Genomic DNA, 144,179 nt, shown 5'->3' on the forward strand with positions numbered 1-144,179 from the left:
TTAAAAATCTACAGATTATGCAGCCAATGACGGATAATGTGGAAAATGCAGCAAAACCATATATATACAAAAAAACACTGCGACCGACAGTCACACAATTGCAGTTACCCTGATTAAAGTACTAAAAAGATTTAGTTTGGATAGTAATAATATGTTTTTTGTATCTACAAGCCCAACTACTGCATTATGTTTTCAATTTGTACTTTCTAGGCCAAGCACTCTAAATGTATAACGAGTACCAGTATGGATGATATGTGACTCCTACACCTTGTAACCCTGATTGTCCTATGTTACATTCCTTGTACATTGATTTACACACGTCAGTGACTTATTGTATACTATGTTTGTGTGTGATATACAGCACTCTGACAGCCTACTCTCACCCTGGGATGAGTAGTGCTACAAAAGAAATGAAACAAAAAGTACTAATTTAAATTATTGCTAATGTTATTGCTAGTGTCATTACTCATACATAGAGATGCATCTCACATTCTCACAGTATATAATATCTCTTACACCCAGGGGTTAAGCCAAGTCAAAAACTTGCTTCCAAATCATAGTTTCTTTTCAGCACTTATGAAGTGATAACATGATGAGTGCGTGATTCGATCTATTGTATTTGCAGCTAGATTTTAGGCTCCAGGCAGCTCCCAGCCAGGGTGAGATGCCAGCAAAGGAAGACTGATGGCCTATTTAAGTGACCTTTATGATGGTTCCAGCTGAAAGTGAAAATAAGAACCCCCATATGCTAAGTTGTGGTTGCTGCTGAGTGAGTCCTAGTGTGAGCAAATTAGACTGGGTCAAATTCAGCATATTTCACTGATGCTGGCCCGAAACCTGGTAAATATTTCCTGCTGGAACTGGTTAGGTCCCATCATATCCTGCACTAATGATGGGGCATGCATAAAGGACAGAGTTAAAAGCTGGTCCTGAAGAGGAAGGCAATGGCGTAAGATATGCAGATGGAGAATTTCAGAAAGATGTGGAAAAGAAAACAGCCCCCAAAGCCCTAGCCTCACTATTCCCAGAAAAATGGGCATATGAAACTCGCTGTGACCCAGTTTCCAGGTGCACGGGTGGAACTTGCATGTGACCATCATTCTGTGTGCTTTGCAGAGAGGACAAGGGTTGCATGTGCATGTAGTCTAAACCCCTTAATGGCACACTGGCAGGCACTGTGAGAAACTCCTACTGCTTTCAGCAGCAGGACTCAGTCGTGTGCCGTGATAAACATCCATTCACAATTTGCACTCACCTAGAATCCTGGAGTGACTCATTTCACAATGTGCACTATACAACAGTCATATTTTGCATGAAAATAAAACTACAGTTACACATCTAAAGAATGCAAGTACTTCTAAGAAATGAAGGGTAGAATGAAAATGAAGGTAAGATGTAAACACGGACTGCTTTGCTGACATTGATAAATGTTGCTAGGATATGAATTTACCTTGAAAAATGAAAAGACAAAGAGGCGTTTAGCAAAACAGGAACAAGTTGGTTTAATTAAACACAGCTCCCAGGAAAGCTTTAACAGAGTTGTATCTGAAGACAGTCTCGATGTACAGAGGTTTTTGCCGGTATATATATACGGTTCTTGAGGTACAATAAAACGATTACACATTCTTGTAAAGCATGTAGATCCGGGCCTAGTCATGATCCATCAATACAGTCATCTGATAAGGGGGACACAGGTGGCTCTCAACCTTGTGGAGACTTAGTGTGGGCCAGTGTGTATGTGCCCAGATGTCCAGCATGGGTAATGTGTGGTCACTGGTTATAGTGTGCTTGCTGTGTTCTGATTGGCTGAGTGTTCCTAACTGAATGTGGCATCTGACCTTGTGGTACTTTGGGAATGCGCGCCTTTGGCAAAACGTGTTTCATTGGGGCCAATCTCCTTGGACCTGTTTGTGGTGTAACTGCCTATCTGTGGGATCTATCAGGGTTTTCCCTGTGTGTGCGTTTATCTTTGGGCTAAGTGTAACCCCACCCATGACCTATCATTCGGTAGGCTTGGGTTTTGGTTGCAGGCCTGTCTGACCACATATCTCTTACTCGGGTTGATGGAGAGGTAATATCGGGGGAATTTGATAGCGATGATACAAATTCATTATTACGTGTACATATAACATGGCGGTCATATTAATCGACATTCTTATTATTATGTGTACATTTGTCACATCGTACATCAACATCGTTTTAACTGGTAATGACATTGCTATGCGTGCACAGATTATGGTACACATTGACATTGCATTTACTGGTATTGACATTGTTATGCATGCATTTATCATCAAGTACATTGACATTGCATTCACCAATATTAACATTACCTGTTTTTAGGTCTCGACTATTCTATTCCGCAAGGAATAAATAGACGAGAGTATTGTGGATCAAATAAGCTTTGAAACCATCGCGGATTACATCGAGTGCATGTGTACATGCATGCGCTGTTTACCATTTGCTCCCTAGCCGCCTGCCTCCCACTTCAAAGGGATCCGCTCCCCCGCCCACTGCTTCACACTTCACGTGTCTCGCACTTCTCCTCCCCCACTCCCCCCCTCCCCACAGCAATGCCAAGAGCTTGTTTTACGAGCGCGGCCGCTCACTTCTAAAATGTTGGCTTCTTGTAAATATAACCTTTCTCATGCCACCTCCTCTGTGCGGTCCTTTCTTGAGGCATCTAAAAATATCTCCACAACTGCCGATAGCTGGCAAACTCTCCTGCATGCTCAGCTTTCAGGCTTCAACAAGAGAGAGTAGGGGAAAAACATATCTGGCTGTTTCTTCTCTATGTGGGATTTAAAAGCTCCCTTGTTTTTCTTTAAGCGCGAGGCGCGCATGCGGCCAATGCTTGTGTTAATTAGCGTGGCCTTAGCGCGATCGCTTTCACTTTCACGGCGGCCGCGCTTGTCTTTCAGCGCTTGTTTGTAAAGGGTAGAGTATGTCTTTTGCAACCGATACCAACTTCTGGGGTACATTGCCTTTTCCCCCAAAATCCAATCAGTGCCTGATTTCATTGAATGAGCAGAACAAAGGGATTAACAAAGGTCACTTAATAGGCATGGTTATGTATAGTGCAGGAAAGTGACTATCAGCTTTACTTTGAATGAGACAACGTCACTGCACCTTGGTGTAAAGGTCACTTCCGGGGTTGTGGTGATTTCTTTTGAACTTGTCGTGCCGCATACTTGGCTTTGGAATCTGCCAGAAAAGCATTGGTTTGCGTGGAGTGAGTGGGTGTGCACGCCGAGTGCTCGTCTGCTGCTAGCGCTGCGGCCGCGCCATTTGATCTTGTGCATGCCCATCGCCCACTGTGCCTTTTACCTTCAGGCACAACCCGCCTGAATTATATATGTATATATTCCCCGCTCCGCTTGGTTTCAAACTGTCGGTTTATTTATCTACTTTCAAGCCGGCAACCATTCCTTCCTTGTCCTCTCATCCTTGACCGATCTGGACCGCGGTTCTCACTCTTCCGTGCCCTGGCCTATTGAACCTATATTTTCCGCTTGTGCCTTACCTCTATAGGCACACCCCGCTCCTTATTTTATATACTCCTCCATGCAGCCTAGGCTGGACAAGCATGTGACACAGTGATTCCTCCTGTTCTGTTAAGCACCGTTGCTTCTCACACGCCCGGTCCTTTCTCTCCCGCCGTCCAACGAAACCACGAACGGTATGCACAGTTTTCATCCTCTTACACATTGCTTTTAGTCACCATCTCTGTTTTCTCCCCTCTTTTTCTCTCCCTTTACCACCATTATAAATATACTAAGCATCCTGCCTTTAAAATTACGACCCCGCTCCTTTACATTTCCTGCAGTCATAGGCAGCACATTTCCACCACTTGCAATAAAATTAAGTTCACCTTCCACAAAGTTTACCACAAATGCAATCACGGCCTGGGGCGCTCCAACTAACATAAATTAACAAGTTGCTGAGACAAAGCTTCAGAGGAACCACACCAGCGATGACATATAAACAGCAGGCAGCCACAACACATCTCCCCAACTTTGTGAGGAGGAACAAGGTTACAACTTCAGTGTGCGCTTCTTCGCAGCCATGCTTTTAGGGCAATTTTTCTGTTATTAAAAAAAGCTTTAAGTGCAACAGAAAGCTTCTACCAGGGCCGTAATTTCATTGCGTTCAGGGGCCTTACATGTTATCACGTGCTGTAGCATTATATTAAGCTACTGATCAACAGTGCCTACTCCTGCGTATTAATTTTGCGAGGGGGGACAGTGTTACGACTACAGTGTGCGCTCCTTCACCGCCATGCTTTTGTTGGAATTAGCTTTAAACTGGGATGTAATGTTATTGTGTACAGGAGGCTTACATAAAGGCGCTGTCACAATGTTTACACGCACTTAACTGACCTTGCGTTCCTGGCTTCCATTTACGCTTACAATGTATATGTAACAGAGCACTGAACAACTTTGCGAGGTGGGACGGGGTTACGATTAAAACTGTTGAAATTAGCTTTAAACTGGGATGTAATGTTATTGTCTACAGTAGGCTTACATTAAGCCGTTGTCACAATGTTTACACGCTCTTAACAAGCAGTTAACAACTTTGCCAGGGGGGACGGGGTTACGACTGTAGTGTGCGCTCCTTCGCCGCCATGCTTTTAGGGCAACTTTTATGGGTGTGCAGGGCCCATCTGTTGTTAAAAAGTACTTTCAATTCAACAGAAAACTTCTACCAGGGCCCTTATGTTATCGCGTTCCTCTCACGCTTGACCGATCTGGACCGCGGTTCTCACTCTTCTTTGCCCTGGCCTATTGAACCTATATTTTCCGCTTGTGCCTTACCTCTTTAGGCACACCCCGCTCCTTATTTTATATACTCCTCCATGCAGCCTAGGCTGGACAAGCATGTGACACAGCGATTCCTCCTGTTCTGTTAAGCACCGTTGCTTCTCACACGCCCGGTCCTTTCTCTCCCGCCGTCCAACGAAACCACGAACGGTATGCACAGTTTTCATCCTCTTACACATTGCTTTTAGTCACCATCTCTGTTTTCTCCCCTCTTTTTCTCTCCCTTTACCACCATTATAAATATATTAAGCATCCTACCTTTAAAATTACAACCCCGCTCCTTTACGTTTCCTGCAGTCACAGGCAGCACATTTCCCCCACTTGCAATAAAATTGATTTCACCTAACACCAAAGTTTACCACAAATGCAATCACGGCCTGGGGCGCTCCAACTAACATAAATTAACAAGTTGCTGTGACAAAGCTTCAGAGGAACCGCACCAGCGATGCCATATGAACAGCAGGCAGCCACAACACATCTCCCCAACTTTGTTCACCACCCCCTTTTGTACCGCTTTTGGCCGCCATAAGTGTGGCAGGGTTTGCTCAGACGTGAGTCCCTTGCTCACTTTGCCACTGGATTCAAGCAAGCCGGGCTGAAGACGGCTGGAATGCCAGAAACCGGTGCTCGGAAGCTTGTTTCCGGTCCAGGGAAGACATGGCTTGGCAGTTTGGGCTGGACTGTTCCCAAGAGGCACAGTGTCAGACTGATTTGCATATAGCCATGTCTGAACTGGGGTGAGAGAGTTGGCTAAAGAACGGTGATGGATTAAACCCAGATCTTTTGACTGGGTGTGAGTGTTTGATTGATTCAGATGCTCCGTCCATCACCACCCCCTTTTGTACCGCTTTTGGCCGCCATAAGTGTGGCAGGGTTTGCTCAGACGTGAGTCCCTTGCTCACTTTGCCACTGGATTCAAGCAAGCCGGGCTGAAGACGGCTGGAATGCCAGAAACCGGTGCTCGGAAGCTTGTTTCCGGTCCAGGGAAGACATGGCTTGGCAGTTTGGGCTGGACTGTTCCCAAGAGGCACAGTGTCAGACTGATTTGCATATAGCCATGTCTGAACTGGGGTGAGAGAGTTGGCTAAAGAACGGTGATGGATTAAACCCAGATCTTTTGACTGGGTGTGAGTGTTTGATTGATTCAGATGCTCCGTCCATCACCACCCCCTTTTGTACCGCTTTTGGCCGCCATAAGTGTGGCAGGGTTTGCTCAGACGTGAGTCCCTTGCTCACTTTGCCACTGGATTCAAGCAAGCCGGGCTGAAGACGGCTGGAATGCCAGAAACCGGTCCTCGGAAGCTTGTTTCCGGTCCAGGGAAGACATGGCTTGGCAGTTTGGGCTGGACTGTTCCCAAGAGGCACAGGGTCAGACTGATTTGCATATAGCCATGTCTGAACTGGGGTGAGAGAGTGGGCTAAAGAACGGTGATGGATTAAACCCAGATCTTTTGACTGGGTGTGAGTGTTTGGTTGATTCAGATGCTCCTTCCATCACCACCCCCATGTGTACCGTTGTCACAATGTTTACACGCACTTAACCGAGCAGTTAACAACTTTGCAAGGGGGGGGCGGGGTTACGACTGCAGTGTGGGCTCCTTCGCCGCGATGCTTTTAGGGCAACTTTTATGGGCGCGCAGGGCCCATCTGTTGTTAAAAAGTACTTTCAATTCAACAGAAAACTTCTACTAGGGCCCTTATGTTATCGCGTTCAGTGGCCTTACATGCTATCACATGCTGTGGCATTATATTAAGCTACTGTTGAACACTGACTACTCCTTCCTATCAACTTTGCGAGGGTCATAGTGTTAGAGTTTGCGTTCTCTGGGCTCGGTATAACAGGAGGAGTGCATGTTCTCCCCTGTTGAAGTAAATTCTTGTGGGGCTTACATTTGATCTTTAATGTGGTGCACAAAGAACAGACTGGTCCCTACTTTTAAATGCGAGTGAAATTAACCGTAGGGAGAAACCACATGTACATTTGACTCAAGCTGCTAGGTGTGTGTAAGCCTAATTTTATTTTCTGCTTCTGAAAACTGGCACTCAGTGTCACCAGATTCTGAGATTCTGAAAACTGAGCTGCACAATTTAATACCTCTGTGCGTTACTTATGTTCCTTCAACAAAGAGTGGTTTGTATTTGGGTTTTGTTGGTTAACAAAACTGTTTTTTAGGAGATGCATTATAAGTTATACCTGTCATTTTTTAGGTGCCTTTTTTAGGTCTCACCTGAGCCAGCACTTTCTTTGCAAGCCCTTCTTTGCCCTGGAATGATCTGCTAATGTGCATTTCTCTGTAAATCTCTTGGTTCTATTGCGTGTTACCTTTGTTTCTTTACTATTGCATCATGCTTTGCTGATCGTTAATCACTGTCATGTTATTTATCTAAGGCACATTGATTAATACAAAAATCAACAAACATTTCACACACCCTCACTCACCCTCACTCACCCTCACACACCCTCACCTCCCTCACCCCATCACCATCACAACCCTCTCACCCTCACTCACCCTCACCCCCTCACCCCCCACACACCCTCACAAGTAGAAGTCAGCACGAGCTCCTCAATCCAGCGAACCCACATAAATGACGGCCTTGCATTAGCTCTATAACTGAAACATTCGGGAGGCCTGACTCCAATATGGCGGCCATGTGGGGACAAGCACTCCGGCAAAAAGGCATCCACGGTCCTGTTAGTACCTGGTGATACTAATGACCAACTGGCAAGAAAATAAAGACATTAATCTCTAAACAGCATCTTCAACCAACTGAAGATCAAGTCCTAACCCCTAGATCACAACCTCAAGCAGAAGCCTGACCCTAAAATGACGCCACCCAGGGGCCGACACACCCGCATAACAGAACAAATGAATCACAGGACAGTCTAACCCCCATTCGAACCAACTCAACACCTGACTTAAAACCCCATGGCCTGAACCCATTTTCAGTCATCTATCCCCCCCCCCCACCTCTCTCCTAAAGCGAGAAGAAACTTTAAACAAAGGCTGATCAGACAGTACCAAAAAACACAAATTGCGGACACTTACCACTGCGGCGCAAAAGGCATGCAGAAAATGGACCTTATTTTCCACACCCACAATCCGGCGCTACTCACCCAGAAGGATCTCAAGGCGCTGGGGGGGAGGGGTCCGTTACTGCTCGAAAAGCCAGGTCTTGAGTTGCTTCCTGAAGGAGAGATGGTCCTGGGTTAGCCGAAGGTGGATAGGGAGGGAGTTCCATGTCTTGGCTGCCAGGTAGGAGAAGGATCTTCCTCCGGCGGTGGCTCTGTGGATGCGTGGAGCGGTGGCGAGGGCGAGGCTGGTCGATCGTAGCTGGCGGGTGGGCGTGTAGAAGGTCAGTCGGTTGTTGAGGTACTTGGGGCCCAGGTCGTGGAGCGACTTGTGTGCTTGCAACATGCAACAACAACACCTTTGCGACCATTTACAGCAATGGAACAGCCCTGATCCAAGCCAACAATGAAAACCTAGAGGCATTCGACTCACTCTTCCCCGCGCTATGCACCGCCTTCACTCACATAACCCACTTGAAAGCAACCCAGAGCCAGTCGTCCCGGGAGATCTATCAAAATACCCCCTCGACTCAAACCTACCACTCTGACCCATCTACTCCCAGCCTCTCCATCCCATCCAACTCCCCTCCCAACTCACACAACTCATCCATATTAAACGCACCTAACACAAGGCCGGCACAAGATGCTATACTACTTACCTTATACTATTGCCCCCTCTCCCTATACTCCCCTTCAGCATCCAAGGAAACTGGCCTGCAGACAACAACTCCGAACTCCTTCTCAGCTCATAAACCTATGAAAGTCCACAAAATTCCCGAAATAAACTCTCACAACCCACCACCACGGTTCTCCCCAAACATCACACAGCCACTAGAAGTTCTGGAAGCCTCACCCGCACAGTTAAGCTTCACCCATCCCTGAACCTAACCAAGCGCCGCCCATCCAGAGATGACCAGACTCAGGACACACAGAGTCTGAACACCCCCACCTCCATGAGTTCAGCCCAAAGATTGGTACGACTGAAATTCCAGCTAGAAATAGTCATAAAAGGTATTAATAAAATCCTATCTACACGAACAACCTCCACCACCCAATGCCCACCCACTACACACAGAGATACTACCAAGAAATACACAGACCACCACACAGCAAAACGACTCAGTTGGAAGACAACACCCCTTAGAATCCATACTGCAATGTTCAGCCAAAAGGCGAGGAATCTCGCAGAATCCTATGAAGCTGCTTCACTAGGTACCCCCTGTACTGTGATACAAGTAATCACTGGATTTGGCAGAGAACATGCCGCACCAAGAACAGCAAGACCTGCAGCTCACCTCACTAACATTCCCATGGCTAGGATCCAAGTAATCACTGGACTGGGTAGAGAACATAACGCACCGAGAACAGTGAGACCGTCAGCATACCTCGCCAATATTCCTATTGACCTCCCCAGGGAACAACACAACAACGAGAGGGTGACTAACTACATGCTCATTAACTGCAGATCTGCAAACAAACATGCAACCGAACTGGCAGAAACCATCCTAACACACGACATAGACTTTACCTTTATCACAGAGACTTGGTTAAAAAAATCTTCACCCCCCATCTTCGATATGCTAGTACCGCCAGAGTTCTCAAACATAAACAAGGACAGAAAAAAACTGTGATGTGGGGGGACCGCTATCATTCATAAAAATAACATCTCCATAACAGAAACTGAATCCTTCAAATACAATACAGTGGAATCCCTAACCGCCACCATCAAGATCGCAGACAACAAATTGCTTCACTGTCACCTCCTCTATCACCCGCCTGGCAACACTCCGGCATTTGGTGACCACCTTGCAGACCTGATCTCACGCTGCTCACTATCAGATGCGAGCTACATAATTCTAGGAGACCTAAACCTCCACTGGAATGAGGTAAACAATCCTCTGATACAATCCTTAAATGAGCTCCTCCACAATAACAATTTGACCCAACACTGCATCGAACAGACACACAACAAAGGCTCAATTATCGATGCCATCATAGCTCACGAGGACGCGATCACCATTGACTGTACCCTCCCTGTGGACTGCTCAGACCACCATCTCATTCTTTTTCATATCAATCAAAAGTCACATCGATCGGTCAACACAAACAAGCACTTCCACTGGACGAGAAACCTGAGACAGATCCCCCTTCGAGGTACTAGAAGAAAGGCTAAGTACACTTCCCTTCTCCACCGCAGGCGACTGGTCCACAACAGAACTCACCTCACAATACAATGCGGCTCTGACGGACATGCTAGACCAAATAGCTCCCCTGAAATGGAAAAGAACCAAGACCATCCCATCGTGATCGTGGTTCAACACTGGCCTAAACCTGGAAAGAAGACAACTAAGAGCCTCAGAAAGACTTTGGCGTGGTAATCCTTCGACTACACACCTGGAACAACTCAAAAAGGAACGTAGAAGTTATAAAAAGCACATCATAAATGAAAATCCACCTTCTTCTGTGGTGCACTCAATAATGCTAAAAATCGACCAAAAGACCTATTCAACATCATCAGACAACAAACATCCAAACCATCAACTTCCACAATTCCGGCCTCCAAAGACCTATGTAACAAATTTGCCAATTTCGTCAATGAAAAAATATCAAAGATTGAGCTCTCACTCAAGGACCACCACAGTCCTCTCAACGAAGACCTGCTACTCGACATAGTTGCCATGAACCCACTCAGGCACTCCACAAAAAACTGGAGAACATTCAAATCAGTCACTGAAACTGAATTTATGGAACTGACCACTGGGTCCAAGCCTTCATCACACATGGAGGACCCTCTCCCCGCGCAACTGGCTAAAAATCTCAAACTCTCTCTAGCGGCACGCTGGTCAGAGATCATAAATAGCTCCCTAGAAACAGGAGCCATTCCTGACTGCCTAAAAATCGGTCAGGTAACACCATTACTGAAAAAAGCAGGCGCTGACCCGAACGACCTCAGCAATTTCAGACCGGTCTCCAATATCCCATTCCTAGCAAAACTACTAGAAAAATGTGTTCTCCGCCAACTTTCCCATCACATGGACAACAATGATCTCCTGGGCCTCACCAATCGGGCTTTAGAAAAAGATGCAGCACCGAGACTGCCATGTCATTGACGACATCCACAAATCACTGGACTCGGACCGATGTTGTCTACTTATGCTCCTAGACCTGTTGGTGGCCTTTGATACGATCGACCACAATCTACTCATAAAAGTACTATGAGAAAGGGTAGGAGCAGATGGGATGGTCTTAAAATGCTTCACCTCCTTCCTGAAACACCACTCTCAAAGAATAAAAATCCGAAACTTCACGTCCGACCTACACCCAATAACCAGAGGCGTTCCTCAAGGCTCAGTTCTCTCACCCGCACTGTACAACATTTACATGGAACCACTCACTATCATCCTCAAAAAAGCTAACATTCCCTTCCATCTTTACGCCGATGACAACCAGATCTACCTTGAAACCTCCTCCATAGCGGACGTACAAAGACTCAATGTCACCCTAATAGAGGTCCAAAAATGGCTGTCCCATAACCATCTGAAACTTAACTAAGATAAAATGGAAATCCTCCTCATAGCCAACAAAGAACAGACCCTTCAAATCACGGAATGGCTAAAGTCTATTGATGCTCTCACCTGCACTCTCATCCCGGCAGACTCCGTGAAGTTACTGGGAATAACTTTAGACCCCAACCTTGACATGGTCAAACACATCAAGAACATGGCATGATGTGCCTTCCTCAACTTAAAACCACTAAAGACAAATCAAACCCTTCATCCCTCCAAAAGACCTCAAGCAAGTCACGCAATCCCTTGTGCTATCCAGATTAGACTATGGGAACGCCACCCTCACAGGCACGGCCAAGCTACATCTTGATCCTCTTAGAGCTACCCTAAATGCAGCAGCCAGAATGGTGACAGAGTGGAGAAATACGAACACATCTCCCCCACTCTCAAAGAGCTCAATTGGCTCCCAATTGAATTGCGTGCTAACGTCAGAACTGCCGGTCTCACCCACAAAGCTCTGCACACTGGCAAACCCACCGATCTAGCCGCCAAACTCAACAAAGCAGGACAGACTAGAAACCTTAGGAGCACCAGCACTATGTCACTCATCCCCCCGAAAACTCGTAAACAAAGGACCTTATCTCGGTCTTTCTCTGGAAATGCTCCCAGAATTTGGAACGCCATCCCTATTCATGTCAGGACGAACCCTTCCTTCAAATAATTCAAAATCCAGCTCAAAGTGCTCCTCCTCAATCGATATCTCACGAAATGACAATGGAACTCTTCCTACCTGGCTAGTTGGCTGATTTTCGCGAAGGCTCCATTGGAAAACTGTTGCAAGGGGAGCAGACTGCCTCTCTCGTCCTAGCATCACCTGTAGGCGGAACCGGCAGCGTTACCGGCCACACGAACGCCACGAGGGCAGGGACTACAATCACCAGGTGCCCCGGCGGCCACGGCGCACGGCTGACGACATCGCAGCGCCCGGAGGCGCTTGAAAGCTGAGGAGCGCCGAGCGCTCACTGGGAACTCTTCCTACCTGGATAGTTGGCTGATTTTCGCGAGGCTCCATTGGAAAACTGCTGCAAGGGGAGCAGACTGCCTCTCTCGTCCTAGCATCACCTGTGAGGGGAACAGGCAGCGTTACCGGCCACACGAACGCCGCGAGGGCAGGGACTACAATCCCCAGGTGCCCCGGCGCACGGCTGACGACATCGCAGCGCCCGGAGGCACTTGAAAGCGGAGGAACGCCTCTCGCCCCACGGAACGCACGGGGGACGAGCCGGCGAAGCCCGGGCAAAGGGCGGGCCGTCTGTGGCCGTCCGGGGCCGGACGTGGCTGGGCTGGGCCACCCCTCTTGACTTTGTATATGTAAGATCTAAACGCTATACGTATTACTGGGAGGCTCTCTGTTTGACATATTGTCTAGTTGGGTGCTGTTATATATATGTTGTAGAAACTGAACATTATGACCACTTTAGGCCAGAAATCGCTGGTGGGGGGTTCTGTCAGAGGCACATTAGATAACTTTATCACGAGGGCCGCTTCAGTGTTGGAGCGTGAGATCGCATACACTGAGCGGCGCATATCATCTGAATGGCAGAACAAACGCTCCTCCCTGGGGGCTATCCAGTTGGTAACTACCCCATCGCATGATGACATTAGCACAGAACGGACAAGTGACATAGGTTTCCCCCCTCAGTAACAGGACCTATCTGAATGGCCAGTGAGATCTTGGGAAAATAATGTCACAGACCTTAGTTTAGAACTATTAACTGAATCCTCCCCTGAGGCACAACCATTAGTTACATACAGCAAACCTATCAGCAAAAAGAGTATTATAACAAAACCCTCAGGATTAGGCATCTCTACAAAAAGAAAGCGGAGTGGAAATAAGCAAAAGGGAAGTCGACCAAAAACTCCAAGAGTCATCACGAGCTCCACTTATCTCGAAGGCCCGGCTGAAAATAAAACTGTTCATGAATGCCCGACCATGCCCTCTCACCAAGATTTAATGAGAGACATAGAACAACTGATTAAATCTTTATTATTGCCTCTTGTTGAGAGGGTAAAGAGAATGGCGGAGCAACTCTGATCTATTCAAGATACTGGGTCTGCTAATACAACTTTACTTAAAGAACTGTCAGCAAACAGGCACCCCCCGATTTCTCCCGCCCCGGTGATAGCTCCAAAACCAGCTAATCAGGCAAACAGTGTACAGATGCTACCCCTCAATCAAGACGACATTACAGTCATGCAGATCTCAAACATAATTCCTGATTCTAATAAGCCCAGAGACGCAAGTGGAAGTCGGCAAGTAACAAATTTAGATAAGGGATATTGTAATACTGAGAGGAGCCCCTACATGGACACAAAGCTCAAAGGTCCTGTTCAGCACATAGATATCCCACCAAAGTCTGAACCTTATGTCATTGAGCTTACTGGGGTACCAGAACTGTTAAAGGGGAAATTTGAGAGCCACCAACCTCTAAAGAACAAAGTTATGCATTGGTTAAGAGTGAATAGGCCATTACCCCTAAACATAGACGGCAGAATTTTACATGTTAGAAGGCTAGGCTGGGTGGGTCGAAGACCAAAGGATGCACCTGGGGATATTGTCATTATAAATTTTAAGGATTACAGGGCCACTAAACATATTAGAGATTTGTATACCGAGGGCTATGAGGGAGGCATAATCACTCGAGATCCCAGCTATTTTTATCCAAAGGCCCTAGTAGGAAATCCCATGCGACCAGAACACCTAAATATTCGGATCATGGCGACCCCTATGTTTAACATTGCCACTTTTAACCGCTTCTCTTCACTTGTGGAATGGAGGGGGTTGATTGACCTTTACATAGAACTGATGAGGCTATGAGGGAGCGTGAGATATCCAAAAATTTAGCTGATGACATAACAAATAAAGATAAACCTGTAAGCACGCAAGTACAGGAACAGGGAATAACCTGTACAATAGAATCTAGAACATACATCCCTAATGGTCAAGTGTAACGGCCGGATTTTCTGCTCGGCCCCTGGGGACCCCTCTAACCCAGCCAGAACGTACTCACCTCCCTCCTTAGAACGTATTCACAATGGATATAGATATATATATATATATATATGTACAAGTCGTACCTAAGGATGGGGAAATAGCAATAAACATGCATAGGTTTTCTACCATATCTTATTCACATCGGTTAGTCTCGCGGCCTCTCAGACCCAGACTGATCTACCCCAGGGCAGATGTGACACACAATCCGGCGTGTCTACACACGGGCCTGCAGAGCCCAATGCTCTCTTTTCCAAATGACCTACAATCCGGCAGATCTCCACGTTGGTAATCCCCCCCAACGCTCTCATTTACACACGGTTCACAATCCGGCGAACCTCCACGCTGGTAATCCACCCCAGCGCTCTCATTAACGCCGTATATCAACGACGACCACTTTCCTATGAGCACCTGTCGGAGCAATTTCTCATTTGTCTACTTGGGATAAAATAATATAATTTAGTACGGTTTCCGATTAGTATGATGTACCTCTTATTCTTGGCATCAAAGGTCCACTCGCTTCCTATTTATTTGATCACCACTTACCCGATCGGGATTACACATCCGTTCACATAAACAATCATCAACTAGAAACTGCGTTTACCAGGATTGAACAAGAATACATGGCACATGTCAGTTCACTAAGAACTAGGGTATTTATTGTCAATAAACATATAACACAATACTATGCAACACAGATTCTGCAAAGAAAAAGGAAAAAGGTAAAGATTAGAATGCGCGCTCATTACGGAAAGGGCGGAGGTCACCTTATTAATGTGAAGTCGGGACTCGGCAGTCATCTAGGTTCCCTTCTCGTCTCTGTGTCTTGGCTCGTCTCGCAGTCACACCCCAGCCGTCACCAGTACACGTCTGCACCGCTAGGCTCAATCTCGTCTGCTTCCCTCCAAGCCACTGGAACCTTGCTGGTTATTAGCTACCGTATCTCTCTCTCTCTCTCTGTTTCAGTGCACTCCGCACTAATTCTCCTTCAGTCTTTCTCAGAGAGTCTCGGTCTTAAATCTTTCTCGGACTTGAAAGATGGCGACTGTCCGCCATGAAATAATTAATGGCAGAGATGCTAACGGCTAGCTGCCGCCTACAGAACTAACCCTCGACTCCCTAACACCTTCGCTAATATCAAAGCCTGTTCCTTCATGGAAAGCTACGGCCAGTAACCTGCCGCCCACCAAATTCTTGTACCTCCCCGTACCAAGGACACGTTCCCAGCCGGCCGGCCTGAAGTTGTGTCTTCGGAGTGGAGAAAAATACATTCCTTCGATAAGGGCCAGCCTGAGCCGGTTCTCTCCAAGCGAACAACAGCTTGAAACTAAAACATTACACTTGACCTAGAAGGCCTCTCGAGCTACCGGGCAGAGGGCAAGATGGAGTCTGTCCCGTTTAAGGCCTACGGGGCCCACAATACGCATAACTCCATGGAAAATATCCTAACACGCTAGCAAAAGGACAGATCATGATTAATACTTATATATTTATCCCCTAGCTTAAATTCATAAGCCCTACTCAAAAGAAAGGGGCACAAAAATACCCTACTATGTAAAAGATAGAGGTCCTATCTATAATCCTAATCCCTATACTATAAGGATGATAGACTGGAGTCACTCTCCATCATTCTCCCTCCTAAAGGAGCCATAAAAAGTCAGCCATTACATTACACCCCTTGACTCCAGTCTATTAACTATATTCTATATAGAACTCACATCAGTAGAGGAATAATAGGAAACAAAACTAACAGATCTATGTCTTTTACTAAGTCTACAAAATTGGAATAAAGCAACAGACAGCTATTAAGATACAAATGGCAACAATAATTCCCCCTAAAATCTGTCGTAAAGAATGCAAGTCAGGCAACCAATTAAAGAGCCAGTCGAATAAGCCCTGATCAATATGCTGTCTAATCTCTGCAGTCAAGTCGTGGAGTTTGTCAATATGGGCTTGGATTGATTTAGAATGGTCAGACAAATTAAAACAGCATAGGCCCTCAAAATCAGAACATTCATGTCCATGTTTTAACAAAAGATAATCAATAGCTGCACGATTCTGTAAAATAGCTCTACGTTCACCCTGGGCATCTAATAACAGATCAGATAAAACAGTAGAGGTTTGGTTGATGGATTTAACCATCCAGCAGGCCATCTTGCCAATTGTTTTGGCATTATAAACGGCCAATGCAGGGACTCCAATAATAGAAAAAGCTAAACCAAGGTATTCCGATTTGGAGTAAAGGTGAACAGAGGAATCACAGTCCTCATGTAATGACATCGAATCTCGTACCATACGGGAATGTGAACTAGGATGTGAAGAAAACATTAATAAACTCAATCTAGTGATAGCACATGGACCACCGGAAATATTAGCGGGAATATAGGGCCAAGACGAATTCCCGCAGGAGAAGAGCCAGCCAGAAGGTAATAACATGGAACGATAATAACTAGGGGCAACCAATAAACGTTTACAAGTCATATTGTTTTTAACAGAAACACATGAATTTGGAAGTATCTTTAAACACAGCAATCGTTGATGAGCTGAAAAAGAAGATGCAGCCTGTATCTTTAACCTAAGACATTCGGTGATAGCTTTGGGATCACATGTCATCATAAAACACAAATCACCTGGTGTGATGTTGAAAGTCGTGATTTGGGAATGAATAGGGGTATCGAGGTCAGGAAGAACAGTACATAAGGGACAAAATTCATGGGCCGCGAAATCGCCCAAAATAACATTTGGTCGGGCTTTCGAAATATTAAAAATATGCCGTAAAGTCTCAGTGGATGCTGGGACGGCAACAAGGCAGGTCGCCAAAATGTCAGTCACAGACCTCATGGAGGTAAGACAGAAATGTGGAGAGTTCGTCACTCTCTTAGCCAAAGTTATCCAGAAATTGGAAGAGGAGGTCCATGCAGAAGAAGAACGCGGAACTCGGGGTTTCCAATCAACCGAAGTCGGTGGATCCTCTCCTCTCCCGGCGTAGCAGGCCAAAAGGAGTCCAACGGCGACACATCCTGCAGCAGCAGTCCAGAGAATGATCTGAAAAAATACAAACACAGGCCTTAATCATTCTCGTAGGTAACATTTATCAGCTGGGACAGCTTCCCAGCTATCTTTCCCTGGCTTCATCACCAAAACGGTGTTGTCATGACCGGTCGCAATAATATCAGCCTGTTCAGGGGGATTTTTAGGCGATTGCACCCATATTTTAGCTCCAGGAAGATCAGACGATCCGAAGCCTTTTTGTCCTCGCACAGTTAGCAACGTAGGGGCAGAGCCTTTCTTGATCTCACCACTGAAGACAGGCATAATCAGTAACTGAGCAACACGGTCAGACTTTTTGATCAACAAGTCAGTCTCACTGCTATTAAGCAAGAGAACCTTAATCTCTCCCTGATAATCACTGTCAATTACTCCTCCGAGTACTTGAATACCTTTCAGGGCAAGGCCTGATCTGGGGGCAATTAATCCAAAACTACCGGCAGGTATACAGACACCAATGCCAGTTTCAACAATGATTCGATCTTTTCCTGGTAAATTTGCATCATTTAAAGCATGCAGGTCTAGGCCTGCAGAACCTGGGGTCGCTCTACATGGAGCCAAAGCCCCGGGGGTAATTTCCCAATACATGACAGTGTTGGACAAGGAATTAGGCTTTACATCAACATTTGGAGGAAACAAACGCATCAAAGGGGATTCAGCATGTAACAAAGGGCGATTATTTAGAATCAACAATGCCTGAAACAAAACGTCCCTCCAATTTTTATAATGGTCATCGGTCAATTTACGTAATTGTTCTTTTAGCAAACCATTCATTCTCTCAATCAGTCCCGAAGCCTGTGGATAATATGGAATGTGAAACACCCATTCAATGTTATTTTCCACACAGATTTCCTGTACCAATCTTCCACGAAAGTGGGATGCATTATCAGATTGAATTTGGAATGGAACACCATAATACAAAATAAGCAGCTCCAGGGTCTTAATGGTATTCACTTGGGTAGCGTTCTTGCAAGGGAAAGCGACCAAAAGGCCACTATAAGTGTCAACAACTGTACAGACATACTGACAATTTTTGCTCATAGGGAGCGGGCCAAAATAATCAATCTGCCAAATTTGAGCGGGCAATTTTCCTCGATGTAACTGGCCTCGAACAATTTGAGGCACTTGCTTCATTCTAGAATGCTGGCAAATGGGACAATGCAAAATGACATCTTTAATCAAAGAAAAAGGAATATAAATTCCTCGATCGGCAGCCCACCTGCTAGTGGCTTTCTCTCCAAAATGTCCCGCTTTCTGGTGGGCCCATTTCGCCAATCCCGCCAAATCAGAATCTTGCATGTCCACCACTGCCTCAGCAATTTTAGATTTCTCATCTGCAATGTTATGAAAGAATTTATCAAGGGAGTCTATCGGAGTGTGAGCATCCACGTGAAAGATTGTCACAGTACTCTGTGGGAGCAACTCCCAAATTTCTTGCCATAATTCTTTTCCCCACAATTCTTTTGAATGCAATTCCCAATTATGAGAATGCCATGTTGGTAACCATACCGCCAGTCCATTAGCAGTAGACCAGGAATCAGTGAAAATATGACACGTGCCAGGCAATTCCTGTTTCAAAACCTGGTAAACTGCATAAAGTTCAGCATATTGACTACTCTTACCATCACCAGTTGTACTCAATAATTTCTGCGTGATTGGGTTGTAAGATACAGCTTTCCAATGTCGTTTCTCACCAATGAACCTCGCTGAACCATCCGTAAACCACACATGTTTTCTATCCTCCGCGGACAGATCATCAAATGATTTACCCCACTTGACGGGAGATTCCTGCACTACGGGTACGGAACAATCACTTCCAGTCTCGTTTGAGGGCGCCTGCGCCACTCGTTCATGCAAAACTGCCACACCTTTCGGACCCACACGTGCCCTGTCCTGAATGTACCATTTCCATTTAATCACGCTCGCCTCTTGAGCATGTCCAATTCGATGGGATTTCGGCGAACTCGAAACCCACTGCATAATAGGAATCTCAGGTCTCAAAATCACAACACGACCTAGGGTCAATTGCTCGGTATCCACCAGAGCCCAGTAACATGCAAGTAATTGTTTTTCAAAGGGTGTATAACGCTCACCAGCCTCAGGTAACTTTTTAGTCCAAAAACCTAATGGTACCTTTTGTCTGCCCTGCTTTTGCCATAAACTCCAATTTGCATACGGACCTTCCAGAGACACATTCAAATCCACGTCACCTTCGCCCACCGGCCACAAATCCAAGGCGTACTGAATTGCTTCTTTCGCCAAATTAAAAGCATTCTGTTGTGGTTCACCCCATTCAAATGCATTCTTTTTGCGAGTGACTCGATATAACGGAGCCAAAATCTGACTCAAATGAGGAATATGCTGACGCCAAAAGCCAAACAAACCAATGAAACTCTGAGCCTCTTTCCTATTCCTTGGAACTGCAAAATCTAGGATTTTTCGCTTCACCTGTGGAATCACCTCTCTGTGACCTTCATGCCAATTAATTCCTAAAAATTTTACATTTTGAGATGGACCTTGTAATTTATCAGGATTAATTTCCCAACCTTTTGCTCGCAAACAATCAAGGATCTGATCTAAATGGGACTGTACCTGATCTTGCGTCTCACCTTGAATCAAAATGTCATCAATATAATGACACACCTGTATTTGTGGATTCACGGGCACCTCAGACAAATGCTCCGCCACCAGCCGGTGACAAATCGTGGGACTATGTACATAACCGTGAGGAAGACTCCGGAACGTCATTTGACGTCCATTCCATGTAAAACTGAATTGTTCCTGACACTCAGGGGCAATTGGAATTGAAAAGAAAGCATTAGCAATATCAATAGACGCATACCATGTACCTGGATGCTTCTGAATTCTCTCAATCAAAGTGACAATGTCTGGTACTGCAACAGCCAATTTAGGTGTATGTTTATTCAATTCTCGATAATCAACAGTCATGCGCCAAGAATTATCACTTTTGCGCACGGCCCAAACGGGGTTATTCCAAGCAGATGTGACCGGAGTTATAACTCCCGCGTCAACCAAATCCTGAATTGTAGCACTAATTTCTTCATGGCCACCTGGGATACGATATTGCTTCTGAAAAACCACTTTCGTGGCTAGAGGAATTTTAATGGGGGGCATCCGTAAACGGCCAACCCGTACGGGTCTGGTCGAAATGTAATGTCTAGTTCCAAATTGATAGCAACCATCATCTAGATGCAAAGTCATTCCTTTTAGAATATCAATTCCAATTATATACTCCAAAAGTGGCACAACTAACACAGAATATTCTCTACGAGGAATCCTACCAATTTTAATTTCAAGTGTAGTTTGTACTGCGGGGGTTTCTTTTCCACCTAAACCAGTAATTGTAAAAAACTGTCCTTTAAATTTCTTTGATTTTCCGTGAATTAGAGTGGCCTCTGCTCCTGTATCTACTAATGCTCGGGCCCTTTGGATATTACGATGTTTCCAAAAAATCTCAATATCTACATAGGGTCTGTTGTCTCTGTGAGCCCACTTGTGTACTGGAGCTTGACCAATTTCCTAGTCATTTTTCCTGCGTTCTGTCAACCAAGACAAATCAGGGTAAATGCTCTCTGTTTTCTTGGGTATCAAAATGTCTTGTTCATATCCATCTCCATTACGAAATGGATTCTTGTCATTTTCAAAGTACTGTGAATTACAGTCAGAAAGTCTGTTACGATCCTCCCTCCTTCTCATATCAGGGGAATAATTCCTCTCCTCTCTATGTCGGCTGGAAACACGATCATCTCTCCCCCTTTCTCTTTCCCCCTCTCTCCCTCTCTCGTAATCACGATGAGGGGACACATCACGTTCATAACGCCGATCATCACGGCGATCAGGATCCACATGGCGTTTCTCATCACCACTGTCATCAGAACCACGACCATACTCATTCTTCCGCACACGACGGGCACCCTCCTTCCGATCCAAACCACGCTTACGAAATATTTCCCATAAGCGATTATTAGGCTCACCGTCAATGTCCTCCCTTTTGACACCATCAGCAATAAGAGCAAGAAACATGTCACGTCTAGAGAACTTATAGTCGCCAGCAGTACGACCCTCAGGTCGAGATTGTCTCTCAGGTTTAAACCACTCACCCAACTCACCAAGCTGACGAACAGACTCAAGCACAGCAGACAAAGGATTGCCAGTTTGATTAATCAACAAAGTCATCATAACCTGTTTGTAAGCAACAGGCGAAGAACGGATAATGCGATTACGCACAGAAGATGTCAAAAGACCATCCAGTAATCTGTCAGAAGTACTGAGAAAAATCGCAGTTTTCATCACTTCCTCCTTCAAACGTTGCGACGCATCGCGCAAAGTGTACCATGGCTTGTCATTAACAGGCCAATCAGATTCTGTAGGATATTTATGATTACAGCCGTCAGACGCAAGCTGGAGCAAAGTAATTTGACCAGCACCATTATAGTTCCGAAAATGATCTTGAATAGTGGAATCAGAACTCAAAGAGCAAAACCGTAAGCAATCAACAGCATCAAGCATAATACCGGCAGCGCCGAGTTCATAAAGGCGCACCATCCATGTAAGCAGGGCCTCACCAGGCCGTTGACGAAATCGTAGTAAAATGTCACTAACCTCCTGCTGAGTAAAATCCTCAATACAATCCAAAGCAATACCAGCCGGATTACCAGGGGCTTGTTGTAATTTGCGACGAAACACAGGATGAGCAGAAACCTCAGGAAGAGCTTCCGGGGAAGCCCGCGTCTTAGATTTAGCAGAACAATTGGGGCACGATACGTCATCCGAATGAGAAGAGCGACCACGGTCGCCGGAAACAACAGTATCAGTACAAGAAGCAGATTTACAATCACGTCCGGAGCGAGAAGATTCGCGCTTATCACCCTCCTCAGCCGAGGAGTCTGAAGCATTTGAATCCCAGATATTACCATCCCACTCATCAGGGTTCCAGTCCATTCTGGCTTTCGCGACGACCAGACGCACTTTCCGCGTAGACACACGACCACGACGATGTTTGTACTTATATCGTGCAATGCGAACCGCAGCCCTTTCGGCTATGGTCTGATATGTTTCAAGTTTGTCGGCAAGCAATTTATTTTGACAGCGCAAAAGAGTATGTGCATTTTGCAACTCAACACACTGTCCTTCCATATCCTTAAACTGCTTTCGCAGCTGAACAAACCTCTCATGAAGAATTCTGTATGCATTAAGAACAATCCAACCTCTGCGTCCCAAAATAGGAAGCTCATCACCCTTCACTACTGGCGCTTTCTGCAAGCATGAAACCACATCAGCAGGCTCCGCCTGCTCCAAACAAGAAGACCAATTTTCACTCAAACCAGTAGAATCGGCCCACTCGCGGGCCAAGGCCTCGTAAGGCGTCGATTCCCAGCCGGGAAATGAATAGGTAATTTGAAAACTGATGTCGATTTTTTCGCAAACATATTGACACACAACAATTATATACACAATTATACACAAAATAATATACGTACGAGCCGAGCGCAAAACAACAAGATCGAAACAATACAATGCACACATGCTTCGTAAACAGTTCGTGACGCCAGATGTAATGGCCGGATTTTCTGCTCGGCCCCTGGGGACCCCTCTAACCCAGCCAGAACGTACTCACCTCCCTCCTTAGAACGTATTCACAATGGATATAGATATATATATATATATATATATATATATATATATATATATATATATATATATGTACAAGTCGTACCTAAGGATGGGGAAATAGCAATAAACATGCATAGGTTTTCTACCATATCTTATTCACATCGGTTAGTCTCGCGGCCTCTTAGACCCAGACTGATCTACCCCAGGGCAGATGTGACACACAATCCGGCGTGTCTACACACGGGCCTGCAGAACCCAATGCTCTCTTTTCCAAATGATCTACAATCCGGCAGATCTCCACGTTGGTAATCCCCCCCAACGCTCTCATTTACACACGGTTCACAATCCGGCGAACCTCCACGCTGGTAATCCACCCCAGCGCTCTCATTAACGCCGTATATCAACGACGACCACTTTCCTATGAGCACCTGTCGGAGCAATTTCTCATTTGTCTACTTGGGATAAAATAATAGAATTTAGTACGGTTTCCGAATAGTATGATGTACCTCTTATTCTTGGCATCAAAGGTCCACTCGCTTCCTATTTATTTGATCACCACTTACCCGATCGGGATTACACATCCGTTCACATAAACAATCATCAACTAGAAACTGCGTTTACCAGGATTGAACAAGAATACATGGCACATGTCAGTTCACTAAGAACTAGGGTATTTATTGTCAATAAACATATAACACAATACTATGCAACACAGATTCTGCAAAGAAAAAGGTAAAGATTAGAATGCGCGCTCATTACGGAAAGGGCGGAGGTCACCTTATTAATGTGAAGTCGGGACTCGGCAGTCATCTAGGTTCCCTTCTCGTCTCTGTGTCTTGGCTCGTCTCGCAGTCACACGCCAGCCGTCACCAGTACACGTCTGCACCGCTAGGCTCAATCTCGTCTGCTTCCCTCCAAGCCACTGGAACCTTGCTGGTTATTAGCTACCGTATCTCTCTCTCTCTCTGTTTCAGTGCACTCCGCACTAATTCTCCTTCAGTCTTTCTCAGAGAGTCTCGGTCTTAAATCTTTCTCGGACTTCAAAGATGGCGACTGTCCGCCATGAAATAATTAATGGCAGAGATGCTAACGGCTAGCTGCCGCCTACAGAACTAACCCTCGACTCCCTAACACCTTCGCTAATATCAAAGCCTGTTCCTTCATGGAAAGCTACGGCCAGTAACCTGCCGCCCACCAAATTCTTGTACCTCCCCGTACCAAGGACACGTTCCCAGCCGGCCGGCCTGAAGTTGTGTCTTCGGAGTGGAGAAAAATACATTCCTTCGATAAGGGCCAGCCTGAGCCGGTTCTCTCCAAGCGAACAACAGCTTGAAACTAAAACATTACACTTGACCTAGAAGGCCTCTCGAGCTACCGGGCAGAGGGCAAGATGGAGTCTGTCCCGTTTAAGGCCTACGGGGCCCACAATACGCATAACTCCATGGAAAATATCCTAACACGCTAGCAAAAGGACAGATCATGATTAATACTTATATATTTATCCCCTAGCTTAAATTCATAAGCCCTACTCAAAAGAAAGGGGCACGAAAATACCCTACTATGTAAAAGATAGAGGTCCTATCTATAATCCTAATCCCTATACTATAAGGATGATAGCCTGGAGTCACTCTCCATCATTCTCCCTCTTAAAGGAACCATAAAAAGTCAGCCATTACATCAAAGGTTACAGGAATCTAATCCTTCTGTAGAAATAGATAGATCCAATGTGAAGATATCATCCCAGGCTATCTTAAACAAAAGACCTTACTAGCTATGTACTGAGATCAAAGAATGATAAGCATAAACTATAACACAAACAATGAGGAAATTGATATCAAAAGGATTTTTTAATTTAAAAAGAGAAAATAATTTCACATTTGTATCTTATATACATAATAAATTGGTATAAAACATATAAATTTACGTATAAAACATGTTTGATAAAAAGAGCATTCAAGAGATAATATTTTTGTCTTTCATATTAAAGCTGCGGCTGTAGTCTGCCAACGCGTTTCGACACGACGTGGTGTCTTCTTCAGGACAAAATATTTTGCAGCCCAATATTCTAGAAGAAACAAAACATTTTCAGTTTTTGTCTATTTCTCTGAACATGAAGTGTTATAGTGCATGATCACATTTTTTCTAAAAAAATTTTATAATATTTCACACAAAAAAGAGAGAGGGAATTGCTATTGAGATACCAATTATTATACAATTCTTTCTAAGCAATGCCTCTATTTCTAAAACATAGCACAGTCTTGGATTTATATAAAGGATATTCCACTGGAGGTACACAGAAAGAGGGGGATTTTTGAAAATGTGAGTCTTGAAAGACTTCAAAACATATTTATTTGATATAACATTAGAGCTAGATAGAGCGGCATCTTTCTTCTATACAGTTATTTTCCTATCTTTTGATACCATGTTTACTCTTAGTGACTCTTTAGATGCAAAAACATTGGTGATATTTTAGTCAAAAGACTCATTTTAAGTTACATAAACGCTTTGTAACCCATACGACAACCATACTCCAAACTGTAGGGTATTTATTTTCCCTAAATTCATTGCGGAAAAGAAAATTCAAGTGGATAGTTTATGGAAAAATAGAGCAAGAAATTCAGAGATGAAAGAGAGTCTATTCATGTTCTAACGTTGGCCAGTATAAGACGTGAAGTAAGGATAACTGAAAAACTTGTTTTAATCCTAAAACTATGTAATCATTTTTACTTCCTATTAATTCTAGCTTTCCTTCTTCACCTATTATTATTTTTCATGTCACAGTTTTATAGTTTTCCTAAATTTATATATTTAATATTTTGACTTTTTTACCTTGTGTGAACTTTATTGGTTAAAAACTTCGAAATCTCCGTGTAGTTGTAGCAAAGAGTGAGGCACCTTTAAATATATATTTTTCGTGGTATGTGAAATCTGAAAGAACAAGATCACAATTGCAGGTCTTTCTTCTATTCAAGTATTATATTTGGAAGCCTAAGTTCATAATTTATGAAATCGCGATCTATTATTTATATAGTATTGCGTTACCTTTCGTTCAAGATTTCACTGCTCCCATCTCACTTTATGCGATTAAAAAATGGAACGTCTTTTTTTTATTGCTTTTTCTTATTTTAAAAAGGCCTGGGTGGTGACAAAATAAGAAAAAAACGGGAAATATTCTGGATATTCACTCTTGACACTTTCAATAATGGCCTGAATCAGGAGTGCCCCTGGGAAAATGCAATAATATGAAATAGTTGATCTATAAATACAGGAAATCAATGTGATTTCTAGTATTGACAAGGTGATTATGCTTTTATCTGGAAGATAAACATGGGAGTGCTTGCAACCAATAAAGTTCACACAAGGTAAAAAAGTCAAAATATTAAATATATAAATTTAGGAAAACTATAAAACTGTGACATGAAAAATAATAATAGGTGAAGAAGGAAAGCTAGAATTAATAGGAAGTAAAAATGATTACATAGTTTTAGGATTAAAACAAGTTTTTCAGTTATCCTTACTTCACGTCTTACACTGGCCAACGTTAGAACATGAATAGACTCTATTTCATCTCTGAATTTCTTGCTCTATTTTTCCATAAACTATCCACTTGAATTTTCTTTTCCGCAATGAATTTAGGGAAAATAAATACCCTACAGTTTGGAGTATGGTTGTCGTATGGGTTACAAAGGGTTTATGTAACTTAAAATGAGTCTTTTGACTAAAATATCACCAATGTTTTTGCATCTAAAGAGTCACTAAGAGTAAACATGGTATCAAAAGATAGGAAAATAACTGTATAGAAGAAAGATGCCGCTCTATCTAGCTCTAATGTTATATCAAATAAATATGTTTTGAAGTCTTTCAAGACTCACATTTTCAAAAATCCCCCTCTTTCTGTGTACCTCCAGTGGAATATCCTTTATATAAATCCAAGACTGTGCTATGTTTTAGAAATAGAGGCATTGCTTAGAAAGAATTGTATAATAATTGGTATCTCAATAGCAATTCCCTCTCTCTTTTTTGTGTGAAATATTATAAAAAATTTTTAGAAAAAATGTGATCATGCACTATAACACTTCATGTTCAGAGAAATAGACAAAAACTGAAAATGTTTTGTTCCTTCTAGAATATTGGGCTGCAAAATATTTTGTCCTGAAGAAGACACCACGTCGTGTCGAAACGCGTTGGCAGACTACAGCCGCAGCTTTAATATGAAAGACAAAAATATTATCTCTTGAATGCTCTTTTTATCAAACATGTTTTATACGTAAATTTATATGTTTTATACCAATTTATTATGTATATAAGATACAAATGTGAAATTATTTTCTCTTTTTAAATTAAAAAATCCTTTTGATATCAATTTCCTCATTGTTTGTGTTATAGTTTATGCTTATCATTCTTTGATCTCAGTACATAGCTAGTAAGGTCTTTTGTTTAAGATAGCCTGGGATGATATCTTCACATTGTACCTTTCCCTGACCCAGGATCTTTATCCTCACCAGGGGGCCCTTGATACACTACAAGAAATAGATAGATCCACCAGAGTACAAATACCCTATAATAAGGTTAGAAGTAAAAACAACCCAGACCTGAGAATCTTGAGCTGGAATGTTGCTGGCTTAGAATCAAGACTAGGCAACACCGACTGGCTGCATATAATATCCTCTCAGGTTATAGTCATGTTACAGGAAACATGGGCAACACGTGATCTATATCTAGAAGGTTTCCATTGTTTTAACTTAGTGGCAACCAAGCCCAAATTTGGAAGAGCTGTTGGAGGCCTATTCATTGGCATTAGTGTAATGCTAGGTGGAAGTATTAAAAAAGTACATACAAACAGCTTTAACTTCCCAGCAATAGAGTTTAAAGGTCGAGTATCTTTTTATTTAATACAGTTTTATAACAATGACTTTCACTCTTTACCTAATAAGAATTATATCAGGCTTTTTAAATTCATTTCCAAATTAGAGAAAGTCAGGGATGATGTATGGGGATTGTTTTAGGCGGGGATTTTAATGCCAAAATATCTCTGGACCTAGATGGCACAGGATTACGGCACACTGACCAAGCAGAACAGAGGGGAGTGCAACTAGAATCTTTACTTAAGGAACATATCTTGCACAATGTAATGGACTTAGGTCAAACCTCCGTTAACCAGCTAGTACTGACGTTCAGAGGAAGGGATAGTGCCTCCACTATTGATTTTATTTTTATAACTCCGAGACTTGCAGACTGCCTACTGACCAAAAAAGTCCTTGAAACTGATTTTGGGGATCATTACCCGCTCATAGTGGTACTAAGACTAGCACAACGCTCCGTGTATAGTAGCACATTAGGGGCGAGGGATCTAGCCCCGACTACAGATAAATTAAGATTAAAATGGAGGGGGGTAGATAGTGGGGAAATAACTAAGACTTTATTTGAAAAACACTCTCTTTTAATCGCCTCATGTCTGTCGAATAGAGCATCCTCCACTAGCATAATTGCAGATTTTACCATACGCTGTTCGAAGATTAGATCTCTATTATCAGCACCAGTCTGTCAAGGGCGAAAAGGCCCAAGATGGTTTGACCATAACTGTTCAAAGGCAAATAGAAGCTTGCCCATGGCATTAACTGCAGAACCAAGAGCGAACGCTGGGGAGCTCTTGTGGTAATAGCTGGAAGATCGACTGGAAAACCTTTTTGGTCTGCAGTTAGAGAGCTAAGAAATATGGGTCAGCATTTAACACCCTAAAGCTGCAATATTACTAGCAAATCATGGGAGGATCACTTTTCCAAATTGTATGCCCCACCACCACATACCCCAGATCAGTATGTGCAGGGCTACTCTGGAAACTTACAAGTGACATTGATAGAAGTAGAGGAGGCTATCGCACAGAGCCTTGGCAACAAGGCCCCTGGACCTGATGGGTTGCCTATAGACATTATAAAATGGAAACCGTATCTTTGGGCTCCAGTTTTATTGAATGTTTTTAATAGTCTCCCAGAAGCCCCTATGCCTGACTCATGGGCAACAAGTGTAATTGTCCCAATATATAAAAAGGGCAACCGGTCGGAACCAGCCAATTATAGACCGATCTCCCTGTTGGACAACACCCTTAAGATCTTGTGTCGTATTATTTACAATAGGATTTTGACATGGTCAGAAGAAAGTGGTATCTTATCGCCATGTCAATTGGGCTTCAGAAACAGGGTTGGCCCAGTTGAACAGTGTTTAAATTTAAATCTGGTTATTAATAAATATAATATTGCCCGTTCTTCCCCCATTTATTTAGCATTCATGGATCTATCATCCGCATTTGATTTGGTAAATAGGTCCAAACTCTGGTCTATTTTAATAAATTATGGTTTGGACGAATCCTTAGTCCATTTTTTAGCATTCCTGCATACTGACCTCAAGGCACAGGTACGGATAGGCCAAGGTGGGGAATTGTCAGGTGCCATCAAGATAGGAAGGGGAGTTAGACAGGGGTGTGTTTTAGCACCCCTCCTTTTTATTATTTATATTAATGGATTAAGCGGCCACTTGAAGAATGCAACTCTAGACGTCCCCTTAATTAATGGCAAACCGCTGCCTGTACTCCTCTACGCAGACGATGCGGTCCTAATGGCCCGCACTCCAAATGCCTTGCGCTCCTTGACCCAAAGTTTTGTGGACTACATGGAAAGGTTAGATTTACGTGTTAATTATAAAAAATCATTTATCATGTCTTGTGGTCCTGGGAAACGACAACTTAATTCTATCCACGTAGGGAGTAATAGACTTACTTCTACGCAGAATTTCCCATACTTGGGGATGCTCTTTGCGGCGAATGGCTTGTGGACCGGGCATGTTGTCCAGTCCACTGGCAAATTCTCAAAGGTCATTAACTCAATTTTGAGCCTTCCCCGACCAAGGAAAATAGGTGCCACTGAGGCTATTTTAAGGATTTTTAAACTGCAGTGTGTCCCCGTTGCTACTTACGGGGCGGAAATATGGGGTTTGGCGGAGACCAGGCGTATCCAGCAGGAGGAAAACTGGTTCTGTAGAAAGCTGCTGGGCACGCCGATCTCTACCTCCCAATATATTTCCCATAGAGAATTACGCTAGTTTTTTATCAGTGATTTTATTAGGGCTCGTCCTGCGCTATTCTGGCATTCAGTCTGGAGGAACGACACAGCCACCCTGACCCAAGACATCATAAAAGACTGTCTTAGCTGTGAAAGAGGGCTGAAGATCACGTGGTTATCGGGAGTGTATAAAAGCTTGTGCAATATCAACAAAGGGAACATCTTTTTGGATCCGGGTACATCTAGATCCGTACATAAGAATAATTTGAAGAAAGCACTTTATTCACTTTACGATACGGATAGGATCAGGGAAGAATCCAAGAAATCTACGGTCCTTATTTACATGGGCAGGAAAATACCTAGTAGTACTTTGTCGTTATACCTCATGCTGCCCATAACAAACTGGGAACGAAGTTTACTGTTTAGATTGAGGTCTGGGTCTGTAAGATTCTTGTTGAACTTTCCTTTAGGTTATTCATCAATGAGTGATATCCTAAAATGCCCCTGTGATGGAGTAAGCGCACAAACGGTCTTGCACTTTCTTTTTATTTGTAAATACTATTTAAAATATATAAAATGGTTTTTAATTCCTCTTTTTAAAAAATACAGACCAATTACTATGGGGAAATCTTATCAATTATTGCTTTCATTGGGAAATGAGGAAATAATTTGTCGCACTAGCACTTTCCTGAAGACTTCAGTACGTGCTCGAAAAATGATGGACAATCCTTGATTACTCTCTATTTTATAACTGGGAAGGTTGTCTTGCCTGATTTAAATCTGTATGTTTGTATTACGTATTGTGTATACTTTGTTGGCTTGTATGTACTTTTATGAATTCATGGAATTCGAATAAAGAATCCTGAACTGAACTGAACTGAACTGACAATGGTCATACAAAGGCAGATCCACCACCTACTGAGGATCTAGGCGCCATGATTAGACTATCTTCCCACAGCATCTTACCCTTGCCTGCAATATTATCTCCTCCTCGATGACACTGCACTCGTATGCAACAGGTCCTTCACTGATACCCACCGTTGAATAATGTGTTTAATGTTACCTAACTGTTTTTTGACAAATGCTGTAAAGCGCTCCGATACCTTCGGGTCTGTCCAGCGCTATAGAAAACTCCAAAATAAATAAATAAATAAATAAAAACTAAGTAGGCGCTGTATAACATTTAGTGCCAGAGTAAGTTTTCAGGGTGAAGGACTTCGGAGTGGAGGATAGGGGGGACTAATCAAAGTAAGTGATTATCTCCTTTCTGGCCTTCTTACATTTGAACTAGGAGGGTGGGCCTCTTGTACTGTGTTGACCCTTCCAGCTTGCCAAACCAGTTGTGTTGGAATTGCTTTAACCCCAGGGTGTATCATTGTTTGGTGTGTGTTAATTCTGCAAGATTCATTAAATATACTGTTTTAGGAGTCACATTACTTTTATAAACTCAACATTTCTGGATTTGGGCTTAATTACAATGGGTTATAGTCATCTCTTGTAAAGTTCATTCATTAGTGCCAAATTTAGATTTTTGGTGACAGAAGTGCCAGTTTGAAGGTCATAGACGACAACAATCTTCAAAATTAGTAATTATTAAATGAATTTGGACATCATTGCAGATGTGCATAGGTGCCCATTGAAACTCCGCCCATTATATGCATATTGAACTGAAATTGGGATTATGATCAGAATTTTTCCTGGAGGCTTTTTGTGCATATTTTGAGGGTTGCAACTTTGGGCTGATACTAGTTTGCGTTGGGCTGAATTTGGGCTTGAACTTTGACAGATTTGGACTTGGGATGGGTCTCAAAATCCGGCAACACTGAGGCCGAGTCAGCACATGAAGTACGAAGGCAGAGTCAAGCACAGTCAATACATAAGATGTGGAACAAATGTCCAGGCGTGCACACCTCCCCACAGCTGGGGGTACAGTGTAGACTGGACCTGGCACTGTGCTGGACCGGGAACCGAGCATCGCTATTCAAGTGCTCAAACAGCCGCTTCCTGACCTTGCCATCTGCAGTTAGTGATGCAAGTAGTGCCAGGGTGGCGCTCATTTTAGCGTTGCCCTAGCATCCTTGCAAAAGAACAGTAACCCCGGCCTATCTGTCCTTCTGTACCGTTTCCTGTTGAAGTGCAGCTATAAGTCCTGGAGCACAGGCGCAACACAGAGGGCAGACTATAAACCCACACCATGCCAACCAGGCACTACAAATAGGGTAATCTCTCACCTGAGTACATTGAAAGAGCTTTAGCCCTCTACAGTGTATGAAGCGCTATACAACTACTACAGACAATCCCACATTTTTGATTATGTCCTCAGTTGGGATCAAATTTAAGAGCCACAGTTGGCCATTTGGAACTGAAGAACTAAGTTGGAGTCCCAGTGCCTGTTTAACATCTTGTGATTCTGTGAAAATCACTTAATCTCCCCCCAAAAAAACACAAAAAAAACCTGCTGCTCATGTAAGTGATCTAATTCCCTTGGGCCACTTTCAAGCTAATTTAACCAGCCCATAAATAAATAAAAGATAGAATGTGGCTTTGGGGCCTGGAGGGAAGGGGGGGAGGGGATTAGGAGACCATGGAGGATTCTGGGACTGTTGGGCTGGTTGGGCTGTCTTGGGGGGTTTGGGCTCTTAATGGGCTATCTTTGGGCTGGGGGTGTTTATGTACAGCCATCTTGGGTCACTAACCACCATTTTAGTGGCAGTGACCCAGCAGCCGAACCCTACTTCCAATAAAGCGGCCTTTGTCACACTTTATCACTTGTCTGTGGTCGTTGCCCCCCCACCCCCTCCGCCCTCCTGGGTAGGCCCCAAAGCTTCCCTGGAGCTATGTAAAGCTTTGCTTCTAATATCAGCCCTCATTGTTATAAAAGACGGTGGGGTTGGAGTGTAAGATTACAGACCCACACCCGAGTGCTGCAGTTAGGCCCGTCTGATCTCTATCTCGGCCCGTCAGGTCCGTCTGCTTTGGGCTCTGAGTCACCAGACGGCCCTCTCACCCCGGTCTGCTGGAGCATGCGGTGACAGGGCAGGGGGGAATGCAGTCTCAGCCGGGGCTCTCCCAGGTCCCCCCGGGGTCTGGCCTCGGCTGCAGCCCGGCCACGGGCGCTGCTGTGTGTGTACTGTCTCACCGGTGGGAGGGAGGCGTGCGAGGGTGAGGTCACATCGCTGGGGAGGGAGGGGTGGAGCAGGGCCAGGCAGGCCCAGGCTTTAAAACTCCTGCAGCCTGCAGGCAGCGGCAGCTCACACTCGGAGGGTGAAGGACTGGGAGGCAGAGCTCCCCACACCGGCAGCAGCATGGAGGAGGAAAACGTCACACTGAAGGAAGGGTTTCTGGTGAAGAGGGTGAGTCGCCATCAATATTTATATATTGATCCGTATTGGTCTTCTTATTTTTCTTTCTTCCTATCTATTCTTTGAGTGTAGCTGCAATGTATTCCTCTGGCGTTCCTCCCTTGCTTTCTCTTATCTTTCCCTCTCTAGCTGTCTCTTTTGCCTCTCTGTCGGTCGCTATTATTTTTTTTTCATAGTAGTTGTAGAGAGTGAGTTAGGCACTGTGGACAGGGCAGCAGCGACACTACATTGTGCGCAGTGTGTGCAGGGCAGGTGGTTCCACCCTTTCTTTGATGTGCTCTTTCGTGTAACTCCTGGTCTCCGCCCAGACTTCTGATCTGGTGCTCTAGAACCACAACTGAAGAGAGCAAGCACCCCTGCTGAAGAGTGCAGCCCTGCTGAAGAGTGCACGCACCCCTGCTGAAGAGTGCAGCCTTGCTGAAGAGTGCACGCACCCCGGCTGGAGAGTGCACGTGCCCCTGCTGTAGAGTGCACGCATCCCTGCTGAAGAGTGCACCCCCTGCTGAAGAGTGCACCTCTGCTGAAGAGTGCAGCCCTGCTGAAGTGTGCATGCAGCCCTGCTGAAGAGTGCACGCACCCCTGCTGAAGAGTGCACCCCTGCTGAAGAGTGCACCCCCTGCTGAAGTGTGCATGCAGCCCTGCTGAAGAGTGAACCCCTGCTGAAGAGTGAACCCCCGCTGAAGAGTGCAGCCCTGCTGAAGAGAGCACGCACCCCGGCTGGAGAGTGCACGTGCCCCTGCTGTAGAGTGCACGCATCCCTGCTGAAGAGTGCACCCCCTGCTGAAGAGTGCAGCCCTGCTGAAGTGTGCATGCAGCCCTGCTGAAGTGTGCATGCAGCCCTGCTGAAGAGTGCACGCACCCCTGCTGAAGAGTGCACCCCTGCTGAAGAGTGCACCCCCTGCTGAAGTGTGCATGCAGCCCTGCTGAAGAGTGAACCCCTGCTGAAGAGTGAACCCCCGCTGAAGAGTGCAGCCCTGCTGAAGAGAGCACGCACCCCGGCTGAAGAGTGCACCCCTGCTGAAGAGTTCACGCACCCCTGCTGGAGAGTGCACGCACCCCTGCTGTAGAGTGCACGCATCCCTGCCGAAGAGTGCACCCCTGCTGAAGTGTGCACGCACCCCAGCTGAAGAGTGCAGCCCTGCTGAAGAGAGCACGCACCCCTGCTGAAGAGTGCAACCGTGCTGAAGAGTGCAGCCCTGCTGAAGAGTGCACGCACCCCTGCTGAAGAGTGAACCCCTGCTGAAGAGTGCAGCCCTGCTGAAGAGTGCACGCACCCAGGCTGAACAGTGCACCCCTGCTGAAGAGTTCACGCACCCCTGCTCAAGAGAGCACGCGCCCTGCTGGAGAGTGCACGCACCCCTGCCGAAGAGTGCAGCCCTGCTGAAGAGTGCAGCCCTGCTGAAGTGTGCACGCACCCCTGCTGAAGAGTACACCCCTGCTGAAGAGAGCACGCACCCCTGCTGAAGAGTGAACCCCTGCTGAAGAGTGCAGCCCTGCTGAAGTGTGCACGCACCCCTGCTGAAGAGTGCACCCCTGCTGAAGAGTTCACGCACCCCTGCTGGAGAGTGCACGTGCCCCTGCTGTAGAGTGCACGCATCCCTGCTGAAGAGTGCACCCCCTGCTGAAGAGTGCACCTCTGCTGAAGAGTGCAGCCCTGCTGAAGTGTGCATGCAGCCCTGCTGAAGAGTGCAGCCATGCTAAAGAGTGCACCCCCTGCTGAAGAGTGCTCCCCTGCTGAAGAGTGAACCCCTGTTGAAGAGTGCACCCCTGCTGAAGAGTGCAGCCCTGCTGAAGAGAGGACGCACCCCTGCTGAAGAGTACAGCCCTGATGAAGAGTGCCCGCACCCCTGCTGAAGAATGCACCCCTGCTGGAGAGTGCACGCACCCCTACTGGAGAGTGCACGCACTCCTGATGAAGAGTTCATGCACCCCTGCTGGAGAGTACACGCGTCCCTGCTGGAGAGTACACGCGCCCTGCCCTCTGCTGGATAGTGCACGCACCCCTGCTGGAGAGTGCACGCACCCCTGCTGAAGAGTGCACGTACCCCTGCTGAAGAGTGCACACACCTCTGCTGGAGAGTCCACGCACCCCTGCTAGAGAGAACCCGCACCCCTGCTGAAGAGTGCACGTACCCCTGCTGAAGAGTGAACCCCTGCTGAAGAGTGCAGCCCTGCTGAAAAGAGCACGCACCCCTGCTGAAGAGTGCACCCCTGCTGAAGAGTGCAGCCCTGCTGAAAAGAGCACGCACCCCTGCTGAAGAGTACTGCCCTGCTGAAGAGTGCACGCACCCCTGCTGAAGAGTGCACCACTGCTGAAGAGTGCACGCACCCCTGCTGAAGAGTGCACCCCTGCTGGAGAGTGCACGCACCCCTACTGGAGAGTGCACGCACTCCTGCTGAAGAGTTCATGCACCCCTGCTGGAGAGTACACGCCCCCCTGGTGGAGAGTGCACGCACCCTGCCCCCTGCTGGATAGTGCACGCACCCCTGCTGGAGAGTGCACGCGCCCCTGCTGGAGAGTACACGCGCCCCTGCTGGAGAGTGCCCGCACCCCTGCTGAAGAGTGCACCTCTGCTGAAGAGTGCAGCCCTGCTGAAGAGTGCAGCCCTGCTGAAAAGAGCACGCACCCCTGCTGAAGAGTACTGCCCTGCTGAAGAGTGCACGCACCCCTGCTGAAGAGTGCACCACTGCTGAAGAGTGCACGCACCCCTGCTGAAGAGTGCACCCCTGCTGGAGAGTGCACGCACCCCTACTGGAGAGTGCACGCACTCCTGCTGAAGAGTTCATGCACCCCTGCTGGAGAGTACACGCCCCCCTGGTGGAGAGTGCACGCACCCTGCCCCCTGCTGGATAGTGCACGCACCCCTGCTGGAGAGTGCACGCGCCCCTGCTGGAGAGTACACGCGCCCCTGCTGGAGAGTGCCCGCACCCCTGCTGAAGAGTGCACACACCCTTTGTGTTATGTCCAGCGCGTGCCCTTGTGTGCGGAGCGTTCTAGGACCCGGTGGGTGGGTCATGGGTTCTGGAATGGCTGGGCGCGAGGGTGACGGTTGAGGAAGGGAATGTTGCGGCAGTGACAACTGTTCGCTGCCGGTGCCCAATATCGGTGATGCATAAATACATCTTATTTCTGGCACTCCGTTATGCGAAGGCTTTTCCACCCCCTACAACATTGGCGACGAGGATGGCTCCTCCACTGAATGTACCACCAAGGTATATTCGAAAGTCTCTCGTATAGATGTCTCTTGCCTCCCTTCCAGTTACAATTCATACTTTCACATCTTACATTTTTTGTAAGACTGTGCCTCTTTTGGTACTTGATTTTTGATAAATTCTTTTTAATTTTTATTGTTTATGGACTTTTCGTCTTTAATTTTTTTTAAACTGTTTTTACGTTGATCAGTCTTTAAGGCTGTCTGTCTTAGCTTCTAAGGAAAATCCAAAGGCTCGACTTTGCTACGAAAAAATCAGGGTACTCTGTCATTTTGAGACGTTTCTAGCTCTCCAGATAAGGCTGACCTAAACCACACTTCCGTCCCAGTTCAGCCACTAAAAAAAAGGTGCGTTTGCCGTCTGTTTCAGCCCCTGTGACCGCCGAGTGGACAAAAAATAACTCTGAATTGAAAGAATACCTTAAGTTAGGCCTTACTTTTTGTGCGAGTCAAATTTCGCACCATGTATCACAAAACTGCCAGGACAGCGATTGCTTCTCATATACAGTGAGTGGAAATGTTTGGTTGCTGAGAGGTGACCCAAGAGGGCTAGAGCCTTGCTATTTTTACAAGAAATCCAGGGGATAAATGTACATACAATTGATGAAAATAGAAATATTTTAGATAGTCATTGGTTTTCCTATACATTTCTCATGACTCTGGTCTTCGAAGAACATTAGACGATGCTAGATAAGTACATTTGATGGCAGCGACTCATCGGGTGACCAATGGCTTCCAAAATAAATTCTCACTCCTCAAAAATATAATTTTGCTCAGCTTGGGTGTGAAGAGCTGTATTAATATGATACAATACGAGTGAATCATCATTTCTGCTATTTCCCTCTTCAGGGTTTCCTAAATTCTGATGTTTCTATACTCTCTCCTGGGTATCAGAACCATTGCAGATGTTGGTGTCCTCCAATAAGAGGTGCCCATTGATACCAGTGCGCTGGCGATATCTCTTATAATGGCATTGAGAAGGATGGGTTCTGGTACTGACCAATGCGACACCTCGCTGGACCCCCACATCATTCACCACCCCAGAGTGATCCCATTAGATCCAACGCTGTGCCTTCTGCCAGAAACCCTCAAGCCCACCTAAAATTAAGGATGGCTCGGGTGCGCCGGGAGTGTGATCCATAAGCATAAATGGCAGATATTGAATCATAAAACAAGGCACTGTGGACAGTTGTAGTCACAGTTTGATTGTGCCAGTGTGGAGGACTGTGGTAGGAGAGAGGTGATTGGGAAGGTTGCGGTGCCCACTAAGGGCAGGATTCTGAGCTGGATGGAATGTGGCCCAATATTGTCCCTCCCCGTGGGAGTTATAGATATCAGGGGCATCAGTAACTCTGAGGGGAGGCTGAGGGCAGAAAAACTCCCCATTATGGGATTTTGAGGAATGGCACAGCAATACCCGCTGGTATCTCTTTGAAAGGTTTTGGGTGCTTTTAGCAATTGAGATCACCTGCAGTGGTGAAACATAGGCCACTCCAGCCCCCGCGCTGCGGGATGGCTCGGATCTCCAGGGGGGCCCCTCAACACTACCCTGGCCTTAGAGGACTTGACTGAGTCCGTAGGGTGGGGCCTCTCCCTGTATCTGATCACCTGTTGGAACACCAAAATCTGTAGTTCTTATGGGCCTGGTAACTCCTAAAACCAACACCTTCGGGAGTATATGGGGTAATCGTGATACAGCCATACATTAAAAATCCTGCAATGTCATTACTTTATATACATTCATAAATATTTGCCATGCTTTTTTCACAACCAAGCTGAGCGCTCTAGTTTATATTGAATTTGTTTGAAGGGCACACGCTGCTTTTCTGCAATGCTAAGCCTTGTCGATGAGACAATCTAAGAGTCAGTGAGAGGGAGAGGACCTCTCCTGGAAATCAAAGACGTGCAGATTTGTGGACTTACTCCTAGGGGTGTTTGTAATTCTCCCAAAAATGTGGTACTCTTGGCAAATCGCAGAAGGAAGTCTTCAACTCACAGATTACCCCATATAATCAATCAATCAATCTATCTATCTATCTATCTATCTATCTATCTATCTATCTATCTATCTATCTATCTATCTATCTATCTATCTATCTATCTATCCCTCTATCCCTGCCTGCCTGTCTATTTATCTATCTATCTGTCTGTATGTGTATATATATATATATATATATATATATATATATATATATATATATATACACACAACACAGACACACAGATACACACGTCAATGGAGAGAGCATGTTCTGGCACAAGCAGTAGTGTTTGCGAGCACAAGTTATTCCCGGTAGCAGGCACTGTGCCTGCAGCTGGCCCGTCAGGCAGGGATGTGTCAGGGACCGAATGACTGGCGCTGAAAGGTCGCTTTCAACCGAGGTGAACCGGATGCTGCAATTACTCCGGTAGCGAGGGACAGAGCACAATAGACTCTCACACATAGCAAGGAAGCGGGCAGCAAGCTTCGCCCACACACCCCGCTCTGCCAGCGCAGCTGCGGCCTTGCCTTCTGTGCCTTTGTTTGACTGAGTCGAACCAGGTGTGGGCTAGACTACATGGAGAGTGGGTGAAGTACTAACAAGTTGAAATACCGGGAGGGCTGGGGCAGGGAGAAGGACGTGTCCAAAATGTGGAGACTTACCTAATGGCTTGTTTGGCTAGAAGGCCAGTAGGATTGAGGCTGAACTAGTCACATTTCAGAAAAGGTCAGAGATGGGCCGTGCTGCCTCTGAGAGGCTGGTAGGGCTGGAGCAGCAGGTCACCACTGTTCTGACCTCTGGAGAGGCCCCAGGATCAGGGTCATAGCTAGCGGTCGAAGTGCATTAAAAAAAAGTATGGTGTCTGTGATATTGCATGCAGTGGGGGCGGGGTCAGTGAGTGTGTGTGGAGGGTCAAAGGTGTAGGTAAAAAAATATTCTGTAAAATGTTTTTGGTCTTTTGTCCTTCAGTTAACTACATATGAAATAGCACGCAGCTTAAATGAAAAATAGATACAAGTTAAGTTAATCAGTGGGGAAATGCACTTGACTATAGTACATTATGAAGCCTCTTTTAAATAATGCACTACAGAGGTCTGTGTGTGTACCAAGAGAGCCACAGAATTGGATCCTGGTTGGACGGGAAACGGCCATTACAACGAAGCCTTTACAACGAAATCGTTAACCACGCATGCAGTACAACGCATGCGTGGTTAACAGGAAAGCCTTTACCACGCATACCTGTACTACGAGGTTTGTAGTAAAGGTATATGTGGTAAAGGTAAAAAAAAAAAGGGGGGGCTTGGGGGGGTCTCCCCCCCAAAAAAGAAACTCACCTGGAGTCACGTCGGGTATCAGCGTCGTGGACCAGTGGAGAATAGTGACTTGTGTATGTTTAGTGCTAGGAGGCCCTAGCTTGTGACAGAAAGCACTGTGAATCTGTAAGCCATTATTTTAAAATTGTCTTACACACAGTATAAGAGAGAGTGATATAAAATGCGCAAAAAGGTTTAAGATCAAATGGTTCTTCAAAATATAGATGTTAGTAATACCCAGCCTGTATGTTTTGCAATTTATTTTTATATTACTGTTCCTTAAAAACACACACTTCACAGCTCAGCTGGTAACTCCCTTGCAATACCACTCAAAAAGAATAAATCTGTGTCACAAGGAAGCTTCAAGTGATTCCATCAATTAAAGCCAATACCGGTTACCTTCACCATTTACATTCGAAGATTAACCAGTTGTGCGCACATGTACATTTCTTTTAGGCAAACAGACACCTTGGCTTGCTTCTTGTTTAGCTGTCTGCCTGCACAGCACAGGCGGCTCCTTATCTGACACTTCACTTGAAGCATTTAAACTATCGGAATTAACGTTTTACAAAAAGTAGGGGAACTGTTCATAATCGAAAAAAGTATGTGCACGTTGTGCCCCTCCGATCCCTCCCACTTCGACCTCTGGTCATAGCTCATTAAATACTATAGGAGCAGCGCTGGAGTGGCTTGTGGTCGCTGTCACTCCCTGGTCTCACCCTCTTTAAGTGTCTCTGTTCCTAAACTCTTAACATCATCTTAAATCATTTTAGTTAGAACCAACACTTTGATTTTTTTTGTAGCACAGGGAAATTATGTAATTTTTGTTACTTTATTCCCAAACCTTGTGCCAAAAGGAGCTGTAGTTTTTGCAGGAGATTGTATAGCTTCAGATGTTTGTGTCTTCTCAGAAAAGTGGAAAAAGTGGTAGGCCGGAGAGCTTAATTTATTTTTGATGCCTTGTACTTGTCCTGGGGCGCATTCCATTCCACTGTAGTCTTGTTTAATGTGCCTCCACAGAGCAAAGTTTGCTTGGCCCTGCTCCGGAAAGAACAGTCCAGCCCGAAATACTGAACATGTCTCATCTGAATGGGAACAAACACAACCCCGGCTTGGGCATAGTTGGGATCTTATCGGTGAAGTTGTCATAGTGCAGTGAACGAAGGGTGGGCACACAAACACCTCTGATCACTTTTAGAACTGCAAATCCTCACCAGTGGGGTAACTAGAACTGGCTATATAGTGCTATGCGGTAACTGGCATCTTTATTGATTTAAATACATCTCCACAAGCTCCCCTAGTGGCTAGTGGCTAGTGGCTAGAAGTCCCCACAAGAAGGACATTGGGCCAAGATGCTGTGATGCTCAGTAGAAAGGTGAAAAATGCGAGGTTGCAGGATCTTGGAAGAGTCCAGCAGATGAGATTTCCAAGAGCAGGAAGGGCAGTTTCAAGGCGCTGTGTCTGCTGGATAATGGAGAAGATGAGTGCTACATTGCTGGTAGATACTGTGCCAATGAGGGATAGTAGCCAAAGTCCAGAGTTAAAGACTCTTCAAAGTCCCAGATTTTTTGCCTTTACCCAATATTCTGCACAACACCCTTCTGCTTTAAAGAAACCCCACAAAAATGTAAGTTTAACTTTTTCAACACCAATCTCCTACTCTGTGTATTTGGTTTCATGGAACCCTATCTAGGCACTGAGTTGAGAAAGCCGCCAACAGATTGGGCTTCACAGAAACAACCTAAATTCCATGGTAGCATTAGTGGCCAGCCCATGTGCACAATTAAAGGAGAGTAGGACTATTAGGGACCAGGCCTGCATAAGTTAATTTTCACCTTGTTACCGGTCCTCTCTAGAGCATACTTAATTTGGGTTCCATAGCCTTGAATGGCCACCTCCATTACCCTTTTTAAAAGGGTTGAACATTGATTTTTAGTTTCCATCTTCCCACTACTTTATCTAATTTTTATTATTAAATACCTATTTTTTCCAGAGAAGTCTGTCTGAGTTTTTCTGCACTTTCAGCCTAATAGCATTGTCTAATTTTGCCTCCTCCGATGCCTCTCAAGTAATGTAAGCGGTAAATCAGGTCTGTTCTGCTACTGGTGGCTGTAAAGTGTATTTCAGGAGTCGCCTTTTCTCTCCATTGACTAAAAACCTCTGGATTTCAATGTTAGCGAGCAGAAATAATTAAAGTACTAGTCGTCACTGATGTATGTACACGCGTACATGAAAACTGCACTACCACAATACAGAACACAAATGGATTGGATACAAAATTATCATTTTTTGTGTCTTGATTCTATTTCTCAGTTTCCCCTGTTCCTCCTGCCTATGTATAGTTTTAGGGCCCCCCTTCTGTGGGAGTGGTTGTTACAGCCCAGGCCATGTCATGTCAGACCCTGCCTGATTGTAGATCGGATCTCTCGCCCGAGGGTGCCCCCCCTCTGGGTCCCTGCTGCTCCGTTGGTATGTGCGGAATGCTTAAACAGCTGCGAAAGGATGCTTGGTCCGTGGAATGTCTGCGGAGCCGAATGCTGGCTGTAAATTAGTTATAAACTGTGAGAGACTCAGTGGTGAACTAGTTGTGCATTTCATTTATGAGTTCATGGATGTCACTGGTTAGTCTGGGCTGTTCTGTGTTCTGGAAAAGAACTTCATTTTGGGTCAGCAAAGGCGACAGCTGCAGGTAAACAAATCATCGCCCGGTGGGAGACTGGGCGGTGTTGGGATTCCGGCGCTCGCAACCCTTCTTAAACATGGCCGCAACTGTACATGTGGGCTTTGGCTTCTCAATTGCTAAGGGTAGTTAGGAGATATCCAATCAGGAAGCGTGAAATGACAGTGACGTCAGGTGCTTGCAAATGTCTAGTACTGCAATTCAGCGCTCTCCCTCCGCCGGGTGCAGTGGCGCGCGCCTGTAATCCCAGCTACTTGGGAGGCTGAGGCTGCCGGATCGCTTGAGTCCAGGAGTTCTGGGCTGCTGTGTGCTATGTCGATCGGGTGTCCACACTAAGTTCGGCATCGATATGGTGATTCTGTGGAAGCACAGAATAACCAGGTCGCCTAATGAGGGGTGAATCGGCCCAGGTCGGAAACGGAGCAGGTCAAAACCCCCGTGCTGATCAGTAGTGGGATCGCGCCTGTGAATAGCCTCTGTAAACCAGCCTGGGCAACACAGTGAGACGCAGTCTTTTTTCCCTCTTTTTAGGGGTACACAAATTAGTTTAAGTACACAGGTAAATTACATCCTTTTTTTTTTTTTTTTGTTCCTGGGCAATAAGACGTAGTCTTTTTTTTAGTTTATAGGAAAAATACTGATACAGTGAGCTGCAGTTTTTATTCTGATGTATGTTATGAGAGTCCTCCCCCGTCTCTGCGGGCAACTGCTGAAATGCAATAGATCGGCCCTCAGGGACGATTGGGGCCCGACCTGCTGCAATTTTGAGCCAGGCAGGAAGAGCACAGGGCATAATTATTTCATTTAATATAGCATGTGAAAAGAATGGAAAAAATAAAACATTTTATATAACAGTAAATATTGAAGATCTGCCGCTTTTAACCACTGTAAATAACACGTTTTTTCTTACCCAGTTCTTGTTACCCGATTTACCGAACTAATTAAGTTTAGTACCATAAATTATGTAATACTAACAAATTCTGTTTACTGTGTATGGCAACATTGTGGTATTTTGCGCTATGTAGGGAAGGAAGGTGAGCCTGCCTTTCAAGTAAGTACGTTTTAGAAACATGGGGGCAGATTTATGTCGGACTTAAGCCGCCATTGCGTCACGCAACGGCGGCGTAAACGTGGCGCATCCCTGTGACCCATTTACAACGAGACGCATCTAGGCAGATGCATCACGTTGTAAAGCCCTGCGCCACATGTGGGCGTTCCAGCGCAGGGTGGGCGTTCCAGGGCAGGTGCGCCTCGCAAAAGTGCCTGCGTGAAATCTACAAGATTTCACGCAGGCACTTTTAGGCCAATGCTGTGTCAAAACCCTGCGCCTGCTTGAAGCAGGCATAAGGCTTGACGCAGCATTGGACAGATAGGGCCCCCCAGAGCATTGCTGGAGCTGCGTCGCGCTTGCGACGCAACTCCAGCAATGCGCCGCCTTTACGGCACAGATGCGTCACGCATCTGTGCCCTTTTTGCCCCATGGTGCGCCGCATTGTAAATGCGGCACACCATGGGTGGCGGAGCTGTGGCGCACAATAACTGGCGCATCCCTGGGGATGCGCCAGTTATTGTAAATCTGCCCCATTGTTTTCAGTTATTGTAGGGAGTTGACCTTCTACCTAGATATCCACTGTGTGGTGAGCATGCTTGGTGATACCTGACAGAGATGGGTATAGAAAGGAAAAAAAAACAGTATTGTTTTTTGCTGCCAGGTGTCCTACACAACATCCTGGCGGTAACGCAGGCACCCTTGCACCATGGTTCAAGAGGGCCTGCGTTGGCGCTAGGCTGCACTCAGTGCACCGGCGCAGGAGAGAACAGGCATGCTCCACATCTTAGTAGATACAGCGCATTCATGCCCTCTCCCTGTTACGCAATGCAGTGCAGCAAGTTGACTTGCTGTGTTGGTTTGCACGACTTGTTAGTAGATCTGCCTCATTTTTTTTGCAGAATCCTGTTGTACGTGTTAGAGTCTGTAGGGACTAATTTTAAGGGAAACTCTTCTGCAGGGCTGGACTGGGAAGCAAAACAGGCCCAGGCAAAGTGCTCAGCTGCCTCCCCCCGCCCAGGAGGTTGTGGGTGCGGCCGAGCTCTTTGCTCTTTCCCAGGGCCGGTTTTCGGCCGATTTTGTTACAGGTCTTATTTTGCAGAAACCGGCCCCCACCCTTGCGGCGCACCGGGGGTTTGCCCGGTGCCCGCAACGGCCAGTCCGGCCCTGCTCCTTTTGAGGGTGGGTGACCCATAATCTCAAGGGAGTGTTTTATAGCACAGACATTCAACTTTCGGAGGTGTCTGCATCACACATGACAAACACTCTCATCAAATATAGGGGGTCTGGAGTTAGGATAGTAAATTATCCTCTCCTCAAATATTTGGGTGAATGTCTGTGCCTCTCCTCTGATTTCTACGGGAAGTAACAAGGAGGCAAGGATAGATGGGTAGAATACCAGTACGGGGTCTTTGAATGAGAACATGCCTCATTCCGGTGCCTTTATTGTTTACCTTCTCACTGGGGAGGTGTCAGAAAGCCAGAAGTCTTTGCACAATCACACCTGTTTGCTCTGGGTGGAGAAATCTAATGACTAAGCAGTTTGTGTGAGGGCAACGTGATATCACTCCTGGAAGAAAGAAAGGGCTGTTCCCACCTACTCTTGATAATAATAAAAATAATACGGAATTTTATAAAGCGCGAACAGCTACCTCGCGAGGAGGTGTCCCGGCGCTACAAGAACAAGATATTTTTGACCATGAGGGCTAGGGGTGTTGGCGTCTAGCACTCTCACACCCAGAGTATAGTCGCAAAAACACACTTCCATGTATACACAGAAACACACACGCACCCATCCTATAAATTCAGAAACACACTGCTGACAGGCCTATGCATTGACACATACACAAGCAAAATATATATGCACACATGCTTACGCACACATGCACTACCACAGGAGCTTTACATTTACTCACAGCCACTCATAAGCACCTCAATGCATGCAAGCATTCATGCATTCTGATATCTACTCGATGCCCCACCCTTTCTATAAATTGTTACCAGTTCCATTTGTGGATGGCTTGCAGGCAACAGGCTACAATTCTATTACCAGATCTGATTGACTGGGTTGAGGATAATGGTGTCTTTCCTGAAACTCCAATGGGCTTTCGTAAGAGTTACTTTGTTTTACATCATTTGATGGCCTTACCAGTTATTGGCAGCAGGGCGCCACCATTCCATTGCACATTAATCGACTTTACAAAGGCCTTCAGGTCTGTTGACTGGTCCCTGCTATGGCACAAGATGCTGAGGATTTTTGAGTCTGAATTGTATTCCAACACTAAGGCCATTGTGAGATCATAAGAAATACATTTACCAAGATCAATGAGCTGTCAGGAGTGTGCCTGGGATGTGTCTGACTCCCTATCGTTTTAATATCTTCCCTGTACCATCTCACTGGTTGTTGCTCATATAAACCCTCCTGGACTAGGAGGACAGTGCATTTGCGTTCTCTGTTATGCTGATGATGTTATGTTGCTCGATCACATTTATTTATCCTTCAGCACACGCTTAATGCCTTTTCAGTGCACTAACTAATGATATATTTGTAAAAAAAAGAAATTCAATCATTTGGCTATTCAAACTTTAGGTCCTTTCAGCACTTGAACGATAGCTCAAGCAGTATCCACCGTTTGATATGTGGGGATATTAATTGAAATAAAATTAACTGGAACCCCTTCAAAAAATCATTGAGCAATCAAAAATCAACTGTACTCAGCTTCATCATTTACAAAGCCATCAAGACCGGCAACCCCCACTTATCTTTCAGACAAGCTCACCATCCCTTGTGGTTCTTAGCACACCCACAACCAGGACTCCATCAGTCTGGAGAGAAGTGTAAAGAATGAAAAAAAACAAGTTCGCTGGCCTTTTACATTGACGCACCCATGTTGTTGGACAACATCTTTGAGGACCACTGGCTGCTCCAATTTAGGAAAGAGTTGAAGACACACCTTGTAAGATTCTAGTAATATACCTCTTCTGCCCCAGAGCCCAGCTGTCTCTCCTACCACTCATTGATGGTATGCCTGACTCTGACCATGTACAGCGCTCCTCTGCCTTGCCGCTAGGTTCATACGATACAGACACTACATACATACACACGCTGTCAACTTTCTAATTGATTCCACTGGGCCAATTTGAAAAAAATTCTAGGATCGATAATGGGTCACACTCAAAATTGTAATGGGGTTTAAACATGAAACAACTGTATGCTGGTGTTTTTCAACTGTTCATGCATCACCTGGCTGCTCTTCGTCTTGGCTTTGTTGTGAGTTTTTTAATATCTAACAGTGGTTGGGTTTTTGTACACTTGCCTCCAGAACCTCAACCGTTGACTTTGCAGATTTTAGGGTGACGGTTCATTTGTTCAAACGAGATTCACCACTAAGCGCTCCTCTCTTCGTGCTGCCCTGCCCAATATTTACAACAAATCATCCTATTTTATTATGTTTCTTTATACGGATGTGCATCCTGTATTGAGTTTCTTGACATTAGATCAGCAAATGAAGAAATTATCAGCATGGTTCTTTATTTTGTAATGTGTTGGTCATTGAGAAAGATTTTAACTCATTTATTTGTAAATTGCAACCACACATATTTACTCAAATTACTGACAATTTTAGAATAATTACCGCCTGATACTGTTGCACTCACTCGTTTGATTTTTGCAATTTGTGGATGCATAGTGCATTGTCTGTTTTTTCCATACAATTTGAAAACCGTTTAGCTTCCTAATAATCTTTAATGTATTCATACATTGATTCATAATTTGCTTTGACATTTTGTCATTTTGTTTACTAGAATTTTGATAATGTTATCATTTTCCCTATATTTAAGGTTTTTTATAAACCAATGAAAAAGATGGCCCCTACATAGTACCTACTACAAGCGCAATACTTAATTAATTCATCTATTAATTCACACTGGTACACTTATGCATAAGCGTACTCCAAGGCACGTGCATACACTTTGGCACATATTGACACACGCTTCTCAATACCTCCCGTGGGGTATTGCTCTTACCCGTAGATGCCATCTATTGTGTCTCATTCCGATGGTCACCTTTTTGTAGTGTGTCTGGCAATAGTGGCCCATCTGAGGTGCTGTTCCCACTCCTTGAGACAACATCAGGTATTTTGTTTCAGGTTCTGGGGTTCACATCTGCAGTTTTGCATCCAATACACAAGGTTCCCTATTCTGATCTGGGAGGCGGTGGGCAGGGTCAGACTTGCCTATAAGGCGCTCAGGCAGTACCCGATGGGCTGATCTGACAGCTTAGTGTGTGAGCCAGTAATTTAGCAGTTATTGGCCGGTTTAATGGCCAGGTGGGCTGGTCTGTACAGTTGATTTCGCTGATACTACCACTGTTTTTAGCCATCTGCATTGCTAATGGCGACCCCTTTTGTTTTGGTTCTTTGACCTATTTTTTGTCGGTGTCCAACCCTAGAGGTGGGTTATGTGAGGGGTCATGAGAAGTAATATTCCACGTGCCTGAAGCCATGCATGAGTGGTGAATGGATGGATGGTGAACATATGGGTTTGGAGTGGAGGGATGGTGGCTGTTGAGTCTATGGTAAAAGGCATGTAAGTGGACTGTGGACAGTGACTGGATGGATGGCGAATGGCCAATGGATGCTCAATGGTTTATAATTAGATACTGGATGGTCATTAGTTGCTGGAAGGTGAATGGTGAATGAATAGTAAATGGTGACTGGATGTTGAACGATGAGTGGGTGGTGAACGGACGGTCAATAGTAGCTGTATGGTGAATGGCGAATGGTTGGTAAAAAGTGATTCACAGGTGACTGCATGGTAAATATTCATTGGTGAATGGTTTATGATAGGTAAATGGATGAATTGCTAGACCAGACGAAAAGTAGGTGGATCCCAATGACATTTTCCAACACAGCATCAACCTAGTGACACTGTATGAGAAAGGGTAGCATTTGGGGGCCTGATTCTGACTTTGGTGGACAGGGTACTTGCGAAAAATGATCCTACCCACCACACCTCGGTCTGCCCACCTCATTTAGAGATGGGTAAACCATATTCACTGGGATGTGCAACTCAGCTAACTAAGGGCCGCCTTCTTCCTGGAAAATTGGAAGATCATCAGCGGATAAGGAATTGATGCCGTGCGCAAGCCGGGACTTGACACTTTGCTGCTACCTCATATATGTGTGAACTTTAACTATATCTCACAGTCATACTATAGAACTTCTGACACTTTGCTGCTACCTCATTTATGTGTGATCTTTATCTATATCTCACAGTCACACTATAGAACTCCTTTCTCACTTGATTTATTTAGCCATTTATGTGGAACCGTTAACTATATGTCACAATCATACTATATATCTTCTAGCACACCGATTTATTTATACTTATTATCCTTGATATGCACTGGGACGCCCCATAACCCTACCTCAACGAGCAGGGTTTGTTTCTATGACACAAGCCAAACCTTGCTCGCCACCTAATGCTAATTGCACAGTCATTTTGAATATATTTATCTAGTCTCGTCCATACAGTATATCGCTTTCTACCTCATTATTCTCTTGCTGTCAGTACTGCTTTTATAATGTCTATATGCAATTCTTGCCTTGTTAAGCGCTCTGATACCCACGGGTCTTGTTCGCGCTATACAAAACACTATAAATAAATAAATAAAATAAATAAATATTTAATCAAAGCCGCCCCGTGGATGCATCTACAGAAAATTTCCTCCAATGGTCTGACGGGATAGGATCCCTCAGAGGAACTACATTACACCGGCCGCCCCATTTAAGGGGACAGTGCATGCTTTTCCTGTCCATCAGTGCCAGGTGGGAAAAAACTCCCTGGGAGTGCGGGTCATTAATCTCTTGTCAAAACTGACGGCAACCATCCACCAAACATTTAGTAACTTGAAAGGAGCCGCTGTGATGGCAGACAGGATCTGACAAGGAGGTAGGGAGACAGAGAGACTGAGATCAGGAAATAGATTTGTTATAGAGAGAAAAGTCACTTTCCTAGGGGGCACTTTGAAAGATGGAGGGCTTGGACAGTTGCCCACTTTTCCCATGGGTGAAAAGGTCTGCTCAGGCCCTTAGTTACTTTGGTCAGTCTGCAGAGGGTTTCTTAAGTGACTCCTCCCCCAATCCTTAAGCTACAGGCGGTTGTGACTTTTTTTAGGCCGTCCAGTGGCAGAAGAGGGCAAGACCTTCTGGCCCATTTATAACAGGCTGTGATTGTAATAAAAGAATCACTATGACATGAGCTTACCAACGTGCGCAACGAGGCCATGTTTTTCTACGGGCACTATTTGTGCTTTGGGAAAGCCGAGGGGGTAGGTCTGCCACACTACATATTCTCTCTTGGTCTGTCCACAATACTCTTCACTGTTGTGCCATTAATGAATTAAGTATAATAACACATACTCAAGATGTATACTAATACAGACTCAAGATGTATAATAACACATACTCAAGATGTATATTAACACATACTCAAGATGCATAATAATACAGACTCAAGATGTATAATAACATTTACTCAGAATGTATAATAACACATACTCAAATGTATAATAACACACACTCCAGATGTATATTAACACACACTCAAGATGTATAATAACACATACTCAAATGTATAATAACACATAACAAGAAGTATAATAACACATACTCAAGATTTATAATAACACATACTCAAATGTAGAATAACATACTCAAGATGTATAATAATACATACTCAAGATGTATATTAACACATACTCAAGATGCATAATAACACATACTCCAATGTATAATAACACATAACAAGAAGTATAATAACACATACTCAGGATGTATAATAATACAGACTCAAGATGTATAATAACACATACTCAGGATGTATACTAATACATACTCAAGATGTATAATAACACATACTCAAATGTAGAATAACATACTCAAGATGTATAATAATACATGCTCAAGATGTATATTAACACATACTCAAGATGCATATTAACACATACTCCAATGTATAATAACACATAACAAGAAGTATAATAACACATACTCAGGATGTATAATAATACAGACTCAAGATGTATAATAACGCATACTCAGGATGTGTATTAACACATACTAAAATATATAATAACACATACTCAAGATGTATAATAACGCATACTCAGGATGTGTATTAACACATACTAAAATGTATAATAACACATACTCAAGATGTATAATAACACATCCTCAGAATGTATAATAACACATACTCAAATGTATCTTAAAACATACTCAAGATGTATAATAACATCCTCAGGATGTGTATTAACGCATACTCAAGATGTATAATAACATCCTCAGGATGTGTATTAACGCATACTCAAGATGTATAATAACACATACTCAAATGTATCTTAAAACATACTCAAGATGTATAATAACATCCTCAGGATGTGTATTAACGCATACTCAAGATGTATAATAACATCCTCAGGATGTGTATTAACGCATACTCAAGATGTATAATAACACTTACTCTGGATTTATAATAACACATACTCAAATCTATAATAACACATCCTCAGGATGTGTATTAACACATACACAAATGTATAATAACGCATACTAAAGATGCATAATAACACATAGTCAAGATGGAGCCTGAGGGGAGGGAGTAGAATCTTCAGACCAATCACAGAAAGTATTAGTTGTTGGTGTCTGTGAAGGAACCTACACCTGTGTTTTTTTTCTTGGCACTCTTCTTTACCAGCTGTCAGTAACTTTTCTGGAAATTGCTCTCTTTTTGTGTGGAATTGGTTGTGTAAGATATGCACGTTTCTTAAAAGTACATTCCGCTTTTGAGTGATCTATCCCAGGCCCCAACATCTTCTGTCCTGGAGACTCCATGGAAACACCCTGCTTGTTTGAAACACGCAGAACAGGGTGTACCTTGGGAAGGTCAGGGGTGGTGGGAGGTAATGGAGACTTGTCAGTGATGTCTCAGTACACCGCCTCCTCCACGCTCCATGTCTACAGCAGTGAATTACGCACGCTGAGCAGTCCCGGCGGCGGCGAGGCAGCTGCTGACGGCTGTGATCCTCAGCAGTGTTCTATGTTTTCAGCTATCTAAGGAATTTCAGGGATGGGCCACACTAGGGAGCGGCCCCTCCAGGATACACAGGACGGTGCAGAGCGTGCAGCGCCCCGGGGCACGCGTCTCTGCGGCTCCTCGGGGTATGAAATCCTCGTGGTAGAATCATGACGTCACGCAGGAAGTGCCTCCGACCCGCCAGGTGATTCAGAGGCCAGAGCTTACCTGTTCTTCTGAGGAAAACAAGCGATGTCACTCGCGGCGGATGTGTGGCCTCAACTACAGCACACAGGGCTGGGAACCGCAGTAACCACAGGCTGGGCGCACCCCACACCTAACCTAGCAGAACTCCGAGGCAGCTCATCGACTTCAAACCCGCTGACCACCCCAGATTTCACCCAGTCAGTTTCATACAGTGACATGTATGTAAAGTTACCAACTTCTAGCGCCACCTTTTCATAGACTTTATGAAGAAACTTATCAAACAAAAGCCAAAATAGACGGATGGGTTAACTGGTGGTGTTTTGGGGGCGTAGGGGGACCCCAACCACTCAGGGTGGCCCCCAACCCTTCAAGGAGGCCCCCATTCAGTCCAAACCCAACGAATATCTGAGAAAAATGCGAGCCTTGGGACCCTTGTCACATTCTTCAGGGGCCCATCATCTTTTTGTGTTACCCCACTGGGTGTTCTGTTGAAAGCTTGTTGTAGGGCTGCTGCTAGTGGTATTAGCAACAATACTTAAGACCTCATTACGCGTTGCCCGCTGTATATGCCACTATATGTATATATACTACACCCGATGAAACCCCACACTTCTGGGCCGGAATTCAGACAGTGCGATAAATAGCACCCAATTAGAAGTTTTCACCTGATAACATGGAATAACAGGCATATTTTAGTGCGTACTGCACTAAAATCTGCATTTACCAGTAATTACTGGGCATTTTTGATCTGCCAACCTTTATCAGGGTGAGACTCTGGGTGTGAGTTACCAGCTGGTAAAATCAGAATCGAGCAGTGCAGTATCTCCCACGAGAATCTCCACTTGACCCAGATTCACACTTTTAAGTTGTAGCACTTACACAGTTCTCATGGAAGTAGGACACGTAGTAGTAGTTGTTGTATACATTGTAATCCCATTCCTATTATTGAGTAAAGTAGTACTAGTATTATGAGTGAATGATGTAGCACTGCTGGTAGGCATACTAATACCATGTGGAAGGACTTACATATGAGATAAGGGATAAAGCGCCCCCTACCATACATTATAAGAAAACTGCTAGTCACCAAGGAGTTCCATAACCACATAGAAGAAAGAGGCCTAAGGCTGAGTTCCTTTATGAAGTTATGGTTCTCCGTGGTGATTTGCAATATCCTTATCATGTACGCTTGGGGGTAATTTATCCCATATAATACATGGTCACCCCATCCCCTTTCCTACAAGCCACTTAAAACCTTGGTGTGTAGCTCTATCATGTGAAAGAAAGAGCCTGTCTGCAAATATGAAGAATACAAATAAAACCTATTGTGCAAGATTAAACACACCAAAAACCTGTTGGATAGTTATTGCAAAACGATATTAGAAACAGTTCAATAGAAGCCATTAAAAAAAAGCTGCATTAGCTCGGAATGTGTAGAAACATGCAAAATTATTCTAACTGTTCTATAATTATCTTAGGAGTGCACAACTAAACATGTTCTTTCGGCATGGCACTGTAAGCTAGAAAAATAGAGTAGAAGAAAGAAAATAAACTTTTTATTTTTGTTCCTTCAAACAGCTGCTCTGTGACCTGGCTTTCACCTCAGCTGCTACCTTTTGCATCAGGCACTGTGAAGTCAGAACTCCACTGTAATACCTTATGACAGGGGAGTTTTGTCATAATTTCTTTATATTCAGTTACTGCATGCGTTACAAGCCTCCGATTTTAAAGAAATAAAGAAATTAGAGAGGGTTTTATACAGGGATTGCAGAATCCCAGTTATTATTAATGAATTCGTAATGGAGCACTACTTTAACATTGTCCCTGAGCAGTCTCTATATTGAATATAATGTGATGTATTATTTTAATTTTAGAGCGCAGCACTATATGAATGTTACTTGTCTCTGGCATGAATGTTCCAAGCTCGGTAATTCTGCAACAAATATCAATGTATTTAACTTGGAGTGCATGCGTGTACCACTATACTCATAACATTTCCTCAAAAATGTCTGCTTTTAAATGTGCTGTTTTGTCTGGAACATTTAGCACAATCGCAATACAGATCTTTCTGTTTGATAGCTTGATGTCCATAGTGAGTGTGCACTTAAAGTCTTTCTCTGTGCTGTCCTCCGTAGGGTCATCTTGTCCACAACTGGAAATCTCGATGGTTCGTTCTCCAAAAAGACAAACTTCTCTATTACAAACTTGATGGTGGCCAGAAGCGGGAGTCCGGCCTGAAGGGGCACGTCCTCCTCGATGGATGCTCCATTACTTGTCCTTGTTTGGAATACGAGAACAGACCGGTAGGTGGTAAGATGCACCTGCACGGGGTGTTTTTCATACACTATCTTCCATGCCTCCTGTTCCACCAAGTCCCAGTCCATGCCAGCCATGCTTCACCTAAAGCCATGAATGAGTCTGCTACATGCTTTCAAAGAATTTCTCAAATAATTCACTCTATGGTATGGAATTTCCAACACACGTGGTCAAAGTTTTGGATCCCATTGTATAGAAAATAAAAGTATTCCAGTGGGAAAGGGGTGTTTGAATAAAACATTTGTTGGAGGATATGAGGTTCTCTGACCACCAGCAACCTCTATTGCCTTTTTTAATAAGATGTGATGGTCCAGAGATCAGATTTAGTTTCTAGTAGCGACTGACCACCACAATAACTTTAAGCGGGAACCTTCTGCTGCAGAGGCGGTACTTCCTGTGAAGTATCACATCTCTTAAAGACTGCTATTACAGGAAGTAGATTTTGAGCAGCAGTAAGAACAGCTAATAGAGAAGATACTGACCATTACGGATATCAGAACTAAGGGCCCAATGTAGAGATTGGTGGACTTAGTACTTCCTCACAAACGCAATGGAGTACCCTGTCCATCAAACCTTTGGTCCGCCCGCCTCATTTAGATACGGGCAGACCTTACGTTTTCTGTTGATGGAGACCTCCATTGCCTCCATCGTCAGAAAAATGCATCCGCTAGAGCAGGAGCCATCCAAGGAAGCTGCAAACCCTGGTTACTCAGGTCAAGTGATCCATTCCCCATTTGATATTTGATGCCATCCAAGGAAGGACATTAAACCACCAGCCCTATTCTTTTGAGTTACAGCAATGATTAAGACACAGACATTAAGAGTTTTGTGAGGAGAGAGTGGTACAAAATGTGAACTGTGATTTTGCTAAAATTGAGTGATTTACTCTGCTTTTATCGTGGAATATATTGCATGGCAGGCTCTCCGCGCATCCATTGTCAGGACTCCCGTTAACAATGGTTGGCTCGTTTTTCAACTCCTTTTTACTGATTTTCTATAAACACAGCTCTCTATTAAACTGAAGACCAAAACTTCAACGGACTACTTCTTTGAGGCAAGCTCCAGGGAGCATCGAGACGCCTGGGCAGCAGCCATCAAGAAGGCTATCCAAGCGCTTCATCCGGAGAAGACTGACCCAATGCGAGACATCAAGAGCTCCTTCAGACTACCGACAAACATTAACTTGAAGTAAGGGATATTCTGAATCTTGGAAAGCTCTGTGTATAGCACATTTCAAAGGTCTAATTCAATCAGTATTGCTGAACAACACCATTTCGGGGGACGAGTAAAGAACGTGTATTAGTTTAACTTATAAGGCGGTGTCAGACAGAGGTTTGTATTTGATTCTATCACTGCTGTGGTAAGGAATGGACTCTAAGGTGAAAGTGTTCATAGCCCGTGGAGGGTGAGGAAGCCTCGGTTGTATCATAGCATGCTGGCTACATCCTGAATAGGAGATGGCAACCTTATTTACATGACGTTTGCCTCCCAAAATGCACTTCTGTCATTCTATGTTCACTTAAACCATTTTTGCTAAATTATGATTTGTTTTCCAAAAGTAGGTGATGTGACCTATATTTCTTTTCCAATGTAGGTGACCTAAAAAGCGCCCCTTTAATACATTTTATAAGAATTAGACTCAGTGTTACTCACTCAGCTAAGTCTCATTGTAAGTTAGAGGAAGTTGCACACTTCTTGAAAATCTGGTTGAAAGCAACACCATGCTCACTTTTGTCCAGTTCAGCTGAGTTAGGCCCCATCCGTTTGAAATAATAGAGGTTTGTGTGTGTCGAGGTAGACTCAAACTGCTACCACCTTGAAGGAAAGTACCAGTCTGCCAACTGCAGCTTCTCGAAGTGTTAGCAGACTCGAGGGCACAGTAAGCACTGGCAACAAATGTACTAATAGAAAGGCCTCCTCAATAACAGCCCGCTTGCAGGGTTGCCAATAGGAAAATCCGATTAACTGGGGTAGACAAAATAAAACGACTCTAATGCAAAATATGCTGTGGTGACCCTCAGATTTCTGTTGACCGAGGTGTTAGGTACTTGCTCAGTGATATGCACGCCACCCCTCAAGTACCTATCAGCTTTAAAGATTGTTTAGTCCTGGCTCAGTTTTAATGACACTGGGGTTCTGACCTATTGTTACTGTCTGGACCTGTGCCGAGGGACTACTAAGTGATGCTCTGTATGGGCACGCGTGCCCTGGCATACAGGGTTTAAAGGAGTTTATGTGGTGCCCCTGGCCAGAAACCCTATAACATGATACGGAGTTTCTTGACAAGGGTGTAACACAGGATGTTGTCCCCTGCCTCCCAGCAACTGAGGCACGTGCACCATAGGGATTGTGTCGCAAGATGACACTCAGTGCCAAGGGCGTTATTTCTTCTGGCTGGTGCTTGTTGGTAGAATACTTGTGACGCATACAGTGCATACAGTTACACAATTGTCTTGAAGGACTTGGACGCTAATCTTACTGACTCCCATATGGAGTCCTTGCCAGTAGTTGAGATGGACATACAAGGGCCCCTCTGGCTTCAGGTTGTCACAGACCGGTTGGAGGAGATTGGTGTTTTGACTTTTCATTATTCAAATATGGGTAGGTTTGTTTTTCAATGTGAGAGGTGAATTTAGGTTCGAAGTCAAAGATGACATTTAGAGGTTTGGCCTAGCTGGCGAGCTGTGGTGTGCCTGAGAACAAGGTGTGTTGATCGAGGAAAGCTGTGAACATATGAAGATCAGGGGCTGACTGGGGAACCAAAAACAGCCCTGGCAAAATGCTCAGACCAGGCAGCTCATTTCATCTCCTGACGCAATCTCTCTCTCTCTTTCCATCCACTCATTCTCACTCTCTCAAACTCTCTTCTTCCTCTCTGGTAGTTTTCTCTCTACCTTCCCCCTCCCTCCATTCCTACCTCTTTCTTGAACCACCTCCCCCAGAGCCTCCTGCAATTAACCTCTGGAAGCTGTGGAAAGTGAGGCACCAGGGGCAGCTCTGGGCTTTCAAAACCAGCCTCCTAGGGCTCCGGCCCACCGGGGAAATGCCTGGTGGTATAAATGGCCTGTCCGCACTTATTAAGATAACTTACAATGGGGTACAGGAATTAACATCTGAGATGATACAGAGTGGGGATTACGCTAGGGAGACAAGAGATTGGGTTACCCTAATGGGCAGGAAGAGTAAGAATTACCAAAAAGACTCCCGGTTTTATGTTTAAAAAAAAAACCATTTCCTTCTGTAATTATATTTATTTTTGGGCCATCTTTTTGCTATTTATCCACGTTTGTTTTGTGTTTTGAGAAAAAAAATGGAGCCATAAAATGGTATATTTCCACATTTATTTAATTCTTAGATGAGCACTAATACATGGACATCTTTCGTGTTTTAGCCAATTAAGGAGTCCATATAAGAAAACACTGCACCCACAGGTGCAGGGCCGACCTTAGGCATGTGCAAGCTGTGCACCTGCACAGGGCCACCAAACCCCAGGGGCCACCACATCAATATATATCCTTAATACAATAATCCTCTGAGGATGGATACATATTTGCTTGGTGGCCCCTGGCAGGGATTTGGCAGCCTCCTACCTACGCTCCCTGCCCAGGGCCGCCATGAGCCTAGAGCCGCCCCTGACAGGTGCATAGTAGCCTTATACTACAAATGTACGTTAACATATGCCTGTTTTTAAGAAATTCTCATCCTGTTTTAATTCCACATGCTGTCTATCTGTGCAGCTTTAGGCTGCAATTCATGAAAAGATAGCATGGAAAGTTCCTCTGACGAAGTGCAATTTTCAGTATTTTCCTATTTTTAAAAATAAATATAGACAGGAAATACGTTGTTTTCTGTCTGTATTTAGCTGTAAAAACAGAAAACTGGGAGCCTTAATAACCATAGAATCAATTCTGTGATAGATTACTACTTTGTCCATAACTTTGAATGTACCACAGAAAGGGACTTGTCGTAAAGAAATATCAATAGTTGTGTTTTTTTAATGTTCACACAGCCAGATTGTTGATGCAATGAATGACAGCAGCAACGGAATGAAGCCGCTCTCCAAGGTGGAACAAGACAGCACGTACAAAGACAGTTTCTCAGGTAAGCAATACACAGCAACAACACACTCTATCCTGTCCAATGGGAGCAGCAGCAATCCAGGGCAGCAGCGCCTCATGTGCAAAACGCATGTGCCGCTCTCATTTCTGCAGATCATCGTTTGCGATATTGAAGGAGGCGGAAGTGCAGTTCGGGCCCTCAGTAGAAAATGCTGTCAGGCCAGATTGAATGAGTGCCATGAGAAGTGCGAAGAGAATGCCATCTTTTAAGGTTTTTGAGTCTAAAAAAAGCCACAAAAATCAAATAATTTTAGAAAAAAATAAATAAAAAACTGTCACACAATGATGACCTCCAGATCTGGAACCATAGACATATTGTGTAAGTGGCAGCTGTCTTGTGTCTTTCCCTCCAAGGGCCCCATTGATTCCTTCTTCTACTTCCTGTCCTGGATGGTGGCGCTGCACATCGCTGCGCCTGCTATGTAAATTTGTGAATTAGAGGATTTGCCCTTCGATTGTACCCCAAATACTGACTTCCATTTATTTTGTTGTAAATGCCATTTACTACTTAAGTTTCAGGCCTGAAAGTGTTTCAACTTTCAGAATAGTTTAATGACTTCTAAAAATTGTAGCCATAGATTTTCTGGTTGAGTTCTTCTAGTAAACAAGCATTGGCAAAGCCAATAAGCACTGCCATTGGCTGCTGGCCTATTGGCTTTGTTAATGCTTGTACCCTCATGGTTTTTTCCAACATTTATTGTTGGGGAAGCTCCCGGACCCTCACTGATATAAAGAAAGAAGACAAATAATGAAAAGTAAAATATTTTTGGGTTTAAAAAAAACACATATTGCCATAGTAATCCCTGGCCCTTACTTAGTTTTTGTATAGAGGAGCTCCTTGTGAAAGGGCAGAATGCCATCACTCCGCTCCGAGTGAAGTTAACCAATGGGTGATGTGGGCTGACCCATACTGTATGGTGTAGTGGCACTGGAAGAGGATTTTGAATGGCACAATAATAGAACAGTGAGAATAACTTATATAATAGTTTAGCAAAACCAAAAGGGAGAGGAGTTGGCCTAACGGCTAAGGCAGTCAACCACAACTCTGGGGAACTGGGTTTGAGTCTCGGCAGGAACACACAACATCCTGTGATTCTGGGCAAATCACTTAATCTCCCCGTGCCTAACAAAAATGAATGTGTCCTCATGTAACGCAACTGGTGCTCGTGTAAAGCGCTTTGATACCCGGTACCCTCAGGTCAAGTTTGCGCTATATTTAAAAGAAAAAAGTTTTTGACTAACACCATATTTGAAAAGTTAACTGAGGACTCTGAAAATTAGATATAGGAAATAAACATACATCTGCATACACTGTATAGAACACATCTAGAAAATACATTTTTATTTAATTATATTTTATTTCATTACATACTGTGCCCCGAGGAGATGCCGAGCACTAACAGTTGAAGCATAATGTGTTGTACTTAAAACACTTAGAACATCCAAGTAAGACCAGACTACTAATTAGTTGTCTCCCTTCTGCCCCTCTGATATTATGGCACCAAGAGATCCCCTCGGAGATGATTTGTTTTGCTCCAAACAAATGTTAATAATAATAATAATAATTACTAGAACTAGTTGATGACAATGACTGGAGATTGAAACATGTAATTTTAACATTACAGAATTGATGTGTGGGTTGGTTAACTTATAAGACATGCAGTTTGTTTGATAATAAAGCACATGCATCAAGGCTTTTCCCACTCGCAATTGGCCTGTTTGGAAATGGTAAAAGGCCTTTTCAGATGCATGTACCTTTTGTCATTCAAAATTCCAGTAATCACAATTTTTTGCGATTACCTAAATTGCGAATGCATTTAGGGAATCGAAATTTGCGAACCCCTATTTGCCGATGTATGTAGCCTTTCCTAAATGCGAACTGTGCATTTAAGAAACACTAATTACCACAACTTCAAGTTGATGGTCATTTGTGCATGCTTTAAATAATGCATTTTTCAAATTGCCATGTGGCACCCACATGCCCTTGGGGCATGTCTGTGCTTCACATGTGCACACTTACCTTTTCTTGGGGCGTGCATCAGAGGGAGCCTTAGGCCCCTGGGCATCATTGGATTTGTATTCGGAATTTGCAAATACTAATTTGGTAATCGCAATTTACGAATGCATTACCATTCATTCCTATGGGTCTGCAGGCCCGTAGGAATGAATGGAGTCACTTTAGCTAATAGCAATTTGTAATTTCCGATTCGCTATTAGCTAATGTTAAGGAATCGCACATTTTATTGCGATTTCTACATGCATAGGCATTTGCGATTACCAAATAGCGATTCCTTAAAAATGGCTATTTAGTCATTGTAAATGAGGAGTTTGATGCATGTGCCCCTAAGTCCTTTAAAAAAAATCAATTCGTTCTAATTGAATGTTACAATGACATACTGGTTGGCACTCATATGTTGTGACTAAAACTGATTTGTGACAGAAATCTTCTGTCTCACCAGAAATGTTTTGGTTCAGATTGATTCTTGACAGGAATTTCCTGCCTTATTATATTGTGTTTCCATCATGAGTTTCATGTAAATGCCTGTTCCAAGTTTATGCTTGAGACCCATGTTCACATGGATATTTAGGTCGCTCTTGTGTTAATAATCTAACAAACAAATATAGCCCACCTGTCTCTGGAGTGATACTTAACCTGTACTGAACTGTATTGTACCTGTATATCACTGTACGAGGCGAGTGAGGAAAGCACCAAGTCATTAACACACCTGCTCTGATCACCCCATTTTGTCCCTTTTCAGGTTCTGTGCTGGTAGATTGGTTGGTGTCACGAAATTATGCCTGTACTCGCTTCGAGGGGGTCACCGTGGCATCCATGTTGTTGGTGGAAAATTTCATTAAGCCTGTTGGAGTAAGGAGCTTCGAGGCAACGCGCAGCGGTAACGTGGCTGAGCAATTCCTGGATGACTCAACGGCGCTGTACACTTTTGTAAGTGACAACTGCCCACTGTATGATTTGTGATACAATGACTTAATCGTATATCTCCTCACTCAGGACAGATGTGGTTATTTTGACCTTAGCTTCCAGTTACAGGACTGGATTGCACAAAAATAATGTAGGGGCTCAAATATTTCCATATGAGCCGGCTGCCGGTGCTGACGACTGCCAGGATTGTTCAATACCAAAGCTGCCTAGTATTGAGTCAATCTCATGCCTTTTTCTTCCTTTACTATACACTTCCTGTCTCTTAAGCAGACACTTGCAGGTTCTTTTTCTTCCCAGGTCTCTGTCTTGGCCAATGTTTCATACCTCTGTATTCTTCCTTATCTGCTTTTCTCTCTCTCTCTCTCTAACTCTGGATCAAAGTCTTCGGGTAAAACGATATGTCATAGTCCCCAAAAATGACTGCCAGGATCCATCACCTGCATCGACTGGCACAAATTAAGCACTTTAGATTAGTCATTTTGTCTTGCTATGTCTCCTTCCCTACACATTCAGAACTGGAAGCACATTAAAATTGGCAAGCCAAGGTTGCACTTTTCCCAGAGTAAATACTGCCAATTTGTCCACGTTTTAAGACTCTGCAAAGGCCTGGACATGAAACTTAAATAGAACTTTATATAACTCATTGGTGTTAATTTTTAGGTCTCCTGGCGTTAGCCGTGCGAAAGCGCGGTCTCGCCAGAGACCTATTGTGAGCGACTCTGCTGCCCAGGAGAGGGGATAGGAGCTGGCCGCACGCTGGGGTATGGAGCGGGCCACGCCCACGCGAACGCGCTCGCTGTGGCCAGCTCCTGTCTCCTCTCCTGGAAAGCTGCCATACCTCGCCCTGCACGCATGCGCACAAACTGAGACACACACACACGAGCGCACCTACACACACGCACGCACGCACACACACATACAGAGCCCCCCCCCGCCGCCGTCACTGCACACACACACACACACAATTGCACCCCCCCTACCCCCTCCAACTAAGCCCCACTTACCGGCTTTGTTGAGTTCTGCAGACTCCGCGGGGCTCTCCTTCGGGCATGGGAGCCCCGCGTCACCAGCACTGCTTCTCTGGCCATCCGTGGGCGCGTGCGCGGGCTTCCTGAGTGCGAACTACAAAAGTCTACGCTATGACGTCATTTTGTAGTTCATCACACGTCAGGACATTGCGGCGCATCTGGGGAGCATTCGGATTTTAAATCCCTACACTCGTTTGCGGAGGTGTGATCTTGACTGACAGAGAGTTTTTGGGCTCAGGTTGTCTCCCCTTTTGAATTTTCCTAGATACACATGCCGCACTTGCTTCTGTACAAAGACTACAGACGCCATATTGCTGACATCACTTTGTAGTTCTAAATACGGGCGCGGCGCGGTGGCTAGTACCGAGTGTTGCTCGTTTTTACACAGTAGACTGCTGTCCACTCCCTGGGGTGCTATCCTGTGATCTTGAACAGGCGTTTTGTGGTTGGCATGGGAATGTGCACATTTAAAAGGAACTTTCGGTTGCAATGTCCATGTTTTGATTGTCCACTGAGAACAGATACTTAGTGGGGCAAAGCAGGTAGTTGAAAGTCGAATTTTGAAAACGTATGTAGGCACTCCGAAGTGCTACTCCTGAAAGTTTAAGGGTATATATTGACATCCGATGACACATTCCTTTGCATTTATTAGAAACTTTGTTTTTTTGTATTGGCAGATTTAATGCATCTCAGTGGCTCATAATTTGCACCGGTCTTTATACGCACCCTCCAGGTTTTGGTATCTTTTTATTTGATTAAAGAAAACTAGCATAGGGTGTATTTTATTTGGTTTTATTCGAACGGTAGTGTTCTAATATAGTGGTGCCTGACCTCGAAAGGGAAGTGAGTTTATTTCTTTTTCCATTGGTTTGTGTACTCTATGCAATACCTAGCCCATGAATTCCATTCCCCAAGCGCACACATCACATCTTCTGTAGAATTGACAGGTGTAATTTGACTAACAATGATTTTTTTTCTTTTCAGGCGGGGACATATTGTTTATTTATGTTCTAGCATGTTGGCCATGTGCCATGCCATTGAGTTTATTAGCGATGTGCACTAATCCTTTATTTTCTACCAGTGTCGACTTGTGCGAGCTGTAGTACGTCCTCAGAGGTAGAATATAGGCCGCCCCTTTGGAGTGTGGCTTCTGTGCACATTTGACATTTCTAGAATACTTCTATTTGTACTTTATCAACTTATTTATCGAGCACAACGAAGGTTTGCCCTTATATTTTGCTTTGGGTTTGCAAATCATTAACGTGATTGTTTGAATCAAATGCCTTCGGCTAGGCGTTTGTTTTTATACAGACGGCCAGTTTATTTAATGTTTAACATAGCTTCGTTTACAGTATTTACTGCCTGTTTTGGTGTATGGTAGGTGTCCCCTCATTTGTTAGTTTTTTTCTGTAGTACTTATTAGAAATGAGCAGGTTGTACCCCGCGATTTCTCCCATTTGTTAACTTCATTTTTCTGTTTTGACACTTCTGAATACTGTGATCACGAGGCAGGGGCTTCATTCATGTCGGGTGCATTTTATAGATCCCTCTTTGGGAAGAGGTCCATGTCTGACATGACACAACCACACACACACACACACACACACTACACGCACAACACACAACCACACACACAACCACACACACACAACCACACAACAACAAACACAACCACACACACAACCATACATACAACCACAGACACACAACCACACACACAACCACACACATACAACCACACACACAACAACACACGCAACCACACACACACACACAACCACACAACAACACACACACAACCACACACCACCACACCACCACACCATCAGTGCACACTTTCACCAGACACAAACACCATCAGTCATCAGTATACGCTTTCACCGGGCACAAACCCCACCAGTGCATGTTTCCACCAGGCACACATCACCAGACGTCAGTGCACACTTTCACCAGTCATCCACACACCACCAGCCGTCAGTGCACCCTTTCACCAAGCACACATACACCACCAGCTGTCAGTGCACACTTTCACCAGTCACACACACCACCAGCTGTCAGTGCACGCTTGCACCAGGCACACACACCAGCAGCCAGCAGTGCACACTTCCACCAGGCACACACCACCAGCCATCAGTGCACAATTTCTACAGGCACACACACCACTAGCCATCACTGCACACATCAATTGTTAATGCATCCACAATTAACTATTGCAGCAATCGCAGTATGGCACACTTTACTTTTAAACATATTCATCTAAAGTGCAGCATGCCACCATTGCTACAAAAATAAATACACTTTTTTTTGGCCTACAATTTATTGACTTTTGTTGCAATTAGTGTTGCAATATTTAGCAATGCTAAAAGCTCAAACTTAGTTACTGGGAGACCTATTGCATTGCAAATGCTTGTTAACCATGACATCAATGTGAGAGTCGTACTGTAATTCATTCTATACATTCTTACAATCTTTCTTCTCTTTCTGCAAAGGCTGAAAGCAAGAAGAAGAAAAGCAGCTTCAAGAGGGACTTTCAGTTGGACTCAATGGACCTGAGCGGCACCGTCCAGAAGCAAGGATACTTGGCAAAGCAGGTAGAAGGAAATGCAGCCTATCAAACAAAGGATGATTGTCAAAGCAGCCAACCCGGGGCTAAAATAAACCTCTCCGGAGGAAGCTGGCTCGAGTTGTATGCAAGGGCCCTGTGTCATCCGGCGCAGCCATTGCTAAGAATATACCGCGAGTTTTAATTAACAATGGCGGCTGCTTTTCACACAGGAAATGACATAAGGCGGCCCTGGTCACGCGCCCATTAGTGTCACGCGTCCAGAGAGGGGACACTGAGGTCTCCAGAGATTAAACAAGCGGCTGTCAGGACGCAGGCAGCGGGCAAACAATAACAGGCGGGTGTGAACATCTGCAAGGAAATAACATTACATGGGCCAATTACCAAAGGGCCCTATTACTTGCATAGATATTTTCGTTTGCGGAAGGAAGATTGGTGTACACAATACCTTAATCTCGAGCTTGGTGTGAATGGTCCACTGCAGCCAAGGGTTGGTCGGACCCCATATAACACGTGTTTTGGGTACTTTCTCCAAAAAGCCTTTATGGGAAGTAGAGATATCACAGGCGCCCCTTTAATGAATCCTAAAATCCGTTTAAAATCCAATTTGCAGCAGACAAGATGATTCCCAGGTACATGCCCGATTCACTCCTGTTTTTTTTTCTTCTTTTTTCCGTTTTTAGGTCGAGCGACCTATCTCAATGCGCATGAGCATTGAGTGGGAGCTCGATATATAGCGTCTTAAACAGACTTTAACTAACTGGGCGATTTGGTGCTGTGCCCGTGGCTTTTAGGTCAATGCGCAAGCGCATTGACCTAAAATGCGCGTGCACATCACCAAATCGCCGTCTGTTACCTCAGCCGCACTCCTCCCACACCTTTGAAGTGAAGCTTAGCTTCACTTCAAAGGCCCCTGCTGCTTTCACACCCTCTCCCCGCTCTGACCCCTCCCCTGCCCGCCGTGTCGCATTTCTCCTCCCCCCCTTCTCTGCCTTCCCTCCGTTGCTCGGCCCCCTCCCCTCCCTCTGTTCCATCGCAGAATTAAGTAGCAGCCCACGCAGAAAGCAATTTAGTTAACACAGATGTGCTTTCTGTGGTGGCAGGCTCTGTCAATTGTTATTCTGTGCCCCTCTGTGGATCCACAATTGTATTCCTACTTCTGTTTGTGTAATGTCTCCGTTTTTGTGTTTTTACACAATATGTTCCCTCTTCTATAAATTCCCTTCACCTAGCAGCCTTTATCCCACCTGTCACCCCCCCCCCGATGAGCCGACCAACGCTTAAGCATGAGTTGCCGTGATTCCCTGATTCACTAAACCTTCTCTCTTTCCCTCGAAGTCTTTCCTATGTATCACGGACATGATGTCCAAAACTCAATTGTTTTCTTCCGCATATTTTTTGCCAAACTTCAGTGACCTTTTTTGCAATGGCTAAACCTGAATTACTGTTCAAACATGACACTTACCTAGCTTCACTCCATGAACATGGCATGAATGAGAGAGAGAAAGAAAGCGAGCATTCGCAAAGCCAGTAACCGAGCCTGTCATCCTTCTGAGGTTGGTAAAGTGAGTGGTAAAAGCAACATCTGTTATTTTACAATTCTTATTTAATTGATAAATTATTAGGGTGCTTTCAAACACCAGGTCTCGTATGAAACGCTCTCTCTATATAGGCATACATGTTTATTACTACAGGTTCCTAAGTAATGCGGGTCAGTTTTACATATGGGTGTGTGGGTCTCTATAGGTGGCACAGGCTGATGGGTGCTATGGCGACATCTCTCTTTTCCATTGCGTCGTCACTGCCATCTCTCTTACCTTCTCCCATGCCTCTCTCTCACCCCTCAGACCTTCTCCCTACCCCCTCTCTCTCTCTGTACCCTTTCTTTTTATGGCCCCTCTCAACGCTCTGCAGGCTACAGCACCAATGGCCCGTTGGGCGCTTGGCCTGCCTTCTCAGCCTTCCATGGAGCGCGACGTCCAGGCCACCCCTGCAGCACGGTCCTCAATGGCCTCTAACTCACAGCAGGATGCTTTTTTTTTTTCGGGATGGCTTCGACCGTTGGTTGTGTAATGTACACTTTGTTCGAAATTCCGGAAGAATTGGATCTGTCTTAGACACAAATACAGACACAAATTTAAATGTTATTGAAATAAGATCATCTTTTCTCTGTCACAAACCCTTATGGAAGCCACAGGATCACCACACCCACCACCACTACATCCACCACCACATCCACCACAAGCACCACCCCATCCACCACCACCACCACCTCCGCCGCATCCACCATCACCACATCCACCACCACCGCATCCACCGCATCCACCACCACACCCACCACCACTACTTCCACCACCACATCCACCACAACCACCACCCCATCCACCACCACCACCACAGCATCCACCATCACCTCATCCACCGCATCCACCACCACCACATCCACCGCATCCACCACCACATCCACCATCACCATGACATCCACCATGACATCCACCATGACATCCACAATGACATCCACCATGACATCCACCATGACATCCACCGCCACATCCACCACCACATCCACCACCACCACATCCACCACCACCACATCCACCACCACACCCACCACCACTACATCCACCACCACATCCACCACAACCACCACCCCATCCACCACCACCACCACCGCATCCACCATCACCACATCCACCGCATCCACTAACACCGCATCCACTGCATCCACCACCACATCCACCATCAACACCACATCCACCGTCACATCCACCACTACCACCACCACCACATCCACCATCACCTCCACATCCACCATGACATCCACCATGACATCCACCGCCACATCCACCACCACCACATCCACCACCACCACATCCACCACCACCACATCCACCACCACTACATCCACCACCACATCTACTACAGCCACCACCCACCACCCCATCCACCACTACCACCACCACCACCACCGCATCCACCACATTCACCACCACATCCACCATTTATTTGCAAGTTTGTACCGTGCTGACTTCACTCCCGGAGGAGTATCTCAGCGCCTTTGGCTTCTACAAAGAATTAAGCAGAAGGGCCACATCCACCACCACCACCGCATCCACCACCACCGCATCCACCACCACCGCATCCACCACCACCACCGCATCCACCACCACCGCATGCACCACCACCACCACACCCACCACCACTACATCCACCACCACAGCCACTACAACCACCACCCCATCCACCACTACCACCACCGCCGCATCCACCACCTCCACCGCATCCACCACCACATCCACCATCACCACCACATCCACCATCACCACCAATCATCACCACCACATCCACCATCACATCCACCATCACATCCACCACCACATCCACCATCACCTCCACATCCACCATCACCTCCACACCCACCATGAACTCCACCGCCACATCCACCACCACCACATCCACCACCGCCACATCCACCACCACCGCCACATCCACCACCACCACATCCACCACCACCACCACCACATCCAACACCACATCCACCACCACTTCCACCGCATCCACCACCACCACATCCACCACCGCCACATCCACCACCACCACCACCACATCCACCACCAGCACCACATCCACCACCACCACCACCACCACATACACCACCACCACCACATCCACCACCACTTCCACCGCATCCACCACCACCACATCCACCACCACATCCACCACCACCACCACATCCACCGCCACTTCCACCGCATCCACCACCACCACATCCACCACCACATCCACCACCGCATCCACCACATCCACCACCACATCCACCACCACCACATCCACCACCACCACATCCACCACCACCACATCCACCACCATCACTTCCACCACCAAATCCACCACCACATTCACCACATCCACAACCACCACATCCACCACCACCACATCCACCACATCCACCACCACCACATCCACCACCACCACATCCACCACCTCCACCACATCCACCACCACCACCACATCCACCCCCACATCAACCACCATCACCACCACATCCACCACCATCACCACCACATCCACCACCACCATATTCCCCAGATCCACCACCACCACATCTATATGTGTGTGGCTCTGTGTGTGTGTAGTTGCAAATGCAATGTTCTTGGATTTTCGTCACAATAAAATACACTGAACATAATCTTCACAAAAGTTATTTACAAACGTTTAAGCTATTGCCATTATAAATTACAAAAACTTTTATTTAAGTATTAATTATTTACAAAATTAAAAGCCATTGTTATTTGTAATATCAATACATCTAAGTCACGTAAATACAACACACATTGCATTACAAATGCTATAGGTGTCACATTTGCAAAAGTCAAAACTATTGACATTGTAACTGACAAAGCTATTAATTTTGCTACTTTCAAAACCAACACATAAATAAAAAAAATGTCATTTACAATACCAATAGCTCAAACTTTCCTAATGCGAGACCTATTGCATTTCCAATGCTTGTTGGACTTGTAGGTTTTTATTTATAATAGCGCAAAATTCCAGAATTCAAAGGATCAAAGGGCAGTGGCGCGTAGCCCTGGTGCATTTGGCAGCATTGGTTTCAGGGCAGACCCCTTAGACATGCATGGAAAAAACTTAACAACACCTGAGGAGGAGTGAAGACAGAAGCAGCCAAACAGGGCCAACCAAACAGGAAGGTGAAAGTTGTAATAAAAACATGCATACGGTACACTCAAGAGAAGCAAAGAACATTGTGTTTAGACACTAGGATTAAGGAATACAAACCTGTTGATGCAGAACTGTAAACCTTTGCATGTTCCCACATCAATTTTAATATGTTGAAGTTAGCAGTTAGTCCAGAGCCTTGCTCCCACAACCGAGAAGGACTGCAAAGAGGGCCCTGCTGGTGGAAGCACTCAAGACAGTAAGCGCCACGGAAACACATTAGGTTTAAGGGGGCATCTAGTGCAGAGAAAACAAGCATTGGCAAAGCCAATAGATCTCGCCATTAAGACCTCTTGTCACTGCCAATGCCTCTTGTTCATACTGTACCGCACTGGCAAATATGACGATGCTGCACAGCATGAACAATAGGGAGGAAACAAGCATTTGCAATGCAATAGGTATCGCATTTATGAGAGTTTTAGTTATTGGCATTGTAAATGACAATGCCAAAAGCTTAAACGTAAGCGCTGGTGAAGCGTTACCACACAGTCCCGGTGGTTACAGGTAAATAGTTAGCACTCTGGTGTCATTTTGATCTTGATATTATCGGGTCAAATGTAGACATGGTCACTAGGAAACTTAAGGGAGCAGGGATACCAGAAGACTGGGACGAGGCAAACACAGACTAAGGGAGTTATATACTAAGGGACACATGGGAGACACTGAGCACGCAGTGAGACGGTACACAGACAAAATATCGAGTTTTAAATTTCGATATACAATTATATCGAAGTTTAAATATCGATGGGACAAAATATCGAAGGTAAGTAATATCGACAGTCTTAATATCGATATTAGTATGATATCAGTAATATCGAAGTTTTAAACATCGATGTCAATAATATCGAAATAAATAACTTTGATGTTACTAATATCAATTTTTAAATCAATTTAGTGTATATTATATTGTATTTATTATGTTTTATTATTTATTTTTAATGTAATTTAATTAAATATTGTCTTTTACTACTGTAGCGGGTTGTGGGTTTATAGGGGAATAGGGTGGGAAGTAATTTAATTATGTTAAATTAATTATTAATTAGTAGGAATTATTAATTAATTAATTGAGAATTACTTTTTAATTAATTTTAATTAATTTATTAATTGATAAATATGTTCTGTAGCGGGTTATGAGTTCATAGGGGAATAGGGCGGGAAGTAATTTAATAATAATTAATTAATTAATATATGTTTGTACATATTTTAATTAATAATTAATTGGTAATTAATTTATATTAATTCGTTATTTAATTAATATAATTTTGTACATATTTTTAATTATTAATTAGGTGGTAATTAATTATTATTAATTAGTTAATTACATTAATTAGAGTAATTTATTTTATATATAATTTTTTTTCTTATTTAATTAATTGGGAAAAATAATATTAATTATTAAATTAAATTAATTACAGCTAATGTGCTAATATATTTACTTTATTGTTATTGTTAATTAATAATTAATTGGTAATTAAATAATATTAATTATTTTTGGGTAAAGGAGTACTTTTAGGGTTCAGGGTCAGTTTTCAGTTTTTGGGTAAAGGGGTATTTTTAGGGTTCAGGGTCAGTTTTCAGTTCTTGGGTAAAGGGGTATTTTTAGGGTTCAGGGTCAGTTTTCAGTTCTTGGGTAAAGGGGTATTTTTAGGGTTCAGGGTCAGTTTTCAGTTCTTGGGTAAAGGGGTATTTTTAGGGTTCAGGGTCAGTTTTCAGTTTTTGGGTAAAGGGGTATTTTTAGGGTTCAGAGTCAGTTTTCAGTTTTTGGGTAAAGGGGTATTTTTAGGGTTCAGGGTCAGTTTTCAGTTCTTGGGTAAAGGAGTATTTTTAGGGTTCAGGGTCAGTTTTTGGGTAAAGGGGTATTTTTAGGGTTCAGGGTCAGTTTTGGGTTTTTGGGGTACAGGGATTTTTTTTGGGTTCAGGGTCAGTTTTGGGTTTTTGGGGTACAGGGATATTTTTAGGGTTCAGGGTCAGTTTTGGGTTTTTGGGGTACAGGCGTACAGGGTAAAAATAAAAAAACTTTACTTTAAATCAATTAAATGAAATTAAAAAAAGAAAATTACATTAAATTAATAAGTGTTTTATTTATTTTTAATGTATATGTATTCGTTTTAATTTTGTTTTAATATTTTTATTTAATATTTGTAAAATTATATGTATTTTAATATTTTTTTTACATTATTATTAATACATTTAAAAAAACGATATTTTTAATTTCGATATTTTTGTACTACGATATTATTTTTTCGATATTTTTGTACTTACCTTTATGAAGATATGACTCCGATATTTTTGATGTCGATATTTTTGTGCCGATATTTTTGTATTTCGATATTCTGTCTGTCGATATTATGTCAGACTTTCCAGTGAGACATTGACTCGGGAAGACACTGACAAAATGTGGATTACGGAGGAGACTGAGAGATGGGGGTGCCATGGACACTACGAGAGACTGCAAGGCTGGGGAGACGTGACCACTGGGAGACAAACACTAGAAGACATGCACACTGGGATACAGGGAAAGTCACTGGAAGAGCCCACAGGAACAATACGCCACAGCCCAGAAACACAACATATTCTGATATAAAATAATTGTAACTGTATTTATATAGAGCTTACTACCCCGACGAGGCGTTGAAATGTAGTAGCACGCGTGACAGCATAGCATAACATAGCACAAAAAACTGTCTGAGTATTGAATGGCCCAGAGCCTTATGCGACTCTCAAAACATCTAAATACCTGTAGCAATCCATAGCATATAACATAACACAGCATGTTATAAATGCATAACGTACTATGACAACTCATGGCAAACATACAGATATTTGAGGAAAAAATATCATAACACATCACAGTGAACAATCGACATAAGTGACATGCTGCTTCTCTTTCATCTTCTGTTAAAAAGATTGCCAGTGCCTCGTAGCCTTTAAGGCTGGGAGAGGCGCTGTAAAATGATCCCCATGCTAGATATAACAAAGCCATTGAAAAGTGTGCACACTATCCTTCCAGCCCTCCCCGGGAAAAATATCACTCCACAGCACTCGGGACGGTAGAGGGAGGGAGTAAAGGGACTGGTGGGGATATCAGAAAGGGAATGAGGGGGGAAAAGGGAGGAGGGGAACAGCCAGCGCAAGTTTCTGTTTCATCTTGGAAACAAAGAAAACTCTGTGCGCTCTGGACGGTAGAGGGAGGGAGGGAGGGAGTAAAGTGATGGGTTGGGGACATTGTGCCTGCCTGCAGCCCTGTCTCCTTTTGGGACGGCCCATCCGGACTGAATCACAGCTTGTTTAGATAACACGCCTACTTAGATAAGAAAGTGCTTCACGACAGCCGTGAAGCAAACGATCCAGTCCGCATAGGCCGACACAAAAGTCAAATGGGCAGCGGCTACAAAACCTATTTCCAATGGCAGGCCACCGTTTAGCAAAAACGGTGACGCAAGCCAATGGAAATGAGGGGCAGGGCTTCAAGCCCCCTTCTGAAATATGCTCCCTCACAAATTCTCTTGCCAAGCGAGCAGCACTAGGCGCTGCAACGCCAGGCGAGACCTAAAAAGGCAAAATGACTTTGCAGCGGTCACATCGTTTTTGAAGTCACAAGAATAGGCGTCATGACCTATGCGCATGACACATGCAGCATTTTCTCATTTACCGATCATAGAAAAATCTACAAATTAAAAAAATCTAACTGAAGTAGCACAAAAGCACTTTTATTTAGAAAGCAGAAGGGTCTGCAGTCATTTGCCGCCTGCCCCTCCCACAAAAAGGCAAATTAAAAAAAAAAAGACTGAGAGGAGGTGGTGCGGCAATGGAGGAGTGGGCCAGGGTAGCGGGGTCGGGAGAGGAAGGAAACAGATGTGCATAAGGGAGGGAGCAACAACAGACAGGGTGGGGGAGATGCTTACAAGGGAGAGATCAATAAGGAGACGACTTGAGAAGAACAAGGGCAAGCGCAACAAAGAGTGCGGACGCAGAGAGAAGCACATTGGCATGAGAGAGCCACGCAGGGGGAAAGGGAAAAGTACATGATGAAGACTAGCGTAATTTGTCTGTGACTTGGCCCTTATCTTCATCTGAACACTTTTTATCACTTGATTCTAGCAGGCAGCTACCTACCTAGGTAAGCAGGCTTATTTGGACCTCTCAAGTTATCCACTTCCAGGTCTGAGTATCTAATCCAGTTCAGAAGTTTTCCTGTGGATTCTGAGACATATGGATCTGAATTTATAAAGAGTTACAGAGGACTACAAGTCACAGAATACAAAGCAAAAATCCTGGACTAGAGGAGCTACTCATAAATGGACCTGGAAAACTGGAAGTTCATTAACTATATGTAACCCTCCTCCTCCAAAGCGCTCTGAAATGGCCCTCGAGAAGTGCTGAGCGCTATATAAAACAAAAAAATTATTAAAACCATGTGCTCCTCTTTTTTTCCAGACAGAACCAAAAGCTTTTTAAAATGTAATAGTATCTCAACCTTGTCAGAAGCTCTCTACAGTTATTCCTGTCTCGACAATTACAAACTGTGTGATTTTAGACCTGCTGTTCTTGCTTCTGCCCTGTGAACCCAAATTATAATTCATGCTACAGGTTTTATGGTATTTTTTTTTTTTACATTTCCATCTGTATTTTTCCATATTGATTTTTTGAAAACGTTATTTGCATTTATCCATATTTATGTTAGGATTTGTGAAAAAATGAAACTGAGATGTGTATATTTCTACATTTATTTAACCAGTTAATGTACACTCATACCAGAACGCCTGACAGGTTTCAATGATATAAATACACTCAGATGATAAAATATGCACTTATAAGAAAACATGTACATTTTAGTATCAAGGTTGTGCAAATCTACTGCTTTACTAAAATTCCTTTATGTTTTTTAACCATATTGCCTCTCAATCCGCATAGCTATTGACCTGGCAGTCATGAATGACAGTATTTAGAATCACTCAAAAACAACCCAATTTCCAATTTTATACATATTTAAAAATATATACAGACAGAAAATAAATGGGCTTCTGTCTGTATTTATCTGTAGAAATAAGCAAAAACGGAAACAGGGAAGCTTAATTATAATTGAGCTGTGATGGGTTCGGAGCGGCCAATCTGCAGGCATCATGTTCCCTCAGTCCTCTGAAGTTGTACAGTGTGTTGATGAGCTCTGCTGTTCAGTCCCTAGCTCGTTTCTCACGTTGAACCCATGCTTTCCTTCTCAGGGGCACAAAAGAAAGAACTGGAAGGTGCGGCTGTTCGTCCTGAGGTCTGACCCAGCTTTTCTGCACTACTACGACCCCACACGGGTAAGTCCTAAAGATATACCCTGTTTGCTTTGTGACCGTTAGCCATGTCCAACAAGGTTTCTGCCTTCCTCTTTCTTCTCGGTTGTCTTTCATTCTTCACACCTTTCAAAACACTGCACAAACTCTACATTGTTATTGTAAGAAATGGGGGTTACCCAAATCTCCAAGGGGGTAGCATGGCATCAAGCGGGTAGGCCAAACTTTCGAGGACATGTGAAGCATTTACGCAGTATCCACAGACGACACACCAATCACACAGCAAAAGAGTCACGACCCCACCTTTGGTTGGAAAAGAATAAATTTAGTGATATCTCCAACCTGTAAGGTAAAAAGGAACAAAATAGTGGTAATCACAACAGGGCGGCAACTGGCGCCTGAGCCAAGTACATCAGGGGGAATTATCTACATGGGACAAAAGGGTTGAGTCCATAGTCCATAGCTGAAAGGAAAAAGGATGGTTAACTAAACACTAGACCTGGGGCCAATCTGGCGGGGCCAACTCAGGCTCTCATCCTCGGGGGTAGGCTGTAATTGCAAAATCCATCATTATGCATAAATACACCTCATGCGTTATAACGCCAATCCCCACCCCTGTAAGGGAAGAACAACAGAGCATCACAGCACATACTAGACAGGAGCACCTGTAAGGCTAGATTTCAGTGCGCAGTGGAAAAAATGAGTATCAGAGCGAAGCGGTGGAGAATACTGTCAAATGATAAAGTGGTGTAGTCCTTGACAGGTGTTAATCACAGAACACTCCTAATGACTTAGAAGAGAGGGATAGCTGTATTTTCAATTCCAACGCTACCTATACAGTATGTAACTTGATACGCTCCAATTAAAATGCTGTGTAGTCGGACACGACACATGAGGGTACTGAACAACCTAAGGTTGAGGTAGTCCAGGTCCCAAATGATTGGAAGCATGAAGGTACTCATACTGAGGTGCTGTCATAGGGAATAGAGTCAATTATACTAGACACTCACTTGGGGTGAATTTGAGAAGACCACGAACACAGTGTGTGGCACACCCCTGGTAAGAACTCAGGGGCATATTACCAAGCAATAGCGATAATTATCGCTATTGCTTGGTTAGAGACAAAAATGTATCTCCGACCTGCGGCGATTTTTTATCGCAGATAAACCTTGGTATTACCAAGGTTTATCGCAAATGCGATAAAAATCGGCCGCAATGCATGAATATCACTGAAAAGTCAGCGATATTCATGCATTACCGAGCTAATACTCTTAGCCATGTTATCCACCTCCCATTGGATAACATGACTAAGAACTGCTCAGGGCAGGTGTTAGCTTTTGGAGATATTCGCGCTTAGCGCGAATATCTCCAAAAGTTGGTAATAAAAGATAGCGATGTTAGAGACTGTTTCCAGTCGCTAACATCTTGGCACGCCCACTTTGCATGTCATTAGTGATAAATGTCTCTGACATGCAAAGTGGGGCCCAAGATGGTCGCTATCTCCTACTAGCTGTCGCTAACTGGTGTTAGCGACAGCTAGGTAATAGGGAGAAAATGTTATCTCCGCTTTCTTGGCTTTTAAAGCCAAAAAAGCAGAGATAAACCCCCTTGATAATATGCCCCTAATTTCCTAGCGACAAAATTAAAATGACTTCAGTGGGTAATTAAGAAGGTGTAACCTATGGTGTCTGGTTACCTTTTGAGCACGGAATTCCATGGGATTTTATCATTGAGCCCTACCCTGTCAGTGCCCAGGCGGTAGACCCATCTCCGTTCCTTCTCGAACGGGGATTGGTGGATGTTACGACCTGTCTGCCCCTGTTCGATGACTGTCCAGTTAAGATTGTCTGTGGAGTGTTTGGCTTGGATGTAATGTTCACTCAGTTTGGTTGTGATTCTACCACACCTAATGTTACTCCTATGTTCGCATATGCGCTGTTTGACTTTTCATGTTGTCATCCCTATATAATTAAGCCCGCAGGGACAAGTGATTAAATATACAACATTAGTTGAGTTACAATTAGTGTGGGAACGTTGTGCCCACGTTTTTTCAAGGCTCAAGCTCGAGTGTTTTAGTATGTTTGGTCATGTGGCATACACTGCAGCAGGGATAGTGGCCAACTATTTTAGGTAACCCCCAAGATGTAGTGATGGATGGAGGTGCCTGCGTTTGTTGAGTTCTGGGTCTGGTATGTACAAGCGAGTCCCTGAGACTCCGGCCTCGCCTGAAAGAGAAAAGAGGTTTCTCCCATCTCCTATTGTTGCTGGTAAGGATACCCCAGTGTTTATTTATCACTTTTTTTTACTGTGTTAGAGGCGGTACTGTATGTGGTCACACAGGTCAGTGGAATGCTGTTTGCTTCCTTTGGAATGTCCTCCAGGAGGGCCTCTCTCGGTTGGTGACGCACCCTCTTGTAACTTTTAGTCAGTATTTTATTCGGGTATCCGCGACTTTGTAGTTTGGATGTCAGATCGTTCGGCTGGGTACGTCAAGTTACTGCAATTCCGCTTGAGTCGTAAGTATTGCCTGTATGGTAGGTTTTCCCGGGGCGGCCTAGGATGGAAGCTGGTAAATTCCAACAGGTTGTTCCTGGCGGTAGGTTTGTAGTGCATTCCACTGACCAGAGACCACTTGACGCCCTAGCTGGCGTGCAGATTGAGTAGCGCTACTTCCACAAGGTACCTTCACAATTTGAGTGGCCGTTTCTTCCACAAACCACTCACGCTGATAAACGTACAGTGTAGGTGCACCACCTACACATGATAGAGCACCCTAGCTCCGTGTTATTCCCTCGAGAGCACAGAGAGGAGCACTTGAATTTTTATCTTGTACAGATATGCGGACACTCATGAATTGATTGAATAACCTATTATATATTCATGTTTGTTTGTGCCTTCTTTTCCAGATAGCTGCTGAGTACCGATACTTTGCCAGTACCCTGTACACAACAGGTTCTTAATATTTTTCTTGTTTTTTGTTAGTTTTTCACACAAATGGCCACCAGGTCAGGGTGAGCCTTAGCGTGCTCATACCCCCGGGGTCTACACACTGGTCCTGATGAATGCCTAGCGACTTGCACCCTGATAGGCAGAAACATGTTGACCTCACTTAGCGTGGCATAGCTGACACATCGATCCAGCTTTCCAACTGCCCGCTGTTTTCTTTTTAACAGTGCCGGGTTGGCCTGTGAATAAAAATGTATTTGGGATCCAACCCGGTCACCTTTAACTCACTTCACTTGTCACACACACAAAAATTAACCAGCTCCGCAGTAATTCTGGCGTCGAAGCACACCGGGTGAGGGCTTTCTAAAGAATCAATTGTGATTCTTTTTCCTCTCCTCTTCTCTCTTGAGAGGGACTCTCTTTTGTTGTTTTTGACCATTTACAATTTGACAAAAGATCTTGTTCGACAATTCTCTCACATTTCGTAATCCAGAAGCAGGTAGCTGCCCTTTGTTCCTGCATTTTTCCAGATTTAGTGACCTTGTCTGAGTACCCTGCTATTTTTCCACTACATCCTCTAGCGTTGCTTCATATACAAGTACCTACTCGCCACATAGCACTGGTCTACTGCCTGTCAGGAGGTACCACTTCAGCCATGTATTACTGTTGATACATTTCTGTCTTCATCAGAAACCACAATCCTACTTGGGCCATAGTTCTTAGATCATCCATGAAAGCAATGCCCATTGAGTTGAATTTACGTGCACCTAACATTGGAAAAGTACTTGCTTAGTCAGAAGCATTGTGTGCACAAAAAGTATCCTTCTTGCTCATAAAATTGGTAGAGCAATCTTTGAAAGTGCCGAAACAGGTACTGTTGTGGCTGAAACACGCAATAATTGATAACATGGCATCAGAATATAGACAAGAATTGACGCAGAGAGTATCTGCACGATAGACCACTTTCAGAGGTCAGGCCTGTCACTCTCTTTGGTGGAGATCTGAGGGAAAGACTGATTGTTTAGAGCTTAAGGATTTGTAAGAAGCTCTTTTTCAGGCAAAGGGGGTTGGTTGCTTTGTACAATCAGGGTTCCAGTTGGACATCATTGTGACAGGAAACCCAATTATTGTAAAGTCTACACACTCGGATGGTTTTATTTCCCTACATAATATCAAAGAATTTGACAAACCTCGAATAGCTTGGAATCAGGAAATAAATGTGGATGTGACCATGTGAGAATGGCAGAGATCTTTATGTGTTTTGCTTCACTTTCACTACCACTACTCAAACTCCTGCAACATGTCTGTGAATTCCTGTATCTAGTGCCCGTATCAGGGTCTTCTTATTGACTCTGCAGATCTTTTATATTAAAAAAAATGACATCACAATTGGATCATAGCTGGAAAATCATTTAACAACTGGACTGTAGGAGGAATGTGACACCATGACTGACTGAAACAGTAGATCAACAAGTCAACTAGAGAAAGAGTCCACCTGAAACCAGTAAAGAAAACAACATAAAAACTCCAGTGTAATCAGAAAACGGCATCACAACTGAAATCAAAGAGGATAATGACATCACAATTTGGCTAAAATATGAAAATTACATCACAATTGAATTGAAATAAGCAAGCAACATCACAGCCGTACTGTAATATGAAAATGAAACCACGGCTAATTGAAATAGAAAAAACACATCACGACTCCTATTAAATAGGAAAATGACAGGAAAACTTGGATGCAACAGGGAAACAGCATCACAACTGCCCTAAAAGAGTACCATTATATCGCTAAACAGCTGCAATAACAAAGCAACTTCAAATTTAAACTACAATCAGAAAATAAAACCAAAGCTAACTGCAATAGGACGTCATAACTGGTCTGAAATAGGAACATTATATCACAATGGAGATGTAACAAGAAAACAACAAGACAATTAAACTGCAATAAAAAAATATCACAACTGAAATGCAGAAGGAAATTTAAATCACAACTAGCTGCAACATGAAGACACCACCACTAGAAAGGAAAATTACATCACAACAAAAGAGCAACAGGAAAATTACATCACACCTGGCCTGAAATAGTAAATGTATATTACATGGGGGCTTTAATGAGAAAGCAACATTACAACTAAACTTTACAATCTGAATTTCAGTAGGAAAATTAATTCACCTCCAACAGCAATAAGGAAAACCATATCATAGCTGAACTGCTAAAGGAAAACATGAAACCACAAATAACTGCAGCTGGAAAAGGACAGCACAAATGGCATAAAACTGGAAATAGAAAACTACATCAGAGCTTGACTAAAAGAGGGAAATAATCTAATTAAATATAAATTCGTAATGACATAGGTGTTTGTAGTGCAGTAAACAGATTTACTTAACTTTGGGGGGTATGTATGTCCGAGAGGTAATGATGTCATTTATCACAAGGTACCCTCATCTCTACACAAAGTTGTGATGTAGCAGGTAACCTCAGTGTCTGCTGATATTAGAAAGTCTGTGGACCTCGTTTCAGAAGGGCTTTAGGACTTCTGAAATTCTCAGTTGCCTGTTTTTGTCCATTGCTAGAGGCAGTAAACTGTATGCGACAAGGGTCCAAAAGAGCTAGCAGGAGTTGGCAGAGGTTATGCTCTGGCAGCATTGTACACAGGTTTCTGGCACGGTCACCTCCCCCCCCTCTCTCCAGGACACATAGTGGTCAGTCTTGGCACCAAGGTCCAACATTGCTTGTGATCGGGGCTCCAAAGAGGAGAAGCGGAATGCGCGTGTATGGCTTCGGGAGGAGCTGCTGTGGCAGGGCGGTAGCAAATGAACCTTAACACTTAAGTATTCTGAGAGCCCTCGCACGCATGTGTGAGGGTGAGGGTGTAAGGAGGTCTTTGGATAGCTCCAGGTTCTTCCTGGTCACCCTTGATTATCCCCACCCATCCTGCGCCAACATTTGTACCTATGATGCCATTCCACGGAGAGAGCAGCAACAATTCAGGACACATAACCTTCTTGGACTACACAACCCATTTCCCACCTCAGAGCCCCCAGGTGCACCATAGCACATAGCCGCACAATATTCATTTTCATTGCCCCTGGTGGAGCCCAGAATCCCCTATGTACTCACATCTGTAAATCCCATGAGATTTACCATAGGGACCATTGTCCAAGCGTACAATTGTTGACTCACAGGTTGTAAAGCCTTAAGGGACGTAGCCAAGACTCCGTGGAAACAATTGTACAAACTATAGTTCTGCGTTTGGGGGAGTTACCCACTGATCTCCATGTAGGAAGCTATTCAATTAGATTCAAAACGCAGTATGGCTCCCCGTCCTGCAACTATTCCCATATTCTCTGTCATTTACTGTTTTAATACTTTGCCGGGTTAAGGGTCATCCAAAGATTTGGCCCAGGTGGGTGAGTGAGAAGAAAAGCTGTTATACTCAGTGTTACTGCTGTTATATACCATTAATGAGGATCAGTACACAACAACACACTCTTTGAGCGTTACCCACAATGCAATTTGGAGATGTAAGTTTAGCACATACTTTCATATACCTTTTTATGACGAGAGTAAGTCCATGTTTGCAGTTCACAAAAGTTGCTTTTGCACTATTAAAAAAGGTTTAATCATACGTTAGCCATTGAACAAATATAAACTAAAACAGTTTTTTCTTTCTTTTTACAGTAGGCATTTCTGTTGTGTTATTGTGTTTTTTAATCCTGTAGTAGAGCTCAGGACATACTTAACTGATGTAACTTTGTAACCATGTTCTGAAACAATGTTTGTTCCTCTTGTAAAGCGCTCTGATACCTCCGGGTCTAGCCAGCGCTATAGAAAACTCAGTAAATAAATAAAATAAATAAATACTAAGATTTGTTTGGGTGCATATATATACTGCTAGGAGTATGAAGTTGGTGTTCCATGGAGTGAATGCCATAAAAGTAGAAAAAAGAAGTTTGCTAGTAGTACATGAAGAGATATAAAGAAATATTTGCTCGTGCAAAAAAGGACTTCACAACGGATTTCAGGAGTACGGCTGGAAACCAATGACTGTCTTGTGTTTCCAGAGGTACCCATGGAATCCTTTTAAAATTCCTAAACATTCAAAATTCTGCATTCTCTCAAGGTAGCAGGCTTGGAGGTTCAAATATCTGACTTTTGTTTTAAAGTATCGGGCCAGACTAAAAAACAAATTCAGTCCTGGGTTAAATGTTCAAAGCAGCCCCACACTGCAGTAGGCCACGGCTACAATCGGGCCCATGTGAACATGGCTCGGTCGGGGTACCGCATGGTCCCTGAAAGCAATCAGCAGCCTACAGGGGAGTGGCCGAAAGACCAATGTAGCCCTGGATCAGGCCAGTGCCTCTGAGGTGGATGGCATGCAGAGGACTACTCTTATAATCAGCAGAGACAACAGACTGCTTTCCTCTATCTCTAGTCAGCAAAGATGTATTTTGACTTCACTCTCAACATTTTGCTCTCTCTTGACAGGACGACAACAGACCGGTCGGGGGCTTTCCTCTGCGTGGGTGCCTTATTTCTGCTCTGGAGGACAACGGAGTGCCAATAGGTAAGTTGCCTTTCTCAAAAAGGTCTTTTGGCAAACACTGTCATAGTTATTTGCTGTTCAGTGGACATTCAGCAATAGACTCTTTGTTACAGCATCCGCACTGTTGACGCTTACGCATGTCCAGAAGGGGAGAGGTGTTGTTGAAGCCTTTTTGGAAGAGGGAGAACTTCAATGGAACTCACTAGCATCATCACCCTTATACTAAAACTTGCCTCGTCATTAGGTGGTTCGGCCAAGAGAGGCTTTTCAGCGAGAGAATTTCAGCACAAAAAGTAATTAAAATGTTCACTTGTGTTAGATAATAGCACACCATTGCACACTGGCCCATTGCTGAATTATGTTGTTATAAAGAAAAATATGTACGAATTGTCCTGTGAGTTCTCATCGGCCTGTGAAAGATATAACTGGATTATTGTTAAATAAAGAGTTACACTGATGATCCTATTTAAAGCCAGGTGGAACTTGGTCTGGTACCAATGGTCAAGGAGAAGCTTCTAAAGAAGAGGGTGTATCTACTATGATATGTCAATACCACTATTTGAAGAAGATCATGTTTACTTCATGAAATCTTAGTAACTGTGTGAGTAAGACTTAAAAATATTAGCAGGGGGTGGAACCTAATGGTGCACAAGATGGTGGCGCGTTCCTGCTCTCAAAGCAATCTGCCCCTCCTCAGGCCACAGCCAATTGTGTGGTTTGGGGGTTCATGGACTTAGGCACGCTGCAGTAGTAGCCAGTGGTGAGGCGACAGGATCCACCTGGAGTGGCGCCCTTGTGGTATAAGATGAGGCGGCGCTGTAAGGAGGCCCGTGGAATCAAAGATGGCAGACGTGAGGCATGGGAGGCCTCTGGGACTGTAGTAGTGCTGGTGAGGGGAGTATTGGAGTTTGCAGGGGGCAGATACATCAGCATCAGGACAAAGCGCAGCCTGCCTCCCCTTAGGAGCTGAACGAAATGAGCAGATTTAAACAGAACTAACCATAATACCAGCATCCAAGTGACTCTGCTGGGGTAGAGACTGGGTCGGCAGAAGAGGACCCCCTATAATCAGAGTGGTCACACCATACTTCTAGTTCTGGAATAAGCCAGTACATGGCAGTCTCATGTTGGCTGTGAATCCTATAAAACATTGGAGAGACAGAGAAAGAGAGATTAAGAAGACTTCAACCCCACATTCGAGGAGTAGAAAGGACCAGTAGGAGGAGGGGAACAGAGAGGTGACCACTCGGGATCTCCTAAAAAATAAAAAAGAATAATGTGTGCATTTGAGAAAATTATGAGGAAGCTGTAAAGGGTAGAGAAATCAGTGGCACCGTGGAAGGTTGCGGGTCATAGGTCAAGAATAAATAGTAAGGTTTTATCTGTAGGAGGACAACAACCAGTGGGAGGAGGTCTGGCCTTTGGGACTTGAAGAGGTGGCAAAGTCTTGAAAGGGTTCATCAATGCTTTGATGTCATTTTAAGGGACATTTGAAGTGTTGGAGTATGCTAGGTGGATGAATAACATTAGGTTGTGTGGTTTTCCACCATGGCTATGGATGATGGCCTAGCTGGAGGACTGATGGCTTTTTTTCCTGGAGTACCTGAAAGTACCTAAGTCTACTTGCCTGCCTCTGCTGAAAGTAGCCTATCGCTGACCCTCAAGATCCTGAATGGAGCACTCCTCCTTCAACGTAATAGCCTTTTCGCTGTTGTCAGACCCAAAGTACAGTGACTACATCATTAGGATCCTCATGTTTCCTGGTGTAAGTGCGTTAGTGATGAAGATGCAGCATAAACTGATGTCTATACGGAAGGACCTTCTGGCAATAGGTGTAGAATCCAGCCGGAATGCAGGTCACCTACTGCAATAACACTTTTGCCTTGTGAGTCCAGAGGAAGGAAGTCCTTATATGAAGGGAATCATCTGATGACAGAAAGAAATAAACATTGGTAGTCATGTTATATAGTTGGAATGCAAATTAGTTGCACACAATGTACACTGGTGAAGAGAGACTTCTTGGGAAGGTGGTACTGCTGGATTCGCAATTAGATTTCTCTCTTTGTTGCCTTCCTGTCCCTTCCTTCCTTTCCTACACCTGATTTTTTTTATCATGTCCCCCTTATTGCTTTATGACGAAATGGATAGCCCCGCCAAAGTAGGTACATCAAAATTTGGGGTTGTACATAGTGAATTTAGGAGGCGAACAACACAATGTTTCCAAGGAATCAAGAATCTACTTGTGATGTCACACACGATGAGACAGGCATTTTTGGGTTCTCATATGGTGATGTCCAAACTGGAATGCATCATCCTGTCGCTCATCTGAGATTAAAAGAAAATAAGGGCGTGTTAAAGAGTTCTCATTAATGCGGGTGATCCTGAAGGCAGTTCACATTTCAGAACCACCATCTAAATTTTGAACCCAAAAAACTTGCCGGCCCTTCGTGGCTCGGTGTTGGATAAAATAGAATTAGTTAAGAGTAAAAGTTGGAAAACAAATTAGTTTGCAGCACATAGTGGAAGAGCTTCATAAAAGTTAAGGCTCTTAAAAAAACCCAGATCAATAGTAGGAAATGTACATGGTGGCACCGGTATATAACAAAGTTTTAATATTCTACTTTGTGTTCCTCTAGGGCATTATTATGCCATCCTATGACTATCATTATTCAGTAGGGACTATTTTTGTCTTCAAGAGTAATGAGTTCTACTTTGAGTATTCCTGCCCTGCACTGTGTGATCCTGGTTACAGAAATATATTTAGCTGTCACTTGGATTCCCCACAGGAGGGTTTCCCGAGGGTCACCTAAGGTTTTAGAAGTGCTTCAATTTATTCTACCAGTTGCCCATTTGACATCACTGCACTTGTTATCCTGCTCTAAAGTGCCTATTTGTTTCATTGCCTCTTTCTTTTTCCCACAGGAGTGAAAGGTAACGTGCAAGGAAACCTCTTCAAGATCATAACTAAGAAAGACGTTCACTACTACATTCAAGCGGGATGCAAGGCAGAACGGATAGAGTGGATAGAAGCCATCAAGCCGCTAACATGAAGGTTGACGCTTCCAACGCTGGGCTGCAGATCTGGTGTTCACTGCGTCTCAGGAAGGTCGACTGTCTTAAAAAGCTACTATAGGATAATAGGCACACTGCCACTGCCATGAGCTACTCTAGTGCTACCAAGAAGCGCCGAGAACTGACACTGAGACATGAACTTTACGGCAATAGTAGGCTGGTCCTTGCCGGAGGGACATGCAGCTGGATTACTGCAATGCCCTGGGATGAAGAACCCTGCTGTAACAGACAGAGGACATAAACAACTTTGACCCATCCGAAGCAGCCATTGAAAGCTGCATCAACGTCATGAGTGATGCAACGTATCCGCATTATGGTGCTCATTAATAGCAATACAGAACACCAGATCAATTACTTCACACCCCTAATTTATGGAGGCAACGAGGTATAGTAGTTCAGGGCTGTTAGATTACTGGCCCATTTAGATTTTTTGTATCAGTAATTGGGAATTATTAGGAAAATTAATATCAGTGCATGTTTTAATTCCCATAGGTTTCCATGCAGGCTTTTTGCCAGATTTTTCCCGCTCGGATGTGCACGAGAAAAAAACAGAAGGTGCTGAGTAACAACAAGACTTTAATTCTGATTCAAACAAAGCCCCCAGTTTCTGCCTTGAATTGATTTATTTATATAGAATTGTTGAGGCATGGTTACCTCTTTCTTATTTGGTGACTTTATTGACATTCATATTTTTATTTTAGTTCATGGAAAAAGTATGCAATCAACAGAAGGAAATTGCCTACCAAGAGTGAATTGATAATAATGTATTTTTCTTAACCATTTTCAAAATAGTCACATAAAGGTATTGTAGAGTCATAATTTCTCTGGAAGCATCAACAATATTTTATATGGGAGCCTGCCAAAACTTTTAAGATTTGAAGAGGTAATTCAGCCCGATTGTTAAAATATTCACAAAGCTCACCCATGAAAACATTCTTTTGTTTTTATGCTTAGTTATTTTAGCCATTTTAGGGATATGAGACTTTCTACGACGAGCTCATTATGGCTCAGAAGTATTGAATCAGTCCATTTACTGTGTACCATAACATTTGTGTGGGCAAACATATTTGACTTGGAAGCCATAGATGTGATATAGTACATCTTGTTGCAAGCCTCACTCAACATTTACTTGAGAAACCTCAGCCATATTACAAGAAGAATCAATATACAACGCCTCACTACCCTAAAGTACAAGCATCCGAATGTTTTTATGTTGAGAATTTAGAAACCTTTTTATAAAATTGTTTGGCATGAAAAACAGTCAATGGGGGAGGCCTTTGATCTCACAATGGAAGAAAGGAAGGGGTTACGGCGTTGTGTGCCAGAATACGGTACATAGAAATGTTATCTGTCATAAATATCGTATACAAAATTATTATGGCATTTAGTGTCAATGTTTTATTACTACAAAGGCGCAATATTTTCATAGACGATGTTTAGAACACAATCTTAGCGTCAGAAAGTATTCCACCAATGATATTTTGATACTACAACATTTGAGGATTTCACTTTCTATTGATGTATTCATTATCTTGTGCAGGACGCACATAAGATTTTGACTTCTGTCTTGCAAAAGTTTTTTTGTTTCTGTGTCTTGGTTGACTTGTAATATAAATAAACAGATTTTGTATATAGAAAAGCGTGTTCCCAAATATGATTTCACAATTGTGTTATTTTATTATTTTCTTTACACTTTCACATAGAAGTTTCTTTTCGCTGCTCTAGGCGCCTGGAGATCCATCATTTCAACACCCATTAGCACTATACACTCCCTCTGATCCTCTTACTGTTAGTTTTAAGTGCCTGACTGTACACTGTTGTTCTGTTAAGAATAATGTTGCACTTTACTGCCTCTTGGTTAGGTTTAATGTATATAAATACTCGTATACAAATTACTATAAATAAGGTAACATTGAAAATATAATTTTTTTGCGTTCATGCCATTATGAACCTGTTGAAGCAATGAGAACCAGTGACCTAGAAACAGAATTCATGAACCCTCTGCATACGTGCCAACATTTTAGAAGAGTACAGTGGGAGATTAAAGAAAATAATCCGGGGAATGAATTTCCCCCATTGACTTCCATTGAAGCAGAGGCGATTTCAGCCAAAATAAAGGAGTCTCCCGCCTTAATGAGGTATGTTGGTATCTATGCCTCTGTACATCCTGAATACTTATTTTAAAACTTTTATTTTTCATTTTTGTACAGTACCGTACATACATAACAGTCCTCAGTTTCTTGACATATATTGTGCTTCGCCATTTAGTTAGTGCAGACATCAAGTTGTTACCTTTAGATACATTAATGCGTACATACATCTGGAAGGTGAAATGTACAAGAGGAAGACAGGCTGCTCCTGATTCAGGTCTGTGGCGCCTATGTCTCTTTTTTAACATGGTACAAGTGCATGCCATAAAGGTGGTTACCGGGATTGTGTATTGGCAGTGTTGTCGACTGTGAGGAGATAAGATCATATATCATGAATAATTAAGAGTGATTCTCTCGGCATCGGAGAATAAAAAAAAATGCTGGGAGAACAACCTCCTGATTGATATAGAAATCCGAAACATTTTTGGATTAGGAAGTGAGACTTTAGCATGACAATATCTTAATTATATGTTTTTAAATGTTTTATATATTTATACACATGACACCCACTACAAGAGTAGTTGTTTCTCCAGTATTAGGGGTGTCTTTCATAGATTCACATGCCTGAATCATTCCCCGTCGTCGGAGTGGGAGTCCCACTGTATATAAAAAAGTAATAAAATGCCATAAAACATATAGCAAATATCAGAAATACCCAACCAGGAAGTAAAGTAGCACCAGCTACAGTAGAAAAAACCTTCACAATCGTGACTATCCTAGTCATTATGTCTTAGTCCAAACTGCAGCCAATCAGGCGACAGCACCCACCAGAATGTTCTCCCCAGAGGCTCAGGCTCTCGGATTTTCTACCGCACGTCGTGTGAAGGGAGTCTCCCTGAGCTCTGCTCAGTTTTTTCTTCTACACAGTTAGTTTCTTCAAGTTTCACAGATGTCTTCTTCAAAATCCCTGTTCAGGGCCTGTGATTCTTGTGGGAAGCAAAGACTTTTCAAGGAAGATCCCCACAAAAAATGTTTATATTGCCTTTATCCAGACCATAAGGCAAAAGAGTGCAAGATCTGCCGGACCTTCCCCCCTAAGACCATCAGGGATAGAGAAGGACGACTGCTATTGTGGCTTAACAGACTCAAGGACAAGGAGGACCCTTTGTCTGAGGTAGGAAGCTTTGCCTCTGGTTCTTCATTTCTTTCTACTAAGAGGAAGGCTGAAACAGAAGTTTCATCTCCAAGGGCGAAGGTGGCTAAGAAGGCTCAATCCTCTCAGGATACTCCTGGGCCTAGTACTTCGAGTAAGACTCTCCCACCTACTAAAGGGGATAGTACGCCCTCTAAGAAGTCTGGGAAATCTACAGTTCCCAAGAAATCTTCTAAATCTGTGCCTCCTCAGTTGCCACCATTGACAATTTCAACGTCAAAAAGGACTGTGTTTCCTCTCATGTGGCCACGTCTACCACCTGCACTATGACTTTCTCCTCTCCAAAGCCTACTCTTGTCATGTCTTCAGCTTCATCGGGTACACTGGTTCATGTTCAGATCAGGCCTATCTCGTCGTCGACAGTTGTCCCGTCGACGACGGCCAAGGTACCGTCGACGAGTTCCTCGTCTACGACTATGATGTCGACGGTTGGATCCCCGTCGACGAGGAAGTTGGTGCCGTCGACGAAGTCCTCGACGTCGACGGCCTTTCCGTCGACGATGAAATCCTCGTCGACGACGAAGTCCACGTCGACGAAGCCACCGTCGACGACCTCGACGGCGTCCCCGTCGACGATGTTACCGTCGACGACCTCGTCGACGAAGAGATCCTCGTCGACGACGAAAACCACGTCGACGAAGCTACCGTCGACGACCTCGACGACGACCCCGTCGACGACGATACCGTCGACGAGACAACAGTTTCAAAAGCAAACGGAGGTACCATCGACGCCGCCTCTATCAAGCTGCACTACTTTGCAAGTTTGGTCAGCGCAGACAGCAGGGATTCCGTTACCATCACCTGCAACTACAGCTACACTGTTGAAGAAAAGGGCTTCTACTGAGACGATTTCTTCTACGCTAGTAGTGCCAGAGAAACTCTTGGATTCCGATGAGGAAGGATCCTATGAGACTGAAAATTTTGGAGCAGCTAGAAGTCCATCTGACCTCCGAATTAAAGTTCAAGAGGATATAGAGGAAGAGATGGAGGAAACTGCGCCTACGTCACATGCAGACAGGCCTGCTCCTGGCATGCAGATGCCTGACGATTTGTTTCGCAATCTGCAGTATATGCTCAGTGACTATTACAGACGTTTCCCACCTTCAGAGTCTGGTGAATCTTAGGTATCTACACCAAGACCTAGGACAGCGACTCCGCTTACTAAGCAGACGCAACCAGTGGTTTCTGTGACGTTGGAGGAAGGACGTCCAACATTAGCTGCGTCGGAAGTTACAGCTCCTCAGGCAGGGGAGGAAGAGTTCTCAGACCATGACGAACAAGAAGAAGGAGAACTGGACAATGGGTCAGAATCGTCGGAGTATGAGGATTATAATGCAAACACGCCCTCTCCGGCAGAACCTACTACATCTGAGTCACCACCCGTGAACATTGCCTCATTCCATAAGATCATGGATAGAGCAACAAAGAGGTTCATGATAACCATGGAGTCAAAGCAAGAAGACTGCTTCTTGTATGATTTCAAGTCTACACCACAGAAACAGAGTTGGACCATTCCGATTATAGAATTCATCTGGAAGGAAGGACTAAAGATCATGTCCAAGCCAAATTCTTTACCGGCAGTGCTCCCAAGAGTAGATAAGAAATATAGGGCGCCAAATTCTTCTCCAGCGTGCCTTATCGGACAAGCTAAAGCAGACTCTGTGGTAGCGCAGGCAGCGCAAAAGAGATCTTCTAATCCAACATCTCAAGTCTCTGTTCCACCAGACAAGGATGGAAGACGCCTAGATTCTATCGGAAAGAAGGTTTCTACTATTGCAGCTACGACCATTAGGGCCGCAAACTCCCTAGCCTTTTTAGGAAGATACGATAGGCAGATGTGGTCGGACATCTCGCCGTATATGGACAAGCTTCCCGAGCCAGATCGAACTGAGGCGAAGAAGATCCTTCAGGAAGGAGAGTGTGTCTCCTCTGAGATAATTGACGCTGCAGTGGACGTTGCTGCCACTGGATTTCGGGAGCTAGCGGGTGCAGCTGTTCTCAGGAGGCAAGGATGGTTGAAGGCAACATCCTTTCGGCAAGAGGTCCAAACAAGGATTATAGACATGGCATTTGATGGAGAATTCTTATTTGGAAAGCATGTTGATGATGCTCTGGAGGCCATCAAAAAAGATACAGAGACAGCACGTTCGCTGGGTACTCTACAATACCGGAAGTCTTCCTTTCGTGGAGCAAAAGGAAGAGGGAATTTCTCTAATAGTGGAGGTTATAACCAGCAGCGCTCCTATTCTTCCGCCCAGGGAAACCAAAGATTCCAGCCATATCGGCAGCAAACATATGGACAGAGGAAAGGAAATTTCTCTCAACCTCGACGAAAATCTAATTATCGAGGAAGAGACAATAAGAAATGAGGTACGCATCCTGCCACCACTTTCTGCCAACCCGAACCAAATTGGAGGAAAAATATCCCAAAATTACTTAAATTGGTCCAAAATTACCACAGACAAATGGGTTCTGGATGTGGTAGCCAGAGGTCACATTTTGGAATTCGTAAAAACTCCCCCAAATTGCCCCCCAAAAGGACCACCTCCAGCGCACCTCAAGGAGCTGTTCACCCAGATCAACACCATGATTCGGAAGGGAGCAATAGAAAGGGTACCTCATCATCAGAAAGGAAAAGGCTTCTACTCAAGATTTTTCCTTATTCGCAAGAAGTCGGGAGAATGGCGTCCCATCCTCGACCTGCGTGCCCTAAACAAATTCCTAAAAAAGCTGACATTCAGGATGCTAACACTTCAAGAAATCCTCCAATTTCTTTCGGCGGGAGAGTTTATGGCAACACTCGACCTTCAGGATGCATACTTCCACGTACCGATTTTTTTCAGGCATCGGAAGTTTCTGAGGTTCAGAGTGGCTGGCAGGGACTTCCAGTTCAAAGTTCTTACATTTGGACTGCGTTCAGCCCCCAGAGTGTTTACGAAGATACTGGCCCCGGTGGCTGCCCATCTTCGGTTGCAATCGATACAGATATATGCATATCTGGACGATTGCCTTATCAAGGCCAGTTCCTTCGACATGGCGCAAGATCACATTCAAACAACTCTGTCACTGATGCAAAGCCTGGGTTTCTCAGTAAACTTCGAAAAGTCACACCTCACGCCAGCAACAAGAAAGACTTTCTTGGGAGCGACACTGGACACCAAGCTCGCCCAAGTATTCATCTCAAGGGAAAGACAGGAAAAGATTCAACGCTTGGCTGCGGCACTGTTATTAAAAAAGTGTGTTTCAGTGCGCATGTTCAAGTCCTTCATCGGGATGATTTCTTCCTGCATTCTTCTCACCCCCAACTGTCGTCTTCGGATGAGGCCCTTGCAAGAAGAGCTCAGTCGCCAGTGGATTCAGGTATCGGGATCCTTCGAGGATATCATCCAAATTACGCCTCGAATGCGAGAAGCGATACAATGGTGGACCCACCGATCCAACATACAAGTGGGATGCTCTTTCCTCACGGAAGTGCCCAGGTTCATAGTAACGACCGACGCTTCAATGACAGGCTGGGGTGCACACCTCCAAGGTATGACGGTCAGCGGGAAATGGAACCAGATCCAAATGAGATGGCACATAAACAGGCTAGAGTTGCACGCCATATTTCTAGCCCTGAAGTCCTTTCAAGCGACTCTAGAAGGTGCCACAGTTTTAATTCGGACAGACAACACCACCTGCATGCATTATCTGAACAAGCAGGGCGGCACAAGATCAGCCCGGTTGTCGCAACAAGCACAAGAGATCTGGAGTTGGGCCCTGACTCACAATATCCATCTGTCAGCGGTCCATGTTCCGGGAATCGCAAATGTGTTAGCGGACTCTCTCAGCAGGTCCACGGGCTGCACTCACGAGTGGGAACTACATCTACCATCTCTAAACCGCATCTTTCAGATATGGGGGCATCCGGATTTGGACTTGTTTGCGACATACCAGAACCGGAAATGCCCATACTTTGCAAGCTGGGTTCCCCACAAGGACTCGTGCGGGGATGCCCTTTCGCTGAATTGGAATCAAATATTCGCATACGCTTTTCCACCGATACCTCTGATCCCGAAAGTCATCAGGAAGATGAAGAAGCAGCCATGCCGGTTGATACTGATTGCTCCACGATGGCCCAGGCAATACTGGTTCACCGAGCTACTCCTTCTCTCGGAATGCAACCCTATCCAACTTCCACGCATTCCGAATCTTCTCTCCACCCAGCAGGGCAGAGTGTACCATCCGGACCCGAACTCGCTGAAATTGTCAGCTTGGCTCCTCTGCACATGGAATTTGCACACCTAAACATTCCACAAGATTGCCAGGAGGTGCTGGCGAAGGCCAGAGCTCCATCCACGATCAAAACCTACAAACTTAAGTGGAAGCGTTTCTGTGCATGGTGCCAATCTAATGGTCTACATCCCATTCATGCAAAACCGGAGCAAATCCTTCCTTTCTTTTTGCATTTGGCCAGATTGGGTTTGGCACATTCTACTCTTCCTAGCTGCCATTTCTAGATTTCTTCAAGATGGATCAAATTCTTTGTTTTCTGTACGGATCATACAACAATTTTTCAAGGGATTGTTTCGTATGTTTCCGCCTGTCCGGAAACCTCCTCCTGCATAGCATCTGAATGTCGTACTAACTCAGCTCATGTGTCACCCTTTCGAGCCGATCCATAAGGTGGACCTGAAATTTCTGACATGGAAAGTATCTTTGTTACTGGCCTTAACATCTGCTAGAAGGGTTAGCGATATTCAGGCATTTACATCTAAAGCGCCTTTCATCCAATTCACCACGGACTCAGTAGTGCTGCGGACTAATCCAACGTACATGCCTAAAGTGCCTTTGGATTTTCATCTGAATGAGCCGGTTGTCCTAAAAACATTCTTTCCAACCCCACAGTCTCCAGCTGAAAGAGCACTACATTCGTTAGACATTAGAAGATGTCTTAAGTTTTACTTATCAAGAACTTCGGCCATCCGCAGGACAGATCAACTGTTTGTGGCTTATGGACGACAGCGCCAGGGCTGTGCAGTTTCGAAGCAGACCATTGCTAGATGGGTCTCCTCTACTATTGGACTTTGTCATCAGCAGGCCGGTAGACCCTTACAGGCCTTGCCAAGAGCACATTCTACAAGGGCGGTTAGCCCTTCCACTGCCCTTTTTGCTGGTGTGCCTCTTCAACAGATCTGCAGAGCTGCTACTTGGTCCAGCAGACACACCTTTACTAGACACTACTGTCTAGATTCAGCAGACGACGCAGATGCTTCGGTTGGGAGAGCAGTGCTGCGCAATCTTTTCAAATAAGGTGAGCCTCTGTTTCCACCTCCTCCTCTATGCTCTTTAGACGTTATTCCAGATGTTGATGATTACTATTATACATGTACACTGTATATACGTATATATAGGTTAGCTGACCTTAAACAACAAGGCCTACAAAAGGGCGGGCTCAAGTCTACGGTGTGCTGCACTACTTGTGAAGGCTGGAGGCGCTGACGACGGCATATCAACAGCCAGAAATGCATCCGCCACAAACACTGAATAAAAGCCTTCAACTGTTTCCCTGGGGTCCTGCTTCTTCCTTTCGGCTAGAAGATCACCGCACATATTCACGCGTCAGCCAGAGACGCCTTCCAGGACCTCCGCTTCATTTTGGACTTGGACTTTACTGGCAGAACTGTTCCAGTTCCCCGTTTGTCTTCAAAGGTATTTGAAAAGTCCGCAGCCCGCCACAGAACCCGGGACGAACATTAACAGTAGCGAGGTATTCCACCTCGCGCTGGGCAGCAGTCCCTGTTACTCTACCCCCGGCACCTGAGGCTGAAGCGTCACTGGGGAACAGAGGAGGCCTCGTTCAGGATTTTCCAGCTGACACAACAAGGCGTGTTGAACACATTGTGGCTTCCCGCACCTGCAAGCTGGATGGTGTTAATATTTACATCATAACCCCCCGCAGCAACTTTCCCGGTGTCCTGTACATGAAGGATTCTGGGATGTGTAGTTTCCCTTCAGACGGACTGCTACACAGGTGTGCTGCGTGGATCACCAGGGGGTGGAGCTGACCTTAAACAACAAGGCCTACAAAAGGGCGGGCTCAAGTCTACGGTGTGCTGCACTACTTGTGAAGGCTGGAGGCGCTGACGACGGCATATCAACAGCCAGAAATGCATCCGCCACAAACACTGAATAAAAGCCTTCAACTGTTTCCCTGGGGTCCTGCTTCTTCCTTTCGGCTAGAAGATCACCGCACATATTCACGCGTCAGCCAGAGACGCCTACCAGGACCTCCGCTTCATTTTGGACTTGGACTTTACTGGCAGAACTGTTCCAGTTCCCCGTTTGTCTTCAAAGGTATTTGAAAAGTCCGCAGCCCGCCACAGAACCCGGGACGAACATTAACAGTAGCGAGGTATTCCACCTCGCGCTGGGCAGCAGTCCCTGTTACTCTACCCCCGGCACCTGAGGCTGAAGCGTCACTGGGGAACAGAGGAGGCCTCGTTCAGGATTTTCCAGCTGACACAACAAGGCGTGTTGGACACATTGTGGCTTCCGGCACCTGCAAGCTGGATGGTGTTAATATTTACATCATAACCCCCCCGCAGCAACTTTCCCGGTGTCCTGTACATGAAGGATTCTGGGATGTGTAGTTTCCCTTCAGACGGACTGCTACACAGGTGTGCTGCGTGGATCACCAGGGGGTGGAGCTGACCTTAAACAACAAGGCCTACAAAAGGGCGGGCTCAAGTCTACGGTGTGCTGCACTACTTGTGAAGGCTGGAGGCGCTGACGACGGCATATCAACAGCCAGAAATGCATCCGCCACAAACACTGAATAAAAGCCTTCAACTGTTTCCCTGGGGTCCTGCTTCTTCCTTTCGGCTAGAAGATCACCGCACATATATATATATATATATATATATATATATATATATATATATATATATATATATATATATATATATATATATATATATATATATATATATATATATATTTGATTCTCTGACGTCTATGAGTGTTATGCTAGGAGTACTGCTTACTATTCTGATTCAGGCATGTGAATCTATGAAAGACACCCCTAATACTGGAGAAGAACAATAGTTACTTACCTGTAAACAGGTGGTTCTCCAGTATTGGTGTCTTTCATAGATTCACATGCAACCGCCCGCCTCCCCCCAGAGACTCACTCAGGCATTATGGGGTTTCACTCCTGTGCGAGAAAATCTGAGAGCCTGAGCCTCTGGGGAGAACAATCTGGTGGGTGCTGTCGCCTGATTGGCTGCAGTTTGGACTAAGACATAATAACTAGGATAGTCACGATTGTGAAGGTTTTTTCTACTGTAGCTGGTGCTACTTTACTTCCTGGTTGGGTATTTCTGATATTTGCTATATGTTTTATGGCATTTTATTACTTTTTTATATATCGTGGGACTCCCACTCCGACGACGGGGAATGATTCAGGCATGTGAATCTATGAAAGACACCAATACTGGAGAACCACCTGTTTACATGTAAGTAACTATTGTTCTTCTAGGTACCAATGATAAATGAAAAGCTTTAGTTCCAATGACTACTTGCTTATTGAGCTCCTAAACATAAATAAAGGATAGGATTTGATAGCCTACGTAAAACTCGTAAAGGAGAGCTTGACTTTCAGCTCAAATGGCCAGACTTTCCATTCTTTTGGCCCAAAAACTGTAAAATGGTACAGGCGAGTGTTCAGAATGAACAGAAGTCCGGGATTGGATCTTCCAATGGTCTGGCGTGGTTACAGATATTGATTTTCCCCCTCAGAATGTTGAGGCAATTAGTTTCATCCTGTGATGTTCTTGTTGATGTAAGGAATGGACTGTTCCAGCTGTCTGAGGCGGATACAACTTGATGTGACCATGTCACCAATGTGCACATCAAGACTCATTTCTGCTTCCATGTTTTCTTCCCTGTTTGGCAAAGGGTGTAGGGAGACAAAGGGAGTTGGGGTCTGTAGGAGAATCATAGTGGCTTTTCTTTCCATGTTAGTGCCCTATAGGAGCACTTCATTCTTGTTTCTTAGTTCTTGGGACTACTATGTTTCATCCATCATGCCCATTCTTAAAATTTGGATTTCAAGGTCATTGTGTGCTCCATTGATACCCGTACAAACTTGAGAACCATCTGTGTAAGGTTGCTACTAGACATCTTATGCCTGAAGGAGCCTGAAGAACGGCATCATGAAACCATTATATATGCATGTGAGAGAGGAGACCCCTAGGACTGCCGGACTGAGGTGAGGTGGGTAATAGGACTGGGACAGATAGATGTCCTGAAGAAGACCGGGGTGACCAGCTCATTATTGGCACAGTAAGGCGGTCGAAACATGTTGGCACAAGCAGTTTAAGGAGGGGTGTTGTGAGAACTTAATATTCTCTTCAAACACTGCCCATCCTTCACTATTTTAAACCTGGTCGTAGAACCGATAATTAAAGTTTCAAAGGGTATCCACGAGCCAGTTTTAAAGCACTTTCTCATGCTGCACTTTATTCTATCACGATACCCAGTCACAGGGTGATATTCACTGTGTTATCACTGTTTTGGCACATTTGTTTTTTTTGGGGGTGCGCTTCTTGGTTTGTCTTGTTTTGTTTTCCCCCTTCCCTATGCTCTGTCCTGGGCGTGGCTACGCCAGGTCGTTTTGTAAGCAGACCCGATGATGAAGCATGTCACACACATTTGTGTAAGTGAGGGCAGTTTTCAAAACATATTAGTTTTGCCACTCTTGTGTCTTTCCTGTGTTTTTGTTCTCCCTACCCCTCTATGTGTTTGCATATTGTTCTAGGGGGTATGGGGTAGTGGAGACCTTTTTTTGACCCTCTCCCCTCTTAGGTGAGTTATGACCCCTAGGAGATGCCACGGTGCTTGGATTGGAGCACGTGAAACATAGAATGCATGAGTGTACGTGTACGCAATCTGATGTGATGAGTGAGTGATAGTATGTAGGTGTGTATATGGAGCCAGCGTCACTTCGTGAATTTGGGTAACAGTGGGAGATTGGGTTAATTGCCTGATAGATATATTTAGCATTGCTTTGAAATATAAAATGCCCTGCCCTTGCCGTGTTCCTCCCTATTGGTCATGTGAGCTCTTTAAATATATTGTTATGCAGGTATCCCATTAAACCCAGACAATATTCCAGCTTCGCTAAGTCAGAGTTTGTTTTATTTTTCCTCTGAGATATTCACTTTAGGACATATCTTTGTATCATCAGGAGCAGATTTATCTTAGCCACCAGCTCTTCTGCAATGTACGAATGAATTAAAGCACACTGGGCCTTAGAATGTTATTATTCACATCTCACACCACCTTCCTTACACACCAGCGCTTTCTTCTCAGAAACTACTCTGCCAGTTCCCCAATCTGGCTCGCTTGGCTTGTCAACAAGTTTATGTATAGAATGACATTGGCGACTTCAGCATGTCTTATTCAACCCCATCAATCATTCAGCCTCAAAATATATCTCTGGCCATACATTAAATTATTTCAATTAGACTTGTCTGGTATTGGATGGATTTGGCCAAGAACTGCTCGCCAAGGCTTCTCATCAATAGCCAATCACTGTGTCTGTCACTGCAAGCCACCACAGGTAATGATGGCTGTCTGCCGGACTGGCTAGACACAACACATCTGCTGACATCACATAACCTCTGAAAGTACAGAATAAGAATGTGGGTAGGCCAGAGGTGGGCCTGGCAGGCCACCATACAATCAAACACTCAGAACATGAGTATTGTTTCATTACTGAAACACCGTCGTTTTTCTATTTTTATGTCTCTTCCATACGTAACAGATAAAATGTGTATGATGATGCATCGGTTTTGATATTCTGACTTCGTAAAAAAGATGTTAACAGATCATGATTATTTCTGGAAGTAACCAGTAGACTCTTAAGGACTTTTGAATTGAAATAGGAAGTAGAAGAAAACGTTCAGGGAGGCGGATCATTTGAAAAAGTGTAGAGCTCATCAGATGAGAGTAAGTGGTTCTAGAAGATGGAGCAGCAGTAGACGGGGAAGAGTCATTTCCAAGAAGTTAGAAGGTTCACAAGGCTAGGAAGAGAGTGAGGGTGTCAGGTAATGTATGTTGTACCAGGCCACAAGTTGCTTGTGTGAATTAGCTGCGTGTCTGTTTTAAACCTGTAGGTGGCAGTCTTGGTACACATGTGGAAAGGCATTCACCCACAAGTAGGGTTGCCTCCTTACCAATAGGCTATTTGTTGTTCTAAGAATCTGCAAAGGCCCGGACATGATACTAAATAGGACTATAAACAAATTTGAATGTTTTTATTTGTAACACGACTTTTGTGCCTTCGTGTACTCCTCATAAGTGCTGCACCAGTCCAACGGCCAACGGCACCACTACCTCGGGAGTGCTGCCGTCGGCCGTTGGACGTTCCAACTGCACCTGCGCAATGGAACGTTCAGCACTGAAGCTGGACGTTCCATAGCTGCAGTGGCGTCACTAGGGGGGTGCGGGGGGTGCGGACCGCACCGGGTGACACCCTCACATGGGGGTGACACCATCTGGATGCGCCCCCCGCCCCCCCAGCAGGCCTCTGTACATGGCACCCCCTGCACCGCACCCGAAGGCCTCGGAGAGACTCGATCCGCTTTAAAAACAAAAGCGAACCGAGATATTTTCTCACCTATTCGAATTAAAATGTTCTCATTAGATAAAGTTTGAAAAGTGTAGTAATGAGGGGCCCCCGCCATTTATATGGAAAAAGACACAGTGCTAAAGAGGGAGGGGGGGCGGGGAGGGGGGGGGTATTAACCGCTTGGAAATTAGCTTTTACTTTAGCTGTTACATATCGTAACATTCTCACGTCTACAAACTCGCTGGTGCCTTGTACACAGATTTCTTTTTGCATCTTGAAAAGCTTTAAAAGAGAAACCACATGAAAGCGGCAGAGAGTGGGTTTAATGTGCGAGAGAGAGGGAGCTAGAGGGGGTAAGAAGACAGAGAGAGAGAGTTAGAGTGAGAAAGACAGAGAGAGAGAGGGAGCTAGAGTGAGAAAAACAGAGAGAGAGGGAGCTAGAGTGAGCAAGACAGAGAGAGAGGGAGCTAGAGGGAGTACGACAGAGAGAGGGAGACAGAGGTAGCTAGAGGAAGTAAGACAGAGAGAGAGAGGGAGCTAGACAGAGAGAGGGAGCTAGAGGGAGTATGATAGAGAGAGAGGGAGCTAGAGGGAGCAAGATAGAGAGAGAGGGAGCAAGACAGAGAGAGAGGGAGCTAGAGGGAATAAGAGAGATGGAGGTAGAGGGAGCAAGACAGAGAGAGAGGGCGCTAGAGGGAGTAAGATAGAGAGAGAGGGAGCTAGAGGGAGTAAGACAGAGAGAGAGGGAGACAGAGGGAGCTAGAGGGAGTAAGACAGAGAGAGAGAGAGGGAGCTAGACCGAGACAGAGGGAGCTAGAGGGAGTAAGACAAAGAGAGAGGGAGCTCGAGGGAGCTAGACAGAGAGAGGGAGCTAGAGGGAGTAAGACAGAGAGAGAGGGAGCTAGAGGAAGCTAGACAGAGAGGGGGAGCTAGAGGGAGTAAGACAGAGAGAGAGGGAGTCAGAGGGGGCTAGAGGGAGCAAGACAGAGAGAGGGAGCAAGACAGAGAGAGGGAGCTAGACAGAGAGAGGGAGCTAGAGGGAGTAAGAGAGAGAGAGACGGAGCGAAAGGGAGTAAGACAGAGAGAGAGGGACCTAGAGGGAGTAAGAGAGAGAGAGGGAGCTAGAGGGTGGAAGACAGAGCAAGGAGCTAGAGGGAGTACTACAGAGAGAGAGGGAGCTAGAGGGAGTAAGACAGAGAGAGAGGGAGCTAGAGGGAGTAAGACCGAGAGAGAGGGAGACAGAGGGAGCTAGAGGGAGCAAGAGAGAGGGAGCTAGAGGAAGCTAGACAGAGAGAGGGAGCTAGAGGGAGTAAGACAGAGAGAGAGGGAGCTAGAGAGAATAAGACAGCGAGAGAGGGAGCTAGACAGAGAGAGGGAGCTAGAGGGAGTAAGATAGAGAGAGAGGGAGCTACAGGGAGCTAGAGCGAGCAAGACAGAGAGAGAGGGAGCTAGAGGGAGAGAGAGAGAGACGGGGAGCTAGAGGGAGCAAGACAGAGAGAGGGAGCTAGAGGGACCAAACCGGAGAGAGAGGGAGCTAGAGGGAGTAAGACAGAGAGAGAGAGAGCTAGGTGGAGCAAGACAGATGGAGAGGGAGCTAGAGGGAGCAAGACAGAGAGGGAGCTAGAGGGAGTAAGAGAGAGGGAGTTAGAGGGAATAAGACAGAGAGAGAGGGAGCTATAGGGAGCAAGAAAGAGGGGGCTAGAGGGAGTAAGACAGAGAGAGAGGAAGCTAGAGGGAGTAAGGCAGAGAGAGGGAGCTAGAGGGAGCAAGACAGAGAGAGAGGGAGCTAGTGGGAGTAAGAGAGAGAGAGGGAGCTAAAGGGAGTAAGAGAGAGAGCGGGAGCTAGAGGGAGTAAGAGAGAGAGTGGGAGCTAGAGAGAGTAAGACAGAGAGAGGGAGCTAGAGGGAGTAAGACAGAGAGAGAGAGGGAGCAAGAGGGAGTAAGACAGAGAGAGAGGGAGCTAGAAGGAGTAAGAGAGGGAGAGAGGGAGCTAGAGGGAGCAAGTCAGAGAGAGGGAGCTAGAGGGAGTAAGACAGAGAGAGAGGGAGCTAGAGGGCGTAAGGCAGAGAGGGAGGGAGCTAGAGGGAGTAAGACAGAGAGAGAGGGAGCTAGAGGGAGTAAGACAGAGAGAGGGAGCTATACAGAAAGAGGGAGCTAGAGGGAGTAAGACAGTACCTAGCACCGTACATTTCCGACAGAGGTAGTCCATGCGGTAAGTCGTGAGGGGGTGACACCATGAGTTACCCGCACCGGGTGACACCAACCCCAGTGACGCCACTGCATAGCTGCTAAGGTGCTACTGTTAGACAGCAGTCGTTCACAAGGCTCTACAACAGTTTACAAGTGCTTGCTATTTATATTTGCTATTTGATGTATGTACAGATAAGGGCAAAAAATACCGGCTTTAGGTGACTTTGCTTTTTTTTGCACCAGCTGATACATTAAAATACTGGTGGTGCCCGTAGAAAATCTGACAGGTGCAACACTACTCCCACGAGAGGGAGGGAGCAGGCGCCTGGCTTGGTTAGTCTTGGTGGGAGGGCGCATATGGGGTGATTGGGACTGAACAGGTGTTAAGAGGGTTTGGCCTGAGAGTGCTCTGGAAGTTTCTGTTGTTCTTTTCAGAGCCTTATAAGAGATGCCCCTGGAACTGCTGTATGCTCCAGAGAGTGCTACCCTGGGGACCACAACTGGGTGAGACTGCATGGTGGGAATACACCAGTGAGCACCAGGTATTTGTAAGCTGTTGTTGGTCAAACTCCGGGGAGTTCCAGCCTTTTAGATTTCCAGATATGTCAAAATGTCACCTAGAGCGCAATGTTCCAGTGATGGGGTTTTCTTATATAAAAACTTTTCAGGAGTTAGTTCAGTTGGGCCAAGGTAAGTTAACCAGGACTACAACTCCCAGAATGCATTATGTTCTCAAACAAAATCCCACAACAGAAGCACTGCGTCCTTGGAACTGTGGCAATCCTAAACCTTAATGGCTACATGTTAGAGAGTTGGCCAGGGCGTAGCTTCAGAGGGATGTTTGGGGCTTAGTATCCCCCAAATAAATGCATTTTTGGCGTTGTCACTGGGAGTACCTGAGTCACGTCTTCTATGTCTGTGTTGTTTTTTTTTAGTTGTCCTGAGTTCATTAAGAGGGTGACAACTTGTTCACTTTTTGGATGAGGAACTTTATGGAGAGGTGTGGCTCACTGGTTAGAGGCGGCAGACCCGAGAGCAGAGAACGGCCCGGGACCAGGGTTCGATTCCCGACGCGGCAGGGTCTTGAACCAGGGTCAGCAGACTGATAATTCTCGCATCGGTGCCTACTCCGACCAGGGATCACACTCGGCAACTCTGGGCATTAGCTTGCCTCATCTCCACAACGGCCCCACACAAACGCCGGGGATGCCTGGTTTGACCTTGGAGAACCCCAGGAGGGACTATCTCACAGGGAAAGCCAGGACGGGTTCCCCAGCGGTCTATAGCGCTACGAGGCCTGTGGGTAGCAGTGCGCTTTACAAGACACAACAATTTACAATTATACATAGTGACTGGTTCACCAAAGAAGTAGTAAACCTGGTCAGATATAATTGAATGGGTGCAAATATACAACTTTTTAGAATTCACATACGTTGGCAGTAGTAGTCTTAGAAAGTTGTGCCAGTGCCAATCTCAGGTTTTCAGGCCTACTACTGGCAATCAAATGCACAAAAGGTTATAGGACAAAAGCTTGCAAATAGTCTAACTACTGGCAATCACTCGAGGTAGCATTCCAATCTATCATTTTTCACCCAGTGGGCCATTCCAGACAGAAGGCCTCATTTAGCGTTTGGCAGATGAAGTAAAGGCAGACAAGGTGGTGGAAACTCATATATCAGTCACCCTGCCTTTACTCCGCTTGCCAAATTTAGAGATGTCAGCCGGCCTCACGACAGGACTATACATTGCCAGGAACCACCATCAAGGCAGTTCCTGTCAGAGTAGGAACAGTTTGATGGGTGGCTCAATTAAACAGGAGCTACAGAAAATGTTAAAAAGGGCACTGACCGTCTACTCAAGCATGCTGGATGATCAGATGGCTTACCGTCATTGGCTCCTACTCCATCTGGCTGCCGGAGGAAGTTTTGCACCGACTGAGTAAATTTGACTCAGTTGGAGCAAAACCTGCGGTCTGACTGACTCAAAATCTGGTAGGCAGACCTGGACTTTGCCCAGATAGGGTAGTCCATTGTCGCTGTGAGGGAGTTCGGGTGACAGAGTACCCTGTCTGCCAAACTCTAAATTAGCCCCAGAGGCTCCCCTAATGGAAATCAGAAGTGACCCTGCTCCTTACGGGAACAGTCAATCCTGCACCTTAGTCATTCCACCCATTCGCACAGTGGACCACTTTTTTTTAGTTTGGGAAATTTAAAATTTACCCCCCTACACCCCAAATTTCATTGACTAAGCTACGCCCCTAAATGTTGGGATGGAGGGCAGTGAGCAGCATGTCTTAGCTACTACAATACAGCTCCAAGCCTGTCGGTGGGTTAGAATACCCAGGGCAGTGGGTAATGACCCCACTGAGAACAGCATAAAGCTAGCCAGTTCATTAAGGACAGTAGAGCCCATATTTAAATGTCACTCCCTATGAGCAGAGCTCTTCATTTACCTAGCTCCTTCCATGCATAGCTGATCCGGCCCAGATATTTTATTTGAACTCTGGGACTTGGACTCCCTGGCCCTTATTTATGAGGCCTTGCGTCAGTTTTGCGCCGCCGGTGCGTCACTTTTTGTGACGCACCAGCAGCGTAAAATATGCGCCTTGTTGCGCCATATTTAAAAAGTGACGCATCTAGGTAGATGCGTCACTTTTTAAACCCCTGCGCCACATTATACCTGCGTCAGGTATAATGTATGCAGAGGGGGCGTTCCCCCGCAAAAAGCCTCGTAATAGTGAGGCAGTGAAATCTATGAGATTTCACTGCGTCACTTTTAGGATGCCGTTGCGTAAAAATCTTGCGCCTGCCTCACAGCAGGCGTAAGACTGACGCAAGCCCTTTCACATGGGGGCTTTCCCCATGTGAAAGGACGCATTGCTGGAGTTGCGTCACTTTTGTGACACACTCCAGCAATGCGTCACTTTTGCGCTTACAGATACGTCAGAAATACTGACATATCTGTAAGTCCTTGCGACATGATGCGTCATACATTAAATATGACGCATCATTGGTGTCGCAAGGAGTGCGCAGTGAAAAGTGACGCATCGCTGTTTTCGCGCAGCGATGCATCATTTCTCATAAATGAGGCCCCCAGTTTATGGCGATTTAACCAAAACCATGAATTTTAATGTGCAATGACAAAACACTGGACTGGATCAACAATCCAGGCTTGGAAATGGAAATCTTGAGAGCTCTGTGTAATAATTGAGGAGGAGGTCTCTTTGTTTAACCCCGTACTCAGGTCCTGGTGTTAATGTTGTGCCTCTGAGGTATTGCCTGATGATCTAGTTTCATATGATGACGTTGCTTCTCAGGAGCAAGGAGTTCTGATCTTGTCTGAAATGCAGGGAGACCCCCCTCACTTGCACAGGGGACAGTGGGGCATATGTCCAATCCCCTATCGCCACCGGAACGTCACTTTTTGTGCCGCACCGGTGGCATAGCAGCAGTCCCCATAGTTACAAGGTGGAGCTAAGCCACATGATGTGGCTTAACGCAACCTTGTAAATATGCCCCCTTCCACCGCAGTCCTCTAAGGCAAAGGGGCATGCAGTGTGTGTTGCGGTAGGCGTTCCACCACAACACCCATTGCTTTTTGGCACTGCCCCATATTTACAAGGAAGGGGCAGCGCCAAAAACTAAGGCCAGGGAATACCTAGTCTTAAAATGGTGATACGAGGAGAAATTATTAACTTCTCCTTGTTTTTTGCTCTTGCAGCACACATAGAAAGAGCAAATCGTCATTATTGGTTGTTTATGTGCAGGAAGATGCCTCTTCCTGCACATAAACAATTGCCCTTTGTTAGAAATAGGGGACTCTAGTTGGCACAGGTAGGTACCTTTGTCCAAGTCAGGACTCTTCTTCCTAGTCAGGGTAAGAGGATACACTCCTAAAATCACCCCTGCTCACCCCCTTGGTAGCTTGCCACAAGCAGACAGGCTTATCTCAGAGGCAGTGTGTAAAGCATTTGTGTATGCATACAGTAATACAGTGAAAACACTTCAAATGAACACCACAGCAGTTTAGAAAAATAAGCAAAACTTTATCTAAACCAACAAGACAAAATACGACAAAAATCCAACACACAAATCTGTAAAAATAGTTACTTTGCAAGATAACCTTTAAATTGCATAAATAGCTGAAAAACACAATTCTTCCAAGTCAGTAGCTCTGTCCAGGGCTACCTTGATGCTGAAACCAACAGAGTCTAACAATTCCAGCTGACCGCGTCAGTGCGGAGTCAGCTAAAGCAGACTCGAAAAGTACCTTTACTCATTTAAGCCAACACAATGGTACGAGCCGGTCAGGGGCAACCGTCCTAGTTGCTTTACAAACCAATGCAAATCGGTGCGGGGTGCGGTGCCCTCATGATGCAGTGCAGGCAGCGGCTCGTTGACGATCGGCCAGATGGCGACGGTGAGCCCAAAGCTTACAGTGCAGGATGAGGTGGTGCTCGATGCGTTGCTGGCAAGTTGCGCTGCTTGCGACGGAGCTGGTCGATGTACCGGTTCGCCATTGACAGTGTTGGTGACGTCCAGGCAGGGTGAAGAGAGACGATGCGGAATGCCGTGCCCACAGGACGCAGTGCAAGCAACGGCTCGGTGACAATCATCAAGACGGCGTCGGTGAGACCAAGGACGTGGTGCGAATCGCATTGGAGCCTTCTGCAGGGCCTTCAAGACATGGAATCCTGCGACGGACTCAGTGACAGAGTCGGTTGCCCTTGTCTTCTGCGGCGACTGAAACCAGTGGTTGCAAAGACGGTGCGATGGTGAGGTCTTTGCTGTTCCTGAGATCTCTTGAACAGGGGGCAAGCTCCACTTCCAAGCCCTTGGAGACACTTCTCGATTGATTGATTAGCTTTATTCGATTTCAGAATAAGAATCATAAAAGCAACAACAATACATAAATATACACCAGTACATTTCATTTCATAAAAAATAACATCTGTTAAAATGGGATTAAATCGATAGAATAAGTCAGCTAATCATTGAAGAGCGAGATAGTAGATCAAATTGATCAAACGTGGAAATGATGCGACCACTCGATACAAGACCACTTCTGCCCATCAGGTGGTTGCTCTGTGCTTTTTGACATTGTGACGGGACATATAATGTTCTAGGGTAGAATTCACTTAGGCTCCGGATAGATATAGGACCATCTCCTATTTGTGGCTGCCAAGATTGGAGATATGGGACGACATATTTATTCCTGAATTTTACAAGTACCAAATCGCCCGCAATATCTTTTGGAAGAGGTCCTAGCCAGCCCACCCTTCTAACACTTAGTATGGTGCCATCGATGTTGGATGGCAGAGGTCTATTTTTGGTTAGCCAGAACACAACCTTGTTTAATAAGTCCTGATGTCCTTCATGTTTCCCTTTAATAAGTTCTGGTACTCCCGAGAGGACGCACCCAATAGGAGCGGCATCTGGTGGCAAATGTAGATGGTTAGTTTTAAGTGACATGTTGTCACGATTAACCGCTGTTCCCTTATGTGATGTTGTTTCTTTGTTCGGCCCTACTCTAGGGTAAGAACTCCGTACTATTATGGCAGCCTTAGGAGGATTTAAAGTATTCAAATGTGAGGTTACTAGTTGATTATGGGTGGTCTTACTTTGTGTGGTGGTTTTAGGCATTTCTGTGGAGGCTGGACGCGGTGGTTGAGAGGGTCCTGCCAAAGTTTTAACAAGTAACGAGTTGGCCTTAATAGCTTCCTCGACACCCATGAGCCTATCCCCTAAGCTAGTCATTTTATCAATCAGCGGTGAAATTATTGACTTCATCATGCTTTCGATCGAGGCCAATAAAGAAGCATGGATAGGTGCTTTCGAGGTGGCAGTACTGAGAGTGTTGGGCAGTGGGAGATTTGGGTGTAATTTTTGTTGCCTAGCCTGACTCCCCATTTGTTTGACCCCATCTCTCTTCCTTTTAGCAGAAAAGACCTGAGGGGACACTACAGATTGCGAGATTTCTTTTGGTCGTGTTATAAGCGGAGTACCCTGTATGTTTTGAGTTAGTTGGAGTTGACTGCTGGACCGAGGACTAGTCGTTGCAATTGCGCAAATAGGAGCACTGATTTGCACATTTCCTGAATCCACAGGAGCGTACGTGGATTTACACAATTTGTTTAGTTCCTCCAGTAATGATATATCTGGAGCTGCATCGGCAGTCTGTGAAAGAGAACACATACTGGGAGAACTATCCATGGCTGAGGATCGTTCTATTCTCTCCAGTTCACTGGCAATGGGGAGCGTTGCCCTCTTTATATAGTGCTCAATCGTTCCCCTAAGCAAGTCACTCTGGGAGGAAATATTTCTGGTACCCCCCTTGGAGGTCATAGCGTAATCAGCATCAACTACTAGATAATAGTTCAACAGTTCCACCATGGTGACGCTTGTGAAGGACCTGTAAGAAACTGGGGATTGTCAATGGGTATCTGTACCTTTTGCCTTTTTCTTCCTTTCTTTCTTAGTTCAGTACCTAGGCGGGTGCCCCCGTCCCGGCCTCCTCTGGCCTCTGATGGCCGCAGATGGCCCCGCCCTTGTGCCGGGCTTCTCCGGGCACCCACCCGCGCGCGTCCCGCGGAGCGGGAGGTGTTCCGCGTTCTTGAAGCGCCTGCAGGCGCAGCGGTAGCGTCACGAGCGCGCCAGGCCCCGGGGCTGCTGGGTGGTGTAGTTCACAGTGCCCGGAAAGTCCAGGAGCGTCCCTGTAGGAGCGTCGCGTTTGCCGTTTCCCTCACAGCTGGTGGAGTGAAGGAGTCGCTTGGCCATTCCCCTCACGGCTTCCCCACCACTGCAGGTAGGTTGGATTATGCCCCCAGAACACGCTCGGTGCTCCACGTTCTTGAAGCGCCTGCAGGCGCAGCGGTAGCGGAACGAGCGCGCCAGGTCCCAGGGCTGCTGGGTGGTGTAGTTCACAGTGCCCGGAAAGTCCAGGAGCGTCCCTGTAGGAGCGCCGCGTTTGCCGTTTCCCTCACGGCCGGTGGAGTGAAGGAGTCGCTTGGCCGTTCCCCTCACGGCTTCCCCACCACTGCAGGTAGGTTGGATTATGCCCCCAGAACACGCTCGGTGCTCCGCGTTCTTGAAGCGCCTGCAGGCGCAGCGGTAGCGTCACGAGCGCGCCAGGTCCCGGGGCTGCTGGGTGGTGTAGTTCACAGTGCCCGGAAAGTCCAGGAGCGTCCCTATAGGAGCGTCGCGTTTGCCGTTTCCCTCACGGCTGGTGGAGTGAAGGAGTCGCTTGGCCGTTCCCCTCACGGCTTCCCCACCACTGCAGGTAGGTTGGATTATTCTCAAGCAAGATACACTCACAGTTCCTCTCCTTTTACAGAAACAGCCACTGCAGCCCACCTCCAGACAGCACACTGCAAAGTGGCAGTACTCCTCCTCCAGTTTCTTACAGCTGTTCTCCTTGGCAGAGGTTCCTCTTGAAGTCCAAAGTAGTCTCTGAAGTCTTTTCTATCCCTGAGACTTCCAACAGGAGGCAAGCTCTACTTCAAGCCCTTGAAGAAAACTCTAACAGCAGGATGATGAAAGCACAGTACAGTCCTTTCAATGCCCAAGACAGAAGCAACCACTGCAGGCCAACCCCATTAGCACACAGCACAGGGGCAGTACTCCTCCTCCAGCTTTCCCAGTTCTTTTTCCTGGCAGGTTACTTAGTTCAGCAGTAATCTAAAGTTCAAGGGTCTGGGACCCACTCTTTATAGCACACATTCCTTTGTTCTCTGGTGGCAGAGAAGCTCTTTGCCCAGCCAAAACCAGTTATGTCCTCTCTGGTGCAACTGCCCAGTAGAAGGTGGAGACAGCATTGTGTAAGGCAGGCAGGGCCTATTCAGGTGCAAGGGAAATCGCCTCTCACCTCTCCAAAGGCAGACCGGGCCAATGCAGGTGCTAGTGAGAAATCCTCTCCCTACTCTGAATGCAGCCAAGGTCTATTCAGCCCAGCCCTGACTCATTCAGGAAAGGCAGGACACGCATCAATGCCCGCCCTTCCCTACTGGCACTGTCTGAGAGAATGCACCTCCCCAGCCCCGGTCACTGCAAAGCCAGACAATACACAAACTAGCAGAGGCACGCACACTGGATGGCTAAGCAAGAAAATACCAACTTTCTAAAAGTGGTATTTTCAAACACACAATATAAAAATCATCTTTTCTAAAAGTTCAGGCTTACTAAACTCCATCTTTCTATCTTGTCCCAATGCAAATTTATATTTATAAAATGTTATAAATAAACTCCCATTCTATCCTATGGGACATGCCACACACATCAGGGCATGTCCTACCTTTCACATACACTGCACCTTGGGCCTGCCTTAGGGGTGACTCACATGTAAGAAAAGGGAAGGGAAGGGTAGTGCCTGGCAGGACTTGCCAGGTCGACATAGCAGTAACAAACTTTGAACAGACACTGCAGTGGAAGGTCTGAGTTACATTTACATGCTGCTTATGTGGGTGGCACAATCAGTGCTGCAGGCCCACTAGCAGCATTTGATTTACAGGCCCTGGGCACACACAGTGCACAATACTAGGGACTGACTAGTAAATCAAATAGGCCAATCATGGAATCACGGATTGGTGTCACTACAACGCATGCTTTTACATCGCATGCCTTTACAACGCGGTTTTTACCACGCAGTCCATTACAACGCATAATGCTTTTAGGCGCTGGATAGTGAATTATTTAATTTACTATTCCAACTCCAGTCCCCGTGGATAGCAGGGAAGGTGTTGGATAGTAAATAGTAAATAGTAAATTAAATATATTCCCTATCCTAGAGCGCCCCCCAGCGCAATGCGTTGTAATGGTATGCGTTGTAATGGTTGCGATGTAATGGTAGTGCGTTGTAAAAAATGCGTTGTAAGTGATGTTCCCCTGGAATCACTAATCCATAACAATTTATAGGTAGAGCATATGCACTTTAGCACTGATCAGCAGTAGCAAAGTGCCCAGAGTCATAAAACCACCCAGAGTCATAAAACCACCAATAACCAGGCAGACAAAATTAAGGAGGAAGGCAAAAAGTTCTGGGGTGACCCTGCAAAAAGGGCCAAGTCCAAAACCCCTGCAGCATGGCACCCTTGCAATATGCGGCAGGGTGCGTGTGCTGGCGCTATGCAGTTTTTTTAGCACCAGCGCTAGAGAAAAAACAGGGGTGAACCCGTATTCTTGTGAATACGGAGCAACCCAGCTTTTTAAAAATGTCATAGCACTGCATTGCCTAATTTGGCGTAACACCACACTTCTGCTGCTGCCCGGCTTCCAACGGAGGGAGCCTACATCAGCCGAATTGATGAGGAGGGCAGCGGAGGCAGGCTCTCGTTGCGACCTTCCCTCTGATGACTACTGAACCGCTTATGCTGCAGTTTACAGTGAGGTGCTTAGACTGACCCACTGCGCTCTGGGCCTAGTAGCAGGGGGCCCCCCAGGATCTGCTGAGGAGGGGCCCCCTGAGATTAGCGGATGTGGCACCCGTCAGCGGTGGTGCTGAGTGGCCCGACCCCACTTGGACTCAGACTGGGTTGGATTGGGATAAAAAATCGGCCCGGGCACGCCCAAGAAAAAATCGGCCCCCACATTTGCATAATCACTAATTAGTCAAATCACTGCTTTGGCGTAATCTTATTAAAAAACTTTTTGGGGGGTGGGGCAGTTAAAAAAAATGCACGCTTTAGTTTACAATGGATAAACAAGTGAGGCCATTTCTACTCAGGCCCCCTGCCCGCGCTCAGTATGTACACACATTAGTGGGCCGGCCAGCGAGACAAAGGGAGTGACACCTCTGCCTGTTGCAAAACAGAAGTAATGAGCGCACATCTGCCTCTAGAAAGGCCACTCAGACACCCACTGGGCCGCTGGCTGATCGAACAATAGAGACAGCGCCCAAATAACCCCCAGACTGCTCAAAAAAGCAGCCCACAGCAGAACTTGGACACCGGCCCCTCGGTCATTGCCCGAATGCCCGCGTTACCAATCGGACGCTAGGCTCAGACACTGAAGGCCTTTTTCTCTGCTCTGCAGCACAATCTCCTCCCTGCGGGGGCGAAAAGCATTCCCCCAAGAAGTAGATCTCCCTACCTGCAGCGGGATACCCCACTATGTCCAGAAGAGATCCACCGCAGTCAGAGCGTGCCCTCACAGCTGGTGAATGTTGGCCCCAGCGGCGCCTCTACTGCTGGGACAAACACGTTGCAGACTATGTGGCGAACGCCATAGCATGCAGGCCACACAAGAGGTGAGATCACAGGGAGGCTTGGTCCCTGGATCCTTTGCGGCTGAAGGGGAGGCCCCCGCTTGGACCCGCTGGGGAGGTGCGGCTGCCTGCTTCCTAGGGGCTGGCGGGGGACATTGCCTCCTTGCTGTCTGGGGATGTGTCCTGCCACCCTGGAAAAGGGTATCTAACTGCAACGGCAGCCTGCTGAGGCGTGGTACGGCTTATCTGAAGAGCTGCATGGGGGGCAGACATGAAAGAAGGCTAGGGACCTGGGAGTAGAAGACATCGTGGGGTTGTAGAGGGGACCCCCAGAAGATGCCAGCATTGCTGCCACACCCTTGTTTGAGAACAGCCAGGGCTTTAAGTGGGCTGGGTCTCACCGGGTCTGAGCACCAGCATTTTTTTAAAGGGGGCCTCGAAACAGGACTCTTTCGGGCTCTGTTTTGTGCCTCCTGTCACTGCAGTAGGTTTTTTCCCAGACTGCAGTGACAGCAGGCACATCATGTGCGCGTGCTCACTCTGCTCATTTCTCACTAGTGGAGAAGTTACGGCATGGCGTCATGCCAGGTGAGCGTTGTAGGGAAAGGGAAATCCTTTAAAGAGTTATTTTCTCTCTGGATTTCCCTTGACTTTTTGAAACTCGGGAGAAGCAACACTGTCCTGACAAGCTATAGTTGCTGCTTATTTATCTAATGCAACTCAGAACCATTGACAAAGCCAATAGTCCTGACTTGTTGTAGGTATGATGTTTCTTGTATCATATATCTAGATGCAATGACAAACATCAAAATACAAGTCGGGAGGTTTTTAAGTGTGCGTTTTAAGCCACGCCCTTATTTACATTGGCCACGTCCCTTTGAGAGTTTTTCATCCCACTTAAAGCCCTGAGATCAGCAACCCTACTGATCAAAGAGCCACCCCTCACAAACAATGTATGCACGATAAGAAAGCCTCACATAGAGGGAGGAGCCAAGATGGCGGACGGGACGGACGTGTAGGCTCCCGGCTCCGCGAGCCTTCCACTCCCGCATCGATATCCTGATGTTTATCCTGTGCCTACGTTGCGGAGAAACGGTGCTTGAAACGCGCTGTTGTCAATCGCGTTCTTCTGAGGTCTCTGCCGGCCGGTGTGATGGAGAAACCGCCGCGTTAGCCGACCTCCGTTGCTGCCCCTGGAACCTGTGCCGATCGCCGCCGCTGGACGCTGCCGGATTGGAGTCGGTAGAGCGAGCTGGGGAGGTGCCGGCGCTTAAGGGAACGTTGCTGACTGCAGAAGAAGACGGTCTGGACCCTTTCCGTTGTGACGAGGTACCCTGTTGATTGCAGCGTGCATTTGCGAGGCGGGAGCCCTTCTTGCACCGCTTCTCTTTGTTAAGCTGCAGGCGGGCTGAGCTGACCCCATCTTGGAGCGCCTTCTCATCCGTGGGCCACCCTCATCGGCTTGAGGCGAAGGGGCTCTCACTGTGTGCCGCTCCCTGACTGTAAGCCGTGCTCTTACCGGCGACCCGACCTGCCGTTTCCTGATGGAGATGTCGCCCCCGCCCCCTCCATTGTGATCTTATTGACGGGGTGGTAATGGCGCCTGAGTCCCAGGACGAGGAGAGCAGTGCTTCCTTGTCCCCTGGACGTGCTCTCCTGCCAGGCCCCGAGCTGAATGCCGATCCGACGCTCTCGCCTTGCAACACGGCCCGGCTGGAATTGCAGCAGCTCCTGGCTCGCGGCGACATCTTGGCAGCTCTTGCTGACTTAAGGGCTGCATGTTGGCAAAGTACCCGAGAGCTGGGTCGGAAGATTGAAGACGCTCTTTCTACACCGGGGCTACCACGGCTTACTGACTCCCTGCTGCCTCCAACTATGCCTGAAATGGCTACTATGTTGCAACATGAGTTTACAGTGAAGCGGACTGTCCCTGGCTACAATGGTTTGTGTTTCTCTACCGACGGAGCTGCAGCTACAATGTCTCCCTCCATTCCAAGGATTGGGACTCTGCCTATGCAATCGCTACCATTGCTTCGCTTGTCGACTACCCAGTTGTTGGCCCCCTTTGCTGCCTTGGCCTCCGGAGCCCCTTTCCCACAATGGTGGAGTGTGTGTCATCCTGTGATCGAGGGGACGCTCATCTTTTCGGACACTGACCTCACTGGTAACTGTGGGCATCCATTTCCTCTCCATTTGCTTTTTCTTTGTCGAGGGCGGCCATCTTGTCCAATTGTTCTGCCTGAGGTGGGTTCCCAGCGGTGGCCATGCTTGGAGGGCTTTCGACGTTCAGGCCAGGGCTGATGGTGGTGTTTTCGTTGTTTTTGTCTGCTCGGCTGGCGGAGACCCGGACTGGAACACTTTTCTGATACATTTAGAGGCGCTATTTGTGATGTCTTTCCCCACTTAAGGTTGCAATTGATATGTTCTTTTGTTGATCCTTGTTGATGGGGTGGAGGTTCTGTGCGGGCTGGGGAGTCCGAGATTAAGTGGTTCTGGCCCTCCTCCGGTCTTATGTGTTCTATGGGAGTTTTAGATTAGGATACTCTTTTCTTACTCTCTATATTTCAGGTCTTATTGTAATTCTTTCTTCTTTTTCTCTTCTTTCTTTCCTTGTTCTATATTTCGGGTTTATTGGGCGACAGACACACTGCTGGGGGGGGGGGGGGGGGAGGGGGTAGGCCGTAGCCTCTGCATGCGTGTAGGGTGGGGGGATGGGTTTTTAGTTTCCTGCTTTCAGTTTCTATGGTGCCTTGTTTTTTCTTCGTTTCGTTTCTTCTTCTTATTCTGTCTTGGGTCCGTGTTTGGGACTGCTAGCGGGCGGGTGACGGTGGACATTGGCTAGGATGTTAGGTCTGATACCCCTGCTGCACACACTTTGAGCCGCCATGCCGCCTGGGGGGACTTGTCTTTTGGGTTGTTGGACTATGTGGTGAATTTGTCGCTAATGTCATGTTACGCCTGCACGGACTCTGCTTTCTTAGTTTATAGTTTATAATTTAAAATTAAACAACGGAAAAGTCGAACTTCAATAGCTGCAACAAAAAACATTTAAAATTAACCTTCATTGCTCCTGAGACAAGGTATCACGACGATCTACAGTGTAACTTTTAAGTGCTTGCTTATGGTAATAATGTGTTACTGTGTCGCCGTTTTGCATGCGCTGGTGCTTTAACAGTATCCGTGGCCGGCCTGATGGTTGTGGGCCCGTATTTGTTCTTTTACTAATGCACAATAAAGGTTTTCAAAAATTTTTTTTTTAAAAAAAGAAAGCCTCACATAGGTGGTGATCACGCCGGCTGCACTGGGGTCTGACGTAGATTGCTGCAGAGATCCCCCCTAAGGAAGGTGAGATCCAGCCCCACGGCTGTCACCCCCGAGCAGGTGCCATACAGAGCAAGGCGACTACAGCACTTGATAGGGTGCGAACTCTTGCTGATCCCCACATTGGCGGAGGGATCTCAGGTGTGATGGAGCGGTGCCTAGAATAGGATTGGTCACATACCTCAAGCTGCCAGGAGTGGCATGGCTCAGCTTCCCATGAGGGGGAGGATGTGAAGTGGACCTTGCTATCTACCAGCCACTGCCCCAAAATGAAGACCATTGCCTGAGCTTTGCCAGCTGCACAGCGCCCCTTTACACAGCGACACTAATAGTGCCCACACCGTCATCCGCTCCCCTTGCATTTTATACATTTACCCATAATGATTACACAGGACACATTGTTATGGGTAAAGAACTGCTGCAGGTTTATTTTCATACAACCAAAAGTATGACGTTTTTAGTGGGTTATCTTACGGGTGATCCAAGGCAGGCAGCCCCTTGCGTAGCGGCCCTCTTGGCGGAAGTCAAAGTAGGGCCAGGATGGGCCCTGGCACCCGACTCGGCCTGCTGCCTGGTAGCATATGCCACCACAGTATGCCACGTTCAAAAGCAGCAAAGGACAATTCAGTGATGTCCCTCTGAAGCAAGGCTCCGCAAGTAGGTGAGACAGCACAGCCCCCTCCCCTGTCTCCGGTGGGGAGGGAGTCATCCTCTCAAGGATATATGGACGATTACTCATAGAGAACTTTATGCATACTTCCCGACTACACACATACTATGGGCGGTTTTAAGCTAATACCCCTGAATTTGAAAGGATTGAATTCCTCAAACAAGCCCAAATAAATCTGGCAATATGTCTTACAGCGTGACCCGGCTTTAAAATGGCATTCGATAGGGAAAAATCCAGCGTCCATTAAACAGATCTATGACACTTTTGTAGACGGGGTCTTTCCGTACATAGATTTACCTGCTCGGACAATCGAATTATGGACATCCACTGTAAATTAGTCAAAGATCTAGTACCCATATTTAGTAAAATCCCGAAGAAAGCAACAAGAGGATTACAGTGGCAGCTGAGTTGAAAAGCCCATGGTATAATGAAGCATGTCGTACTGTAAAAAATGAGCTCATTTTGGCCTCAAAAGCTAAAAATACAGCGGCCTTAAGGGAAAAAAGGGCAGAATATAAGCAATTGTTAACCTCTGCAAAGAAAGAATGGGAGGCAAATATTTGGGAAGAACTACTTGCAGCAGCGAAAGCAAAAGATCAAATTGGTTTTTGGCGGCTAATTTCAAAGGGCAATAAAAACAGAAGATGTAGTAAGGACCTTTTTTTAGATGCGGATACTTGGGTAACACATTTTCCTAGTCTTTACTCTTCTTCCCCTAATGACATTGACTACTGCCCGATAAGTTATGACTCTACATTAAATGCCCCACCGCTATTGTTTAGCTTAAAGGAAATCCTAATAGCTATAGATGCATTGAAGTCAGGAAAGGCTCCCGGTCCTGACAAAATACCTGGAGACTTATGGAAGCATGATAAAGGTGTGTGGGGCCCCTATATCAATTTGTTGTGTAATTCTCTTGCTTCAGGTGCACCTTTACCTGAAACTTGGAAAGGGGCAGAGATCACGACTATCTTTAAGAAGGGTGATCTTCATAACCCATCACATTATCAACCAATTAGTCTTATCGATGTTCTACAGAAGATATATGCTAGGCAAATTTTAAATAGATTGATTGAATGGATCGATGAATATAACATTTTATCAAAATATCAGGCAGGTTTTAGAGTAAAGACTGGCACAATTGACCAGGTTTTCAGATTCCTTTGTATAGTCTAGAAATATATAACATTTAGGAAGGGACATTTGTACATATCCTTTCTAGACCTAAAAGCAGCGTTCGAACTTGTCCCCAGAAATCTCCTGTGGAAGTCCTTAAAAGATCAAGGGGTCCCGGGGGAAATCCTTCTACAGATAATAAGATTACATGAAGACAACTGGGCAAAGGTCAGATGGGGTCCACAAGGTGAATTAACTGAACCAATTAGGGTTAATAGGGGTGTGAGACAGGGGTGCGTTTTAGCTCCGACCTTATTCTCATTGTATGTTAACGACATCCCTGATCAACTTTTGGGTTGTGATCATGCCTCCCCTAGGCTAGGTGGGTGCCTGTACCGGCACTCCTTTTTGCTGATGATACGATTTTAATTTCCTAAACACCAAAAGGTTTGCAAAATGTAATATATTCATTTGGGATATACTGCAAAGCTAAGGGGCTAGAAATAAACCCCAGTAAAACCAAATACATGGCAGTTAACCCACACAAAACCTTTAAAAAACATGTAACTGCGAGTGACCAGAAGATCGAATATGTGCATGATTTTATTTATCTAAGTAATACTCTGCATTCAAAAATGACCTGGAGACCCCAGCTAGAAAAGAGTCAAACTATACTACTCCAGAATACATTCCAATTAATATGGAACATCGAAAGTAGTACATTCAAAGCAGTTTCACCCGCTCTTGAAGTATACAAATATCAGGCTCAATCGGCTTCATTGTACGGGGCAGAGCTGTGGGGCCCCGTGACGAATGAAACAATCAAGGTGGGTAAAAATAAGTTTCTCAGAAAATATTAAGTCTGCCCACACTAACACCATTGACTCCTGTATTGATGGATTTAAACTTTCATCGTGTGGATGATCAGGCTAACCTCAGACCATTGTTGTTTTGGGTTCGCCTGTGGTGCATAGAAAAGCTTATCCACTACAGGGAGGGTCTTGAAGAAATCCTAGGATTAAATAAAGGTGTGGGTTTGACCTGGTTAAAGCACATTCACAATTGTTTTTTTAAATTAGGATTAAAGCATTATTGGGATGAGCCATCTGGCCTGACAATGGCCTCAAAAAAGTTTTTAAAGGAAACCTATTGGTCTTTTATACACGATTCTATATCCCATTCATCAAAGGTGGGATCATTGACAATACGGTTCCTTCCAATGAAAGTAGTTTGGAACTTTGAACCCTTTATAGATGAAATACAGCCACAACTAGCCAAATCTTTAAACCTTAAATATCGCTATGGTATCCTACAAATAAAGTCAAATACTGTGAAATGGGCGCCAGGCAGGGAGGAGGAGGACAGATGTGTTTTATGTGATTTAGGTGTAATAGAGAATGAAGTACACCTGCTGTTCTTCTGTTCAGCCTTTGTGTGATGTAGGAATAAATGGATAAAACCTATCTGCCGCTCGCTTGGTACTAGATCTTGCCTTGAAGCAGAAAGATTGTTACGATCTGTTCATCACCACCCCCTTTTCTGAATCGTTTTTGGCCACTATAGGTGTGGCAGGGTATACTCAGACATGAGTCCCTTTCTCACTGCACCATCAGGATTCAAGCAAGCCGGGCCGAAGAAGGCTGAAATGCCAGAAACCGGTCCCCGGTAGCTTGTCTCCTTTCTGGTGAAGAATTGGCTTGGTAGTTTGGTCTGCCCTGTTCCCATGATGCACTGGGCCAGGGACAGACTGATTTGCATATAGCCAGGTTCTGAGCTGGGATGGTGCAGTGAGATAAATAACGGTGATGGATCAAGCCCTGATCTTTGGACTGGGTAAGAGTGGTCTGCTTAATTCAGACACTCTGTTCATCACCACCCCCTTTTCTGAACGATCTGATACCAGGCATACTGTTGTTTTCAGTGTTAGTTGTTATTTAATTGGTGTAAGCTTGATTAGGAAAAGGGAAGGTTTGAAACTCTAGGCTGAGAAAATGAATGGAAAATCATAGGGGCATATTATCAAGGGGGTTTATCTCCTCTTTTTTGGCTTTAAAAGCCAAGAAAGCGGAGATAAAATTATCTCCCTATTACCTAGCTGTCGCTAACACCAGTTAGCGACAGCTAGTAGGAGATAGCGACCATCTTGGGCCCCGCTTTGCATGTCAGTGATATTTATCACTAATAACATGCAAAGTGGGCGTGCCAAGATGTTAGCGACTTGAAACAGTCGCTAACATCGCTATCTCCTATTACCAACTTTTGGAGATATTCGCGCTAAGCGTGAATATCTCCAAAAGCTAACACCTGCCCCTAAGCATCGCCGCAATGCATGAATATCGCTGAAAAGTCAGCGATATTCATGCATTATCGAGTTAATGCTCTTAGCCATGTTATCCACCTCCCATTGGATAACATGGCTAAGAACTGCTCAGGGCAGGTGTTAGCTTTTGGAGATATTCGCGCTTAGCGCGAATATCTCCAAAACTTGGTAATAGGAGATAGCGATGTTAGCGACTGTTTTCAGTCGCTAACATCTTGGCACGCCCACTTTGCATGTCATTAGTGATAAATATCACTGACATGCAAAGTGGGGCCCAAGATGGTCGCTATCTCCTACTAGCTGTCGCTAACTGGTGTTAGCGACAGCTAGGTAATAGGGAGATAATTTTATCTCCGCTTTCTTGGCTTTTAAAGCCAAAAAGGCGGAGATAAACCCCCTTGATAATATGCCCCCAGGTTCCTAAGCGATAAAAATTGCCACTGCTCTGCAATAAAAATATCGCCGCTAAACCAACATAGCGATAATTATCGCTAGTTGTTGGTAATATGCCCCATAATGAGCTAATGTGCACTTTAGGAGTATATAATGAAATATACATTGACTTTCATATGTATAAAAAAAATTCTTTTTGCTTGAATAAGTTTTTAAAGATTATTTTAGAGGTATTTATTGGACTGTATTGGTATATTTGTATACGTCCTGATATGTTTATTCCTCAAATCTGCTTTTTAAAACTTTTTTAATTTTAATGCAACACTGAGAAATTTGAAATATCTGTAGAACATCACTAAACTGGTCAGCCTAATCCATGTAGAATACAGATGAATTCGTAGTTTTGTATTTTATCTTCTATACGATGTATTGTGGAAATGTCTGTATTGTTTTTGTGAAAAACTTTTATGGTTATTTTTACCGAAATAAAGATTAAATGAAATGAAATTAATGAACTTTTAGTGCTACTGTACACATTGCTACTGTAAGGCTTATCGGAATCTGTCACTAGCGTGCAAACCTTCTTGCTGACTATGTAATGCACCGGTTTTGTTCTGTGATGACGAAATGAAAAGAACGGTAGTTAAGAGGGAGAGTGTGTTTGTGTGCCTTTTTGTCTGGGTATGTAAACATTTCTGGTGACTTCCGACAGACACCTCACCAAGCTGTTCTGGAAGACATTATTTTGTCCGTGTGAAACCATTCTACCGTGGATCTTGTATTCACTTTTGATATTAATAGTCTTGGTTTCATGAGTCGCCACAGATCCCTTCACCGTCAAAGCCATCAGCTATGACCATTCCATTGACTTTCTTACACTGACCACATGGTGGCAGCATTAAACAAGGAATAGAAATCAGAGAGGCCGTAACATGAACAGTGGCGCTATATACAAAAGGCTAACCTACAACTCGGAATTCTGCTGTCAAATGCCTGGCGCTCTTTAAGCGACACTTTTCTCACGAGCAGATCAAACCGATGGCCAGAGTTTGGGCGACTGAACAATGAACGCACAAGCTCAAGGTTTGAAGCTGTATCACTTTAAAAAGTAACAACTATTATTTTGTTATGAATGATTAGAATTGTTTTTTTTCATTCTGAAAATATTGGACTATAAATTAAACATTTGGTAAATTCTCCTGATGGGGGAGTAATCTTCAGAGTGTCTCAGTCACTCATGTTCTCTTCTCACCTTTCCTCTGCAGTCTCTGATGGTTAGTCACTTAAGCCACTTATCTGCCACCATCTTTCTGAAATCTTCCATCTGCATATCTCATGAGTCATCATCTCCTATGACTGTCTGTTCACTCTGTCAAACATGTCCTTTCTTGTGCTGCTTCCCTTTATCACACACCCACACATTCTGTCTCCTAACCTGTAAACACAACATTTTCTTTCCATTTGGCACTGTCACTATTTCAACAGCCGTGTACCTATTTCACACACTTTCATATAAAATGGTAAATATATTTGGTATATATGTGATCATTGCTCTGTACGCTCTACCGAGATGCCATGGATGGGATGAGCATGCAGCCTGAACACTTTGATGACTTACCCATGGGTACTGTGAGCAACTCTCACTGCTTTCGGCCTCGACAACAGAGCTCTCGATTAATTGTATCCCATTATGTACGGCCACTCCTAACCTGAATTTACCCACACAGCTGCAGGCGACTCAGTTCACAGTATGCACTGTACAAGAGTATATGTTGCATGGAAAAAAACAGCAGAAGCATATACTCTAGGGAACGCAAGATGAAGTAAAACATGAAATGTAAACAGGGATTGCATCGCTGACATGGATTACCTTAAGGGTGTGATATCATTCTGTGCACTCAACGAAGGGACCAAGGACTGGATGAGCCTGTATTCTGAACACCTTGATGTCCCATTGACAGGTACTGTGAGAAACTCTCACCCTCAATCCCAGAGCGCTCAATTGTTCAGTCATGCGCACCCACCCATCCATTACATGAAGGTACTCAGAGACCTATAGGCAACTCGCTTCACAGTATCCAATGCACAAGAACCACTTGTTGTAAAAAACGACAGAACATCACAATGTGAAATGTAAATAAGGACTCATCATGAACATGGATTACCTTAACACCTTGGCTGCTGCGCGAATTCCGCGCCGGTGCTGAATATTTCGATCGCGGGCGTGGTCGTGACGGCTCCCAGCCGTCATCAGCACACACCCACTGTGACTCATGACGGCTGGGAGCCGTCATGAGCACCAAAGGGGTTAAGGGTGACTGGGCCGTGATACAAGGGCATGATGACTCAGCACAGTGCCAGAAAGGGCAGGGTAAAGTGCTCTACTACCAATGAGCATCAGTTGTATATATGGGGTACCTGTGATCTGGCTTTCAATTGGTTATATGGAGCCGGAGACGGAGCGCAGTTTCTTCAACCGTCGGACTCTGGGGAATCTGAAGAACAGGCAGTCAGCTCACAGCTGATTTGTGTGAGGAATCACTGCCCATGCAGTCAGTAATCGTTTTTGTAACCCGAGATGCGTGGCACTTGGCAGGGCTGCAAACTGTTGAAACCTGTTGTTACAGCTTTAAGGGCCAGGAGTGTTCAATTAATTGTGTACTTAGGTAATACTCTTTTAAAGTTGCAGCAGAAAAGATCCATTCATACTCGTGCAGATTACAATCCGAAGACTTCCAAGTTTGAGGTCTATTAACTGTTAACCTGTCCAAAAAGCAATTCAGAGAAGGCAGCGGACAATAGTGTTATAGGCACACGAAGAATGTAATGATGCAGAACCAATGGTCTTGGAAACTGGCCCAAATCCTGATTTACTGCAATATTTCATGAGTCCCTCCTCAGAGCTATCAGACAACCCATGACTTCATAGCCCTACAATATGGAAAATCGTGCTATGAATTAATCATTTAGCATAATTTTCTCAAAATAATTCTTGGGAAAGGACTCCCGCACACACCCCTGGAGATGGCTGAACTCACTTGATGTGCCCTACACAATACGTTTGTATTTATTTATTTATGTATTTAGTCAATCAAAACAATTACGCAATCATTCATTCCCTACACTTCATAACATTTGATTTAAGGGTGGGTTCCTGACAGTTTTTTTTAAAGTGGACCTAAAAACTCCAAATTAAAACAAATATAAAAAATGTCATTAATGCAGTTCTTGTGAGTTCTTGACTTGAATGATTGTTCTTCAAAAACTTGCTACTCAGAGCGTGACCATTTTCCTCAGGTCTTTGTGCAGTCCCGTTATTTAAAGTTCGAGAGCTAATGTTTTAAAGACGCCCTTGCCCGTTTCTTTGCTGCCATACCTTCCGCCACATCATCTGGGCTCGGTTTCCGGCTACCAGCCACCTGCTATTATTGGTCATCGCCTTCCCTGCTCCCAAGCGCGGAGCGCTGACTGCCCTAGGACTTCATTTCCCAGGGGGCATTGCGTTCTCATGGGAGGAGCAGCGATTTGCAGCGCCAGCCGGCCCATAAAGTTCTGTGGGGTCTCTGGTGAAGAAAAAATATCAGAAGCCTTGACTTTGGTAAATGTAATTGATTTACTTGGGAGTACTGTTTGATGAAGATCTTCAAATGGTATCGCAAACTAACAAAACTATCAGCGTCTGCTTTGGTCTGCTAAAAGCACTTAGACTTAGATCCTTAGAGCACTTAGATCCTCCCTCTTCTCCCCATCGAGACCAGGCCCCTCGTGGTAAGGAGTATAATCTTATGCAGACTGGATTACTGCAATTCCCTATATTTAGGTGCCCCCTCATATATCTTGCAGGGAGTGCAGAGAGTCCAGACCTTTGCGGCCAAGCTGGCACTTAATAGACCACGTAGCTCCTCTACCACAATGGCTCTGAGAGACCTCCATTGGCTGAGGAACAGAGTCACATTTAAATCGCTTTGTATTGTCTATGGAGCACTGCACAGTACGGGCCCCCTACCAATGCAGGAGAAATTTACATGGTACAAGCCCACTAGGCCTCTTCGCTCCTCTAGTCTGAGTCTAGCAACAACTACCAGATTCAAGAGAGCCAGGATGAGAGGCAGGGCTTTTTGCACAGTAGTGTCCCGGGCCGGCTGTGGAATGAGCTGCCCCAGAGCATCAGGCAAGCCGACTCCCTGATAGGTTTTAGAAGGAGCCTAAAGACCTGGCTATTTGCCAAAATCTGATATTTCAGTACCCACTATTCAGCCCTGCCATCGGCCGGCTCCATCTGAGTAGGTCCTCTCAAAAAGCGCCAGGATACCCGTAGGGTGGCAGTTGCGCTATACAAGAACTATATAGAATACAATACAATACAATACAATTTGTGACTTTTTGTGACTTTTTGGCTGTTTTCGTCATTGCCTTTTCCACCGTTAATGGGGACAATATTTGTAGTTGCGAGGTGTGCTTTATGTATTGGTAGGCCCATAAGTAGTCACATTGTTGTTGATTGTGATTGTGTTGGGTTTGTCCTCTGATCTAAGACATGGGGAAGAGGAAGTTACAAATCTCAATTGCGGCCAGTTGGTAAATAAGGCTAAAGCAACCAATATGATATTAATGAAATACTTGACAGGGGCGGTGGGGGACATTGAAAAACAAATCTTTAATGTCGAGGAGGCTTTGACTAAGGATAAGGAGTTACTGGTTTCGGCTGAAACCAGCAGGTTCCCATCCTCGCCTCATAGAGCGTTTGAGGGGGTAAAAAACGTTCCTAAGGCAATTACTGAATCATTTAACGGCTGCGTCCAGATTGGAGGCGATGAGATCTCGTTTGATGAGCCAGATGCTGCAACATTACCACCACCTAAAAGAGTATGTACCTCGAAGAAGAAAGAACCCCCCACAAGTTTACCGCCACTGATTCATAAAACTCATATAATTCCTAATAGTCTATTACCTGACTTTAAATTAACCCAAGGCAAGGACAACTCAACCATTAATAAAGCCAAAAAAGGGGCCAACTGCTTAAAAAATAGCAGTAATAGTAAAGGTCAACATAACAACAATCTTCTGGGAATTATGAGCTTATTAACAGAATTAACAACATTCATTAAAGCTTCTATTGGTACCTTAGAGAAGAGACTGGACAATATTGAAGTGGGCCAAGCATCTATTATAGGACACCTAACTGAAGTTGCAATTAGACAGCCCGTGACAGGTGGGAACGATGCATCTGACATAGTCTGTAGGCAGAAACCCCACACCAACACTCGGGGATGCAGTAAACAGAGCAGTCAGAGTGAAAGTACTAGTAGAGCAAAAGGCCCAACTCCCAGTGGCCAAGGGCCAAGAAATGTTGGGGAAAGAGGTGAGGGAGGAACATTAACTAACAGACGTGGGTTTCACCTCACCTTGATATTCGCCCCCAGCAAGGGATTCGAGTGGCTTCTAATCAAGAGCCACCATCAAACTATATTAGTTTAAACCTTCCCCCTGCTGCGGCCCCCTACACTTTGGTCCTGGCAAAAGTTCCTTCTTCCTCTGAGGGTGATAAAGAATCTTGGGTCACCCTGAGGAATAAAGCCATACACTATTTAGGTATGACGCAGTAAAGGTTTGCCTCATTTAAAATTATGAGACGTGTCCCGTGGGTGGGTACTAGTAGGAAAACCCTTAATAGGAACTGTGTAGTTTTCTCTCTGGGCTCACCAGCCCTAGTTTGCGAAATCCTAAATCGAACTAGTGCAAATGTTTTTGGGCAGAAGGTATTAATGTTTTACCTTTGGGTTTCTTTTAATCGGCCAAGTGTGCCCGCCAAGTACCCTGTTTTCTATACAAATACACACCTTAACAGTAATTTGATCTACAATTTAGAGGTAAAAAACAGGTTTGGGCCTTTGCAATTTCTTGAGGATGTGGATTGACTTCATGTACCACATGGAAATCATCATCGTATAGGTAGCCCTGTCTCTAAAACGCAACTGAGGCTGGGGCGTGGCCAAGATGGCGGCGGAGTGGGACGCACTTTTCGGTCCCTCCAGCTCCGCTTTTCTTAAGCTTTGTATATCACCCAGCAGGGTGTTTAGTAGCTGCCCGGGAGGCATGGCGGGAGTGCCGGGATACACCAGGGAGCAGTGCAGCGATTTTTTCGGCCACCGGAAACTCTGCAGGGGCCGGCGGGAGTTGCGGCCTGCATAGCCCAAAAGTCTCCGGAGTTGCGGGAGACCAGGGCGGAGTCTGAAGAGCGTCAGAGAGAGCGGATTCAGCGCTGCCGCACCCTGTAGATACCAGCGGGAGTGAGCGCTGGCAGCCGTGACCCTGCCGCAGCATATTCTGCGGCGGCAGAAGAAGTGGCGGACAGCGGAGGGACCTTTCCCCCTCTCTTTATCGGCCTGTGAATCGGCGGCCGGGACTGCGGCCTCACGAGCCTTGACGGGGGTCCGGTGCCACATGGGACACCTGGGGAGCGGCTTGCGGACAGTGGGACTGGTGCTGGGCCTACGGCGGAACAACGGAAGTCGGCGCCCGAGCTAGGTGAGCCACACATGGGTCTGGAGGCATGAGGGCAGCGCCACAGAAGGGAGCTGCAGCTGGTTGCATGGGGCCTTGTGTGATAGCCTGAGCCAGCGCTGGCAGTGGGGCGGCCGCCATTTTGAGGCCTACATCGCTCCACCTTGTCAGCCACAAGCGGAGCGGAACAGCGTGGGCCCACGGCACCCGAAGGGCTCGGCGGGGGACTACTTTGATTGGCGGCACAGATACCCGGGCCCCCCAGCTGTGCAGTGGTGGGGTGAGTGGAGAGAGAGCGGAGGACGGACACTGCAGTGCCTACCCATGCAGTATTGGCAGTAAGGCGACCTGCATTTTAGGGTCTACTTCTCCCTGCCCCTTGACCGCAAACGGAGCTGCGCAGTTAGAGTCCACGGTACCCTGAGGACACCGTGGTGGAGTGAGTGTGAGGGCGGCGTGGACCATCCGGACCCACAGGAGTGCGGCAGCGGAGTGCTCAGAGAGGACCTGAGGCCGAGCAGGGAGGCGACTGCACTAGCCGTTAACGGGGGCTGGGACATGGCAGCACCCAGACTCAGAAAAGACAAGCCACCGAAGGACAATGGGCAGAAAGTCACGCAAAAGGCGGTGTCACCAGGCAATGGGAAATCCCCGCGACGATCCGGAGGGCCCAGCGACCAAAGCTTTCATGCTGGAACTTTTCACAGCAATCAAAGAAGACATCACGGAGCTGCGCTCCCAGCTTGCATCGGGCCTAAGGGAAGTGCGGCGAGATGTGGATGCGGTAGGGGAACAAGTTGCGACACTAGCAGACCATGACCTGGGTACTGTGGAGGATGTGCACAGGCTGCAGCAGGATGTCCTATGCCTCACGGAACTAAACCTGGACCTCCAGGCACATGCGGAAGACTTGGAGAACAGGTCTCGCTGAAATAACATACGGATACGGACGGTGCCGTGGAAAGGGGAAGGAACAGATCTGCGAGAGTACGTGGAAGCGCTTTTTTGATACATTCTGAACGACGCAGCACTGCAGGAGGTCAAGCTAGACAGGGTACACCGTGTCGGTCTGCTGCGCGGCCCCAAGGCCCCACCTCCGGACATTCTGGTTTGTGTCCATGACTTTCAGCTCAAAAAAAAAATCCTAAGGTTGGCGCGAGACCTCTCCCCCTTAGAATTTCGAGACCATCGGACCGTGTTATATCAGGATCTTGCGGCCTCCACATTGGCCAAATGTAGGAGCTTCCGACCTGTCACTACCCTATTCCTGGGGTCACCCATTCAGCCTTATCTTTAAATGGAAATCAAAGCTCATCCAGATCCGGTCGCTGGAAGCGGCCTGCGAACTCCTGGGGCTGGACCAAACTGGCGGCCCGCCTGTCACTGAAGTTTCCCCTTCCCGGCAATGACGCCGCTCCCAAGAAGGGCAGATAGTCGGCAAACCAGATACATTGCAGAGACCGGACCCCACGGTCACCCAACGCGAAAGGGGGGCAGCTGTGGCTTCGGTGGCCCGTGTGACGGAGGCGACAATGGAAGTGTTGGGTATGAAGAAATTGTCACTGATCAAAGCAGGGAAGGGGGCAGAGTAGGTGGAGCTGTGGCAACAATTCCTGTCCATCCTAGCCACGGAGTTCAGAGAAGTCACGTGCCCTAGGTACTTACGCCTCGTACGACTATCGCACACGGAGACTTGCTAAATTGGGGAGGGGAGGGCTCACTACTATTGAGTAAGAATCGGACCTGGACCTGGGGTGGGGGGGAAGGGGGAGGAGAGAGGGGGAGTTGGGGATGGGGTTCCGGGGGGGTGGGGCTGGGGGTTCTTCTTCTTCTTTCCTCTTTCTTCCTTCTTTTACCTCTTTTTAGCCTTCCGTCGCTCTGGACGTGGTCATATGGCCACGTTCCTTATTCCGTGTTAGTAACGCTAGTGGTACACAGCGCAGGCCTAAGAGTGGAGATCACCTGCTGGAGCCATGCAAAGCACTTCCAGAACAATGGGACACTTGAATTATGCATGCTCTAAACCACATCACGTAGTCTGGTTGGTTGGTGGGGGAGGGCGATGGGTGCGGGGACTGAGATTGCAGCTGAGGTGCATTTACTTCCTGTTACCTCGCATGCTGATAGAATATTGCTCCGAATGTTCCGTCCTCCCTTTCCCTCTCCCCTTCCCCCTCTCCAATTTAAGACGCGGCCGGCCCCTTGGGGTTGTAGGCGGCATGCTGTGTTTAATAACTATTGTGCCACCAGAGTCTTGAAATGGCATATACGGACGTACGTTGTTGAACCGGCCAGTTGGGTTGTAGGCGTGCCTTGTTCTGTTTTTTCTGACTGTCCTTTTCTAATAAACAGATTTAATACTAAAACGCAACTGAGGGAACAGAATAGGGTATCACACTCAGATTACTGGGCCTGTGCCACAAAGATCATTGTAACATTGCGCTATCAGAAATTTTGCCTGAAATAATTCTTAACCAGCATAATCATAATGTTTTTCTAGAACCTCAAAGTAAGGGTGACTTATCCCCGCCAGGAACTCCAAAACCACTCTGAATGAATTAGGTAGCGGTGGACATACTAAAGTTCTCACATTCTTCTTAGCAGATGACTACAGCATGGCTACAGATTTGCAGATGGGGGGAACCCAGGGACAGGGGGAAAACGAACATGATTAAACATTCAAGTTGTATCACCCGAAGGGTCAGTTAGAGCAGTCTTTTGGAATGTTTGTGGCCTCGAGGCAAAGGTCACCAACCCAGTTTGGGTTGATTTTATTAATAATTTTGACATCCTTTGTCTCCAGGAGACATGGTTACTAAATGAGTTACATCTTGGCGGATTTAAGACATTTCATATTCCAGCATTGCGGTCAGTACACGGGAGACACAAAGGGGGGATTTGTGTTTATATTTCCAATATGATGAGGGTCCAGAACATTAAAATTTAAAAATGCACCTCCTATTATCAAATTGTTACCATTCATATGCTCTCGCAAGTCATGGTAGTGGTCGTCAACTTTTATAACAATATAGATAAAAGAACATTTGCAGATTTTGTAAAAAGTCTAACTGATGATCTGAGTAATCTGGTCGTATCTAAAGGGATGGACGTGATTACGATTTGGGGCGGGGATTTTAATACTAGCATTTTTACATTGAACGACTGCGGGTTTGGAGACATTGAAATAGAGGAAAATGGCCATATTACCCACTTTGCACTTTCAGATAGGGGCGAAAGGTATAATGAGGTTATGGCTTTGTTTGACCTTGGGTTCGCCATTATGCTGTGTTCTCCAATAGTGGATTTTGGCCCTAAGTTAATTGGACGGGGATCTAATTCATTGATTGATTTTATTATTATCCCGAATCGTTATGCTAATTGGTTTGCTAAATTTTTGACCCATCCCAATGGACTTAGGGACCATCTCCCAATTAGTATCAACATAATGTTACCAGCTACCAATGCCCCATCCACTGTTGAAAGTTTGGCGTGGACTCGACATTGTTTTGGCCCGCCAAAATGGTTACTATTTGAGGTGGGGCAAGAAAGACCCCAAGGTGATGAACATAAAAATTATTTCTAAGGCCTTAGCACCTATTATAGAATGCCTGAAAGAAGACACTTCCCACGCGGATACTCTAAATGCGTTTTCTCAAATTACGCAGGCTGTACAAAACATTCTGAGTTTTAGCTGTAAGATGCCACCCAATAGGAGTAATGGATGGTTTGATAGTTTGTGTACTAAAACTTATTCCCTCCTTAAGGCCTCACTTCATAACCCAGAGGGGGATTGCGAGGAAATCAGAGCCTGCAGGAAGGCTTACAATTTGGCTAGGAAAAAACGCAAGAAAGAAATTAAGGAGCAGGCATAGAATAATCTTTATGAGGCCTCACTGCGCAGGGACTGTACTCTTTTTGGCAGGCAGTTATGGCACCTTTTTTGTTAATAGTGAGAGTGCAAAGGTAGAGGTAGCGATCGATGAAAAATCATGGATCGAATTCTTTTCCAATGTATATGGAAATAAGGATGGTGAGGCGTTAATCCAAGACCAAGTATTAGATCTTGAGGGTGATCAACCTGTTTTTTACCGGTTGATATTAACTTTTCCCATGGTGAAGTCTTGGCGGCTATAAACGCGAGCAAAGGAAGCAAGGCCCCAGGCCCCGACGGGATTCCTGTAGACTTATATAAAACAACTACTGAACTCTGGGCTCCTCTCCTAACTCAAGTCTTAGAAATATGCTGCGCAAAGGGCTTTATTAAATCCAGGTCCGAGTCAGTTATAATACCTATTTTTAACAAGCACTGGCGTTGCCAATAGGTCTCGCAGTAGGAAAGTTGGAGCTATTGGTTTTGTAAATGACAAAGCCCTTTATGTATTTAAAATGATAACCAAAGTGAAAGGCATTGTTATTTGCAATTGTAATGGCTCCAACTGTCGTACTGCGAGACCTATTGGCAACGTGAGTGGTTTTTCGTGTGTGAGTGGCGTTGTGTGTGTGAGTGGCGTTGTGTGTGTGAGTGGCGTTGCGTGTGTGAGTGGCGTTGCGTGTGTGAGTGGCGTTGCGTGTGTGAGTGGCGTTGCGTGTGTGAGTGGCGTTGCGTGTGTGAGTGGCGTTGTGTGTGTGAGTGGCGTTGCGTGTGTGAGTGGCGTTGCGTGTGTGAGTGGCGTTGCGTGTGTGAGTGGCGTTGCGTGTGTGAGTGGCGTTGCGTGTGTGAGTGGCGTTGCATGTGTGAGTGGCGTTGCATGTGTGAGTGGCGTTGCGTAGTTGAGTGGCGTTGCGTAGTTGAGTGGCGTTGCGTAGTTGAGTGGCGTTGCGTAGTTGAGTGGCGTTGCGTAGTTGAGTGGCGTTGCGTAGTTGAGTGGCGTTGCGTAGTTGAGTGGCGTTGCGTTGTTGCGTGGCGTTGCGTTGTTGCGTGGCATTGCGGCGTTGCGTAGTTGCGCGGCGTTGCGTAGTTGAGCGGCGTTGCGTAGTTGAGCGGCGTTGCGTAGTTGAGCGGCGTTGCGTAGTTGAGCGGCGTTGCGTAGTTGAGCGGCGTTGCGTAGTTGAGCGCCGTTGCGTAGTTGAGCGGCGTTGCGTAGTTGAGCGGCGTTGCGTAGTTGAGTGGCGTTGCGTAGTTGAGTGGCGTTGCGTAGTTGAGTGGTGTTGCATGTGTGAGTGGTGTTGCGTTGTTGCGTGGCGTTGCGTAGTTGCGTGGCATTGCAGCGTTGCGTAGTTGCGCGGCGTTGCGTAGTTGAGTGGCGTTGCGTAGTTGAGTGGCGTTGCGTAGTTGAGTGGCGTTGCGTAGTTGAGTGGCGTTGCGTAGTTGAGTGGCGTTGCGTAGTTGAGTGGCGTTGCGTAGTTGAGTGGCGTTGCGTAGTTGAGTGGCGTTGCGTAGTTGAGTGGCGTTGCGTTGTTGCGTGGCGTTGCGTTGTTGCGTGGCGTTGCGTAGTTGCGTGGCGTTGCGTTGTTGCGTGGCGTTGCGTTGTTGCGTGGCGTTGCGTTGTTGCGTGGCGTTGCGTAGTTGCGTGGCGTTGCATGTGTGAGTGGCGTTGCGTAGTTGCGTGGCGTTGCGTAGTTGCGTGGCGTTGCATAGTTGCGTGGCGTTGCGGCGTTGCGTAGTTGCGCAGCGTTGCGTAGTTGAGTGGCGTTGCGTAGTTGAGTGGCGTTGCGTAGTTGAGTGGCGTTGCGTAGTTGAGTGGCGTTGCGTAGTTGAGTGGCGCTGCGTAGTTGAGTGGCGTTGCGTAGTTGAGTGGCGTTGTGTAGTTGCGTGGCGTTGCGTAGTTGCGTGGCGTTGCATGTGTGAGTGGCGTTGCGTTGTTGCGTGGCGTTGCGTAGTTGCGTGGCATTGCGGCGTTGCGTAGTTGCGCGGTGTTGCGTAGTTGAGCGGCGTTGCGTAGTTGAGCGGCGTTGCGTAGTTGAGTGGCGTTGCGTAGTTGAGTGGCGTTGCGTAGTTGAGTGGCGTTGCGTAGTTGAGTGGCGTTGCGTAGTTGAGTGGCGTTGCGTAATTGAGTGGCGTTGCGTAGTTGAGTGGCGTTGCGTAGTTGAGTGGCGTTGCGTAGTTGAGTGGCGTTGCGTAGTTGAGTGGCGTTGCGTAGTTGAGTGGCGTTGCGTTGTTGCGTGGCGTTGCGTAGTTGCGCGGTGTTGCGTAGTTGCGCGGTGTTGCGTAGTTGAGCGGCGTTGCGTAGTTGAGTGCCGTTGCGTAGTTGAGTGGCGTTGCGTAGTTGAGTGGCGTTGCGTAGTTGAGTGGCGTTGCGTAGTTGAGTGGCGTTGCGTAGTTGAGTGGCGTTGCGTAGTTGAGTGGCGTTGCGTAGTTGAGTGGCGTTGCGTTGTTGCGTGGCGTTGCGTTGTTGCGTGGCGTTGCATAGTTGCGTGGCGTTGCGGCGTTGCGTAGTTGCGCAGCATTGCGTAGTTGAGTGGCGTTGCGTAGTTGAGTGGCGTTGCGTAGTTGAGTGGCGTTGCGTAGTTGAGTGGCGTTGCGTAGTTGAGTGGCGTTGCGTAGTTGAGTGGCGTTGTGTAGTTGCGTGGCGTTGCGTAGTTGCGTGGCGTTGCATGTGTGAGTGGCGTTGCGTTGTTGCGTGGCGTTGCGTAGTTGCGTGGCATTGCGGCATTGCGTAGTTGCGCGGTGTTGCGTAGTTGAGCGGCGTTGCGTAGTTGAGCGGCGTTGCGTAGTTGAGTGGCGTTGCGTAGTTGAGTGGCGTTGCGTAGTTGAGTGGCGTTGCGTAGTTGAGTGGCGTTGCGTAGTTGAGTGGCGTTGCGTAGTTGAGTGGCGTTGCGTAGTTGAGTGGTGTTGCGTAGTTGAGTGGCGTTGCGTAGTTGAGTGGCGTTGCGTTGTTGCGCGGCGTTGCGTAGTTGCGCGGTGTTGCGTAGTTGCGCGGCGTTGCGTAGTTGAGCGGCGTTGCGTAGTTGAGTGGCGTTGCGTAGTTGAGTGGCGTTGCGTAGTTGAGTGGCGTTGCGTAGTTGAGTGGCGTTGCGTAGTTGAGTGGCGTTGCGTAGTTGAGTGGCGTTGCGTTGTTGCGTGGCGTTGCGTTGTTGCGTGGCGTTGCGTAGTTGCGTGGCGTTGCGTAGTTGCGTGGCGTTGCGTAGTTGCGTGGCGTTGCATAGTTGCGTGGCGTTGCGGCGTTGCGTAGTTGCGCAGCGTTGCGTAGTTGAGTGGCGTTGCGTAGTTGAGTGGCGTTGCGTAGTTGAGTGGCGTTGCGTAGTTGAGTGGCGTTGCGTAGTTGAGTGGCGTTGCGTAGTTGAGTGGCGTTGTGTAGTTGCGTGGCGTTGCGTAGTTGCGTGGCGTTGCATGTGTGAGTGGCGTTGCGTTGTTGCGTGGCGTTGCGTAGTTGCGTGGCATTGCGGCGTTGCGTAGTTGCGCGGTGTTGCGTAGTTGAGCGGCGTTGCGTAGTTGAGTGGCGTTGCGTAGTTGAGTGGCGTTGCGTAGTTGAGTGGCGTTGCGTAGTTGCGTGGCGTTGCGTAGTTGCGTGGCGTTGCGTGGTTGAGTGGCGTTGCGTGGTTGAGTGGCGTTGCGTGGTTGAGTGGCGTTGCGTGGTTGAGTGGTGTTGCGTGGTTGAGTGGCGTTGCGTGGTTGAGTGGCGTTGCATGTGTCAGAGGCTAAATGTAGCACAGGGAGACCTCCAGTGGTAAGACAATCAAAAACAACTTAGAAAACATTTGACAGTATGAAGAGATCAAACTCATGAACAAGCGTGATACACCTCAGCTAAAAATCATGATAAATAACAACACACATTAGAAGTGAAACTGCAAGTACAGAAGGACCAGCTTTGCTTGTTTAAAACTCCCACTTCAGGCAGATGAGTGTAATGTGTAAAGCGTCTTGTGCACATGAGCAGATCGGAGTCTGGAAGCAAATACAAAGAAGAGGAATGACTGAGGCGCATTGGTGTGAAGCACATCAAAGGGCTTCTCCTCCCCTAATTAGCCGTTCTGGGGAAACTGAAAGTACGGCCGGCCTGCGGCCGGCCATGAATAATTAGGGGAGGAGAAGCCCTTTGATGTGCTGGGCTGGCTGGCCCTGAATGCGCGTGCATGTTATCACGTGGTTCACGGGCACTGCAAGAAAACCGCGGCTGAAAGCCCTTTGGTTTGAAGAGAAAATAGCCGACTTGAATTCTCCCCATTTCCCATTCCTGCGGAATGGTAAAGGCTCGACCTAAAAAGGGGGACCCAGGAAAACCCAGTGTGCTACAGACTCATATTTCTTTTATACTCGTTTATGAAAATTGCAGGAAGGGTAGTGCTAAATAAGCTTCAATTGTGGGCCGAAGAAAACAATATTCTGAGCCCAGTCCAGTATAGTTTTAGGGAGGGGATGGGCACTATTGAACAGGTTTTAAATTTCACTATAATACAAGGGAAATACACTCAAGCTAAGACAGGGCGACTATTTGCAGTATTTGTAGATCTTACTGCGCCCTTTGATTGTGTGGACCATAGTAAGCTATGGAAAGTTTTAGAGGACTTAAGGATAGAACCCACAATTGTGCAATTTTTGAGACAACTATATGTGGGGACCTCTGCAAAGGTGAGATATGGCCCTAAAGGGGAGTGCACCAAGTCTTTTCATGTGGAAAGGGGAGTTAGGCAAGGCTGCGTTTTGGCCCCGTTCCTCTTTTCATTATATACCAACGCACTGGAAGAGGAATGGGGGGCCAGTGCGAGAGATTCTCCGAGAATTAACAACAAGCAGATTGTCTCCCTTCTCTACGCGGATGATGCAGTGTTAATGGCTAGAACTAAGATTGGCTTACAGAGAGCCCTTTCCACCTACATTGATTTCATGGCCAATTGGGGTCTTCTGAAACTCAATGTAAAGAAAACATATGTGATGACGTGCGGGAAGGGGAGGAACAAATGTAGAAGTCTAGCAGCTGGGAGTGGTAAAATTGAATCCACCAAAACGTTCCCCTATCTTGGCAACTTGCTTGAGGACACAGGCTCCTGGGGACCAGCGGTCAAGAGTAGGACCCTTTTGTTCAAGAGGTCGACAGCAGCAGTAATGAATTTTTTTTAAAAATTGGGAAAAAGGCCCCCGGGGATCCTTCTTAAAATCTACCTAGCAAAATGTAGAAGTATTGCAATCTATGGGGCGGGGGTGTGGGTTTTTTATGATGTAGCACCCATACAAGTAGTAGAAAATGCTTTTTTAAGGTTTATCTTAGCAGTGCCTCAGAGCACACCTGTTTTTAATTGTCATAGTGAACTTGGAATTTCGCATATTTCTGATGTTATCAAAATGCAACCCATTTTACTCTGGCATAGAGTCTGGACCTCCCCCAGTTTAGGCTGAGTCGTGACATTATTAAGGATTCAATGGGTTTGGACCAGGCTAGAAAAATTCTCTGGCTAAACTATGTTAGAAATCAATTTAATGATCTGAATCGACCAGAGTTTTATGTTAAGCCAGTCTCTATCTGTTCCATATCCAGAAAAGACCTGAAAACGCTATGCTTGAATCACTTTGAGTCACTTAGAATTGCAGTGGAAATTAACAAAAAATCTGTGCTTCAGCACTAAATGATCTTGGTCAGAAAATCCATCCAACCTTACCTAGTCTGCTGTATAGGGGGATTTGATAGATACGTTTTGACAGGGATTAGGATTGATAGCTTTCATCGTTTGGTGACCTTTCCCCGCTGTAAACGACTAGGAACCTCTCCCACTGTCCATGGGATCATCTCTCTTTACAAACAACTATGCACATGATCTTTTTTTGCTAATTTTATGCTAGGGAATGTGCAAGATGGATTACGCCTTATTTGAAGCAGGAAACATGGCAGCAATGCCGTCCGGCTTTTCTATTCTTACAGATACTGGACAATGGGTACTGTATTGGAGTTATGACTGGCCTTTTAAAAAGTATTCTGAGGAAACGGAAATCTATAACTTGCTATTAAAAAAAAAATGAAATTATATACTGGTGGGATCACTCTTTATTTATAGAATATTTCCCAAATGTATTCTCTGTATGAATTTGATATTTTAACTGTTGCTTTTATGATTTTATCAATTTAGAATAAAGCATTTTCTGAATCTGAATCTGAAGTGCTAATGTGCTGCGGTACATTTTAATTAGAATGTCTTCCTTCGCATTGTCTCGGGGTTTAAAGTGTGCTATCTTTGGTCTTTTGTTTAATCACTCATACAACACAAATTTCTATTGATTGACCTTCAGTTCTTTTTTGCTCAGAGTAATTACTGTTCTTCTTTTATACGTTACGCAAACCCTGGGTTAAAGTGCAGATGCTTCATAATGATAGTTCTTTAACAAGGTGCTCATGCCCTAATTTGTTTGTTCTAGTGCTTTCATGTTTATTTTTACGAATTTTACTACCCAGCATATGAGCGGTATAGAGGAGCCACCCAGCCAATGGGTTACCGCTTGCCTTCATGTTCATATTTCTAGCTCTCTAAAAATAATTTTTAAGATTCTCTTCCTTTCTGTCAGGTAACTCAAGGCAAACGCAGAATAGGTGTGCAAGACTTTCTTCCTTATATTTGCATAAGCGACATACTTTGTTGTTTGATCCTTCCAGGATAGCATTAGATCTTTTGTTTCCCATTTTCCGAAACGATACTGCATAAACTGATGTTTTGTTTTCAGTGAGAAGTGTGCTGTAAGGTAATCCTGGTGCTGTAATGTTTTATAGGAATTTATCACTGTCCAGGCGTGACGTCTGAGTGCAAGGCTTGTCTTGTCTGTTAAATATGAAAGATGCTTATTTGTGGCTTTTATTACTTTATAAAATGCCTGTTTCCCAATACTCGCACTCCAGGCGTCTTGTATTCCAAGTTCCTCAATAGTCTGTTTTTAATATAGCCCCCATGAATCTTTTTTATTTTTCTGTGTTTGCTCCTCTATTTCCCACCAGCACATGTGGTTGATTGACCATCTTTCTGACAAGAGTAGCCTCCAACATAGTTTTATAAAGGCTTCTTTACATTGGTATTTTTGGTTCAGCAGTCCAAACTCTAAACGCACATGTGCTGGAGATGCAGTTTTCGTGATGTTGAACACAGTTTTATATACTCTTGTTTGGATTTTATTTAAGATGCCTTCTGCACGCCTTTCAGTGTTTCCATACCGTAGTCACTGTTGGCATTAACTGAGCACTCATCACCTGCTCATCACTGTTAAAAGATGGTCAAACGCAGGACGGCTCACTTTGTTTTTAAAGTTTTGAAGCGGTAGTGCTTTTGCCTGCATTGTTTCTATGTGTTGTTTACCTTTCATTTGATGCTCCACAATGAATCCTAAGTATTTATAGGACATAACTTTGTTGACTTTGTTCCCTTCCAAGAACCAGGTGTACTCTTTATTCTTCAAATCTACCAACCAAACCACTTTGTTTTTCTCCAGGTTTAGCTCTAACCCCTTTTCTGTCCATGCTTCGCTTAAGTCCTATTGGGTCAATAAAACGATGTCGTTGGCGCACTGTAGGTATTCTATTTCCTCTTGAGCCAGTGTGGGCGGGTGGGCGTTGATGTTCCGTACAGTTTGTACTAGATCTGCTAGATATTTGTTGAACAGGCACGGAGCTAGTACACACCCCTGTTTTAATCATTTATTGGTGTAGGCTTTGTTTGTGACACTCTTGTCGTCTCCTATATATAACTCTTTGATTGCCTTTAACAGCCTGTTCTGTACGTCCTATGCAGCCATTTCTTTCCACAAGTCCTCCTGTGGCACTCGATTGAAGGCAGACTTGCAGGCCCGGACTGGCAGTTGCGAGCACCGGGCAATCCCCTTGTGCGCCGCAAGGGTGGGGGCCGGTTTTGGGCCCTGGGGGCCGTTTTTGCAGCATAGCTGCAAAATCAATCGGCCGAAAACCGACCCCAGCAAAGAGCTCGGTCGTACCCCAAGGGGCCGGCCGAGCACTTTGCCAGACTTGAGGTCTACAAAGAAAGCAAATAGCTGCGTTTTTCGTGTTTTCGCCTTCTCTGCTAACAGTGTCAGGGATTTGTTTAAGTCCCCGTTCCAGCCCTAAACCCTGTTTGTAGTCGGTGTAAAATGTTGCTTACTTCTAGCCACGATTCGAGTTGCTGTAGAAGACTGGCTGCATATAGCTTCGCCTCCACATCTGTTAATGCTTTGAATCTATAGCTTGTTGATGTTGAAGGGTTCCTTTCCAGGAATCCGGTACGGATTTCATGATGTATAACTCGTTGAATAATGAGGTAAAGTATTCTGCCCAGTAAGGCGGATTTCCTTTAAAAAGTGCTTTGGGTATACCATTCGTCCCTGCTGCTCCCTCTGATTTCAAATTCTTCTTTTGCAGTTGGTCAATTTCCACGGCCGGTGTGAGAATCTCAAAGCTGTTTGTTATATTCTTTTTGACCCTTTTTTCATTTGATGATGTTACCAAGCTTGTTGATGCTCATTTCGCTGTCACTCTCCATGTGGTCTTGCATTCCTTTTGACGCTATTTCGGCATATATTTCCCGCACATGTTTTTCCCACGTGGCTGCGTTTATACAATAGGAGACTGTTATTAAAACATTTCCCTTGACCAAATTTAACTCCAGTCAAGCTCAGATTGTCCTACCTTCGGGCTCTCCTGCACCCAGCAAAGCCGCGAGGCCTGATCCATCAATGTTCCACTCAGAAGGATGCTTCAGGGGGAGCAGTGGCCACCTGACAACACAGCTAGGGCCATCTAAGCCCATCAATCCTGCATTGTCTCTAAGCACGCTGGGACTTGTAGTCTCACCTTTCCCACTAGAAGCATATGCCTAAAAGTCATAGAATATCTAGCCCTCTTTTCTGCAACAACAAGACTTGTTTAAATTCCCACTGATGCCAATGGTGCCAGTTTATGCCCACCTAGGATTGGAATTTGGACTTGGTGTTAGTTGGACACCATTTCCCTCCTCTCAGCACTCGTTTAGTACATCAGTGCATGCTGGGAGTTGTAGTGTTGGTTTGCAATCAAAACAAATTGAAGTAAAATAACTGATAACGAGGGGGCGTGGCTAGGCGCCAGCGAAGATGGCTGCTTGATCAAGTTCTCCGCCAGAGCCAAGCCCTACACCCTCCAAAATCCGGACAAAATCCGACATGCTATGCACACCTGGGACTGCAAATGCCCAATACATCTACCGGCACCAGAGACCGCAAATCGGAAGTCACTACTCACCACCTACGCTGAGATAAGAGGATGGCATGCTGTGGCGCAGTGGATTCCCTGGAGGCGGTGAGCCAATACATAGCTCTGATATTGACGCAAGGCCCCGGCTTTGAGGCCTGGGCGAGTGACTGGGAGTGAGCATCGGAGCTCACGCCGACCCCGCTAGACCGTGGTACGGGGTCGGTTGTTGCACAGCTGCCATTGGAGGATCAATCGAGGGCGGCGTGCTCTGTGGCGGCGCTGAGACCCAACGACGGCCCATCGGGCGAAATGGCTGAAGGTCATTGGCAGCGGCCATATTGGCCTTTGAATAAGACACCGGACCCTCCGCTAACCAACGGCTATATCGCATTCCCTGGGGGACACATGCGTGAGGCGTCAGAGACCGACTATTGCACCGTCTACCGGCCCGAGGGGGGCTCCACGACGGGACTGTCATCGCGGAGGCGGCACTGGCTTACACACAGGAGGCGGCATCACTGCATGCAGGGCCTGGTGGGCGCTGTTCCCGAGCCACGTGGTGGGCACTCTGGGAGTGTCACCGTACTGTAGCAGAGAGGTACCCTGGCGGCGCTTGCCCCCTACCGCTGAGAGGTGCGTTCGGTCTCTACCGATGAAGGCTACCGGGGTGGTGGCAATACCGGAGGAGCCAACCGACCGCACGGAGATGATACCCAGGTGCGGAGGCGGCTGGTGGGGCTTGGGGCCCAGGGGCCACAGGGGAGCCGGGAGACCTGCGCGGACGTAGGTGCTGGGACCGCGCAGAAGGAGGGCAGATAGACTGAAAAGTGGCCCGGCTGGAGAAAGAAACACGCCTGGGAGCAGGGAGAGGGGCCCTGTGGACTGCCAGCGAGATTCAGGAAGAGTGGCACCTGCGTAGCGGTGGGGCTGAAGAGGAGCGGGGACCAGAGGCCGCCAGCGGAGGTGAGAAGTCATGGAGGCTACCCCCATACCCAATCGCCCCATACCCAATCGCTGCCCCCATACCCAATCCCGAAGGGAGCGGCGACTGCGCAGACTAATAAATTGGACATGAATGCGATCCCATTGTGGACCCCCCAGACCGGGGAAGCAACGGGAGACCACTCTGCTCCTACTGAACCTTCCCTAGCTTTAATTATGACAGCGATCCAGACCTTGGGGACTACTCTGGAGACAAAGATTGGCAAGATGTCGATTGAGGTTAATCTTCTTCGTACAGACATCGGCAAAACATCGGAAAAGGCCAAGGCAAACGAGACGGACATACGGGAACTCCAGGCCTCCTCAAAGAAACTCGAACAACACGTTAACGACCTGGTGATCAGCACCGCCAAGTGGCCCTAAAGCTGGAGGATCAGGAAGGGAGGGCCCGCCTGAACAACATCCGCGTAGTGGGCGTTCCAGAAGGATTGGAAGGGTCAAGTATGGACCTGTTTCTTGAAGACATGATCCTCAATCATCTAAAGCCAAAGCGCCTCACCAACATCTTCACCATCAAACGGGCGCATCGAGGACAATTCCTAAGCCCAAGCTAGGAGCGCTACTGAGGACAATCATTGCGAAAATCCTGAATTATAGGAACAGATACGCTATTCTCAGGCCGCCAGACAGATGGGTGACCTACAATATGAAAATGCGACGGTCAGGTTCTTTCCAGACTACATGCTTAAAGTAAAACGTGAAAGGCACTCCTTTGATGGAGTGAAAGCGGCACTACGGAACAAAGGAATCAAATACATTATGTTTTTTTCCAGCCAAACACCATTTGCAGAAATTTTAAGGGGAGATGAAAATATTCCATCATTCAGATTTGGGGAGTGGGAAAGGCGGGTGGCACTTTATGCAGACGACATTCTTATTCTAACATCCGATCCGGTGACATCATTCCCAGCGGTTATTAAGAGAGCCGAAGAGTTTGGTTGCATCTCGGGGTATGAGATAAATGCTAGTAAAACTGACATCATGGCATGGAACATCCCCAACTTACAGCTGGATGTGACCAACTCAATGCGATACCTGGGTATCCGGGTGGTTCAAGATGTCTGTAACATCGCTCAAGTCAACTTAGAGAGAGTGCATAAAGAGTGTAGGAAACTGTTAAAATCATGGTCCAATCTTCCATTAACCCTGCTAGGCAGAGTGAGTCAGATAAAGATGTCTATCCTCCCTAAATTTACATTTATTTTCAACATCATCCTCCTGGCATTCGACAGTAAAATCTTGGATAAGTGTCAGAGAGAGTTAAATTCCTTTACCTGGAATTATAAATCGGCGAGAGTGGCATGGAAGAAGTTGAGGAGGAGGAGGGAAAAGGGGGGGCTGTCCTTGCCCGATTTGCAGTACTATGCATGGGCCTTTCAGTTGTCCCATTCCAGAATGCTTTTAAAATCACCATCTAATACATCTGCTGGGGCAATGTTTAAAGCCATGTTGATTGGAGCTGCACTACCAACCAATGGATTTTTGTTTAAATTTGGGGACCAAAAATATTTTTAAAAAGTCAAGTTAAAAATCCTTATGTCCCAGGCGAAAGCCTGGTTACAGATAAGGAAAATACTAGGTTTGCCGTATTTCTCAAATTATGCACCTATCTGGGACTCCCCGGGCTTACCGTTATGTTTGAAAGACAGACTGGCAATACCGGTGAGAGATGGAGGAATAACAAAATGGGGAGAATTGCTCGCAGGGGAGACACTGAGGTCCTGGGAGGAGCTACGGGAACAACTGGGCCCGAGTTTTCGAGATTCAAGTTTATCCAATTAGATAGTTGGGTCAAAGCTCTGGGTAGGTCAGGGGTAACACTTGGGAAGTATAGTACCATAGAACAAATGTTGGTAGAACGACAAGGGGGGGGGGGGTAAAGAGGTCACGCAGTGGTAATGGAATTTGTTAGAGGAGATAGATGGAGAGTTCACTCTCCCGGAGGAATTGTGGGGAACAGAATTAGGAGCCCAAAGTATAGACATCTGGCAGAGATCTTGCACCCTGCTATATAAAACTGTTAAACCTGCATGGCTGAGACGCAACCACTTTTTTACGATACATCGAGCCTACCTCTCCACCTTAAAACTGTCTAAATTTATCCCAGGCAAGAAATGCAACAAGTGCAATTACATCGGGGCCTTGGACGTCCACCTGTTTAAGGATTGTCCTTATATAGCCCAGTTTTGGAATGAAGTGAAAGTGACCCTTGACTCTATACTCAACATCACTGTGTCCATCACACTACCTCTTATCATCTTTGGATGGGATAACAGTATAACCGGTCATGCAAGGTCATTTCTGATTTATGCAGTCTAGCTGGCTAGAAGACAGATATGTAAAGTCTGGATAGAAAATACGGCACCAACACATGCAAACTGGTTGTCTTCTATGTATGAAACATCTAAGACAGATATGATGGCTTTTTGGGATCTTCTGATTCGGTCGAAATAGTAGCCGGGGTTTTTTTTTTTTTTTTTTTGTTTTTTTCCCCCGGTCCAATGATTATGCTACAACACTCCAAGAACTAGGCCCCCCCCCTCTGTTTATGGCAGTTCTACAGGTATTCATACCAAGATGGAGTTAGGACAGGCATGATCCTGTTCACCCCCTGTACCTCTTAATGTCATCTACTGCCGACTCTCAGAAATCGTGTCATCAGGTGGGTAACAGCAAAAACCACGCACCTCGAAACCAGACACGCATGGCAGTTGGCGGCTAACTAAGAGGAGGGCAAGGCAAATGAGGACAAAAAAAAAATAGATGAAACCGAAGAGAGCGGCGACTGTGCAGACTAATAAATTGGACAAGTATGCGATCCCATTGTGGACCCCTCAGACCGGGAAGCAACGGGAGACCACTCTGCTCCTACTGAACCATCCCTAGCTTTATTATTGAGGTTAATCTTCTTCGTACAGACCTCAGCAAAACATCGGAAAAGGCCAAGGCAAACAAGACGGACATACGGGAACTCCAGGCCTCCTCAAAGAAACTCGAACAGCACATTAACGACCTCGTGATCAGCACCGCCATGTGGCCCTAAAGCTGGAGGATCAGGAAGGGAGGGCCCGCCTGAACAACATCCGCGTAGTGGGCGTTCCAGAAGGATCGGAAGGGTCAAGTATGGACCTGTTTCTTGAAGACCTGATCCTCAATCATCTAAAGCCAAAGCGCCTCTCCAACATCTTCACCATCAAACGGGCGCATCGAGGCCAATTCCTAAGCCCAAGCCAGGAGCGCCACTGAGGACTATCATTGCAAAAATCCTGAATTATAGGGACAGAGACGCTATTCTCCAGGCCGCCAGACAGATGGGCGACCTACAAAACGAAAATGCGACGGCCAGGTTCTTTCCAGACTACATGCTTAAAGTAAAACGTGAAAGGCACTCCTTTGATGGAGTGAAAGCGGCACTACGGAACAAAGGAAGCAAATATATTATGTTTTTTTCCGGCCAAACTCAAAGTTATTGCAGGGGACAAATCTCTGTTCTTCACTGCGCCATCGGAAGTCCAAGATTGGCTGGACAGAGGGTCGCCGTGGTTCCCTACTCCAGCAGCATGTGGCGATTGGAGAGACAACATGGCCCCTTCACCGGGATCTCCAGATGGTAGATCGGATATGGACAGAGCGAGTCAGCGCTCCTGGCGATCGGGGTCTGCTAGCCAAAAATGGGGGATGCTCAGAAACGCTAGTGGACAATAGCGAAGGAGGGACTGCCAACATTGACCCAGACGAGCTGTAATGTAATGTATATTCTCTGTTCATGATGTTGGGGTTACTATCTCCGGGGGGGGGGTAATTTGTGTGTTGGGGAAAGGTTATTCGGACCCCATGGACAGAAGATCTGGGCA

General features: G+C 45.6%; 1 protein-coding gene and 1 non-coding gene across 2 annotated transcripts; both read left to right on the forward strand.

Annotated features, from left to right (window-relative positions):
• Positions 1-33,435: 33,435 nt before the first annotated feature.
• PLEK2 (pleckstrin 2) lies at positions 33,436-86,614 on the forward strand. The gene is made up of 9 exons (XM_086937125.1): positions 33,436-33,538; positions 54,198-54,365; positions 55,385-55,566; positions 58,388-58,479; positions 61,256-61,443; positions 64,958-65,059; positions 74,991-75,074; positions 82,489-82,567; positions 85,469-86,614. The coding sequence occupies exons 1-9, from the start codon at positions 33,491-33,493 to the stop codon at positions 85,594-85,596; spliced, it is 1,071 nt and encodes a 356-aa protein (XP_086793251.1). The 5' UTR covers positions 33,436-33,490; the 3' UTR covers positions 85,597-86,614.
• On the forward strand, positions 42,952-43,251 carry LOC147689665 (signal recognition particle RNA). The gene has a single exon (XR_015300221.1).
• Positions 86,615-144,179: the final 57,565 nt, after the last annotated feature.

Source organism: Lissotriton vulgaris, chromosome 9 (assembly GCF_964263255.1).
Source record: "Lissotriton vulgaris chromosome 9, aLisVul1.2, whole genome shotgun sequence".
In the NCBI taxonomy this organism is placed as follows: domain Eukaryota; kingdom Metazoa; phylum Chordata; class Amphibia; order Caudata; family Salamandridae; genus Lissotriton; species Lissotriton vulgaris.

Bases quoted from the DNA above. Each gene is read 5' to 3' on its own strand.
- PLEK2 (XM_086937125.1), top strand. From the start codon at position 33,491: ATGGAGGAGGAAAACGTCACACTGAAGGAAGGGTTTCTGGTGAAGAGG. The intron at 54,366-55,384 runs GTAGGTGGTAAG...CTATAAACACAG, and splicing joins TGGAATACGAGAACAGACCG to CTCTCTATTAAACTGAAGAC. The intron at 58,480-61,255 runs GTAAGCAATACA...GTCCCTTTTCAG, and splicing joins GTACAAAGACAGTTTCTCAG to GTTCTGTGCTGGTAGATTGG.